A 140,505-nucleotide genomic window follows, 5' to 3' on the forward strand; every position below is an offset into this window, starting at 1 on the left:
CGGAGTTTCGCTCTTGTTACCCAGGCTGGAGTGCAATGGCGCGATCTCGGCTCACCGCAACCTCCGCCTCCTGGGTTCAGGCAATTCTCCTGCCTCAGCCTCCTGAGTAGCTGGGATTACAGGCACGCGCCACCATGCCCAGCTGATTTTTAGTATTTTTAGTAGAGACAGGGTTTCACCTTGTTGACCAGGTTGGTCTCGATCTCTCGACCTTGTGATCCACCCGCCTCCGCCTCCCAAAGTGCTGGGATTACAGGCTTGAGCCACCGCGCCCGGCGGGCGTCCTCTCATTCTTTGCGCTTTCACTGGGAGCTACAATCCCGAGCTGTTGGTGATCAGCCATCTTGGATCTCTCTCCGAGAAGGTGGTTTTTGAGCAAAGATTCCAAGGTGAAGGAGTGAGCCACCTGGTATGGGTCGTGGGGAGGAGCAGTCAGCTAAAGGTAATAGGGTGAGGTAGGCGTTCACCTGGCAACTCAGAGGGGGATAGATCCTACCGGCTTGGGGCCTTGTGGCCTCTGCAGAAGCCATTTTGAGGAAACGTTGCAGGTATCTTTGCAAAACTGATATGAAATGACTTACATTTCATTTTACTTTTTAATTTTTTTTCCTTTCTTTCTTTCTTTTTTTTTTTTGAGACGGAGTCTTGCTCTGTCACCAGACTGGAGTGCAATGGCATAATCTCGGCTCACTGCAACCTCTGCCTCTGGGTTCAAGCGATTCTTCCACCTCAGCCTCCTGAGTAGCTGGGACCACAGGCGTGTGCCACCACACCCGGCTTAATTTTTATATTTTTAGTAGAGACAAGGTTTCACCGTGTTGGCCAGGATGGTCTTGATCTCCTGACCTTGCAATCCACCTGCCTCGGCCTCCCAAAGTGCTGGGATTACAGGTGTGAGCCACTGCGCCAGGCTACTTCTTAATTTTTAATAGAGATGGGGTCTCAGTCTGTCACCCAGGTTGGAGTACAAAGGCGAAATCTCTCTGCATTGATAATGAAGTGGAAAAAAAAAAGGCGAAATCTTAGCTCACTGCAGCCTCTGCCTCCAGGGCTCAAGCAATCTTCCTACCTTAGCCTCCTAAGTAGCTGGGACCATAGGTGTGTACCACTGCTCTTGGCTAATTTTTTGTATATATATATATATTTTTTTTTTTTGAGACGGAGTTTCACTCTTGTTACCCAGGCTGGAGTGCAATGGCGCGATCTCGGCTCACCACAACCTCTGCCTCCTGGGTTCAGGCAATTCTCCTGCCTTAGCCTCCTGAGTTGCTGGGATTACAGGCATGCGCCACCATGCCCAGCTAATGTTTTGTATTTTTAGTAGAGACGGGGTTTCACCATGTTGACCAGGATGGTCTCGATCCTTCGACTTTGTGATCCACCCACCTCAGCCTCCCAAAGTACTGGGATTACAGGCTTGAGCCACCGTGCCCGGCCAATTTTTTGTATTTTTGGTGGAGATGGGGTTTCACCATTTTGCCCAAGCTGGTCTTGAACTCCTGAGCTCAAGTGATCTGTCTGCCTCAGCCTTCCAAAGTGCTGGGATTACAGGTGTGAGGCACCATGTCTGGCCGTGACTTACATTTTAAAAGGATGGCTTACTGTTATCTTGAAAATGAGACCGGGCGTGGTGGCTCAAGCCTGTAATCCCAGCACTTTGGGAGGCCAAGGCGGGTGGATCATGAGGTCGAGAGATCGAGACCAGCCTGGTCAACATGGTGAAACCCCGTCTCTACTAAAAATACAAAAAATTGGCTGGGCATGGTGGCACATGCCTGTAATCCCAGCTACTCAGGAGGCTGAGGCAGGAGAATTGCCTGAACCCAGGAGGCAGAGGTTGTGGTGAGCCGAGATCGCGCCATTGCACTCCAGCCTGGGTAACAAGAGCGAAACTCCGTCTCAAAAAAAAAAAAAAAAAAAAAAAAAAAAGAGGGCCGGGCGCGGTGGCTCAAGCCTGTAATCCCAGCACTTTGGGAGGCCGAGGCGGGTGGATCACGAGGTCGAGAGATCGAGACCATCCTGGTCAACATGGTGAAACCCTGTCTCTACTAAAAATACAAAAAATTAGCTGGGCATGGTGGCGCGTGCCTGTAATCCCAGCTACTCAGGAGGCTGAGGCAGGAGAATTGCCCGAACCCAGGAGGCGGAGGTTGCGGTGAGCCGAGATCGCGCCATTGCACTCCAGCCTGGGCAACAAGAGCGAAACGCCGTCTCAAAAAAAAAAAAAAAAAAAAAAAAAAAGAAAGAAAATAGACTGAGTTCGTTAATTTATAAAATGGGGAGATTTTGCATAAAACTCCAGATTTCTGCCTTCTTTTGAAAAACAGGGGCTGGGCACGTTGGCTGACTCCTGTAATCCCAGCATCTTGGGGAGGCCAAAGCAGGCAGATTGCTTGAGCCCAGGAGTTTTAAGATCAGACTGGGCAACATGGCAAAACCCTGTCTCTACAAGCAAAAAAAAAAAAAAAACAAAAGCAAAAACAAAAATTAGCAGGGCGTGGTGGTGCACGCCTGTAGTCCCAGCTACTTGAAGGATGGTTGAGCCCAGGAGGTCAAGGCTGCAGTGAGCCATGATCGTGCCACTATACTCCAGCCTGAGCAAAAAAGAGAGTAAGACCCCATCTTAAAAAAATATAAAAAAAGGAAGATTTAGCTATGTTGGGCTTACCTGTCCTCATGGAGTCGAATAGTAAACAGTGGCCACCTCTCCAGGTAGGGCATGACCTCTACCTTTGCCAGAGTCCCCTCTACTCCCTGCTGCTTTTAGACAATGAAATTGAGTGTTTTGCTTATACCCATTACTGGAGATAGTAAAAGAAAAAAAGAAAAAGAAAGAAACTGAGTGTTAGTAACTATTTATCATTAAGCTCGTGCTTTTTTTTTTTTTTTTTGAGACAGACAGAGACTCACTCTGTTACCCAGGCTGGGGTGCAGTGGCACGACCTCAGCTCACTGCAACCTCTGCCTCCTAGGTACATGCAATTCTCCTGCCTCAGCCTCCTGAGTAGCTGGGATTACAGGCTTGCACCATCATGCCCAGCTAATTTTTGTATTTTTAGTAGGGATGGGGTTTCACCATGTTGGTCAGGCTGGTCTCAAACTCCCGCCCTGGTGATCCGCCCGCCTCAGCCTCCCAAAATGTTGGGATTACAGGCATGAGCCACCAGTGCCCCGCTTGTTGTTCTTATAATAAAGAGAAAAATAAAAAAATTTTTTTGGCACCCACATTTCCATTAAAAAGTGAGAAAATTAAAGATACCTGAGGATGGCAGGGTGTTGGATGAAAGATGGGAGAAATGTTATATTTTTTTATGAAAGGGAAAATAATTTAATTTTTATTTTATTTATTATTTTAATTTAATTTTATTTTTGAGGCAGAGTTTTGCTCTTGCCACCCTGGCTGGAGTGCAATGGCATGTTCTTGGCTGACTGCAACCTCCACTTCCTGGGTTCAAGTGATTCTTCTCCATCACCCTCCCAAGTAGCTGGGATTGATTATAGGGGCCTGCCCCCATGCCTGGCTAATTTTTGTATTTTTAGTAGAAATGGGGTTTTACCATGTTGGCCAGGCAGATCTTGAACTCCTGACCTCAGGTGATCTGCCCGCCTTGGTCTCCCAAAGTACTGGGATTACAGGTGTGAGCCACAGTGCCCTTCCTCTAATTTTTTTTTCTTTTTTTTGAGACGACATCTTGCTCTGTCACCAGGCTGGAGTGCAATGGGGTTATCTCAGCTCACTGCAACCTCTGCCTCCCAGATTCAAGCGATTCTCCTGCCTCAGCTTCCCAAGTAGCTGGGACTCCAGGTGCGCACCACCATGCCTGGCTAATTTTTGTACTTTTAGTAGAGATGCGGTTTCACCATGCTGGCCAGGATGGTCTTGAACTCCTGACCTCATGTGCCGCCCACCTTGGCCTCCCAAAGTGCTGAGATTACAAGCATGAGCCACTGCACCTAGCCCAATCCTTTAATTTTTAAAATATGCAAACAAAGGGCATCTGAGTCATAATAATATAAATCTGTTACCTGACTGACCTGCTGCCACACCTCATGATCTCATCTGATCCCCGTATACCTTTGCTTCGGGATACTGTGTGCAGCCATAGCGTCAGTGAACTTTGTATTACTATCCTCCCATTTTTATTATTTTATTTTATTTATTCTTATATATATATACATTTTTTTAATAGAGATGGGGTTTCACCATATTGGTCAGGCTGGTCTCAAACTCCTGACCTCAGGTGATCCACCTGCCTCGGCCTCCCAAAGTGCTGGGATTACAGGCGTGAGCCACTGTGCCCAGCCTTATTCTATTTTTTTGAGACAGAGTCTCACTCTGTCATCCAAGCTGGAATGCAGTGGCTTGATCTCGGCTCACTGCAACATCTATCTCGAGGGCTCAAGCATCTACCGCCTCAGCCTCCTGAGTAGCTGGAACTACAGGAGTGCCTGCACACCTGGGTAACTTTTCTATTTTTTTATAGAGATGGGTTTTTGCCATGTTGCCCAGGCTGGTCTCGAACTTGTGAGCTCAAATGAGCCACCAGCCTCGGCCTCCCAAAGTGTTGGGATTACAGGTGTGAGCCACAGTGCCCAGCCTCTTGTTGACTGTAGGACCACAGATAGGTAGCTAACTTAGCATAATGTTTGGCACATAGGAAGCATTCGTTAAATACTGACATTATTGTAGTTATTTTATTAGCCTAGCATAGCACTTTTAGGGGTCTTTCAGCATTTTTTGTTTTTGTTTTTGTTTTTGTTTGAGACGGAGTTTCGCTCTTGTTACCCAGGCTGGAGTGCAATGGCGCGATCTCGGCTCACTGTAACCTCCGCCTCCTGGGTTCAGGCAATTCTCCTGTCTCAGCCTCCTGAGTAGTTGGGATTACAGGCACGTGCCACCATGCCCAGCTAATTTTTTGTAATTTTAGTAGAGACGAGGTTTCACCATGTTGACCAGGATGGTCTCAATCTCCTGACCTCGTGATCCACCCGCCTCGGCCTCCCAAAGTGTTGGGATTACAGGCGTGAGCCACCGCCCGGCTTTTTTTTTTTGAGACAGAGTCTCACTGTTGCCAGGCTGGAGTGCAGTGGGGTGATCTCAGCTCACTGCAACCTCCGCCTCGCGGCTTAAAGCGATTCCTCTGCCTCAGCCTCCTAAGTAGCTGGGACTACAGGGTGTACCACCACGCCCAGCTAATTTTTGTATTTTTAGTAGAGACAGGATTTCATCATGTTGGCCAGGATACTCTAGATCTCTCTCTCTCTCTCTCTCTCTTTTTTTTTTTTTAAAAGATGGGGTTTCTCCATGATGGCCAGGCTGGTCTTGAACTCCTGACCTCAGGTGATCCACCCACCTCGGCCTCCCAAACTGCTAGGATTATAGGCGTGAGCCACCGCACGGGCCAATACTCTAGATCTCTTGACCTCGTGATCCACCTGTCTCAGCCTCCAAAAGTGCTGGGATCACAGGTGTGAGCCACCTTGCCCAGCCCTGGTCTTTCAGTTTTCAATGATGGTCAGTTGATAATTAATGATCTGGTGGAGTGGTTCTCAATAGGAGAGTTGGGGTCAATTTTACACTCTCTTACACCCCGATAATTTTCCCCCTAACCCAATGGTAAAGCTATTGCACAGTACTTGGCAATGTCTGGAGACAATTTTGGTTGTCACAGCCTGTGGGGAGGGTGCTACTGGCATCCAGTGGGTAGAGGCCAGGGATGCTGGTAGACTTCCTATAATGCACAGAACAGTGTCCTATAACAATGAATTACACGGCTCAAAATGTCATTAGTTTCCAAGCTGAGAAACCTGCCCTCCTATCATGGGATAATCTCATTTTCTCCTGTCTAAAGAGACTCCTACTTAGTCATCCTGGGTGACTGAATCACAAGGGTAGGTTTTGGAGTCAGAAAGGCTGGGTTCTGTCGCTTTGTTACAGAGCCTCTGGTGCAAAGAAGGCATTCAAAAAACCTTGAACAATTGAAAAATTGAATTTAATTACTTTGTGTAACTTTGAGTAATTCACAGAAGTCCGAACTTCTTTATCCTAACCTGTAAAATGGAAGTAAAAACACTTGGCCAAGAGCTGTTTTGAGGAATAACTGAAATAACATTGGTAAAGCTGTCGCACAGTACTTCGCTCACAGCAGCCCCTCGAAAAAACATTAGTTTTCTTTCCCTTTCTTGTCAGTTTCTCCCTCTCCAAACCCGCGTGTTGCTTTTCTTTTTAATTTTTTTTTTTTTTTTTTTTTTTGAGACGGAGTTTCGCCCTTGTTACCCAGGCTGGAGTGCAATGGCGCGATCTCGGCTCACCGCAACCTCCGCCTCCTGGGCTCAGGCAATTCTCCTGCCTCAGCCTCCTTGAGTAGCTGGGGTTACAGGCACGCGCCACCATGCCCAGCTAGTTTTTTGTATTTTTAGTAGAGACGGGATTTCACCATGTTGACCAGGATGGTCTCGATCTCTTGACCTCGTGATCCACCCGCCTCAGCCTCCCAAAGTGCTGGGATTACAGGCTTGAGCCACCGTGCCCGGCTCTTTTTAATTTTTAATTATTTGTCTTGTAGCCCTCCTTTGCGGTCACAAACTCGCTTTCTAACCCAGGTTCAGCCCTTTTATTGGCGGAGTGACCTTGTGCAAGTCACTTTTCCCCTGTAGGCCTCGGTTTATTCTCCGTAAAATCAGAAAGTTGGCCTCGGATCTCCAAGAACGTTTCCCACGACGAGGTGGGCCTAAGTTTACCAAGCTGCTTTCCTCCCCCGGGAGTGATGGTACGGTCCCCGGGCGGCTCCCCACCCATCTGTCGCAGACCTTGGTACAGGCCCAGGGGGCCCTCGGCCGCCTCTCCAGGCTGCCCTTGCCCCCTGCCGAGTTCCGGGCCCGTGTCTGCGGAAGCTGATTGGCTGGAGCGGTGCCCGGGCTGCGCGGCTATAGGTGAGCCCAGGAGGGGACGGGCGGGGCGGGCCGGAGACCCGCCCCCTCCCCCCTGGGTCGGACGCTGAGCGGAGCCGCGGGCGGGAGGGCTGACGGACCGACTGACGGGAGGGACGGGAGGCGAGCAAGATGGCGCAGACGCAGGGCACCCGGAGGAAAGTCTGTTACTACTACGACGGTGAGCACTGTCCTCGCGGCGGGGGCGGGGCCGGGCCGGGCCGGACCCCGGACCTGGAGGCTGAGGCTGGAGCGCTGAGGGGAGGCTGCGGGAGGCTGAGGCGCTGGGGAGAGGCTCGGAGAGGAGGCTGCGAGGGGAAGTCGAGGCTGAGGGAGGAGGCTGCGAGAAAAGGAGATCGAGGCTGAGACCAAGAGGGGATCGCGTGGGGGAAGCCTGAGGTAATCTTGGTGGAGAGATTGTGAGGAAGTCTGATGTGGAGAGTTTGAGTGGGACTCCTAGAGGGGAGGCTGCGTCCGAGCGGGGAGGCTGGATCTGGTGCAGACGGCTGCAAGGATACATTTTCCTGCCGGGAACCCAAAGGTCTTCCCTGCCCCGTCCCTTCCTCATCTTTTCTGACTGGTCGCCCGCCTCCCCTCCCCCAGCCTCTGAGCGGGGCCTGCGGTTGCTGCTGTGACGTTGGGGCGCCTGGGGTTGCAAGGAGAAGGATGCAACCTGTTAAAACACACTTCCCACTTGATCTCTCAAGCTGGTTACTGTGTTCGAGAAAGTGTTGAGGGCCTGGGGCCGTGGGGATGATCGGGTCACCTTTCCCAGTGACCGAAGTTCGCTCCGTGCCAGAGTTCAGAGTGTTAGGGGAACACAGAGTAGAGGCACCGAACTTCCACCAGAGGAGTCAGCGAAGGAGGGGACATCTCAGGACAATCTCAGTTAGGTCCTGAAAAACAGGAGTTCTTAGCCAGGCGCAGGGAAGGCAAAGATAACAGCAAGTTCAGAGACAAGAAAGAAGATAACACCTTTGAAAAACAATCATTTGGCTGGACATGGTGGCTCATGCCTGTAATCCCAGCACTTTGGGAGGCCAAGGCGAGTCTGGCCAACATGACAAAACCCTGCCTCTACAAAAATATAAAAAGTAGCCAGTGGTGGTGGCGCGTGCCTGTAATCCCAGCTACTTGGAAGGCTGAGGCAGGAGAATCGCTTGAACCCAGGAGGTGGAGGTTGCAGTGAGGTGAGATCAGGCTACTGGACTTCAGCCTGGGCGACAGAGGGAGGCTCTGTCTCAAAAAAAAAAAAGAAAAAAAAAAAAAAAGAGGGAGACTCTGTCTCAAAGAAAGAAAGAGGAAGAAAGATAGGCATTTGTAACAGTATGGCTGAAGCATAGATTTGGGGGCCTAGTGTAGAAGGTGGGGAGCAGGGATGAGGGAAGGGTTGCAAATAATGAGGCTGCAGAAATAAATAGGGACAAGCCAGGCATGGTGGTGTGTGCCTGTAATCCCAGCTACTCTGGAGCCTGAGGCAGGAGAATCCCTTAGAACCTGGGAGGCAGAGTTTGCAGTGAGCAGAGATGAAGCCATTGCACTTCAGCCTAGGTGACAAAAGTGAAACTCTGTCGCAAAAAAAAAAAAAACAAAAAAACAAAAAAACAAACAAAAAAAAAACAGTAAATAGGGACCAGACCATGAAGGGCTGGGCATGCTGTCCCAAGGAAGTTCAACTTTATTGAGGGCACTTGTGAATGATTGAAGTTTGATGCAGGTTAGTGACATCATCAGGTTTATACCTTAGAAATTAAAGTCATGGGGGCCAGGTGTACTGGCTCACTCCTGTAATCCCAGTACTTTGGGAGGCCGAGGCAGGCAGATCACTTGAGGCCAGGAGTTCAAGACCAGCCTGACCAACGGAGTGAAACCCCATCTCTACTAAAAATACAAAAATTAGGCTGGCTGAGGTGGCTCACATCTGTAATCCCAGCACTTTGGGAGGCTGAGGCAGGCGGATCATGAGGTCAGGAGTTCAAGACCAGCCTGGCCAACATGGTGAAACCCCGTCTCTACTAAAAATACAAAAATTAGCCAGGCGCGGTGGCTCAAGCCTGTAATCCCATCACTTTGGGAGGCCGAGGCGGGTGGATCACGAGGTCGAGAGATCGAAACCATCCTGGTCAACATGGTGAAACCCCGTCTCTACTAAAAATAGAAAAAACTAGCTGGGCGTGGTGGCACGTGCCTGTAATCCCAGCTACTTAGGAGGCTGAGGCAGGAGAATTGCCTGAGCCCAGGAGGCGGAGGTTGCGGTGAGCCGAGATCGCGCCATTGCACTCCAGCCTGGGTAACAAGAGCGAAACTCCGTCTCAAAAAAAAAACAACAACAAAAAAAACCAAAAATTAGCTGGGCATGGTGGCACATGCCTGTAATCTCAGCTACTCAGGAGGCTGAGGCAGGAGAATCGCTTCAATCTGGGAGGCAAAGGTTGTAGTGAGCCAGTATCACGCCACTGCACTCCAGCCTGGGTGACAGAGCAAGACTCTGTCTCAAAAAAACAAAAACAAAAAAAGAAGTTCATGACTGTAGGGGTAAGACATGGATCCCAAGTTCCTGGTGTGAGCAATTTTTTTTTTTTTTTTTGATATGGAATCTAGCTTTGTCACTCAGGCTAGAGTACAGAAACATGATCTTGGCTCACTGCAACTGCATCCTCCACCTCTTGGATTCAAGGGATTCTCTTGCTTCAGCCTCCTGAGTTGCTGGAATTACAGGTGTACACCACCATGCCTGGCTAATTTTATATTTTTATTACAGATGGGGTTTTACCATATTGACCAAACTCCTGACCTCCAGTGGTCTGCCTGCCTCAGCCTCCCAAAGTACTAAGATTATAGGCATGAGCCACAGTGCCCAGCCTCTGGTATGGACAATTTGATAGTGAGTGTTTAGAGGTTTGGAGAATGCCATGTCAGTTGATAACTTTTTTTTTTTTAATTTCTAGAGACAGGGTCTCAATATATTGCCCAGGCTAGTCTTGAACTCCTGGGCCTGGCCTCAAGCAATCCTGCCACCTCGGCCTCCCAAAGTGCTGGGATTACAGGCCTAAGCCATTGTTTTTTGTTTTTTTAGAAATAGCTATTGATAACTGTTAAGATGTTTAGGGGACATCCAAATAGAGGCATCCAGTAGACAGTTTGGAAGACAGAAATTTTGGCTGGGCACAGTGGCTCATTCCTGTAATCCCAGCTACTGGGGAGGCTGCGGCAGGAGAATCACTTGAACCCAAGAGGCGGAGGTTGCAGTGAGCCGAGATCGCACCACTGTACTCCACCCTGGGTGACAGAGCAAGATTCTGTCGCAAAAAAAAGAGATAGAAAATTTTTGGTAGTCATCAGTCTCTTTTTATTTTAGTTATTTAATTAATTTTTTTTTCTTTCTTTTTTTTTTTTTTTTTGAGACGGAGTTTCGCTCTTGTCACCCAGGCTGGAGTGCAATGGCGCGATCTCGGCTCACCGCAACCTCCGCCTCCTGGGTTCAGGCAATTCTCCTGCCTCAGCCTCCTGAGTAGCTGGGATTACAGGCACGCGCCACCATGCCCAGCTAATTTTTTGTATTTTTAGTAGAGACAGGGTTTCACCATGTTGACCAGGTTGGTCTCGATCTCTTGACCTTGTGATCCACCCGCCTCGGCCTCCCAAAGTGCTGGGATTACAGGCTTGAGCCACCGCGCCCGGCCTTTTTTTTTTTTTTGTATTTTTAGTAGAGACGGGGTTTCACCATGTTGACCAGGATGGTCTTGATCTCTCGACCTCGTGATCCACCCGCCTCGGCCTCCCAAAGTGCTGGGATTACAGGCTTGAGCCACCGCGCCCGGCCTTTAATTAATTAATTAATTAATTAATTTTTATAAGGTGGGGGTTTCACCATGATGGCCAGGCTGGTCTTGAACTCCTGACCTAAGGTGATCCACCCACCTCAGCCTCCCAAAGTGCTAGGATTACAGGCGTGAGCCACAGTGCCCGGCCAGTAGTCATCAGTCTCTTAGTCTGCTATAACAGAATACTGTTTATAAAAAGCAGAAATTGCTGGATGTGGTGGCTTATGCCTGCAATCCCAGTACTTTCGGAGGCTGAGGTGGATGGTTCTCTTGAAGCCAGGAGTTTTGAGACCAGCCTGGGCAACATAGGGAGACCCTGACTCTACAAAAAGTAGAAAAATTAGCTGGGTGTGGTGGCATGTTCCTGTAGGAAGGCTGAGGTGGGAGGATCACTTGATCCTGGGAGGTCAACGCTACAGTGAGCCGTGATTGTGCCACTGCACTCCAGCCTGGAGGACAGAGTGAGACCTTGTCTCAAAAAAAAGAACATAGGCCGGGCGTGGTGGCTCATGTCTATAATCCAAGCACTTTGGAGGCCAAGGCAGGTGGATCACCAGAGGTCGGGAGTTCAAGACCAGCCTGACCAACACGGTGAAACCCCTTTTATTTTTTTTTTGAGACAGAGTGTCACTCTTGTTACCCAGGCTGGAGTGCAATGGCGCGATCTCGGCTCACCGCAACCTCCGCCTCCTGGGTTCAGGCAATTCTCCTGCCTCAGCCTCCTGAGTAGCTGGGACTACAGGCACGCGCCACCATGCCCAGCTAATTTTTTGTATTTTTAGTAGAGACGGGGTTTCACCACGTTGACCAGGATGGTCTCGATCTCTCGACCTCGTGATCCACCCGCCTCGGCCTCCCAAAGTGCTGGGATTACAGGCTTGAGCCACCGCGCCTGGCCATGAAACCCCTTCTTAAAAAAAAAAAAAAAAAAAAAAAAACCCATAAATGTATTTCTCATAGTTCTGGAGGCTGAGAAGTCCAAGGCTGGAAAGTCTAAAATCAGGGTGCTGGCATCTGGTGTCTGGTCTCTGCTTCCAAGATGGTGCTTTAAATTCAGTGCCTTCACATGACAGAAGGTGGAAAGGCAAAAAAGGTTGAACCCTTTGTTTTTTTTTTATAAGGCCATTAATGTATTAGTGAGAATGGTGGCACCCTTGAGACCTAAACACCTCTCAAAAGACCCTACTTCCCAACACCATTGGCATTGGGGATTATGTTTCCAACACATGACTTTTGGGGGACACATTCAGCCCATATCAATCAGCATATGGATAGTGATTTTATTTATTTATTGTAGAGATGTGGTCTTGCCATGTTGTCTAGGCTGGCCTCGAATTCCTGGACTCAGGTGATCCTCCCATCTCAACCTCCCAAAGTTCAGGGATTACAGGCATGGGCCACCATGCCTGGCTGATAGCAATTTTAATTATAGTAAATTTACTCATAAAGGATGCAATCACCCAAGAAGTTACATAGAAGAGTATCCAGGGTGGAATTTTTTTTTTTTTTAGACAGACTCTCACTCTGTCACCCAGGCTGGAGTGCAGTGGCGCAACTGTGGCTCACTGCAACCTCTGCCTCCCAGGTTTGAGCGATTCTCCCTCATCCTCTCAAGTACCTGGCACTACAGGTGTGCACCATCATATCCGGCTAATTTTTTTTGTATTGTGGTAGGGACGGGGTTTCACCATGTTGGTCAGACTGATCTGGAACTCTTTTTTTTTTTTTTTTTTCCGAGACGGAGTTTCGCTCTTGTTACCCAGGCCGGAGTGCAATGGCGCGATCTTGGCTCACCGCAACCTCCACCTCCTGGGTTCAGGCAATTCTCCTGCCTCAGCCTCCTGAGTAGCTGGGATTACAGGCACACGCCACCATGCCCAGCTAATTTTTTGTATTTTTAGTAGAGACGGGGTTTCACCATGTTGACCAGGATGGTCTCGATCTCTCGACCTCGTGATCCACCCGCCTCGGCCTCCCAAAGTGCTGGGATTACAGGCTTGAGCCACCGCACCCGGCTGATCTGGAACTCTTGACCTTATGATCCACCCACCTCACCCTCCCAAAGTGCTGGGATTACAGACATGAGCCACTGCACCTGGCCAGCTTGAAATAATTTTTGTGAAAAACAGCCAGAAGAGAGGGAGAGGGTGAAGATACAGGAAAGGGACTAGTAGTGATGGAGCTTCCTCAGGAGACCAAGTGAGATGGAAACCAGAACCCAGGTAGAGACACTAACCTTCAACAAGTTCCTTTGTGATGCGAGGGTAAATGGCAAGGAAAAGTTCAAATGTAGGTAAGTTTGAAGAGGAGAAGATAAGGAGAAAGTTGAGGGAGTTCTCAAGATGAGGAAAGAAAATATTCTTTTTCCTGAGCATGGGCAAGGGCAGTTGGTAGAGTAGGAATCTTGAAGAGAGGAGATTTAAATAGCTGTTGCAAAAGCGGGGGCTAGGAAAAGAAATTTGGAAGGATTGCTGGGCAGTGATGAGAATCGTTTGGAGGCTGGAACCTGTGATTTTGTAGTCATATCATTTTGCACAGTTTTATGATAACATCCTCAGTTTAAAAGAAGAAAAAAATGGGTCTGGCACAGTGGCTGATGCCTGTAATCCCACTACTTTGGGAGACCAAGGTGGAAGAACCGCTTGAGGCCAGGAGTTCAAGATCAGCCTGTAGAGATGAGTACCCATCTCTACGAAACAAAACAAAAAAAAATAAGCTGGGTGTGGTGGCACGTGCCTGTAATCCCAGCTACTCAGGAGGCTGAGATGGGAGACTGAGGCAGGTGGCTGGTTTGAACCCAGGTGGAGCCTGCAGTAAGCCATAATGGCGCCACTACACTCAGCCTAAGCAACAAAGCAAGACCCTGTCTCAAAAAAGGAGAAGGAAAAAATAGAAAGACCGGCTGGGCGCGGGAGCTCACGCCTATAATCTCAGCACTTTGGGAGGCTGAGGTGACTGGATCACCAGGTCAAGAGATCGAGACCATCCGGTCAATGTGGTGAAACCCTGTTTCTATTTAAAAAAAAAAAAAAAAAAAAGGAAAAAGGAAAAAAAGAAAAAAATAGAAAGACCTCAGTCTTTAGATAAGGGCACAGATTTCTTACTTGAAAAACTGAGTTTTGCAGTGAGGTCATTAGTTTGGGACTCAGATTTGGCTCTGCCATTGAGAAGCTTTGTAATAACAGGCAAGTCACCTTACATTTCAGATTACTCTCCTATAAAATCAAAATGATAGGCGTTCCTATTATGAGAATAATGACGGGAAAGCTCTTTAAGGGTTTAAAGTATGGCCAGGCGCAGTGGCTCACACCTGTAATCCCAACACTGGAAGGCCAAGGTGGGCGGATCACATGAGGTCAGGAGTTCAAGACCAGCCTGGCCAACATGGTGAAACCCTGTCTCTACTAAAAATACAAAATTGGCCAGGCATGGTGGCGCACGTTTGTAATCCTAGCTACTCAGGAGGCTGAGGCAGGAGAATCGCTTCAACCCAGGAGGCAAAGGTTACAGTGAGCCAAGATCGTACCATTGCACTCTAACCTGGGCGACAGAGAGAGACTTTGTCTCCAAAATAAATAAATAAAAGTAAAAAATAAAATAGTACCTAAATAAAAAGGACAATTTCTTTTAAAGTCTCTCGGCAACCTAATTAAAATATAGAGATACATCTTTATTTTAATTATAGTAAATTTAGTCATAAAGGATGCAGTCACCCAAGAAGTTATATAGAGAAGAGGATCCAGGGTGGAATTCTAAGGATGTGGACAGTGTCCCTCATGCTGTGTACTCTCCGTCATCGCGTTAGTCACTGTGTAGGAATACACACAGCACAGATTGGCAAACTAATTAAAAACTGTTAAGAAAAGGATGGTTGGCCTGCACTGTTGGAGGCTCACACCCGTAATCCCAGCATTTTAGAAGGCTGATCTCTTGAGGCCAGGAGTTTGAAACCAGCCTGGGCAACAAGGCAGATACAAACAAAGAAACAAAACATCAAACAAACAAAAAACATGAAAAGAAAAGGATGGTGTCTCAGAGCCCCACCCTCACTACCCTCACTTCAGTTATTCCCTTAACCTTCTAGGTAAGATATCTCAGTTCTCCAGGTCTGAGCCTTGGCTGGATCCAGGCTTGATCGGCAAGGGAGTTGCTAGGGATCAAGGCCCATGCCTCATCCTAATGGACCTTTAAGGAGAGACCTTTGGGTGTGTAGTTTACTTGATTTTGCAACATTGTTCAAGGGACTTTTTACCAGGTAGACCCATCGAGCCCTCTAGCTTAAGTGCAAACTGAAATAGGTACCTGAGAAACCCAATGTAGCTTTTAGCATACTGGATTTGGAGTCAGAAGAGTGGACTCCCAGATCATCCATGAGCTATGTGATCTTAAGCAGGTACTTAACTTCTCTGAGTCTCAATTCATTTAACTGAATCTTTATTGAGCCTCTTTGACATACAAGGCATATTAATCCTTGTCTTCAAGGGGTACCCAGCCTTGTGGATATAGTCATGTGAAGAATTCTGATATAAAGCAATCCTAGCACTTTGGGAAGATAAGGTGGGCAGATCACTTGAGGTGAGGAGTTAGAGACTAGCCTGGCAAAAATCAACATGGTGAAACCTCACCTCTACTAAAATACACAAATTAGCTGGATGTGGTGGTGCAGACATGTAATTCCAGCTACTTGGGAGGCTGAGGCAGGAGAATGGCTTGAACCTGGGAGGTGGAGGTTGCAGTGAGCCGCCGAGATAGTGCCATTGCACTCCAGCCTGGGTGATAGAGCAAGATTCTGTCTCAAGAAAAAAAAAAAAAAAAAATTAATGAAGTGCTATATATAAATTGCATGTAGAGGAAAAGACCATTGATTTTGATCAAGAAAGGGTTTGGAGCTTAGGTGGGCTTTGTAATATGAACATCATCAGAGAAAGGAGGACGTTTCAGGTCAAAGGAACAGTCTGCACAAAGGATACTGTGATGTGAAGGAGAATGTCATGTTCAGGATACTGATCATAATCTGCTATGTCTAGAGCATGGGTTGCCAAACTTTTTCTGTAAAGGGCCAGATAGTAAATATTTTACACTTTATTTTGCCATATGCACTGGTGTCTGTGGCAACTAAACTACTCAGCTCTGGCACTGTAGTGTGAAAACAGTCATAGAGGAAATGTAAATGAATGACCATGGCTGTGTTCCAATAAAATTTTATTTACCAAAAACAGGCAGCCAGTTGTATTTGGCCCAAGGGGCATAGTTTGCTTATTCCAGTCTAGAGCAAAAAGATCAAGAGCGAGAGCGAGAGTAAGAGCAAGAGCGAGAGTGAGAGCGAGAGCGAGAGAGAGAGTATGTGAGAATGAGTGTATGTGTGTTGTGGGAAAGGGTGGTAGCAGGAGATGAAGCTGGAAAGGTGGATTAAGAAAGTCCTTGAGGCCAACATGGTGTAATCCCAGCACTTTGGGTGGCCGAGGTAGGCGGATTGCGAGGTCAGGAGTTTGAGACCAGCCTGACCAACATGGTGAGACCCCCATCTCTACCAAAAATACAAAAATCAGCTGGTGGCACATACCTGTAGTCTCAGCTACTTGGGAGGCTGAGGCAGAAGAATCACTTGAATCTGGGAGATGGAGGTTACAGGGAGCCAAGATCGTACCACTGCACTCCAGCCTGGGTGACAGAATGAGACTTCGACTCAAAAAAAAAAAAGTCCTTAGTCTTTGAATGCTGGCCGGGCATGGTAGCTCACACCTGTAATCCCAGCACTTAGGGAGGCTGAGGCGGGCAGATCACCTGAGGTCAGGAGTTTGAGACCAGCCTGGCCAACAAAGTGAAACCCCATCTCTACTAAAAATGCAAAAATTAGCCAAGCATGGTGGTACATGCCTGTGATCCCAGCTACTTGGGAGCCTGAGGCGGGCAGATCACCTGAGGTCAGGAGTTTGAGAACAGCTTGGCCAACAAGGTGAAACCCCATTTCTACTAAAAATACAAAAATTAGCCAGGCATGGTGGTGCATGCCTATGATCCCAGCTACTTGGGAGCCTGAGGCAGGAGAATTACTTGAACCCGGGAGGTAGAGGTTGCAGTGAGCTGAGATTTCACCGCTGCACTCCAGCTTGGTCAACGGATTGAGATCTGTCTCGAAAAAAAAAAGAAGAAAAGAAAAGAAAGTCCTTGAATGCCAGTCTTCTGAAGTTATTAGAATTAAATTTTTGAGACCCAGGCAGGTCTCAAACTCCTGGGCTCAAGTGATTTTCCTGCCTCAGCCTCTGGAGTAGCTGGGATTACAGGCTCATGCCACCATGCCCGTCTCTATTATAAAGTTATTCTTTACTCTGTATCCTGTAGGGGATGGGAGCCATAAGGGTTTTCTGAGCAAAGGAGAGATGTTACCAGAGTTGTGGATTGGGAAAACAACTCAGGTGATGTGTATTGAAGGTAGAGGGACCAATTGGAAGGCTAGTGTTATAGATGAAGCAAGTGATAAAGCTTAGTTTTCTTTGCTTTTCTTTCTATTTTTTTTTAGAGACAGGGTTTCACCATGTTGGACAGGCTGGTTTCAAACTCCTGACCTCAAGTGATCTACCCACCTCGGCCTCCCAAAGTGCTGGGATTACAGGCGTGAGCCACCACGCCTGGCCTGTGATAAGATTTACTTTTCTTATCTGTAAGGTGAGAATAATATTCCCTGTCCTACCCATGTTACTGTGAGGATCCAAAAAGAAAATGAAGTGAATGTGCTTTGATACCATAAGTATTACAACATGTAAGAGGTGAACTGTGGTTTATAATAATTCTGAATAGGGCCAGGCGCAATGGCTCATGCCTGTAATCCCAGCACTTTGAGAGGCTGAGGCGGGCAGATCACCTGAGTCAGCAGTTTGAGGGCAGCCTGCTCAACATGGTGAAACCCCGTCTCTACTAAAGATACAAAAATTAGCCTGGGTGTGGTGGCTCATACCTGTAATCCCAGGTGTGAGCCTCCCAAAGCACTTTGGGAGGCCTTGGCTGGCAGATCACAAGGTCACAAGATCGAGACCATCCTGGCCAACATGGTGACACCCCATCTCTACTAAAATACAAAAGTTAACTGGGTGTGGTGGCGTGCGCCGGTAGTCCCAGCTACTCGGGAGGCTGAGGCAGGAAAATTGCTTGAACCCAGGAGACGGAGGTTGCAGTGAGCCAAGATCATGCCACTGCACTCCAGCCTGGCATCTGGCAACAGAGGGAGACACTCTCTCTCTCAAAAAAAAAAAAAAAAAAAAAAAAACTAAACTAAATTAGCCAGGCATGGTGGTGGGTATCTGTAATCCCAGTTACTCGGGAGGCTGAGGCAGGAGACACCCGGGAAGCAGATGTTGCAGTGAGCCAAGATCATGCCATTGCACTCCAGCTGGGTGACAAGAGCAAAACTCTGTCTAAAAAATAAAAATAAAAATAATAATTCTGAGTAGTGATGGTTATTTTTTGTTGTGGTAGGGAATTCCTTGGAGGTATAGTGAGGTGAGTCGTTTCACTGGCTGCTGTTTCCCACTGACTTTGGAATGAACCCCTCATGCTATCTAGTGCTTGTGGGTTCCAGAAGAAAGTGAGCTAGACTGAGATTTAAATGTTGACCTCACCAGGGTCCCCTGCTTTTTTTTTTTTCTTTGGAGTTACCCTTTCTCAAGGTAGGAGAGAATCTTGGAAACTAGAAATGAGCCAGAAATAATTTGCCTGGGAGTTTGCTGTAAAAATTCTTGGGTTCTCCTGGGAATGTATGTCTAACTGTGTTAGTGAAGCTGTCACTATCTCTTCTTCAGGGGATGTTGGAAATTACTATTATGGACAAGGCCACCCAATGAAGCCTCACCGAATCCGCATGACTCATAATTTGCTGCTCAACTATGGTCTCTACCGAAAAATGGAAATCTATGTGAGTTACCAGAAGCACTACTGTTGCCTAACCTTATTTGCGCTGGTTCTCCATATGCCATTCATTATCTCATTTTTCTCCACCACTCATTCACTCATTCATCAAGTACCTGTTGACTGCTGTTACAAGGCAGGCACTGTAAGTGATAAAGATTTTTGGCTAGGCATGGTGGCTCATGCCTGTAATTGCAACACTTCAGCACGTGGAGGCAGGAGGATCACTTGAGCTTAGGAGTTCTAGACCAGCCTGGGCAACATAGGGAGGCCCTGTCTCTACAACAAAATTTAAAAATTAGCTGGCCATGGTGGCGTGTGCCTGTAGTTCCAGGTACTTGGGTCGCTAAGGTGGGAAGATTCTTGAGCCTGGAAGGTTGAGGCTACAGTGAGCTGCGATGGTGCCACTGCATTCCAGCCTGGGGGACAGAGCAAGACACTTTTATAACACAAAGCCAGGGCCAGGCGTGGTGGGTCACGCCTGTAATTCCAGCACTTCGGGTGGCTGAGGCGGGCAGATCATGAGGTCAATAGATTGAGACCATCCTGGCCAACATGGTGAAACCCCGTCTCTACCAAAATATAAAAATTAGCTGGGCGTGGTAGCACGTGCCTGTAGTCCCACCTACTCGGGAAGCTGAGGCAGGAGAATTGCGTGAACCTGGGAAGTGGAGGTTGCAGTGAGCTGAGATTGCGCCACTTCACTCCAGGCTGGCACTTGGCGACAAAGCGAGACTGTCTCAAAAGAAAAAACAGCAACAACAACAAAACCAGATGCAGTGGCTCATCTCTGTAATCCTAGCACTTTGGGAGGCTGAGACGGGCAGATTGCTTGAGCCCGGCAATTCGAGACCATCATGGTCAACATGGCAAGACCTTGTCTGTACGAAAATTAGCCAGGCATGGTGGCACGTGCCTCTAGTCTCAGCTACTTTGGAGGCTGAGGATCATTTTGAATCTGGGAAGCAGAGTTTACAGTGAGCTGTGATTGCACCACTGTGCTCCAACCTGAGCGACAGAATAAGACTCTGTTTCAAAAAAAAATGAAACAAAACCTAAAACCCAAAAATGTAATGCCTAAATAAGAGTGATTGGGACCATGTTGAAGTAGATGCCAACTCTCTGTTAGCGACTCTGTCTAACCTGTAGATTCAGCTACAGGTGATTTTTCACTAATCAGGAAGCTGGAAATCCAGATAATAATCACCTGCCTCAGCCTCCTGAGTAGCTGAGACTACAGGCATGTGCCACCACGCCCAGCTAATTTTGTATTTTGGTAGAGACAGAGTTTCATCATTTTGATCAGGATAGTCCAGATAATAATCTGGATTTCCAGCTTCTCTTTAAAATCTCCCAGGTTTAAAATATTATCCCAAGAAACTGTGTCACTACAAAAAAATACAAAAAAATTTAGTTGGCATGCTGGCCTGTATCTGTTGTCTGAGCTACCTGGGAGGCTGAGGTGGGAGGATCACCTGAGCCCAGGAGGTCAGGGCTACAGTGAGCTGGGATTGTACCACTGCACTCCAGCCTAGATGACAGAATGAGAGATTGTCTCAAAAAAAAAAGTTAACCCAGAGTTTTTGTTTTTTTGGTTTTTATTTTAAGCGTGTGTACAAACAAAACACAGTAGTACATCTGTAGACCAAATTGATCCAGTGGTTCCCAGTTTTAACCTCTTCTGGAGACAGTGAGGAGGAACAAGTGAAGGGTTTTAAATGAAAGAGAGATAGGAGCAGGCATGCATTTTAGAAGCACAGAGGCTAGTCACATGGCTGTTATAAGAGTCCAAATGAGGCCGGGCACGGTGGCTCAAGCTTGTAATCCCAGCACTTTGGGAGGCCGAGGCGGGTGGATCACGAGGTCAAGAGATCGAGACCATCCTGGTCAACATGGTGAAACCCCGTCTCTACTAAAAATACAAAAATTAGCTGGGCATGGTGGTGCGTGCCTGTAATCCCAGCTATTCAGGAGGCTGAGGCAGGAGAATTGCCTGAACCCAGGAGGCGGAGGTTGCGGTGAGCTGAGATCGCGCCATTGCACTCCAGCCTGGGTAACAAGAGTGAAACTCCACCTAAAGAAAAAAAAAAAAAAAAAGAGTCCAAATGAGAAAATGAAGAGGGGCTGGGGGTACATGTTGCCTTACAGCATAAGAATCAGTGGTTAAAGTCTGTTTCTACAGCTTGAGTAACCTACTAATAGCAGAATTTGTGTCACCATTCCAGAGACTGAAAGGAGATGAGTGTTCTTTCCTAGATGGCCTTGTCATGTCTCTGGAGCCAATGGAGGCAACTGGGGGAGCAAGGAAGGAAAGTAGAAGAGTAGACAGACCTTGGGACTACAGAGCTTTTTTAGGTGTGAAGGGCAGCTGGGAATGAAAAGGTAGAAGATATTTTTAGATACTCTAGGGAGCAAACTGTCTCTACTCCCTAGAGCTCTGCTCCCCACAGGCTGGAGTGCAGTGGCGTGATCATAGCTCACTGCAGCCCTGAACTCCTGGCTCAAGTTATCTTCCCACCTCAGCCTCCCAAATAGCTAGGACTATAGGCAAGTACCACCATGCCTGGCCTTTTTTTTTTTTTTTTTTCTGGGCTCATGTGATTCTCCAGCCTCAGCCTCCCAAGTAGCTGGGACTAGAGGTGTGAGCCGCCATGCCTATTTAATTTTTTGGTAGGGAGTTTTACCACGTTGCTCAGGCTGGTTTTGAATTCCTGAGCTCAAAGCAATCTTCCTGCCTTGGCCTCCCAAAGTGCTGGGATTACATGCATGAGACACCATACCCAGCCTCTCTTGGCTTAATAAAAAGAAAATTTTTGTTGAAACAGGGTCTTGTTGTTTTTGCCCAGGCTGATGTCAAACTCCTGGTCTCAAGAGATCTTCCCACTTTGGTCTTCCAAAGTGCTGAGATTATAAGTATGCACCACCATGCCTGTATTCTTCTAAAAAAAATTATAAAAATGATTTTTATTTTTTACCCGCAGTTCAAAGCATAGTATGTTTCAGTTTTGTTATATAGATGGATCCATACATATTGTTATATAGATGGAGCCATACAGTATTTATTATATGACTTTATTTTTTTTGCTAAACATGTTCTTGAGGCTTACCCATGTTGATACAAGTAGCTTTATTTATTTTTACTGTATTTCCTTAAAATAAATGTATTCTAGTCTGTCTGATATCTCATTGGTAGGCATTTGATATGCTTCTGGGGTTTGACTATTGCAAATATTGCTGCTGTGAACTTTCTTGAACATGTCTCTTAATGCATATGTGCTGAACTTTCACAAAAGGATATACTAGGAGTAGAATTGGGTCAGGACATATGCGCATATTCACCTGTTTTAGATAAAGCCAAAATGGTTTCCAGTTGCCAGATATGTAGGAGAATTGCAGTAGCTCTAAGTCCTTGTCAACACTTGAGTTTGTCAGATTTCAATTTTGTTGCTAATTTAGGTAGACAAGAAATGGTATCTTACTATTATTTTAATTTGTATTCTCCTATTGAAATTCCTGTTCATGCTTTTTGCCCATTTTCCTATTTGGTTGTCTTTTTATTATTATGATTATTTTTAATTTTAGAGATGGGGTCTCGCTGTGTTGCCCAGGCTGGGGTGCAGTGGCTATTCACAGGCACGATCCCACTACTTACCAGCATGGGAGTTTTGACCTGCTCATTTCCGACGTGGGCCCGTTCACCCCTCCTTAGGCAACCTGGTGGTTCCCTGTTCCTGGGAGTTCACCATATTGATGCCAAACTTAGTGGGGATACCCGATCGGCATAGTGCACTACAGCCCAGAACTCCTGGGCTCAAGCGATCCTCCCACCTCAGCCTCCTGAGTAGCTGGGACTACAGGCACATGCCACCACGCCCGGCTTATTGTCTTTTTTTCCTTTCTGAGACAGCTTCTCACTCTGGCACTCAGGCTGGAGTGCAGTGGTGTGAGCTTGGCTCATTGCAACCTCTGCCTCCCAGGCTCAAGCCATCTTTCCACCTCAGCCTCCTGAGTAGCTGAGACCACAGGTGCACGTCACCACACTCGGTTAATTTTTGTATTTTTGTAGAGATGGGATTTTGCATGTTGACCAGGCTGGTCTCAAACTCCTGAGCTCAAGGGATCTGCCAACCTTGGCCTCCCAAAGTTCTGGGATTACAGGCATGAGCCACAGTGCCCATGTGTAATTAAATGTTCATATTTATTCATTCATTGCATATATACTCACCAAGCACCTATTTGTTCCAGGCAATATGTGTGTGTCTTGGTTTTGGGCTCCCTGTTTGGTTGACTTCGTCTGTTTATTGACCCATATGCCAATACCAAAGTGGCTTAATTATAGTAGCTTTATATTATAGCAAGTCTTGTTATCTGGTAGCACAGCCCTCCCATTTCGTTCTTCTAAAAAAATGATTTGGCTATTTGTCCTTTCGCTTTTTTTTTCCCTTTCTCGCTCTTTTTTTTTTTTTTTAAAGACAGAATTTTGCTCTTGTTGCCCAGGCCTACAGTGGCGTGATCTCAGCTCATTGCAACCGCCACCTCCCAGGTTCAAGCAATTCTCCTGACTCAGCCTCCTGAGTAGTGGAATTACAGGCATGTGCCACCACACCTGAGTAATTTTGCATTTTTAGTAGAGATGGGGTTTCTTCATGTTGATCAGGCTGTTCTTGAACTCCTGACCTCAGGTAATCTACTCGCTTCAGCCTCCTAAAGTGCTAGGATTATAGGCTTGAGCCACCGTGCCTGGCCTCTTTTCTCTCTCTCTCTCTTTTTTTTGAGGCGGAGTTTCACTCTTATCACCCAGGCTGGAGTGCAATGGCACAATCTCAGCTCACTGCAACCTCCACTTCCTGGGTTTAAGCAATTCTCCTGCCTTAGCCTCCTGAGTAGCTGGGATCACAGGTGTGCCACCATGTCTGGCTACTTTTTGTATTTTTAGTAGAGACAGAGTTTCACTATGTTGGCCAGGCTGATCTCAAACTCCTGACCTCAGGTGATCCGCCCACCTCAGCCTCTTAAAATACAGGGTGAGTCACCATACCCAGCCTTTTTTCTTTCTTTTTAGAGACAGGGTTTTACTCTGTTGTCTGGGCTAGAGTGCAGTGGGACAGTCATAACTCACTATAGCCTCAAACTCCTGGACTCAAGTAATCCTCCCTCCTCAGTCTCCTGAGTAGCACTTCTTTTTAATTTAATTGTGATTTTGTTATGCGTTTCACGAATTCACCCAGATCTATGTAGATCTGATTCTGCCGTTTGTTGTTTCTGTAGGATCTCACTCCTGGACTGTATTTCCTGTATATTTTGAGATTTTTGATTGTGGGGTCCACTCTTTTCTGAGGAGGGATGCTTTCTTTTTTTTTTTTTTTAAATGACAGGGTTTCACTATGTTGGCCAGGCTGGTCTTGAACTCCTGACTTCAGGTGATCCACCTGCCTCGGCCTCCTGAAATGCTGAGATTATAGGCATGAGCCACCATGCCCGGCCGAGGGGGGATACTTTCTAGGACCCCCAGTGGATGCCTGAAACCATGAATAGTACTGTATCCTATCTATGTTACATTTTTTCCTATACATATATACCTCTGATAAAGCTTAATTTATAAATTAGATACAGTAAGAAATTAACAACCATAACTAATAATAAACTAGGGCAATTATAACAATAACCTGTTTAGTTTCAGGCATGGAAGATTCATTCCTGTATGGGGGTTGTGGCTTATGCCTGTAATCCCAGCACTTTGTGAGGCCAAGGCAGGTGGATCACCTGAGGTCAGGAGTTTGAGACCAGCCTAACATGGTGAAACACTATCTCTACTAAAATTACAAAATTAGCCAGGCGTGGTGGCACATGCCTGTAGTCCTAGCTACTCAGGAGGCTGAGACAGGAGAATCGCTTGAACCTGGGAGGTGGAGGTTGCAGTGAGCTGAGATCGCCCATTACACTCCAGTCTGGGCAACAGTACTGAAATTCCTTCTCAAAAAAAAAAAAAAGAGATTGATTCCTACTGTAGATATTAGCAACTTCAGCACAGAATTTTTTTCTTTCCTTATTATGTTGAGAACTTTAGCCTTTTTACTAAAGGAAGCACAGTACAGCTTCTCTTTGGCATATCAAAATTGCCAACATCACTACTCTTGTACTTTGTGGCCATTACTAAGTAAAATAAGGGTTTCTTGAACACAAACACTGTGATACCTTGATAATTGATCTGATTACTGAGAGGGCTACTAAGTGACTCACAGGTGGGTAGTATACAGTGTGGATATGCCAGCTAAAGGGATGATTCACACCCAGGGAATGGAGCTGGATGTTATAAAATTTCATCACGAATGGCTCACAGTTTGAAACTTATGAATTGTTTATTTCTGGCATTTTTCATGTAATATTTTTGGACAGCAATTGTAGAAGTATATAGAAACTGTAGAAACCAAAACTGAGGATAAGAGGGCACTACTATATTCTTTAGAACTTTGAGTCCTGCTGTGAAGATGGGTTGTTAGAAGGTGATTTGCTTTTATTTTGTAAAAGAAGTAGCATTTGAGGCCAGGTCCAGTGGCTCACGCCTGAAATCTTAGCATTTTGGGAGGCCGAAGCAGGCAGATCACAAGGTCAGGAGTTTGAGACCACTCTGACCAGCATGGTGAAACTCTGTCTCTACTAAAAATACAAAAATTAGCCAGGTATGTTGGTGCACGCCTGTAATCCCAGCTACTGAGGAGGCTGAGGCAGGAGAATCACTTGAACCCTCGAGGCAGTGAGCCAACATCGTGCCACTGCACTCCAGCCTAGGTGACAGAGGGAGATTCCATCTCAAAAAAAAAAAACCAAACAAACCAAAAAACAAAAGAAAAGATGCAACATTTTAGGTGAGCTCTTTTCTTCAGAGATTTGGGATAAGGGATGAATTTCAAATAACAGGAAGAACATGAGCATAGACCTGTTGAAAAGCTCTATAGCTCTGTAGAGCTTAAGGAAGAGTTGTTTGGAGTATAATTTATAAAAGAGAGCAGGGACAATTAAATTGGGAAAGGAACCTTGTGAAGTTTCTTGACTGCTGTATCAAAGAGTTTAGAATCTTTACTTTGTCAACAGGGTGTCATTGAATGGGAGCAATACATTAACTTTTAAAGATTTTGTGATACCAGTATGGAAGATGGAAGATGATAAGGCTGGATATAAATAGGACCAATTAGGAGGCCAAAAATACTCTGAGTGAGATTTAATTTATTTGTGGGTTTTGTTTTGTTTTGTTTATTTTTTGAGACAGGCTCTTGCTTTGTTATCCAGGCTGGAGTGCAGTGATATGATCACAGCTCACTGCAGCCTCACCCTCCTGAGCTCAAGTGATCCTCCCACCTCAGCTTCCTGAGTAGCTGGGGCTGCAGTGTGTGCTACTATACCTGGCTAATTTTTGTATTTTTTGTAGAGATGGGGTTTCACCTTGTTGCCGAAGTTGTTCTTGAACTCCTGGGCTCAAGCAGTCTGCCTCGCTTGGCCTCCCAAAGTGTTAGGATTACAGGCATGAGCCACCATGACTGGCCAAGAGTTAATGTGTTAGGTCAACAGTTATTCATTGAGCAGCTGCTATATGCCAGGCACCATACTTGTTGCTTCAAATATAGATAGAACTTGCTCCTGGCCTCCCAGAGTAGGCCAACCAAACATGTAATTTCTATGCAGTTTGGTGAGTGTGATGATAAGAGAAGTACAGGCTTCTCAGGGTAGCATTTCTGAGAGTTATTTAACAGATTCGGAGAGGTCAAGGACAGCTTTTTGGGGGAAGTGGCTTTTCTTCTCTCTCTCTTTTAAAACAGCTTTGGCTAGGCGCAATGGCTCACGTGTGTAATCCCAGCACTTTGGGAGGCCTAGGCAGGTGGATCACCTGAGGCCAGGAGTTCGAGACCAACCTGGCCTTCATGGTGAAACCTTGTCTCTACTAAAAATACAAAAATTAGCTGGGCATGGTGGTGGGCACCTGTAATCCTAGCTACTCAGGAGGCTGAGGCAGGAGAATCGCTTGAACCTGGGAGGCAGAGATTGCAGTGAGCTGAGATTGCTCCACTGTACTCCAGCCTGGGCAACAGAGTGAATCTCAAAGAAAAAAAAAGACAGCCTTGCTATATTGCCCAGGCTGGAATGCAGCGGCTATTCATAGGTGAGATTATAATGCACTATAGCCTCAAACCCCTGTGCTCAAGTGATTCTCCTGCCTCAGCCTCACAAATAGTTGAGACTACAAGTGTGTGCCTGGCTTGACTTCATTTGCAACCTAAAGGTTGAGTAGAGGGTGTGAAGAGAACTGTGTTCTAGGTCATAGCATGTATAAAGGCTTAAAGGTGAGAGAGATTGCCCTTGGAAAACTGCAAACAAAATGGTACTTGGCAGATTGGCACAGTGAATGAGACAAATTCAGCCTCTCAAACATGTTTTATTTAACTCACAAAGTATTTTAAGGACTTTATGTTAGTGGCCAACCTTTAAAAAATGAAATTTGTCTAGAAAGGATCTGGCAGTTGGGCCCAAATTCCCTCATGGCAGTCATCACCTAGAATTATGTAAATAAAGGCTGTCCTCTGCTCACCAGTGTTTTGTTTGTTTGTTTTAAGCACCAAGTTAGCTAAACTGGCCCTTATTAGTGCTTTGTATTTGGTGTTTCCTGGGATAGAGCATAAAATATTTAGAGAAGTGCAAGAGAGGTGAGCAGGAATCAGATTATTCTGGCTTTCCAAGCCAGGTTAAAGAGTTTGAACTTGATATTTTGAGTAATGAAGCCTTTGAAGTGTTTTTAGAGGGAAGTGGCATGATTCAGTTTGCATTTTAAGACTGATAATTTGGGCCGGGCGTGGTGGCTCACGCCTGTAATCCCGGCACTTTGGGAGGTTGAGGCGGGTGGATCACGAGGTCAAGAGATCGAGACCATCCTGGTCAACATGGTGAAACCCTGTCTCTACTAAAAATACAAAAAATTAGCTGGGCATGGTGGTGCGTGCCTGTAATCTCAGCTACTCAGGAGGCTGAGGCAGGAGAATTGACAGAACCCAGGAGGCGGAGGTTGCGGTGAGCCGAGATCGCGCCATTGCACTCCAGCCTGGGTAACAAGAGCGAAACTCCGTCTCAAAAAAAAAAAAAAAAAGACTGATAACTCTACACGAGGCACAGTGACACATGCTTGTAATCCCAGCTACTAGCAAGGCTGAGGCAAGAGGATCACTTGAGTCCAGGAGTTCGAGACCAGCCTGGGCAACAAAGGGAGATCCTGTCTCTAAATAAAAAAGAAAAAGACCTGAGGCAAGAGGATCATTTTAGCCCAGGAGTTGAGATCAGCTGGGCAACATAGGGAGATTCTGTCTAAGTAAAAAAAGAAAAAGACTGGGCGCTATGGCTCATGCCTGTAATTCCAGCATTGGGAGGCCAAGAAGGGCAGATCACCTGGGGTCGGGAGTTGGAGACAAGCCTGGCCAACATGGTTGAAACCCTGTCTCTATTAAAAATATAAAAATCAGCTGGGTGTGGTGACGCATGCCTGTAATCCTAGCTACTCAGGAGGCTGAGGCAGGAGAATCACTTGAACCCAGGAGGTGGAGGTTGCAGTGAGTTGAGATTGCACCATTGCACTTCAGCCTAGGCAACAGAACGAGACTCTGTCTCAGACAAAAAAAAAAAGTAAAAAGAAAAAGAAAAAGATGGAAAACTCTGCCTGTAGTATTGAATATAAATTAACGATGGTGAAGAGGGAGGTTAGGATACTAGTTAGGAGATTGTTGTCAGAATCCAAGTCAAAAAAAGTGTAGCCCAGGAATGGAAGTGTACATATTTGACAGATACAAATGGTAGTTTCAAGAGAGGCTGAATGTACTAGGTAGAAAAAGAAGAATCAAAGGTGATACCCCAGACCGGATGTGGTAGCTCATGCTTGTGGTCTCAGCACTTTGGGAGGCTGAGGCCGGCAGATTACCTGAGGTCAGGAGTTTGAGACCAGCCTGGCCACCATGGTGAAACCCTGTCTCTACTAAAAATACAAAAATTAGCTGGGCATGGTGGCTGGTGCCTGTAATCCCAGCTACTTTAGCAAGACTCTGTCTCAAAAAAAAAAAAAAAAAAAAAAAAGGTGATACCCTGGCTTTGATCTTGAACAACTAGGTGGTTGGTGATGAGAACAGGAAACTTGGGGAACGGGAGCATAGGAAAAATAGGGTAGTAGATGCAGTCAGGATTATGGAGGCATAATGAGAGAGACTGGCAATGGATTGAAACAGGGAGGCAAAAAAGTTTAAAATGACACTTAGGTTTTCAGCCTGAGTGGACGTTGGTATCATTAACAGAAATACCGAAAGAGAACTTCTGGAAGGTAAGTGGAATTTGAGTGCTTCTAGGCTCCCAACAACAAATTGTTGAGTCCAGTTGAATTTGAAGTGCCTTTAGGATTTGTGGGTGGAGCAGACTGAGAAGCTATTGGAACTGTCAATCTGGAGCTCAGAACAAAGATCAAAATGGAGTTTGTGCAGTCATCTGTGTAGAAGGGACTGCCAGACCAGAGTTTTGATGACATTAGAAAGAAAGTAAAGGGTTTAGTATAGTAAAAACAACTTGGTATTTGGAACCAAATCTTTTTTCTTTCACTGTGGGTGTTTTGATTTGCCTTTTTAGAGACAGAGTCTTGCTATGTATTTGCCCAGGCTGGCCTTGAACTCCTGAGCTTAAGTAATCCTTACATCTTTTTTTTTTTTTTGAGACAGAGTCTCGCTCTTGTCGCCCAGGCTGGGGTGCAGTGATGCAATCTCGGCTCACTGCAACTTCTGCCTCCTGGGCTCAAGCAATTCTCCTGTCTTAGCCTCCTGTGTAGCTGGGATTACAGGTATGTGCCACCACACCAGCTAATTTTTGTACTTTTAGTAGAGATGGGGTTTCACCATGTTGGCCAGGCTGGTCTCGAACTCCTGACCTCAGGTGATCCACCCACCTCGGCCTCCCAAAGTGCTGGGATTACAGCGTGAGCCACCATACCCAGCCAAATCCTTACATCTTAGACTCCTGAGCAGCTGTGACTATGGTGCATGCCACTGCACCTGGCTTCACTATGGCTGTTTGTTTTGGACACGGAGTCTCGCTCTGTTGCCTAGGCTGGAGTGCAGTGGTACGATCTCGGCTCACTGCAACCTCCGCCTTCTGGTTTCAAGTAATTCTCCTGCCTCAGCCTCCCAAGTAGCTGGGATTACAGGCACCTGCCACCATGCCTGGCTAATATTTTTGTATTTTTAGTAGAGACGGGGTTTCACCATTTTGGCCAGGCTGGTCTTGAACTCCTGACCTTGTGATCCACGTGCCTCAGCCTCCCAAAGTGCTAGGATTACAGGCATCAGCCACTGCACCTGGCTGGCTGTTTTTGATAAAACAGTATCTGTTGTTCAGTCTTATATTCCTCATTAAATTAAATGAGGATTAAATGAGAGTCCCAGCTACTCGGGAGGCTGAGGCAAGAGAATCTCTTGAATCCAGGAGGTGGAAGTTGCAGTGAGCTGAAATTGTGGCACTGCACTCCAGCCTGGGCAACAGGAGCTAGATCTCTGCATTCCTTCTAGTTTACCAGCTGTGTAACCTCAGGGAAGTTACTTAATATCTCTCTTCTGCAGTTTCCTCCCTGTAAAATGAGGATAATAATAGTGTGAACTTTTTTTTTTTTTTTTTTTTTTGAGATGGAGTTTCACTCTGTTGCCCAGGCTGGAGTGCAGTGGTATGATCTCGGCTCACTGCAACTTCCACCTCCTGGATTCAAGAGATTCTCCTGCCTCAGCCTCCTGAGTAGCTGGGATTACAGAGGCCTGCCACCATTCCTGACTAATTTTTTGTATTTTTAGTAGAGATGGGGTTTCCCCATTTTGGCCAGGCTGGTCTCAAACTTCTGACCTCAAGTGATCTGCCCCATCCGGCCTCCCAAAGTGCTGAGATTACAGGCATGAGCCACAGTGCCCGGCCATGGACTTTTTTTTTGAAACAGAGTCTTGCTCTGTCACCCAGGCTGGTGTGTAGTGATACCATGTGGGCTCACTGTACCCTCTGCCTCCTGATTCTAATGGCACAGCCTCCTGAGTAGCTGGGATTACAGTAGCCTGGCACCACACCCGGCTAATTTTTGTATTTTTTGCAGAGATGGGGTTTTACCATGTTAGCCAGGCTGGTCTCGAACTGCTGGCCTAAAGCAATCCTTCCGCCTTGGCCTCTCAAAATGCTGGGATTACAGGTGTGAGCCACCATAGCTGGCCATGAACTTTTAAAGTATTTTTTTGATTTGTTTTGTTTTTCAGAGTTGAAAAACTTGGGAGTCTGAACCTATTCTGGCTCAGAGAGGTTGCCTGATAATTTTTTAAATTTTATTTTTATTTTATTTAATTAATTTATTTGTTGAGATGGAGTCTTGCTTTGTTGCCCAGGCTGGAACGCAGTGGCACTGTCTCGGCTCACTGCAACCTCCGCCTCCCAAGTTCAAGTGATTCTCCTGCCTCAGCCTCCTAAGTAGCTGGGATTACAAACACCCACCACCATGCCCCGCTAATTTTGGTACTTTTGGTAGAGATGAGGTTTCACTATGTTGGCCAGAGTGGTCTCAGTCCTCAGGTCATCTGCCCACCTCTAATTTCAGGGTTGACTACAGGGTCATGTGACCCGTGCAACTGCATGAATTCCTGGGCTTAGAGTGGTCCTTTTCTTAGTGGCTTTTTTTTTTTTTTTTTTTTGGAGACAGAGTCTTGCTCTGTCACCCAGGCTAGAGTACAATGGCGCAATCTCAGCTCACTTCAACCTCCACCTCCCAAAGTGCTGACATTACAAGTGTGAGCCACTGCACCTGGCCCCATAATTATTTTTTAAAAAAGAAAAAGATTGGGTCTCACTATGTTGTCCAGGCTACCATGGAAGTCCTAGGCTCAAGTGATCCTCCAGGGCTTAGATCTTTAAAAGGTTAAGGCCGGGCACTGTGGCTCACGCCTGTAATCCCAGCTCTTAGGGAGGCAGAGGCGGGAGGATAGCTTGAGCCCAGGAGTTCGAGGCCTGCCTGGGCAATATAGTGAGACCCCGTTCTCCACAAAAAGGAAAAAAAACAAAAAGCCAAAAAAAAAAAAAAGATCTTTAAAAGGTTGTTGTGAGAATCATACGAGATAGCATTTAAAGTGCCTGGGGCCGGGCGCGGTGGCTCAAGCCTGTAATCCCAGCACTTTGGGAGGCCGAGGCGGGTGGATCACAAGGTCAAGAGATCGAGACCATCCTGGTCAACATGGTGAAACCCCGTCTCTACTAAAAATACAAAAAAAAAAATAGCTGGGCATGGTGGTGCGTGCCTGTAATCCCAGCTACTCAGGAGGCTAAGGCAGGAGAATTGCCTGAACCCAGGAGGCGGAGGTTGCGATAAGCCGAGATCGTGTCATTGCACTCCAGCCTGGGTAACAAGAGCGAAACTCCGTCTCAAAAAAAAAAAAATAAATAAATAAAATAAAGTGCCTGGAACAGTGACTGTCAGAGAGAAAACAATAAATGTTGGCTGTGTGTTGAAAATGCTTTATAAACTACAGAAAATACGGCAGGTTCTCGAAATATCATTTAGCTCAGCATCATTTAGTTATAATGTTGAGGAGAAAAATAACTGATTCCTGGCGTGGCTACTATCTGTGTGGTGTTTGCGCATTCTCCCCATGTCTGTGTAGGTTTTCTCCAGGTACTCCAGTTTCCCCCCCCATCCCAAAGATGTGCATGTGAGGTGAATTGGCATGTTTCCCTGGCCCTCGTCTGCACAAGTGTGAATGTGGGTGTGAGAGCACTCTGTGTTGGAATGGCATCCTGTCCAAGGTTGGTTCCTTGTGCTGTGCTGCAGGGACAGGCTTTGGCCACTCTTGAAATCCAAAGATTGTCAAATAAAAATTCGTAAAGTAGACAATAATCATACAGATGCACAACAGTGAAAGATGTGATACAAAAACACTCATTGAGCCTGCCATGTTTTGTTCGTTTTTGAGCTGCATGATAGCAGAAGGTACTCCTTGCTATTTTCACTTTGCATACATTTATTACTTGATTTAACCTACCACCATGACAACTGTCGTCACTTTTTTTTTTTAAGATTTCAAAAATGTTTAATAGAATCACAACTTATTGCTGTGATATAATTTGATTTTATATTGTCATGTATAACCATCAAAATTCATTTTCTGTTCATATAGTAATGAATCAAATTATGTTTGATGAAAAATTATCAGGAGATTTTTGGAATTAATAAATCATACATATAATAAAAATACTCAACATGTTTCAAAATGGCATTTTAAATAGTACTAGTACGTCAGCAATATAATATGATGTCCTGAAAAACTAACATGACAAAATAAGATTAATTGTGGTTTATGGATCCCCATTCAATATAAACTGATTCACCAAAAATTGGGTAAATAATAATGTATATATTTTTTTGAGACAAGGTCTTGCTCTGTTGCCCGGGCTGGAATGCAGCGGCAAGATAACAGCTCACTGTAGCCTTGACATCCTTGGGCTCAGGTGATCCTCTCACCTTAGCCTCCTGAGTAGCTGGGACCATAAGCAAGTGCCATCACAGCCGGCTAATTTTTTATATTTTTGTAGAGACAGGGTTTCATCATGTTACCCAGGCTGGTCTCAAATTCCTGGGTTCAGGTGATCCACCTGCCTCAGCCTCCTGAAGTACTAGGATTATAGGCATGAGCCACTTCAACCAGCCCAATAATGATCTTTTTTATTTTTATAAATCTTTCTTAAATATATATATAGTTCACATTTATTTCAGGGTTTAATGTTCGAAGTGTTTTGGGTCTTTATTTAGAAGTTTAGCGATGTTTTTGTGACAGAAATATGCTGTAGGAATTTAAGTTCTTATTTATATTAATTAGCCTATGGTAAAATTGGTTTCTTTATACATTGTTTTACTTACAGTCACAATTTCCAAGAACCTGTGGATGACATGAAGTAAGGACTTTTATTGTATTGATAATTAGAGAGGCAGAGGGTCGTCTCTGAAGAAGACCTACCTTTAAGGGATGGGAGGAAAAGGAGAATTTTTAAAAGAAGGAAGGAGGAGTCAGAATGTTGGGATATTATCAGGAAATTATCAGGTCAGAGAAGTGTTAGTGGGAAGGATGTGATCAAAATTGTTGATGTGATGACTTATAAAGGAGTTCTCATCTGTTTCAGTTGTCATTAGATACCCTTTATTTATGAACTCTTGGAGCTATTTTGTCCATATTTTTTTTTTTTTTTTTTTTTTAAAGACGGGGTTTCACCATGTTGGTCAGGCTGGTCTTGAACTCCCAACCTCAGATGATCCGCCTGCCTTGGCCTCCAAAGTGCTTGGATTACAGGCATGAGCCACCACACCCGGGCTGTCCATAATTTTATATAGTATTTATTTATTTTGAGACAGAGTCTTGTTCTGTCGCCAGGCTGGAGTGAAGTGGCGTGATCTTGACTCACTGCAACCTCTGCCTCAAGTGATCCTCCTGCCTCAGCTTCCCAAGTAGCTGGGACTGCAGGCACATGTCACCACGCCCCGTTAATTTTTTGTGTTTTTAGTAAAGATGGGGTTTCACCGTGTTGGCCACAATGGTCTCGATCTTTTGACTTCATGATCTGCCTGCCTCGGCCTCCCAAAGTGCTGGGATTATAGGCGTGAGCCACCGTGCCCGGCCTTTATATAATATTTAATAATAAAAAGGAATAATTTTGTGGTCTGGGCACCATGGCTCACATCTGTAATTCCGGCACTTTGGGAGGCTGAGGAGGGTAGATCACCTGAGGTCAAGAGTTCGAGACCATCCTGACCAACACTGCAAAACCCTATCTCTAATAAAAATACAAAAATTAGCTGGGCGTGGTGGTGGATGCCTGTAATCTCAACTGTTCAGGAGGCTGAGGCAGGAGAATCTCTTGAACCCAGGAGGCAGAGGTTGCAGTGAGCAGAGATCATGCTATAGCACTCCAACACTCCAGTCCAGGTGACAGAGTGAGACTGTGTCTCAAAAAAAAAAAAAAGTAATAATTTTGTAAAACACTTTACAGTTTACAAGGAGATTTAACAATCTCATCCAATTCTCACAACTTCCCTGTGCAGTCCATGTTGTCGCTGTTTAGTAAATAAGGAAAGAGATAAGAACTTGCCTAAGTGATAGAGCTTGAGCTGCTCTAGGTCTTCTGATACATCTTGTTTGCCTAGTTAGATGGTAAATTTCTTGAGGCCTGAATCTAATCAGTTATTTCTTTTTATTCTTTATAGCAGCTAGCTCCATGCTGGGCAGCAATATAAATGTTCAGACTAGACTGAGTGGACTGGCAGTGGTCAAAACTAACTTGCCCTTTCTCCCTTCTGCCCTCTAGCGCCCTCACAAAGCCAATGCTGAGGAGATGACCAAGTACCACAGCGATGACTACATTAAATTCTTGCGCTCCATCCGTCCGGATAACATGTCCGAGTACAGCAAGCAGATGCAGAGATGTAAGTCCATTCTGTTCCCTCCACACCCTCAAGCCCCTAGTTGCATCTCCCTTTTCACTGTAGAGGCCCGCTCTCCTGTCCTTGAGCCTCCCCTTCAGTGGACACGTGATTTCCCATGCCTCCCAAAGGTGCCAGAGTGCTTTTTCCCTTCAAGTTTGGTTTTTCTTTTATATATCTATATATTATACCTCCTTGTTTCATCTGAAAGTCTGGTTTCTCATGTTTCCTCATTGTAAATGATAGAGGTAGGACTTTTTCTGATTATGTTCACAACACTGTCCCAAGAGTACTGTAATTATTGTAGTGGAAAAAGCACTGACCTGGGACGGGGAGACAATAGATACAGTAAAATTTAACTCTAACTCTCAGCTGACTGGGCAAGTCACTTCCCCTCAGATTCTTCTTTTGTAAAGTGGGCTGGGCCACATGATCTCTCATTTCTGTCCAACTGTAACTGTTTTGACTTTGTGGGTATTAGTTGAGAATTTAGAGGCCACTCAGGACAGATTCTAGGCAGTGTAGTCTTTGAGATGAGGTCATCCTGCCCCTGACCCCTTAGACTTGAAACTTAAGAACAGGTCCTATCTTAGAAACCACACTTAGTTTGTAGGAATCATGGGGATTATTTTAGCTGTAGGGAAAAAAAAATTGTTCAAATTCGGCACAAAATTATCATATGTGACTTCCCCCTTGTGTTATTTTAGAAACTCTCTCTTAGCACCTAAGACTTCATATAGTGTAATAGCATTGTCCCAGAAGAAGTTTTGATTAACTTATGACAGCTTATGTTGTGTCAGAAAATATTCGGCACTTGTTTATTGCGCTGACCACAAGGTAGTCTTATTCCCAAGGAAGAAAGTTATTTATTAGTTATAATAACTGTACAGTGGCATTGATGACAGAACCACAGAGACTTTCCTTGAAGCATTAAGCTTCTTCGCTACCAACAACTCAAGGAGCTGCCAGCCGCTGTGAGTGAAGTGTTTGCTCTCTGAATTGCAGAGTCTTATTTCCCTCCAAGATGAGACAAACTCATGCTTTTCCTGTAGATGGCTTTAGAGGTTTCCTTAACCCATTTAGGCCAAGGATCAGGCTCTACTCACAGGAGGGTGGGCTCTTACTAGTGGAGCAGCTGGTATTAAAGTAAGAAAATGACCTTTAATGTCTTAGTTTGAATCCTTGGTCTCCTAAACCCTCTGGTGTTATTTTCCCTCTTTAAGAGGAAGACAGGCCAGGCACAGTGGTTCATGGCTGTAATCCTAGCCCTTTGGGAAGCCAAGGTGAGAGGATTGCTTGAGCCCAGACAGGAGTTTGAGACCAGCCTGGGCAACATAGTGAGACCCCCATCTCTACAAAAGTAAAAAAATTGGCTGGGCATGGTGGTACACACCTGTGGTTCCCACTACTCAAGAAGCTGAAGAAGGAGGATCTGTTGAGCCTGGAAGGTCAAGGCTGCAGTGAGCCATGATTATATCACTGCACTCCAGCCTGGGCAACAGAGTGAGACCAAAAAAATTTTTAAAAAGACAATAATAGTCAAGGATGGGGGGATAAGTGAAGATAATGTATTTGAAGTATCTACCCTTCATGAATAGTAGCTTTTGCTATTTTTGTTATTTACAAACTTACCAAGGCAGACAAAATATTACGCCCTTAGGAGTATGCAGGTTCTGCTCTGGTGCTCCAGTTTTTCTGAATCCAGCATTCTAAAGCTGTACATTAAAAAATTCAGTCTGGCCGGGCACAGTGGCTCATGCCTGTAATCCCAGCACTTTGGGAGGCCAAGGCAGGTGGATCACCTGGGGTTGGATGTTTGAGACCATGGTGGCACAGGCCTGTTATTCTGGCTACTCAGGAGCCTGAGGCAAGAGGATCCCTTGAGCCCAGTTCAAGGCTGCATTGAAGTATGGTCTCATCTCGCCACCATACTCCAGCCTGGGCAACATAGCAAGAACTTATCTCAAAGGGAAAAAAAAAGAAAACAACAACAACATACGCGCGTGCGCGCACACACACACATACACCCCATCCCCCACACCTAACTTAGGAAGTTATACTTGTGAGAAGACCAAATAAGTCAGGTTTCCTTGCTCATGGCTGTAATAAACCCTTTCTGGTCACTTTGACAGCCTTGATCAGAAATTCTGACCTAATATTTAGCAAGTGAAAATGGGAACACAAGTAAATGCATTTAGGGGGCTTATGGTGAAAATATGATAAAAAGGATTGGTAGAAAATTGGGAGACATTCTCATCCATTTTATAAACATGTAAACTTTTCCAGGCACACAGCAAGGTGGTGATAGAATGCAGAATGGAACTCTAGTCCCCCAGTTCTAGAGTTTTTAAAAATAGAGTGCATTTAAAGTATTTTACACACATAGGCCTGGCACGGTGGCTCATGCCTGTAATCCCAGCACTTTGGGAGGCCGAGGCCGGTGGATCACTTGAGGCTAGGAATTTGAGACCAGCCTGGCCAGCATGGTGATATCCTGCCTCTACTAAAAATACAGAAATTAGCTGTGTGTGGTGGCATATGGCTATAATCGCATCTACTCGGGAGGCTGAGAGATGAGAATCACTTAACCTGGGAGGTGGAGGTTGCAGTGAGCCAAGATCGTGCCACTGTACTCCAGGCTAGGTGACAGAGCAAGACCCCATCTCAAAAAAAGAAAAAGAAAAAAACATATTTTAGACACACACAAAAAGGATAAAAAGTAATATAATGAACATTAGTGTGCCCACTGTCTGGCCTGAGGAAAAAGACGTTATAGGCTGGGCTCAGTGGCTTAAGCCTGTAATCCCAGCACTTGGCTGAAGCAGGTGGATCAGGAGGTTAGGAGTTCAAGACCAGCCTGGCCAATATGATGAAACCCTGTCTCTATATACAAAATTAGCCAGGCATGGTGGCACATGCCTGTAATCCCAGCTACTTGGGAGGCTGAGGCAGGAGAATCACTTGAACCTGGGAGATGGGAGTTGCAATGAGTTAAAAGTGTGCCACTGCACTCCAGCCCGGGAGACAGATTGAGACTTCGTCTCACAAAAAAAAGAAAGAAAAGAAAAGTCCTCCCTAGCCTCACAGATTAGCTCACATGAGTATCTGCTCTTCCATCTACCCCTCTCCATCTCTAATCACATAGCTTATTGACTGGGAATAAATGGGCCGGTCATTTGAGCCACATGTTGGTTTGGGGCCTGAAGAGAAATATGTTTTTTTTCTCATGTCCAAAACACCCATTTCTTCCCATGGCTCCATATCCCAAATAAGAGTATAAACAAAGCTTTGGAAACACAAGCAGGCCAAACTCTGTCCCGGAGGAAGTGGCCAGAGAGGGAAATCAGTTGCCAATGGATAAACAGCCTGGGCCCAGGGACCAAAGTTCTTATTTACACAGCCTCCCAGTGTTTACCCAGGAAATGAGGAAGAGAGCCACGCGCTGCATACTCTCTCATGCAGCCGCGCTTCCTCAGAGCACCTGATCTTGGCATCCTTCAAGTTCAAGGTAGACCAGAGCTGGTAACTCTTATGGTTTTTGTAGATCTTGAGCTTCAACTGTGTCTTGCGATTTTACGTCACAGTCCAAACTGGGCTCTTCTGCTCTCATCCAGGGCTGCTCCTTCCTCTACTTTAGGAACCCCTATTGATAACAGTGGGTACAGTAGAAGGCTGGGCAAGAGAGTAAGTATGCAGCCCCACACCTGCCTCTGACTTCCTGTAGCTCATTGATGTCTCAGCAGTTACCTTTTCTTTCTTTCTTTCTTTCTTTTTTTCTTTTCTTTTCTTTTCTTTCTTCCTTCCTTTTTTTTTTTTTTTTTGAGATGGAGTCTCGCTCTGTTGCCTAGGCTGGCTGGAGTGCAGTGGTGTGGTCTCGGCTCACTGCAACCTCCGCCTCCCAGATTCAAGTGGTTCTCCTGCCTCAGCCTCCTGAGTGTCTGAAATTACAGGTGCATGCCTGGCTAATTTTTTTATTTTTAGTAGAAAAGGGGTTTCGCCATGTTGGCCGGGCTGGTCTCAAACTCCTGACCTTAAGTGATTCGTCCACCTTGGCCTCCCAAAGTGCTGGGATTACAGGTGTGAGCCACTGTGCCTGGCCAGCAGTTATGTTTTCTGTGAGAGGAGATTGGAGCTATAAGTTTCCTCTAGGTCTGGGAGTCTACAACCTCCAGGTGTGCTTTCCTTCCTGTTTTCATTTCATTTGCCTTATTATTTGCATATGTTTCCACATTATGTACTACTTGGTACTTTCACCCCATTAGGCCCAAAATAACTTTACTCCAGTCGTCACTGTGAATGTAGGAGTAAGACACAGGACTGTGGGAGTCAAGACCCCTGGACCTTGATTCTGGTTCTGCTACTGCCTGGTTTTATAATTTTGGGCAAATCACTTAATTTCTTGGTATCTGTTTGTTCCTCTGCACAGTGCGGTTGATATCTGTCTTGTTCAGCTCATAGAGTTGTTATGAGGATCAAACGAGGTTGTATATGTGAAAGGACTTGCAAAAGGACCAGGGTATATTTTCACAGACAGATATTTTCACAGATACTTTAAGACAGACAAACCGGTCGGGTGCGGTAGCTCATGCCTGTAATACCAACACTTTGGGAGGCCGAGGCAGGTAGATCACAGGGTCAGGAGTTCGAGACCAGCCTGGCCAACATGGTGAAACCCATCTCTACTAAAAATACAAAAATTAGCTGGACGTGTTGGAGGGTGCCTGTAATCCCAGCTACTCAGGAGGCCGAGGCAGGAGAATCACTTGAAACCGAAGGGCAGGGACACTGTCCCAGTTGCCACCTAGCCTCAGATCTCCATCCGACCTCCAGCAAAGACATCCCAGCCATGGACATGCAGAAAATCTTTGTTCAGGAAATCCTGGACTCCAGGGGCAACCCCACAGTGGAGGTGGACCTGCACATAGCCAAGGACTGATTCTGAGAAGCTGTGCCCAGTGGGGCATCCTCAGGTATCTATGAAGCTCTGGAACTAAGAGATGGAGACAAAGTCCACTACCTGGGAGTCCGCAAAGCTGTGGAACACATCAACAAGACTCTAGGCCCTGCTCTGCTGGAAAAGAAACTGAGTGTTTTGGATCAAGAAAAAGTTGACAAATTTATGATTGAGCTGGATGAGACCTAGAATAAGTCAAAAGTTTGGGGCCAGTGCCATCCTGGGTGTGTCCTTGGCCGTGTATAAGGTGGGAGCAGCTGAGAAGGGGGTCCCCCCTGTACCACCACATTGCAGATTTTGCTGGGGACCCTGACCTCATACTCCCAGTGCCAGCCTTCAACATGATCAGCGGGGGCTCCCATGCTGTAAACAAGCTGGGTATGCAGGAATGCATGATTCTGCCCATGGAAGCCAGCTTCTTCATGGAAGCCATGCGCATTGGTGCTGAGGTCTACCACCACCTTAAGGGGGTCATCAAGGCCAAGTATGGGAAGGATGCCACCAATGTGGGTGATGAAGGTGGCTTCGCACCCAACTTCCTGGAAAACAGTGAGGCCCTGGAGCTGCTGAAGACGGCCATCCAGGCAGCTGGTTACCCAGACAAGGTGGTGATTTGCATGGATGTGGCAGCATCTAAGTTCTGTTGAAATGGGAAGTACGATCTTAACTTCATGTCACCTGATGATCCCGCATGACACATCACTGGGGAGAAGCTCGAGAGCTGTATAAGAGGTTCATCAAGAACTATCCTGTGGGCCGGGCGTGGTGGCTCAAGCCTGTAATCCCAGCACTTTGGGAGGCCGAGGCGGGTGGATCACGAGGTCAAGAGATCGAGACCATCCTGGTCAACATGGTGAAACCCTGTCTCTACTAAAAAATAAAAATAAAAATACAAAAAACTAGCCGGGCGTGGTGGCGCATGCCTGTAATCCCAGCTACTCAGGAGGCTGAGGCAGGAGAATTGCCTGAGCCCAGGAGGCGGAGTTTGCGGTGAGCCGAGATCACGCCATTGCACTCCAGCCTGGGTAACAAGAGCGAAACTCTGTCTCAAAAAAAAAAAAAAAAAAAAGAACTATCCTGTGATCTCCATCGAGGACCCCTTTGACCAGGATGACTGGGCAACTTGGACCTCGTTCCTCTTGGGAGTGGACATTAAAGATTGTAGGGGGTGACCTGACAGTCACCAACCCCAAGAGGATTGCCCAGGCTGTTGAGAAGGCCTGCAGCTGTCTGCTGCTGAAGGTCAATCAGATCAGCTCAGTGACCAAATCAATCCAGGTGTGCAAACTGGCCCAGTCTAACAGCTTGGGGGTGATGGTGAGCCACCGCTCTGGGGAGACTGAGGACACATTCATTGCTGACTTTGTGGGGCTCTGCACAGGACAGATCAAGACTGGCACCCCCTGCCACTCAGAGTGTCTGGCTAAATACAGCCAACTCATGAGGATCGAGGAGGCTCTTGGGGACAAGGCTATCTTTGCTGGACACAAGTTCCATAACCCGAAGGCCAGTGGGAAGCTGGAGGCTCCAGGACTCCACTGGACAGACCCAGGTCTTCTAGACCTGCTTGCTGAAATAAACACTGGTGCCAACCAGATAAAAAGAGAAAAAGAAACCAGAGGATGGAGGTTGTGGTGAGCTGAGATCCTGCCACTGCACTTCAGCCTGGGCGACCGACAAGAGCGAAACTCCATCTCAAAAAGAAAAAGAAAAAGAAAAAAAAAAGACAAACCAAAGCCTGAGGCCTGCATACTGCTTCTGCCATTTACTAACAGTTCACCTCTCTGAACCTGTTCCCTACTTATGTTTTTTTCTTTTTTTTTTTGAGACAGGGTCTCACTCTGTCTCGCCCAGACTAGAGTGCAGTGGTACGATCTCAGCTCACTGCAAACTCTGCCTCCCGGGTTCGAGTGGTTCTTCTGCTTCAGCCTTCCAAGTAGCTGGGATTACAGGTGCCTGCCACTACACCTGGCTAATTTTTGTATTTTTAATAGAATGGGGTTTCGCCATGTTGCCCAGGCTGGTCTTGAACTCCTGGCCTCAAGTGATCTTCCTACCTCAGCCTCCCAAAGTGCTGGGATTTACAAGCGTGAGCCACGGCACCAGCTCCTATTTCCCTTTGTATAAGATGGGACCAAATTTTACCTCAGAAGTTTGTGTGAAGATGGATGATCTCAGGTATTGAACGCATGTAGCTCAGTGTCTGGCCTGTTGTAAGTGCCCAGTGAACAATAGTTCTCTGAGTCTCTGCCCTTCCCTCTTGTTTGTCAGCTGGCATGAGGTCCAGAGGATAAATTTTTCTCCCTCAAGGAACGAACCAACATTTTCCCAGTTGCTAACTGCTTCTCCATGTTAGATTTTTGTTAATTTTCTGACCAGTGGGTGAGGTGGATATCATTATTGCTTGTTATAGATAATGGGCTAAGACCAGCTGTGGTGGTACATACCTATAGGGAGGCCAAGGCAAGAGGATTGCATGAGGCCTAGGGAGCGTAGTGAGACTCTGGCCAGAAAAAAAAAAAAAAAAAAAAAGGCTGGGCACAGTGGCTCACACCTATAATCCCAACACTTAGGGAGGCTGAGGTGGGCAGATCACCTGAGGTCAGAAGTTCAAGACCAGCCTGACCAACGTGGAGAAACTGCATCTCTACTAAAAATACAAAATTAGCTGGGCAGGGCCGGGCGCGGCGGCTCAAGCCTGTAATCCCAGCACTTTGGGAGGCCAAGGCTGGTGGATCACGAGGTCAAGAGATCGAGACCATCCTGGTCAACAAGGTGAAACCCCATCTCTACTAAAAATACAAAAAAAATTAGCTGGGCATGGTGGTGCGGGCCTGTAATCCCAGCTACTCAGGAGGCTGAGACAAGAGAATTGCCTGACCCCAGGAGATGGAGGTTGCGGTGAGCCAAGATCGTGCAATTGCACTCCAGCCTGGGTAACAAGAGCGAAACTCCGTCTCAAAAAAAAAAAAAAAAAAAAAATTAGCTGGGCATTGTGGCACATGCTTGTAATCCCAGCTACTCGGGAGGCTGAGTCAGGAGAATTGCTTGAACCTGGAAGGTGGAGGTTACAGTGAGCCCAGATTTCACCGTTGCACTCCAGACTGGGCAACAAGAGTAAAACTCCGTCTCCAAAAAAAAAAAAAAATTAGCTGGCTATAGTGGCATGCACCTGTAGTTCCAAGGTACCTGGGAGGCTGAGGTGGAAGGATTGCTTGAGCCCAGGAGGTCAAGGTCAAGGCTGCTGTAAGTGAGCCATGTTTGTGCCAGTGCACTCCAGCCTGGGCAACAGAGCAAGCTCCTGGCTCTAAAAAAGAAAAAAATAATAATGGGTGAAAGCTCAAAGATGTTAAACATCTTGGTGCAGTCATACAGTCAGTAAGTAGTAGGGTCTGGATTAAAACCCAAGCCTCCTGAATTTAAAGTCTATGTTTTTTTTTCCATCAGGTCCTAATACGTAAACTAAAGGAAATTGTGGAAACTAACCTTTTGCTTATTTCTTTCAAGTCAACGTTGGTGAGGACTGTCCAGTATTCGATGGCCTGTTTGAGTTCTGTCAGTTGTCTACTGGTGGTTCTGTGGGTAAGGAATACTCATCCTCTCCCCTGGGGTAGACTGGGTTGTTCTAGTGAGGTCTGCTTTTTAGGGTGCTATCCTAGTTGGCTAATCTGAAACCATGTAGAATGGTCCTGTGGGTTTTTACTTAAGTCTCTAAAATGGCTGGTGCAGTGTCTCACACCTGTAATCCCAGCACTTTGAGAGGCTGAGGTAGGAGGATTGCTTGAGGTTAAGAGTTCAAGACCAGCCTAGGCAACATAGTGAGACCCTCGTTTCTACAAAAAAACCCAAAATAAATAAAAACAATTAGCCGAGCATGGTGGCTCATGCCTGTAGTCCCGGCTACTCAGGAGGCTGAGGCAGGAGAATGGCTTAAACCCAGTAGGTTAAGCCTGCAGTGAGTCATGATCACAACACTCTATTCTAGCCTGGGCAACAGAGCAAGACCCTTTCTCAAAAAGAAAAAAAGTTTAAAAAGTTTCCAAAATGTCCTTCTGGTTCAGTCCCAGTCCAGGTTCAGTCTCTGACATGGTACTGACAGGTGTCCTTGACTGTCCTCTCCTACTAAAAGATCTTATATACAGGAGTTCTCTGCAGAATCTCCTGGGGTTGTTGAGATGCTGTACATAAAAGCAATTTGTGAACTGCAAAGTGCTATAAAAATGGAAGTGTCATCATCTGTGAATCTGTCCTATGAAAAAGTATGGTAATTACCTTTAGAGGTCAGAAATACTCCCCATGTATCTCCCACTTCCATTTGCAACTTTTGGGTTATCTGTAGGATTACGATAAACCCTTTCTTAACAAATATTTATTTCCCTGTGATCCCCCAACAATATAATCATTGTGTCTACCCCCGCTGCCCCACCAGTATAATCACAGAAACAAAGAAAAATTGCACAGAAAAAAGCACAGTCACCCACAGTCACAGGGTTGGTGAATAACCTCCATTACCATTTTGGTGTTTGTGTGGTCATTCTTTTTTGTGTGCGTATATATCTGTATAACACATAAGGAAAATCTATATATTACAAAAATGAGTTATAAACATATCACAGATACATGGTTTTATGCCTGCATTTCCTGCTTAACAAAATTGTCTACAGTTTTCTACAGCTTGCTTTCTTGTGGCTCTGTATTATTCCATGTTGTGGATCTACTTGAGTTGATATAATCTGTCCTTTTTCTTGATCATTTGGATCAATCTATGCTTGTATTGCTGTTAAAATTAACACAGCAGCTGGACATGTTGGCTCATGCCTATAATTCCAGCGCTTTGGGAGGTGGGGGCGGGTGGATCGCCTGAGGTCAGGAGTTTGAGACCAGCCTGGTCAACATGGTGAAACCCTGTCTTTAATAAAAATACAAAAGTTGTTGGGCATGGTGGCTCATGCCTGTAATCCCAGCACTTTGGGAGGCCAAGGCAGGCGGATCATGAGGTCAGGAGTTTGAGACCAGCTTGACTAACATGGTGAAACCCTGTCTCTACTAAAAAATACAAAAATTAGCCGGGTATGGTGGCACATACCTCTAATCCTAGCTACTCAGGAGGCTGAGGCAGAAGAATTGCTTGAACCCAGGAGGTAGAGGTTGCAGTGAGCCGAGATCACACTACTGTACTCCAGCCTGGGCAACAAAGCGAGACTCTGTCTCCAAAAAAAAAAAAAAAAAATTAGCCAGGTGTGGTGCCACATTGCCTGTAATCCCAGCTACTTGGTAAGCTGAGGCAGGAGAATCACTTAAACCCAGGAGACAGAGATTGCAGTGAGCCGAGATCGCACTACTGCACTCCAGCCTGGGGGACAAAGCAAGACTTCATCTAACACTGCTACAAATGCACTTGCACACATGAGTGTGTATTTCTCTTTTACTTCTTCTTGGACCTATTTGTGCTAATGCTGTTTGACCCAGTGTGCTGGCACTGTCTTTGGTATTTTTTCTTTTTCTTTTTTTGAGATGGAGTCCTCCTCTGTCATCCAGGTTGGAGTGCAGTGATACAGTCTTGGCTCACTGCAACCTCTGCCTCCTGGGTTCAAGTGATTCTCCTGCCTCAGCCTCCCCAGGTATCTGGGACTACAGGGGTATGCCACCATGCCCAGTTAATTTTTTTTTGTATTTTTAGTAGAGACGAGGTTTTATCATGTTGGCCAGGCTGGTCTCAAACTCTTGACCTCAGGTGATCTGCCCGCCTCGGCCTCCCAAAGTGCTGGAATGCCACTACACTCAGCCTATCTTTGGTATTTTTTTGAAGTTCCTTGACCATAAGCCACAGTAAGAAATAAACTTACACATGCAATCCAGGATACATATAACACATAGGTGTGCATGTACAAGTCACTTATTCTGAAGCCAGAGTTTTACGAATGAGCAGTTACCTTTACTGTTACCCTGATTTTTTTGTTTTGTTTTGTTTTTTTTGAGATGGAGTCTTGCTCTTGTTGCCCATGCTGGAGTGCAATGGTGCAATCTTGGCTCACCACAACCTCCGCCTGATTCTCCTGCCTCGGCCTCTCAAGTAGCTGGGATTATAGGTGCCCACCACCATGCCCAGCTAATTTTTTGTATTTTTAGTAGAGATGGGGCTTCACTATGTTGGTCAGGCTAGTCACAAACTCCTGACCTCAGGCGATCCACCTGCCTCGGCCTCCCAAAATATTGGGATTACAGGCGTGAGCCACCATGCCTGGCCTACCCTGATATTTTTATTCTACAGTATTTCATTAAAAATGTGACTAATAAGTCATAACCCAATAAATCAGCTTTAAGGCCTGCTAATGGGTTACTGCCATCAGTTTGGAAAATAGTTTTTTTAAAAGTAACCAGTATCATGTTTATTCCCTGCTGGAGTAGAATGGGAGGGAACAGACTGATTTATGAATTGTACAATACAGCTGTTGATTAGGCAGGTCCTGCCTTTCACTGGGTTCCCTGGGCTACCTGGAGGAAGGGGAGAGTGGCTTAGTAATGGGCTTATGTTCTCTCTTTCCATGCCCAGCAAGTGCTGTGAAACTTAATAAGCAGCAGACGGACATCGCTGTGAATTGGGCTGGGGGCCTGCACCATGCAAAGAAGTCCGAGGCATCTGGCTTCTGTTACGTCAATGATATTGTCTTGGCCATCCTGGAACTGCTAAAGTATGCCTGCCTGGCCTTGTCTCTTGGAGGAGCACCTTAGGCCAGGTTCCCATTTCCCTCTCCCCCGGGCTTGCCTCCCTAGTTTGCTTTTCCTACCAATGTGCTGGCTAGGATGTGACTGGTGAGTGTCTCTGGCCATCATCTCCTTAACGGGGTCTTGGTTTGATCTGAGCCACGGCATGATCAGGGGCAGGTGCTGCTCAGATCCTGCCTCCAGAGTGTCCCTGTGTGGCTGGAGTTGACCCTGGCTGTAGAGTAGGAAGATTGGACTTGGTCGGCTTGGTCAGGCCTCTGGAGACACCCGGCCGCTCTTCCACCTTCCTTCAGCCAGTTTCCACGTCTCTGGTGCTTAGAGATACCTGAGGGAGGCAGCCAGCCCGGTAAGCTGGGACCTGGCGCCCTTAGCGCGTCCCATCCCCAAAGAGCCCCCAGATCCCTAACCCGCTTCTGATCCTAGGTATCACCAGAGGGTGCTGTATATTGACATTGATATTCACCATGGCGACGGTGTGGAAGAGGCCTTCTATACCACAGACCGGGTCATGACTGTGTCCTTTCATAAGTATGGAGAGTACTTCCCAGGAACTGGGGACCTACGGGTGAGAAATCTCTTTAGGAGCCAACCAGCTCACCCTCAGCTGCCAATTCTGCTTCTCTCTCCTATGTCGTGCCATTAAAAACTGCTTCCTGCCTCTTCTGCCATTCACAATACCATGTCCCAATCTGAGGCACTTGCCCTGATTTCTTTCCCTTCCTTGTTCTGGAGGAAGGGAATGATGGGACATGAAGGGTCAGAGAAAGGAGAGGGGTCTCCTGACTCACTGTACTTCCCTCCTGGCCATGCTAGGTTGCATCACACTATTCTTATGTCTCATAAGGCTTGAGTTTGGGGCTAGGAATTAGGACTCTGAAGGACCATCTCAAATGTTCTTAATGTTTTTAGGTCACTTTCCCCTTTGGCCTTTTGACTGAAAGCTATGGACTCTCTCTCCAGAAAAGTACATGAGATTTTACATCTGATATGGAATAGTTAATTAACAAGTCCCCTTGCTGAAGCCCATCCATGAACCTTAGGATAAGAATCCTTGGAAACTACTTCCTTGAACTGTTCCATCTGCTTCTGTTAGCATGAATGCAGTAAAATCATCTGTTTGCCATGCCCAGTGGCCCTTGGGTAAAAGAGTGGCACTAATTCAGTTGTTTGCAATGGCAAGCATTAGAATAAATGAGCATTCACTATTTTTTTTTTTTAGACAGAATCTTGCTCTGTTGCCTAGGCTGGAGTGCAGTGGTGTGATCTTGGCTCACTGCAGCCTCCGCCTCCTGCCTCCTGGTGCAAGCGATTCTTGTGCCACAGCCTGAGAATAGCTGGGATGATAGGTGCGTGCCACTATGCCTGGCTAATTTTTGTAGTTTTAGTAGAGATGGAGTTTCACCATGTTGGCCAGGCTGGTCAGAACTCCTGACCTCAAGTTATCCACCCACCTCGGCCTCCCAAAGTGTTAGAATTACAGGCACATTCACTATTTCGAGGTTCCTGGGAAGGACTTTCTTATCTCTCCTTCCCTCCACACCACCCTAGAGAGGGAGCATGGGGGAAGAGGAGTGAGCATTAGGGCTCTCTGGAGTGGAAAGGGTTGTCAAGGGTGGTTGTTATTTCCGTGGACCACCTGCCAGCCAGCTCTAACCCAATCCCAAGGTAGAAATCTCGTGGCCACAGGGCAGGGTCTTCAATCTCTGCGCCCATCAACAGCTCTCAGCCTAGGTGCAGGCTTAATGCTATGTCCAGAGATGTGAGCTAGATTGGTGAAGTGAAGAGAATGGTACTCACAAGGTACCCCTGTTCTGTCCTGGCCCACATCATGGGCCTAGCTTCTCTCTCTTAGAACCTCTTCCTTTATCCCTCCAGCCCGCATCCCTGACCTTCCTTTAAGCTTCATCCTTCAGTTTTACTTTAATGTCCTTCTTAATTAGGATATCGGGGCTGGCAAAGGCAAGTATTATGCTGTTAACTACCCGCTCCGAGATGGGATTGATGACGAATCCTATGAGGCCATTTTCAAGCCGGTAAGTGGCTTTACGCACTCCTTGGGCTACAGAAAGGGGATTGGTCTAGGGCAGGGGAGCAAAAACACCCCCGTGATACCTCAGGAATCTCTCCTTACTAAAGTTGGTGGGGAGATAGAAGTGTTTGAACCCTGGATTGCTGTGTGGTCAGTTAGGGGAACAAACATCCATATTTGTTGGTTCCTTCTATGGGTCAGGTCTTCTGCTGGATACAAACATATCTAAGACATGATCTTTGCCTTCATGGGCTATGGTGGGAAAGGCAGGCACATACCCAGTAGTCTATGGTTAGCACTGTTTTTGTATCTCCATCTCTGGGCTACTGGGAGATTATTGTGTTCTTTCGGTAGTAGTATGTCTCCTTGGTTTTTCATGTTCGTCATTGCCTTACACTGATGTCTGCACATTTGAAGAAGTAGGGACTTGAACTCCAGTCTTTGCAGACTGGCTTTGTCTGGGAAAGCCCTTCACCAGTCAGCCTATCCAGAGATTCCGAAAAGGCTATCTGGCCTGTTCCATGGGCAGGCTGGCCTAGTGCCTGTGTTTTTGAGGGATGATCAGAGGAGTGAGAGACAGACTCCTGCCTGGGCTGGCAGGAGGGTAGTGAGGGATGACTTCACATAGGTGGTGATGTTTAAGCTGGACTTTGAAAAATGAGAAGGTACCCATGTGAAGAAGGAGGTGACAGCAGTAAGTGTGGCATTCAGTAGAAGGAACAGCACCAGCAGAAGTGCAGACATGCCAGTGTGGCAGCATGTAGGCCAGTGTGGTGTATGGGAGGCGTGCTGAAGGAGGTGGTGGGAAGTGTATGCTGGGCTCAGTGTTTCAAAGGGAGCCTTGAATGCCATGCTGAGGAGTTAAATCTTCACTTATAAGCAGTAAGAAACTGTTTAACCTAATACGGTCAGGTAGTCATTCAGCAAACACTGACTGCCTACTGTGTGCCTCATATTTAGTAAGGGCTACAGAAGTGGGAGTTATGGTCTCTGTCTCGTTAATGTTAGACTCTGGTTGTGAGAATAAAATAAACCAAAAGTGCTTGCTCATAATGTAAGGTTCTAAGTCTGTAAGACCAAATGAGTAGAGTAGATCCGGCTAAGGGTCAGGAAGACTTCCTGGAGGAAGTGGCACTAGAGCTTGGGCAATAGAAGAGATTTAGGGAGTTGACATGGAGGCCATTCTAGGTTCAGTGTTAGTAGAGTAAGAAGGGTCTTAGAGAACTTTTCAAATTGGAAAATTAAAACCCCAAGTGGGGAAGCAAGAGCTCCAGCCTGGTACTCCCTTTTCTCTCCCATATAGCATGAGAGAGAGCAGAAAGGTAGGAGTCGGGGAGAAAGCGTTGCACCCAGCCTTTCCATCCCAAACCTCATACTGCTTTCTTGAGGTTGGTGGTGACCAGGATTTATCATTTTAGGTCATGTCCAAAGTAATGGAGATGTTCCAGCCTAGTGCGGTGGTCTTACAATGTGGCTCAGACTCCCTATCGGGGGATCGGTTAGGTTGCTTCAATCTGACCATCAAAGGTGAGACCAGACAGCACAAGGATGGGTGGGCGGGGTCCTGGTTGGTACTCCTGTAATAACTCAGCACCCTTTCTCCCACCAAAGGGCATGCCAAGTGTGTGGAATTTGTCAAGAGCTTTAACCTGCCTATGCTGATGCTGGGAGGAGGTGGTTACACCATTCGTAACGTTGCCCGGTGCTGGACATACGAGACAGCTGTGGCCCTGGATACGGAGATCCCTAATGGTAATAGCTCCAGGGCCAGGTTCAGCTGGGCTGGGCAGGAGCTGGAGCTCATGTGTCCTTAAGTTTCGAACACATTCCCTGTTGGTCACATGACCTTTCCTCTTCTGATACTGGTCATTGAGTCCCCTGCCTGTCCTCTTGTGATCAACAGACCATAACCATCACTTTTTCCCCAAGTCTTTTTTTTTTTTTTTTTTTTGAGACGGGGTTTCGCTCTTGTTACCCAGGCTGGAGTGCAATGGCACGACCTCGGCTCACCGTAACCTCCGCCTCCTGGGTTCAAGCAATTCTCCTGCCTCAGCCTCCTGAGTAGCTGGGATTACAGGCACACGCCACCATGCCCAGCTAATTTTTTTGTATTTTTAGTAGAGACGGGGTTTCACCATGTTGACCAGGATGGTCTCGATCTCTCGACCTCGTGATCCACCCGCCTCGGCCTCCCAAAGTGCTGGGATTACAGGCTTGAGCAACCGCACCCGGCCGGTTTTTTTTTTTTTTTTTTTTAAAGACAGGGTTTCACTGTGTTGGCCTGGCTGGTCTTGAACTCCTAACCTCAGGTGATCCGCCTGCCTTGGCCTCCCAAAGTGCTGGGATTACAGGCGTGAGCTACCGTGCCCAGCCTTCCCCGAGTACTTTTTAGCTCTGTCCCCTCTCCCTCCTGCTTTTACAGTTCCCAGTGGTAATTTATAGCTTTGGAATTTCTACTCTGTAGAGTAACTGTAGTAGTGAGTGAAGGGAGCATTCATAATGAGCATGGCCTCAACCGTCCCAACCAGGGGCTTGGGCCTTTTTCTAGCAACATATACACCACTGTTAAGGACACAGGAGAGTTGTGTTCAAGAGATGGAAATCCCATAGGTACCTATGTCTCACCATGTCTTGGAGGCATTCTTCTGTTTGACAGATGTATAAACAGGCCCAGAGAAACCTACAAATGATTTTCTTAGGGTGCTGTGGCAGCCAGGTCTCTTAAGTCTCTTAACTCTTTTCTCCCCTGCCCCAATCAGAGCTTCCATACAATGACTACTTCGAATACTTTGGACCAGATTTCAAGCTCCACATCAGTCCTTCCAATATGACTAATCAGAACACGAATGAGTACCTGGAGAAGATCAAGTGAGTATATCCTCTGGCCACCCCTGGGTTGAACATTCCTGACTCTGGATTGTCCCTGACCAGAGCCCTACTACTCTCCCGTTGGCCACAGACAGCGACTGTTTGAGAACCTGAGGATGCTGCCGCATGCACCCGGGGTCCAAATGCAGGCGATTCCTGAGGACGCCATCCCTGAGGAGAGTGGCGACGAGGACGAAGAAGACCCTGACAAGCGCATCTCGAGTAAGACCTAGACCCAGAGCCCTGTGCCTTCCACTCAGTAGGCAGCTCCGACTTCCACCACCGTTCCTGGCTGGGCATTCCCTCCAAGCTCCCCGCCCGCTGAGAAATCTGTTTCAAGTTCCAGTGCCTGTAGGCACAAGTCAGGGAGCTTGAGTTCCTCCCTATTCTCTGGTCCCCTCTCCTTTCGTGTCTCTTGGAGGACATGCAAGGAAGCACTGGGCACAGATGCTGGGCTAGGTCAGCACCCGCCTGCCTCTCACCCATGCTTCCCACTCCTGCCCAGTCTGCTCCTCTGACAAACGAATTGCCTGTGAAGAAGAGTTCTCAGACTCTGAAGAGGAGGGAGAGGGGGGCCGCAAGAACTCTTCCAACTTCAAAAAAGCCAAGAGAGTCAAAACAGAGGATGAAAAAGAAAAAGAGCCAGAGGAGAAGAAAGGTGGGTTTGGGTTCGGCCGGGACTTGGGTCTTGAGACTGGAAGGATGAATCTATGTAGGGCAGTGGGAGGAGGGAGTGACTCAGGCCCTGCCAGCTCCTGTGGGGCTCTTCCTCAGCTCCTTGAGCCTTTCAGTGGCTCCCAGAAGTGGCAGGGCCCACAGAACAATGAACTTCTACTGGCTGAGTTCAGTTCTCACATACCACCCAACCCCTTTTCCCAGCACTGCACCCCAGTTTCCCAGGGGGCTACCTCCACCCACTGGGTTCTGGCTGTAGCAGGCTGGGAAACCGGTCCAGCCTGTTCTCAACAGGGCTCACTGGGAGGACCAGGGATGGGCTTTTCTCTTTCGTATGTCCAGTGAGCTGGAGTGTTGGGGAAGGGGTCTTAGGGTAAATGAAGACCTCATGGGTCTTTCGAGAGGGGCTGCCCTTAGCCATCCTGTACTTTTATGTTCTAGAAGTCACAGAAGAGGAGAAAACCAAGGAGGAGAAGCCCGAAGCCAAAGGGTGAGGAAGGAGCTGCCTGTGGCCATCTCCCTGGCATTGGAGCACCAGCCCCTCTGTCCCACCACTCTGAGGAAAGGCACAGGGACAGCTGGTCCAGCTTACAAAGGCCTCTTTCAGGGAGCAGTCTGTCTGTCTCTGCAGTTCTAAGCAGAGCTAGGAAGCTCCAGCCCCCAGTAGTCACCTGGGATCCTGTGGAAGTCACAGTGTCTGCACTTTTGCCCCGAAGCTCTGGGGTGGGTCATCTCATGCCAGTCTCTGCTTTCTCCACAGGGTCAAGGAGGAGGTCAAGTTGGCCTGAGCAGACCTCTCCAGCTTTGGCTTCCTGCTGAGTCCCTCACCTTTCTCCTCCAACCCCTCAGATTTTATATTTTCTATTTCTGTGTATTTATATAAAAATTTATTAAATATAAATATCCCCAGGGACAGAAACCAAGGCTCTGAGCCCAGGGCAGCTGTACTGTTCTTTCAGGAACTGCCTTGCCACCCATCTTAACTTTGAACCACAAAGGGTGCCAGGTCTAAGTGAAAGGGATACTTTTATGCAATCATAAGACAAAATCCTGAAATGCCAAGTGCCTGCTTAGTAGCTTTGGAAAGGTGCCCTCATTGAACATTATAGAAGGGGTGGCTGGGTCTTCAAGGATCTCCTGTTCTTTCAGGCTCCTAAGGTAACATCAGCCATTTTTAGATTGGTTCTGTTTTCATACCTTCCCACTGGCCTCAAGTCAGCCAAGAAAGTCACACTGCCTGCCCTCTGTCTTCCCCTAATTCTGCAGGTGGAGGTTGGTAGTCTAGTTTTCCTTTTTGAGATACTATTTTCATTTTTGTGAGCCTCTTTGTAATAAAATGGTACATTTCTATATCCTCCTGAGCTTGTTTCTTACGTGTCTGAATTGGTTTCAACTCTTACTTCCCTGCCCTTCTGGTGTCCATGAGTATTGGGGCAACCCCCTGAACAAGAAAACCCCGTAGAACTTACCTGCCTGCCTTAACTCTTCCCTCGAGGCTTGAGGTGAACTAGTTGCCACCAATCTTCTCACCCTACCCACAGACCACTCATTAAAGCACCACTAAAGGGACGACATTTATTCCTTTTCCAAATGTTACAGTAAAACCAGGTGGAAGAGAATGGTTTTAGCAGTTAGAAAAAAAAAAAAAAGTACAAATCTGGGGTTTGGCCATTAAAAGTTATTTACAACAATGGGAGAAGAAAAGACAACAAGAAGTTGTTTCACGTTACAGACCTCCCCCACCCCAAAGCCTAATACTTGCTTACCAAGTCAAAAAAGAGACACAGTTGATTCACAAGCTGGAGGTTTGAACTTGAGTAAGACATTTATAAAAACCTAGACAGGGCAGTGTCCTCCCCAGCCCAGGTGCCACTAGGCACAGCACAAGAGACTAAAAACAACAGGGGAAGGCTGGACACTCAAGGTTTGGGAGTATAAGCACCCCACTTCTGGCTCAGGGATTTGGGGAGTCGGGTAAACAAAACCTACTTGGAAAAGAATTGGGGAAGAAAACCAACAACTGCCTTATGCAGGGGTGGGGACAGGGAAGGAGGTAGGGCCAGGGACAGGAGCATTTCACATCACTAACCTAACTTGGGAAGCTGTAAGGGACCATCTTCAACTGGCCTTAAGAGGAGAACCAGATGGCTGATGGGAGAATCCACAGGAGGGAGAGGAGGAAAGGGAACGTGGCTGGGAGGAGGCGATAGCCCCTTCCTTTCTGGGCACAGGAAGGCAGCCAGGGCACCAGGTCCAGGCAGTGACCTCACAAGGACAGCACAGTTTTTGCAGCTTAGAGATCACCCACCTGCCCCCACCTAGCTACTCATTCTGCTCAGCGCTGGCTGGTGTCGGGCCACTCTCCGGCCCTGAGGGAGTGGATGGCTCTGTAGCCTGGGGCCCTGCCTCTTCTTCTGAGGCCACACTAGCCTCTGCCCCCTTGGCCTGGGGCTCCTGGCTCTCAGGGGTGGCAGCAGCCTTCCCTTCCTGGGCAGTGCCCTCGCCCTCGTCGCTGCAGGCACCAATCTCCCCCTGCTCCTGCTCGTCCTCTGTGGGTGAGGAGGCAGAAGAATCACCCCCACCCTCCTTCCGATTTCTCTTGAAGGACAGGCCGCTCAATTTGAAAGGCTTCTTGAAAGAGAATTTCTTCTTCTTCTTGGGGGTCTCCTTGGGGGGGACCTCCCCCTTGGCCTCAGCACCCTGGCTAGGGGGTGCTGGCTCGATGGCATCGCCAGTGGCCCCTGCTGCCTCATCTGTTCCGTTCACGGGGGGCGACTCCCCTTCACCCTTGGGGGATAAGTCTCCATTGCTTTTCACGTGGCCATTCTCCTGCAGGGCAGAGGGGACAGCAATGAGGGCAGGGCTTCCCCCTCCCCCAGCCCGCTTCTGATCCCCTCTAGATGAAGCGGTCCCTGATTCGATTCTACTGCAACCCGAAAGTCTGGCTTCAGCCTCACCCGACACCTAGGATCCCGTCAGACACCTCCCTCTCGCCCCTCACGAGTGCGCGGGGACCGAGCGCGCAGAGGCCGCGACCGGCAGGAGGCGCTGGGGTCCTGTGGCCCCCACCCCCGTCCCCCGGGGCGCGCTCTCTATTCCGCGAGGAACCGCTCCGGATCTTCTGTGCGGATCCCGGGCAGGCGGGCGAGCCGTTCTAGGAGACATTGGGCGGGAAGCCGCCCCAGGGCGCTGTCTCTCTGCACCTGGACGGCCTATTTTCCCAGCCTCCCGCTTTGTGTAAATGGCCCCCACCCACCCCAGGCTCTCCCACATCTCGGCTCCCCCTTAAAAAAAAAAAAAAGACCGTGGGCCACCAAGGTCGGGTTCGCGGGTGGAGTGCGCTCCCCGCCGGGCCCCAGCTCCGCGGCCCCTGGGCGCCCCCTTGGCGTGGCCCAGCAGCGCCTTTGTTCCCCGCGCGGCACTCGGGGCGGCCCGGGGGCAGCGCCGGGGGCCGGGGCCTCGAACAAAGAAGGCGGCGGGGCCCGGCCGGCGCCCCCTCCCCGCCCCTCCCCTCGCTTCGCCCGCGGGGGCTGCGGCGCCGAGAACAAAGGGACCGGGCGGGGGAGGGGGCGCCGCGTGTCCCGGGCCGGACAAAGCGCGCGGCCCCGGCCCCGGGCCCTAGAGGGGGAGAGGTACGAGGGGAGGGGGCTGGCGCCGGCCGGGCCGAGCGTACCCACCTGGCCGTTGGCCTTCGCGGGGGAAGCGCCTGCTGCCTCCTCGGCGGTCACGTCGCCCCGGGGAGCCTTGGAGCTCTGGCTACCCATGATGGGGGTCTGCTGTGGGGCGCCCGGAGCCGCCCCGGGCTCGCGCCGCAGGGGATAGTACGGCGGGGTCGGCCCGGCCGGCAGAGGGGTGGGGCTGGCGCCCGAGGGGGAGGGGTGCCGGGGGAAGCCGAGCTGCACCTCCGCTTCTCGGCCGACCCGCTAGCTGCGCCCACTACCGCTCCGCTCCGCGCCAGAATGCCGCCCGCCGCCCGCCGAGTTGCCTATATATACGCGCCTGAGCTCGGGGCGGGGCCGGACATTTAAATAAGCGCCCAATCGAGGGGCGGAGGCGGGGTCGCCTCGCAGGCCCCACTTGCGCAGCAGGCGACGCTGGCGGTCGGGTCCCCCCACCCCACCCGACTCCCAGGGGCAGGTAGAATCTCGTGTGGGCCGGAGCGAGGCCAGTCCTCCCGCGGGCTGGGCGGGGCCGGGCGGGGGGCCTAGAGGAAGCGGACGGGCAGTCATTCCTTCCTCTCCGCTCCACCTCCCAGGGTGGGCGCCCCCGCAGCCTGGAGTGGCCCCCAGCGCCTTGGTCCTGCAGCTGCTGTCAGTCTCTCGCTCGAACCCTTCGAAGGGCTCACGCCACGAGACTCGTCAGATGGCCGATCCTGAATTATGCTCCAGAAAATGTGGCCATAGAAGCCGCAGGGCCCCTGCCCTGGGCTTGGCAACCCCTCTGGCCTGTAGAGCGGTCGGAGGTCACACCCACGTCCCTGCTTGCCTGCCGCGGCCAGCGGGGGAGCGGGGTGGGAGGGGGGTGGGGGGAATCTGACCTGCCTCGAGGTTGCTCTCGTCAGACTAGGGAGGCCTGTCCCTCATTCCTCCTTTCAGTCCCTTGATGACCATTCTGAATGAGGACAGACAGATTTGCATTCAGCCCCTCCTGCCCTCAGACTGGACCCACTGTAAAGTCCCATGTAGGGGATTCTGTGACCTTGACGGGCGGGCATCTCCATCCCCGTTGGAAGCTCAGAGGCATTGGCGACCTGTCGGACTTAGCTCTGGTCCTTCCTCTTTACCCCACATACAGCTCTGCTCCCGTAAGTCAGGGTGCCCTAGGCCCGCAGAGGAACCCCAGCTGGGGACTCAACAAACCTCGAAACACCCCAGTTTCTGAAAGCGAGGGACAGGATGCCACCAAGGGTCCCTCCCAGGGACAGCCCCTGAGGACAGCCCCCAAGGCTGCTCAGCCAAGCCTCCCACCCTGCCCAAGAGCAAGAAAGCCTGGAGGCAGGGTGGGGGTGGCTGGAGACTCCCTAGCTCTGGTCCTCTGCCGCCTCTCCTTCTGCTGGCCTGGATAGGCTGGTGGGAACCCCAGAGTCCTGGCCGGCCCCGGCATGTCTGTGTCCAGCTGCCTGCCCTCAGCCCCCAGGAGGAAAGGGATGGAGGCTGGAGGAAGCAAAGTGTTGCAAATACAAGGCTGCATCCCAGCCAGCTCAGCAAGTCTATCCCCTCCCTCCTACGGGCGAAGCCTCCTGGGAGGCCTGAGGCTGTGAAGTGTGGAGACACCCTAGGGCCTGAGAAATTGGGAACTCCCCAGAGATCTGACCACAGAGGGTTGAGGTGGCTTCTAGATTCTGCACTCACTCCGGTATCCTCCATCCCCACCCCCACCCTGAGACTACAGAATACCCTCAGCTACTCTCAGCTTCACTTGCCCCGACCCCTGCCTCATTTCACAGACTGGGACACAGAGGTTCAGGAAGAGAAAGTGACGTGCATAGCAGCTACCAGTAGCTGAGGGTGAGAAAAGGTTTGGAGAGATCTGATAACATGGGCCAAGGGCTGTAAGGAATCCCCTGGCAGAATTTCCTGTTGAGATCTGGGGCTGCCTGGTCAGAGTGGCAAGGGCTACTTTGGAACACGGAGAGGCACCGTGCCCCCACTGCAGCTCACTGAAAATACGGTGACTTCTCCACCGGCTGCCACTAAGGGATGGATGTCATGACCTGCTCTCTGTCTCAGCCACAATGGGGAACCCACAATGCTGCCAGGCGCTGCCCGCACCGGCTGGCCGGGCTCAGATGGAGGGAGGGTGTGTGAGTCTTGGAGGGGTTGGGGGTCAGAGGTTAAGAGCAGAACCTAAGGCTTCTGATCCCCAGGCACTGCCTGGCAGGGATGAGAGGCAAATCTTCCCAAGGAGCCCAGGAGGAGCAGCAAGGAGCGTCAGGGTGAAAGACCCTAAGTCCCCAGAACCCTAGAGGGAGTCTGGTCCCCAGGGGAGGCTCTGCGTCCCCACCAGACATCCCAGGAGGCTGGGGAAGGGGGTGGCTGGGAGCCTCAGCCCTCAGCAAATCCAGGTACCAGCAGAATCTGACTTCTGGAAGAGGCAAGAGGTTTAGGATGCTTCAGGGTGGGGGTGGGAGGGTTCAGCAGCCCCACGGCCTCCTCCGTCCACACTGCGGCTCCTTCCTCCCCAGCTGCTGCCAACCCAGACAATGCGCCCATTGTTCTGCGTCTCCGGGAGCCTGTGTGCAACTGTGTGTATCTGTTTCTCTCTGTGTGCGACTGTGTGTATTGCTCTGTGTCCGTGAGACTTTCTGGCTGTGTGTGTGTGCCCAGGTGTGCACGTTTGTGGTTGTGTGCGTCTGCATCTTTGTTCGGCCCTGTACATTCGAGGGTGAAGGAGACAGCGTGGTGATCCTGGTGACAGACTCACTGGGTATGTGCCTGCCCTTCCTTGAGACTGTTGGTGACTGTGTCTGAGAGTGTGAAACTATGAGTGTGTGGCTGTATGAGAGAATATCTATGGGCGGGGCGTGGTGGCTCACGCCTGTAATCCTAGTGCTTTGGGAGGCTTAAGCCCAGAGTTCGGGGAATATCTGAGTGTGTGGAGAAAAGAGTGGCTCCTTTATGTCTGGGTGAATGTTCCCATGGGGGGCTGCATGTGTCGCTGTGGTGGTCAGAACCACACGTTTGAGGTGTGGGCTTTTGCCAGGATGGAGTGACAGGGAAAGGAGGAATGGGGAGGACAGGGTGACTCTGTGATGGATGGGGGAAGGGAAGCTGCAGAGACCAGAGACCCCACGTTCATCTGTCCCTCATCTGTTCCAGTTCTCCTCATAAGGACTCTGGCCCTGACCCTGGCCTGAGATGCTCCCAGCCTTGCCATGAGTCAGGCACCAACAGCAGGGGATGAATTTCCCCGGCAGGAAATCTGGGGCCTCTGGGGAGATGCCGGGCAGGGCTGAAGATGGAAAGCGGGGACAGCAGAAGTGATGCCCCACGAAGAAGGCTGGGGATATTTTGAGGCCTCTCAGGCCCCAAAACCTTGTGTCAAGGACCAGATTAGATGCCAGGGGAGGTGTGAATGGACAATATGTAGGTAGAGATGGAGGGGTGGGCCTTCCTAGTGGAAGGACTGGCATATGTAAAGGCCTCGAGTTGGGAAGAGACATCAGAGGTCCCAACGGAGGCCTTATGGAACGGCGACTAGGCACAGCTCCAGTCCCCATCTCCTTCTGGGGGGCATCAGCTGGACCTGGAGACCTCAGTTCTTGCCCCAAGTCAGCCTCTTCCTGCTGTCACCGTGAGCCTGTCCTCTCTCCTCTTTGGCCTCAGTTTGCTCATCTGTACAGTGAGAGGTTTGGTCCTGTGATTCATAGTTGCAAATACTGACTGGAGTTTCTCTTTCTGCTCACGCTTAGACATCTAAGAGTAAGTGGTGAGTCAGTCAGGGTCCCAGCCCTCAGGGGTTTCCCGTGGTGGGGTGGGAGAGAAGAGACAGGCCATGTCGTAGGGGAGAAGAAAGCCAGATCCAGCATTACATGAAGGACCTGTGGGCTGCCTGGAGGTGGAAGAGCATGAAGAGCTCAGAGCAGGACAGATTGGGAACAGGAACGGTAGGTACAAGGGTGCAGAGGTAAAGAGAGGCCTTTTTTGGAGAAAGGTTTGGAAGATGGGATCCCTAGGATTTGGTAACTGGCTGGGTGCAGGGACTGGATGCTGCTGCCACCTGCTCTTCTGTTCATGGTGACAGTGGGTGAACTGGGCCTGTCAGCAGAGATAGGCCATCAAAGGGAAAAAGAACGTGGGAAGGAGTTGCTGAATCTAGCCTTGTTGCATTTGCAGCCTCCAAGGAAGATTCAGGGGAATGACCAGAAGGCAGCCTGAAGTCAGTATACTTCACCACGTGGACATGCAACCATATTTCCTGAGCCAAAGGCTAGGGCCTAAATTCTGACTAGTGACCTTACAGGGACAATGAACAGAAGGTTTAAGTCAGGACTGACCTCTGGAAATCTGGGCCTCTGATTGCTGCCAATAAGAGGGTAATGGCAGCCAAGCTGTGCATAGGACGCCCAGGAGGTGCCTGGGTGGCAGGAGCACTGCACTGGTGGGGCAGCAGCAGGAGAGGGCCCTGGGAAGGAGCCAGCAGCAGACTAGGGACAGGAGAAAGCCTGGAGTGCAGACCAGCGGGAAGAATCTTTAAAAAGTAGGAAGTGGGCAGAGCGCATCCCAACACTTTGGGAGGCCAAGGTGGGCAGATCGCTTGAGGCCAGGAGTTCAAGACCAGCCTGGCCAACATGGTGAAACCCCACGTCTATCAAAATATACAAAAATTAGTTGGGCCGGGCGCGGTGGCTCAAGCCTGTAATCCCAGCACTTTGGGAGGCCGAGGTGGGTGGATCACGAGGTCAAGAGATCGAGACCATCCTGGTCAACATGGTGAAACCTCGTCTCTACTAAAAATACAAAAAAAAAAAAAAAAAAAAAAATTAGCTGGGCATGGTGGCACGTGCCTGTAATCCCAGCTACTCAGGAGGCTGAGGCAGGAGAATTGCTTGAACCCAGGAGGCGGAGGTTGCGGTGAGCCGAGATCGTGCCATTCCACTCCAGCCTGGGTAACAAGAGTGAAACTCCGTCTCAAAAAAAAAAAAAAAAAAAAAAAATTAGTTGGGTGTGATGGCACATACCTGTAGCCATCACACCCAACTAACTTTTGCAGTGAGCAGAGATCACGCCATTGCACTCTAATCTGGGTGACAGAATGAAAATTAAAAAAAAAAAAAAAAAAAAAAGCAAAAGGCAGGAATGAAGGCAGGGTATGGTGCCTCACACCTGTAATTCCAGCACTTTGGGAGGCCAAGACAGGAGGATTGCTTGAGCCCAGAAGTCTAGGACCAACCTGGGCTATAACATAGCAAGACCTCATCTCTACAAAAAATAAGATAGGCCAGGTACAGTGGCTCATGCCTGTAATCCCAGCACTTTGGGAGGCTGAGGCAGGCGGATCACATGAGGCCAGGAGTTAAAGACCAGCCACGGCCAACAAGGTAAAACCCTGTCTCTACCAAAAATACAAAAATTAGGCCGGGCGCGGTGGCTCAAGCCTGTAATCCCAGCACTTTGGGAGGCCGAGGCGGGTGGATCACGAGGTCGAGAGATTGAGACCAACCTGGTCAACATGGTGAAACCCCATCTCTACTAAAAATACAAAAAATTAGCTGGGCATGGTGGTGCGTGCCTGTAATCCCAGCTACTCAGGAGGCTGAGGCAGGAGAATTGCCTGAACCCAGGAGGCGGAGGTTGTGGTGAGCCGAGATCGTGCCATTGCACTCCAGCCTGGGTAACAAGAGCGAAACTCCGTCTCAAAAAAAAAAAAAAAAAAATTAGCCAGGCGTGGTGGTGTGCACCTGTAATCCCAGCTACTTGGGATGCTGAGGGATGGCAGAGTGGTGGAGGTTGCAGTGAGCCGAGATGGTGCCACTGCACTCCAGTGTGGGCAACAGAGTAAAACTGTCTCAAAAGTAAATGAATAAATGTTTTTAAAGGCAGGAAGAACATACAGTAATCACCATCACTGCTGCCGGCGTTGGTTGCATGCTTGTTGTATGCCAAGCCCTGTGCCAGCTGCTTTCCACATGTTCCCTCTGACCCTGTGAGATGTGTTCCACCATTGTCCCCATTTCCAGAGGAGGAAAGAAGGCCAGAACTAGGGGAAGGTGGTTTTCGAGAGCACTGAGGCGCTTGTCGTGCTAGGGCCAGCTGGAGGCATCCAGGGCAGGTTCCGAGCCCCAGGCCAAGAGGAGCTGCCAGAGGTGTTGGCAAGGAGAGCCGGGCAACTGCAGGGTCTGCCCCCAGGGGCTGGACTCTGCAGAACCACCGCTGCTTCTCACGCCTGGGCTCCCTGACTCCTGGTATGGTTGTCAGCAAGACCCAGGTACACAGCGTCCCTGCCAGTGACAGACCTTGAACCCTGCTCTGGATACGGGGGCACCTCAGGGGCCCTTCACTGGGAACTGCCATTCAGACAATGGCCAACTCATAAGGACAGGGATTTTGAAAGTTTCTTTCAGAATTCTAGGCCACCGAGACCTTTTCTTTCTCCCTTTCCCTCCCACTTCCCCTGGTTGTGTGTGTGCGTGCACGTGCACACACGTGTATATGTGTGGTGGTTGCCTAGACTGGATGAGGCCCAGCCACTATCTGATAGAGCTGTCTCTCTGGGGCTCAGTTTCCCCAGTAGCAAAGAGGCCTGTAATCCCAGCTCACCTGCTGACCTCCCCCAGGCTTGATGAGGTCACCAGAAATTCAACCCAGTTTATCTGGGCTGCCTGGAGCCTACCCTCTCCTCCTCCTCACCTCTCTCTGACTTTCAGTTTCTTTACAGATCCTGGGTGCCTTTGGAAAAGGAGTGGCCAAACCAGTGGAACATGGGTTGCTTACAAATTTCCAACCAAAATCCCCCCCTTATGGGAAGTCCCTTCAAAAGAGAAACTGGACCGGGCATGGTGGCTCCTGCTTGTAATCCCAGCATTTTGGGAGGCTGAGGCAGGCGGATTACCAGAGGTCAGGAATTCGAGCAGCCTGGCCAACATGGTGAAACCCCGTCTCTACTAAAAATACAAAATTAGCCGGGCATGGTGGCGCATGCCTGTAATCCCAGCTACTAGGGAGGCTGAGGCAGGAGAATCACTTGAACCCAGGAGGTGAAGGTTGCAGTGAGCCAAGATCGCCCTATTGCACTCCAGCCTGGACAACCAGAGCAAAACTCCATCTCAAAACCACAACAACAAAAAAAGAAACTGAAACTCCCTCCCAGCCTAGTCCCCAGTCCCGCCCCTTTCTACATCACCCCAACCTCACCCCACCACCTCTCCTATTCTGCCTCTTTCCCTAAATGATCCAAGCCCACACTACTCTACCTTCCAGCTTTGCAGCCCTGGACAGGTTCCCTTCCCCTCGCTAGCCCCATTTGCCCACTCTAAAATGAAGACACTGGGAGCTGCTTCAGGTGGTTGTGAAGATTTGGTGAGGTATTGTGTTGAGGTGGTGGTCGTAGTGAAGAGCTGGCTCCACTGCCACTGCATGACTTTAGGTCCTCTCTGAGCCTCAGTATCCTCATCTATAAAATGGGAATGACAATAGTACTCCTTCTGTGGGGTTCTTGTGAAATATATGAGTTAGCAGCATCAAGGAATGTCCTTAAAACCCAGAGGAGCAGACCACCCTGGAGGATTTCAATAATGTTCCTCGGCTGCTACATAAAATTCCGGGGCAGGTGCCTAACACAAAGTTGGTGCTCAACAGTTTCCCATTCTCGTCCTCTCTCCTCTTTCTGCCCTGGGGAGGGGAGCTGGGAGCCTGGGATTGCCCTGAGTCAGCCCTGTGGCCCCTTGACCTCCCTGGGCTCTGGTGATCCTCTCACCTCAGCCTCCCAAGTAGCTGGGACTATAAGTGCACACCATCATGCCCAACTTTTTTTTTCCCATAGAGACAGGGTCTCGCCATGTTGCACAGGCTGGACTTCAAACTCCTGGACTCAAGTGATCCTCCCACTTTGGCCTCCCAAAGTGTTGGGATTAAAGGCGTGAGCCACTGCAACTGGCCTGAATCAATTTCTTAAATGAGAAAGAAATGTGCCTCTTCCTCAGAATCCTGAAGATTCTCTCCCTTTCCTCTTGCACCCCATAAGTGTCCCCTGGGACCTCCTTTTAGTGACTTTTTCCCAAGAAATATACTCTGGAATGTCCCCCCCGCCCCCACCCACACCCAAACACATACTTCATCTTTCTGTGCTCTCCTTAAATTCCCCTTATCTTTGTTTTTTGAGACGGAGTCTCACTCTATTGCCCAGGCTGGAGTGCAATGGCGCCATCTCGCCTCACTACAACCTCCACCTTCCGGAGTCAAATGATTCTCCAGCCTCAGCTTTCCGAGTAGCTGGGAAGACAGGCACCCATCACCATGCCCCACTAATTTTTGTATTTTTAGTAGAGATGGGGTTTCACCACGTTGGCCAGGCTGGTCTTGAACTCCTGACCTCAGGTGATCTGCCTGCCTCAGCCTCCCAAAGTGTTGAGATTACAGGCGTGAGCCATCATGCCTGGCCTACTCTTCTCTTAAAACCCAGATCAAACCACTCCTAAGGAGGTTTTCAGAGTCTCCAGGAGGAAGGACTGGCTCTTTCCACCATAGACTCCATTACTCTGGGCTTTGGGCTCAGCACCTCTCACACGTTACTTAAGTCCTCCACTGCCCAAGCCAGGAACCTGGATGATCTCAGCTCATTGCTCCTCTCCATGTCCACTGCCCTGGGAAGATGCTTCGTTCCCCTGGGCTGGGCTTTGTCATCTCCTTCTCACTGATCTCTCTGCCAACCAGCCCTGCCCCTCCGGACATTCTCCATTGTCTCAGAGTCACTTTCTTTCTTTCTTTCTTTTTTTGAGACAGAGTCTCGTTTTGTCACCAGGTGCCAGGCTCTAGTGCAGTGGTGGGATCTCGGCTTACTGCAACCTCTGCCTCCCGCGTTCAAGCAATTCTCCTGTCTCGGGCTCCCAAGTAGCTGGGATTACAGGCGTGTACCACATGCCCAGCTAATTTTTGTATTTTTTAGTAGAGATGGGGTTTCACCATGTTGGCCAGGATGGTCTCAATCTCTTGACTTCGTGATCTGCCTGCCTCGGCCTCCCAAAGTGCTGGGATTACAGGTGTGAGCCACCATGCCTGGTCTCAGAGTCACTTTCTAATAGAGGGTGCTCAGTGGCTATTTGTTGACAGACGAAGTAAATGAGGGAAGGAATAAATGAAGATGTGACAGAAATGTAAAAACAAATGTGCTCCCCTTGGATTTTAACCTTTCTCTTTTCTTTTTGAGATGGAGTCTTGCTCTATTACTAGGCTGCAGTGCAGTGGCTCACTGCAATCTCCACCTCCCGGGTTCAAGCTATTCCCCTGCCTCAACCTCCTAAGTAGCTGGGACTACAGGCTCGCACCACCATGCCTGGCTAACTTTTTTGTATTTTTAGTAGAGACAGGGTTTCACCATGTTGGCCAGGATGGTCTCAATCTCCTGACCTCGTGATCTGCTCAACTTGGCCTCCCAAAGTGCTGGGATTATGGGCGCGAGCCACCATGCCTGGCCAACCTTTTTTTTTTTTTTCTTTCTTTCTCTCTTTTTTTTTTTTTTTTTTTTTGAGATGGAGTCTCACTCTGTCGCCCAGGCTGGAGTGCAGTGGTGCAATCTCGGCTCACTGCAACTTCCATCTTCCACATTCAAACAATTCTCCTGCCCCAGCCTCTTGAGTAGCTGGGATTATAGGCGCCTGCCACCACGCCTGGCTACTTTTTGTATTTTTAGTAGAGATGGAGTTTCATCGTGTTGGTGAGGCTGGTCTCAAACTCCGGACCTCAGGTGATCCATCCGCCTCAGCCTCTCAAAGTGCTGGAATTACAGGCGTGAGCCACCATGTCCAGTGGATTTTAATCTTTCAGTGGCTCCCTACTGCTCTCAGGACAAAGTCCGAGCCTTACATTTAAGGTATTTGCTATCTGAGCCCCACAACACACTCTGGGCTTCTGACCAAGCCATAACTTTGTTCCCCTTCCTGCCTTTGCACAGAAAGTTTCCTCTGCCTGGCTGGCCTTCCCTGCCTTTGCCGTAATCGAGGCCAGAGATGATGAGGTCTGAACCCAAGTGGGAAGGGAGAGTTGGCCAGCACCCACAGGTCTTGAGCTCACTGTTCTTCCTATTCTCAGTGCTGGGGCTTAAGAGGGTGGCCTTGGAGTTGAAGTTCCAGGTGCCCATTAGAGTCCTGGTGGAGACATCAGCTGCCAGTTAATAGATAGAGTCTGGACTGCAGAGGAGAGGCCCCATCTCCAGGTAATTCATAGTTTGGGGGTGATCCCAAATTTGAAGCCAAAGTGCTCAATGGGATCCACTAGAGAGAAAGAGTGGCTCCAGAAGGGAAGGCAGAACCAGGCTGGGTGCAGTGGCTCACGCCTGTAATCCCAGCACTTTGGGAGGCTGAGGTGGGGGGATTGCTTGAGCCCAGGAGTTGGAGATCAGCCTGGGCAATGTAGCGAGACCCCCATCTCTAAAAGAAAAAAAAAAAAGGCAGAAGATATTTAGACTCCAATCAGGGGATCAGCTCATGGCCAATGAGCCAGGAGCAGGGGTGTCCTCAAGGCTGGAGGAAGAAATGGCTTTTGGAGGGAGTGATCTACCATGTTAAATGCCGCCAAAAGGCAGAGGAAAGGAGCAATGGGGACGTTCAGGAGCAGCAGCCGCAGGACTCAGGGAAGGATTCAATGTGGGAGTGGGGGGGTCGGAAGGCTGAGGGGTACCAAAGGTCTGGCTTGGAAAAATGGGCAGAAGGGGGTGCCAAGCCCCATGGAGGAAGCCTGGGGAAGAGCAGTGGCATGTGTGTGGAAATGGAGGGGTCGGTTTGGGCCAGGCTGAACCGAGGTGCCTTTGGGATCTCATTAGATCTATGGGCTGGAGAGGAATCTGTGTTGGAGAGAGAAAATGAGACCACTGACCACCCTCTCTCTCTCTTTTCTCTCTCCTGTATCTATGAGCCCATCTGTATGCTACTCTGAAATCTCTCTTTCCAGCCTAGATCTCTGTCCAGAACTCCTGGTGCCCTTAGAGGTCAGCCTGGATGTCCCATAGGGACAGACAAACAGACAAACAGGCCCCAGTGGACACAGATCAGAGAGGACAGAGTTGGAGGCAGGAAACCCAGGAGAGCGTCAACTGGACTGGTCCGGACAAAGGCAACAGTGGCCTGAACTAGGCGAGGGAAGAGGGCAGATCAGGAGAGGATGAAGTCTAAAGACATTCCTGGAGCAGAGAGTCCCACAGATGGAGACTGGGTTCTGCGTGAAGGCAGAGGGGCTGAAGGAGGGAGGGACGTGGCTGCTGCTCCTGAGGGCTGGGTGTGAGGCTGCCCTGAGCCGGCTTCATTTTAGGTGGAGCCCACCTGGCTGCCAGTCTCACCTGTTTATGTGCCTGAGAGCCCCGTAAGGGGCAGAGGATGCGTCACAGGGTTTTTTTGTTTTGTTTTAGACAGAGTATTGCCCTCGTCACTCAGGCTGGATTGCAGTTGTGTGATCTCGGCTCAAGGCAACCTCTGCCTTCGGAGTTCAAGTGATTCTCCTGCCTCCCAAGTAGCTGGGATTACAGGTGCCCAGCATCACACCTGGCTAATTTTTGTATTTTTAATAAAGACAGGGTTTCACCATGTTGGCCAGACTGGTCTCAAACTGCTGACCTCAGGCGATCCGCTTCCCTCGGTCTCCCAAAGTGCTGGGATTACAGGCATGAGCCACTACACCAGGCCCCTAAGGGGTCTTATGTGGGTGGGGAAGGGGGCTCCTGTTAAGCAGTGATTGGATGCGTCAGGGCAGCTCTTTTCCCTAGCCATCAACACCCTCTGCCAGACCTTTGCAAGGAGGCTTGGAGGGAGGGTGGGGGTGGGGGAGGGAGGAATTCCTCCAGGCCTCAGTCCTGGACAGGACCTGGGAGAGTGGGTAAGAGAGGGTGCAAGGACAGGTGCCTGAGGCCTCGGACCTAGTTAAGGGCCGGAGACCACTCGCCTTATCACGTCCCTCCCCTGCTTTAAACTTGTTCATGGCTCCATTTCTGCCTGGATAACAGCTTGTACCGGCTTTCAAGGTCTTTGAAGCTGTCCCTGAGTTGGCCTCATTTGAGGCCAAGCCCACTTGGCTGCCAGTCTCACAAATCCCCAAACCTTTCTCCACACTGCTCCCACCCTCGCCTGGAATGCAGCTCCCGGGCATGCCCACCTGTCAAGATCCAGCTCCAGGGACCCCTCCAGAAGACCTCCTGATCCACCAGATGATCCACTGTGCCCCAAACTAATGTCACCCTCCTACAACACTGTACTCAGCTGATGCAGGTCTCCTCTTAAGGTGGCACTTTAAGAGTCAGGAGAGCAGGAACCAGGCCTCTTCCCTCCAGTCTACACCGGGGGGGCTCATGGGCGGGGTGGGCTCGGTGGGAGGGTCAAGGGGTGATGGCAGATGCCCTCTCAGCCCTGTCGGTTTGGTCAACTCAGTGTGTGTGTTGATGGGACAAACTGAGATCCCCTCAAAGTAGAGAGAGCCAGAGTGAGGTTGCAGAGAATTTATTTGGAAAATGAAGGGCAGAACCACAGAGATCTCAGGAGGGAGGGCAAAGGGGACTCATCTTCGTCCACAGAGGGGACTCTGGATCATGCTGCATGTCTAGGCCATCTTCCTTCTCAGCCTAGCCTTGGCACTGGTCCCCCCCAGGATCATCATGCGATGGAGCCTGAAGCCTGTCTCCCCAAGTCCCTGTAAACAGACATCTGTGACACTTCTCTGGAGTCCCCAGGGCCCAGGGAGCATGGCTAGGCATGCCAGGCTGCCTGGGTTCAAATCCTGTCCTGCCATGAAGGCTGGGTGTCTTTGGACAAATGGTGTAACAGCGCTGAGCCTCCACCTCCTCATCTGAGGACACCGAGAATAATGAGGGTACCCACCTCATGGGGATCTGATGAGGCTTAAAGAAGAAAATGCATGCAGTTTTAGCACATAACCTGGCAAAGAGTAAATGTGCAATAATAGTAATTATTTGTTACTATTTTATCAAGAGACCTGGATTCTGGTCCCAGTTCTGCCACTGTTCCACCCCCCCACCCATGCCCAGTCCCCCGCCCCTGCCTGCCTGAGTTTCCGTCTATAAAGTAGGTGTTAATTGATTAAATGAGATAATGGATGCCAAAGAAGCTTCTGAGATGAGTGATTATTTCTGCCCTTTGAAGTTCACTTCCCCAAGGCTGCAGGGGGTTGTCACCCCCACTCTATCAGGTCTTTACTGGGCTCTCTGTCCAGGCAGGACCTGTTGCTGAAGGGCCAGCCCATCTCCTCCCTTCTGCCCACAAGGCAGAATGAGAGGAAAAGGCTGGGGTTGCTTCAGCAGAGACTGTGGTTAGACAGGACGAAGAACTTCCTTCCGGACTGCAGGATGCTGCCCTGGGAAGGAGCCAGAGGTCGTGGGACTGATGCCATTGGGGGGAGGAGTTGTTTCCAGGGGAATGGCCAGGCCCAGCCAGTTAAGCCAGAGTTATCCAGTGGCGTGAATCTGCTGCGCAGTGATCTCACTTCCAGAGACCCTGATGGGGCCCTGTTTAAACTGGCCCCAGGGCTCCCATGATCACAGAGACTACAGACAAAAAAGACACAGAAACACGATTCTCCAGGCACAGAGAGCCAGAGGCAAGTGGTCACCAACTAGACTACACTGTTCCCTCCACCCAGAACACTCCTTCCAGGCTCTGGAAGTGGCTGACTATCCTTCCTAGCCTAGTCTAAGACTCACCTCCTCAGAGGGGATCTCCCGACAATGCATGCATTCTTTCAGCATTTACTGTGCCTCAGCTATGTGTTAGGCACTGTTCTAACCTGTGAACAACACCTGGTCCCTGCCCATCCCGTATCAAGTAGCACCTGGCCCAGCCCTCTTCTCAAACATAACACACTGTTTCTCCAGATTATGGCCTGTCTCCCTACCAGAATGTATGCTCCATGAGGGCAGGGACCTCAACTGTTTGCTTCACCAGTATAAACCCAGTGAATAATTCAGCATATAAACCTGTCACAAACTACTAAAATAGGCCCGTGGTAAATATTTCTTTTTGTCTTTTTGAGACAAGGTCTGCTCAATTGCCCAGGCTGGAGGGCAGTGGTACGACCTCGGCTCACTGCAATCTCTGCCTCCTGGGCTCAAGTGACCCTCCCATCTTAGCCTCCCGAGTAGCTGACACTACAGGTACTCATCACCACACCTGGCTAATTTTTCCTATTTTTAGTAGAGATGGGGTTTCACCATGGACTCCTGGCCTCAAGCGATCTGCCCGCCTCAGCCTCCCAAAGTGCTGGGATTACAGGCGAGAGCCACCAGGCCTGGCCAAGCCCTTGATAAATATTTGTTGACTAAATAGACACAGAGATCAGAGACAAGACACATAGAAACAGAGCCAAACTCAGCGGTGGGACAGACTTTCAGAGATGCACAGAAGTGTGAACACAGACACATAGGATGATCGCCACGGCAGGGTCCTTCAAATTGACCCCGCGCCTCCTTTCCCTTCCGTCATTCAGCTTAGCTTCTAGGTCCACGGCTGGAGTCACCTTTGTCCTGGGACCCAGTTGGTGCCCACTCAAGTGCACCACCTTCCTGGTCTCTGACTCCCTGCATCGGGCACAGAGCTGGTATTATGTTTGAGGAGTCCTGTTTGGGGCTCCTCTACTTTGTTGGGGTGTCTTCTGATGAACAGAAATTTCAAAGTAGTCAAATTCGTCAATCTTTTAAAAAGTATGTTTGTGTAGGCCCAAGAAGGGCAGAGAAAAATAACCCTGCAAAGACCACACCCCGCACACGGGGCCCCTCTGCCTGCGGCTCAACCCCACAAGGGTCCTAGAGCCTCGGAGGCCTCGACTGCAGCGGGCCGACGTCCAGCTCGGGCCTCGCCCCTCCCCCACGCCCTCTGGCTAGGCCCCGCCCCACCCCCGCCCTCAACGAGGGCCCGCCCACCGACCGCGCCCCCTGTGGCCCCGCCCCTCACCGGCTCTCACGGGCGCAAGGGAACTAGGTGTCTCTTCCTTTTGCCCAGAAAATAGTAGTTAATATTCTGCCACCGGTGCTTCCACCTGGAGGGAGGGGATATCTGGAAGACAGGGTGCGGGCAAGGATCCTCTCCCTCCGGGTCTGGGCCCACTCCGCCCAGCCCCGCCCCTTCCTCCCCCTCCCTGTCGCCCTCAGGCCCCGCCCTTCCCACCAAGTTCCGCCCACTCCCCTAGCTCCCAGGCCCGGATCCTCGGCTCTGGGGATCCGCCCTTTCCCTAGACCGCGCCCCTCCGCGTAGGCCCCGCCCCCGTCTACTCCCCGGGTCCTCGCCCCTCCCCTTCCTGCGCACTCACGTGAGTCTCGGGCGTGCGCCATAGCAGCTAGGCCAGCGTGCCGAGGGCACGTCGGCCAGGCTTGTGTCCCCGGGCAGCAGTAGCAGTTTGCGTGCCGGCCAGCGCCAGGCGGCGCCCGGAGGGTGGCGGCGCTGCGGGCTCAGCCAGTAGTCGCCCAGGCTGCGGCGGGCGGCGGACACCGGCAACACTGGGCCCCGGCTGCCCCAGAAACACAACTCCTGGTCCAGGCGGTGCGGGGTTGTGGCCCGGGGCTGCCTGCGGGGGAGATGGGACAGCAGTCACCCCTGGAGAACAGGACAGGCAGGGAGGAGGGAGCTGCCTCGGATCGGATGAGGCAGGGCGCGGGCCGGGGTCACTCCTGGTCGATTTCGAGGGACTGGAGGCCCCCACCCGGGCCTTCCCAAGGACCTGGGTGCCTCCTCCCCCAGCTGCCAGACCAGGGCGCTTTATCTCGCCGGCGCCCTCCTTCGGTCCCCCTCACCGGGATAGAAGAAAATTCACCACGAAGTGAGCAGTCTCGGTGAATAGCATGATGTCCAGCCGGTCTGGCCTGACTTCGGCCTCTTTAATACCTGCCTGGGTGTGGAGGGGGAGGCCTGAAAACCCATAGTCCCCCTGAGACCGACTGTTTTTAGCAGGAGGCCAGGAGGTGTCAGCTGGCAGAGGAGGTGGGGGTAGAGCTGGTCTCTCCTGAGATCTAGTCTGGTCTGCCCCCACTGGCCACTTCAGTGGGAGGGGGCTGGTCACCGGATCTCCAAGTTCACCAGAGACACTCCCCAGGGCCAAAGACAGAAGTGCAAGGACAGGGAAAGGCAGTAGGAGGGGACCAGGGACAGGAAGGTTAGCTGCCCATTGGAGAAACCTTACCCTGTCCCACCCAGGGCCTCCAGCCCCTGCTCAAACACTTTTTTTTTTTTTGGAGACGGAGTTTCGCTCTTGTTACCTAGGCTGGAGTGCAATGGCGCGATCTCGGCTCACCACTACCTCCGCCTCCTGGGTTCAGGCAATTCTCCTGCCTCAGCCTCCTGAGTAGCTGGGATTACAGGCACGCGCCACCATGCCCAGCTAATGTTTTGTATTTTTAGTAGAGACGGGGTTTCACCATGTTGACCAGGATGGTCTCGATCTCTTGACCTCGTGATCCACACGTCTCGGCCTCCCAAAGTGCTGGGATTACAGGCTTGAGCCACCGCGCCCAGCAACACTTTTTTTTTTTGAGACAGGGTCTCACTTTGTCATCCAGGCTGGAATACAGTGGGGTGATCATAACTCACTGCAGCCTCAACCTCTGAGCTCAAACAATCTTCCTGCCTCAGTCCCCCAAGTAACTGGGACTACAGGCACTCACCACCACACGTGGCTAATGTTTTGTATTTTTTGTAGATACAGGGATTCACTATGTTGCCAAGGCTGGTCTCCAACTCCTGAGCTCAAGTGACCCACCAGCCTTGGCCTCTGAAGTCTAGGATTACAGTTGAGCCATGAGGCCCAGGCTTTTTTTTTCTTTGAGTTGGGGTCTCAACTCTGTCACCCAGGCTGGGGTGCAGTGGCACAATCACTACTCACTGCATACTCAACCTCCCAGGGCTCAAGCAATCCTCCTGCCTTTGCAGGAAGACTGCTGGGATTGAAGCAGCTGGGATGGTAGGCCCATGCCACCAAGTTTGACTAAGTGTGTGTGTGTGTGTGTGTGTGTGTGTGTTTTGGTTTTTTGTTTTTGTTTTTGTTTTTTTAATAGAGACGGGGTTTCTCCATGTTGGCCAGGCTGGTCTCGAACTCCTGACCTCAGGTGATCCACCCACCTTGGCCTCCTAAAGTGCTGGGATTACAGGTGTGAGCCACTGCGCCCCGCCATTTTTTGTGTTTTTTTGTAGAGATAGAGTTTTGCCATGTTGCCTAGCCTGGTCTCAAACTCCTGTAATCAAGCAGTTTGCCTCCCTCCCAGTGAGCTTTCCCAAGTGCTGGGGTTGCCGGCGTGAGCCACCACTCTTGGCTGGCCTCACACATCCTGGATGGTGTGCTCAGGCACAACTCACACCTTAAAGGGCCTTCTCTTCTCCCAGGCTTAGATACATCCTGACCTGTTCCCATGGCCCTCATAGGAGCCTTTTCCCTAATTTTATGCACGCTTAAATGTCAGCTCCTCAGCGAACTGTAGTTCGGAGGCTGCTGGGGCTCCAGGGCCCCCTTATCTGTCAGCAAAGTCCTGGTCCTGACACTTTCCTTCCCCAGAACTGAAAAGTCAATCTGTTTAACCCTCTCTTTCGGCAGAAGAGGCAACAGGTTCACAATGGGGCAGTGAAAAGCCAAAGGTAAAACCTAAGCTTTCTACAACTCTGCCTGCTCCTACAAAAGGTGAGACAACCCTTCTGTGTGTCCTTGTCCAGCTCAGGGCATGGGGTCAGGGCTCAGAGCCCAGGCTGCTCCTGTCTCCTCCCTGACCCCTGGGGATCCTAAGGAACATGCTGGCCCAGCTCCCCTTCCCACATTGCCAGTTTGGGCTATTTCCCCCCCAGTGACTCACGCTGGCTGCTGGGGAGAGTGGGCAGCTGTTCTGAGCCCGCAGAGCCCAGAACAGGCCCTGACTTGCCCCCCCGCGCCCCGGTTGTGCAGCCGTATTTGGGGATTTAATGTGTTTTTCCTCCATGGGGAATCTCCTTCTCCCTTCTTTTTTTTTCCCTATCTTCAACCATTTTCTATATCTTCAGCCTCTCCCTCCCTGATGGCTTCTTCCCATCAGCAAGACAAACAAGCTCTAGTCTTTCCTATCTTTGAAAAAAGAAAGCCCTCCCTCGACTCCACATCCTTCTCCAGCTCCCCTCTGCAGCCAGCATTCTTGAAGGAGTTGTATACACACGTTGTTTCCACTTCCTCACTCAGCCCGTGCAATCTGGCTTCCTCCCCCACCATTCCACAGGAACAGCCCGCCAAGGTCACCACTGACCTCCTTGTTGCTAAATCCAAGGGATGCTTACAAGTTTTTATCTGTCTTGACCCCTTAGCAGTGGCCAGCTTTGACACAAATAACTCCCTCCTCTTTGAGATACTTTTAGGTCCTTGTATTTCTGGACACCGTGCACTTTTGATTTTCTTGCTATCTTATGGGTTGCTGCCACATGGCAAATTTCTTATCCTTTGCTCACTGCCTAATCATGGTTGTTCCCAGGCCTGCTACAGTCTGTCCCTGGGGAGTCTCATCAACTCCCATGCCCTCAGCGTCCAGCCCGTGCCAGAAACTCCTTTCTCTTTCTCAGTCCAGCCTTCTCCCCTACCCCACACCTGCCTCCTGGACCTCTCCTGCTCAGTGTGCCACCTCTCAGGAAGCAGGCTGCACACCTGCCCTCCCTCCGTGTCCCCCAGCTTAGCCATCTCCCAGCTGTCTGAACCTGAAATCTGGATTTGGTTCTAGACTCTGTTCTCTCTCACCCTTCTCATCCTCAAGCAGCTACAAAATCTTGCCCTTTCAGGACATACCTAAAATCCCATTGCTTCTCTCCATTTCCGCCACCAACACCTGCGCCAAGGCCCTATCACCTTTCACCAGAGAGGCTGCAGCAGCCTCCTGATCTGTCTCCCTGCCGCCACTCTCAATCCCCTGTGTGGTCTGTTCCTACAGGGCAGCCGGGTGTCTCTTTCCAAAATAGGAATATGTCTCCTTGCACCAAATCTTCAGCACCAAGTTCACTCAACTCATGGCCCGTACCAAACCCAGTGTTGGGGACGTTCCTCAGTCTTTGCCTGGGTACCAGCTTCTCATCCTTCAGTTCAAGCGTCCTTTCCTTATGAGAGCCATTTCCAACCTCCCAGCCGAGCAGGTGGCTCTGCTGTTGCTTCTTCTCACACCACCAAGGCCTCTCCTCTGTGGACCTTGCAAGCAGTCATTCACAAGCTAGTCTAATCTGCAGATTCCTGAGCCCTCCTGTTCTAGACCCTGGGGATGTCAGGAGGAGGATGGTCCTGCCCGCAGTGAGCCTGTAGTGTAACAGGGAGGACAGGCATTAAGTTCGGATCAGGAATAGATATTGAAGGCAACCCAGAGGACATGCAGGCCCTAAGGGTGGGGGACCGATGGGTGGTCAGGGGAGCCATCTTTGAGGGTGATCTGTGGGGTCAGGCAGAAGGGACGGTGTGCTTAAGGTGGGAGAAATGTTTTGTGGTGATCTGAAAGGTGTCCATTGTGGCTGGACAAGGGATGTGAAGAAGCCATTCATGAGGCTTAAATAGGAAACTGACCAGGCTGCGTTTGTGGTCTTTATAAAATAATTCTGGATTGGAGGATCAAGTGAGGAAGGAAGGAAGGAGGGAGAGACCTGGCAGGGAGCTGCTGGAATGATCAGGTAAGTAGTAAGGGGGACCTGACTCAGGGCGGTGGCAGTGGATTTGGGCAGACTGAATCGTGGTTGTCAGGGAAAAGGGAGAGAATGAAAATGGTTCTGGTCCTTCTACCCTAAGGGTAGGTGGGGAGAGGGCAGTGGGAGCTGGACCACCCGTATCCCCATGGTGACCAGGCCGTTCTACCTGTGATCCCTCATCCATCCTTTTTCTTTTTCTTCTTTTTTTAAAATTCATGCAGTGACACAATCTCGGCTCACTGCAGCCGTGACTTCACGGGCTCAAGTGATCCTTCTACTTCAGCCTCCTGAGTAGCTGGGACTACAGGCACTCACTACCATGCCTGGCTAATAGTTTTGTATTTGTAGAGATGCCTTGTTGTCCAGACTGGTCTTGAACTCCTATGCTCAAGTGACCCCCCTGCCTCAGCCTCCCAGAGTGCTGGGATTACAGCACCAGCCTCATCCTTTTTTTCCCCCTTTTCTATATGTTTATTTTTGAGACCGAGTCTCACTCTGTTGCCCAGCCTGAAGTGCAGTGGCATGATCTCGGCTCATGGCAACCTCGACCTCCTGAACTCAGGTGATCCTCTTGCCTCAGCCTCCCAAGTAGCTGGGACTACAGGCATGTGCCACCATGCTTGGCTAATTTTCTTTCTTTCTTTCTTCTTTCCTCTTTCTTTTTTTTTTTTTTTTTTTTTGTAGAGACAGGGTTTTGCCACATTGCCCAGGCTGGTCTTGAACTCCTGGCCTCAAGAGATATGCACACCTCAGCCTCCCAAAATGCTGGGATTACAGGCATGAACAACTGTACCTGGCCACCCCATCCTTTTCCTTAGGGGAGCATATGGAGGCCCCTAAGAGGTAGAAGGTGCTGTTAAGGACCAGGACAAGGCAGAGGGGAGGAGAAGGGGAAGTTGGGTCAGAGTCCAGATGTGATGAGGCTTCAGGGAAAGTGGTATCTGGGGCTTCCTCAGAGCCTGGAAATTCTACTGTTTCTGGTTTCACTCTGAGACCCCCAAATCCTAAGATGCTCAAACCCTGATGCCCAGTCCGTGTAAGTCCTGGGGGCCCTCTAGGAGATGTGACTCTGTAGCTGAAGTCCACAATCCCCTGACAAGTCCCAAGATGATGAGTAGGATTCATTTTTTTTTTTTTTTCTTTTTGAGACAGGGTTTCACTCTTGTTACCCAGGTTGGGGTGCAATGGCACGATCTCGGCTCACCGCAACCTCCACCTCCTGGGTTCAGGCAATTCTCCTGCCTCAGCCTCCTGAGTAGCTGGGATTACAGGCATGCCCCACCATGCCCAGCTAATTTTTTGTATTTTTAGTAGAGACGGGGTTTCACCATGTTGACCAGGATGGTCTCGATCTCTTGACCTCGTGATCCACCCGCCTCGGCCTCCCAAAGTGCTGGGATTACAGGCTTGAGCCACCGCGCCCGGCCTAGATGAGTAGGATTCTTGACCATCCCTAATGTCAGTGTGCACTTTGGTTGAGGCAGTCCCCACACCTGCTACCTGCATGATCCCATGTCATCCTCACATAATCCTTGGAGGCATGTAGCTTATTTAGCCTCATGGTACCTATGAGACTTCAAGGGGTTAAGGAACTTGCTCAAATTCACACGGCTAGGATGAGGCAGAGTGAGGATTTGAACCAAGGTTTGACTGCCATCAGAGTCTGTGCTTTTAACTCCTGTGCTATATTAAGCCTGGCGACCCCCCTGGTTGATTGGCTCAGGAAGAGGAGGAGGATTTGTGGGGGATTTGCTTGTGGTTGGGGTGGCTGTCCCCCTCTCATATCAAGTGATGGGAAAGGGTAGCACTGACGTCAATTATTGCCATGGTGATACAGCAACCCTTTCCCTGCTGTCTCCATGGTAACCTGGGGGGTCCATCTGTACTTCGCCCCCTCCTTCTAAAAGGGGGTCCCTTAGGGAGGGGCTGGCTAATAAGGTGTCTGAGAAAGAAGTCAGGGAAGGCAGTGATTCGAGCATCCCCCTTTGCCTGGCCCCTCCCCATTCCTCAGGCCCAGAGAATAAGGCTGCGATCTGCATTGGGTCCTGCACTGGGGTCTGCGGACAGATGTACCCTTTAGGGTGAGGGAGGCAGCTCTGTCTTTTCCACCTGGGGATTCCCCTGGAAATTCCCCTGCCCTCAAACTCCCACCTAGTTCTTAGGCTCCTGAACAGAACTGCTAGGAAGTTGGTAGAGAGAGAGGCAAGAGGGTTTCCTCAGCCCCCTTCAGAGCTGGACATCACCCAACTCCTGGGGACAGTGTCTTTGGCTGTCTGGCTCTCTGCTGCCCCTTGAAGATAATGGTAGGAGCAGCAGCCCTAGCAGTCTTTCTTATCAAGTGGTAGCTGTGGCAGTGATTCCTGTGTGGTGGACACACAGGTCCTTACTGAAACTTACCAGCAGGTGTCATTAACCCCATTTTACAGATTTGAAGATGGAGGCCCGGAAGGGGTAATTAACTAGCTCAAGACTGCACAGTTAGAAAAACGGCAGAGTCAGGATTTGAACTCAGCTCCAGTTTCGGCCGGTGGCTTTTCCCAGGAGAAGGAGTAAGAAGAAATAGAGAACAGGATGAAGAGAAGAGAAATAGGAGAGTGAAGTGACCCAGGTAGGAGCCTGTTGTACTCTGCCTGCCTGCAGAACAAAGTTCAAACTCCTTCACCTGGTATGCAAAGGTCTCCTTGATCCAGCTTCTCTTCTGTTAACTCATTCCTGGATCCCTTGCCTTCTAAGCTCTGCAAGGGAAAATGATGTCAGATTCAGACCTGGGTTCTCTGTACCAGGCATGGCCCAGGTAGGTGTTGTTAAAGCTGATTGAACTGAGTTGTTTTTTTTTTTTTTTTTCCGAGACGGAGTTTCGCTCTTGTTACCCAGGCTGGAGTGCAATGGCACGATCTCGGCTCACCACATCCTCCGCCTCCCGGGTTCAGGCAATTCTCCTGCCTCAGCCTCCTGAGTAGCTGGGATTACAGGCACGCGCCACCATGCCCAGCTAATTTTTTGTATTTCTAGTAGAGACGGGGTTTCACCATGTTGACCAGGATGGTCTCGATCTCTTGACCTCGTGATCCACCTGCCTCGGCCTCCCAATGTGCTGGGATTACAGGCGTGAGCCACCGCGCCTAGCTCAAATGAGTTTCTTGAACCAGTCCTTCACTTTCCTGCCTCCAGGCCTTTACCCACAATGCTCCCTCCCCAATGGGAATGCCCTTCCCCTTGCGTATGGACATTCTAGAGCTAACTAGCCCCATTGGCAAGGGCTGTGTCTGGAATCTTTGCATCCCTCACAAATCAAGCACATGGAAGGTGGCAGTAACTGGTTTCTAAATTTTTTTAGAGATAGGATCTCACTCTGTTGCTCAGGCTGGAATGCAGTAGTGTGACTTCGTCTCATTGCAGCCTTGAACTCCTGGGCTCAAGCAATCCTCCTGCCTCAGGCTCCCCAGTAACTAGGACTACAGGCACATACCACCATATCTGGTTTTTGTTTTGTTTTGAAAGATGGGATCTTGCTGTTTTCCATGCTGGTCTTGAACTCCTGGGCTCAAGTGATCCTCCTGCCTCAGCCTCCCAAAGTGCTGGAATTACAGGCCTGAGTCTATTCTTTTTTTTTTTTTTTTTTTTTTTTTTTTTTTTTTTTTTTAAAGGAAAAGAGGGTTGAGAGAAGAGAAAGGAAGTGGGAAAGACGGAGGGAAAAAAAGGAAGACTGAAGGATTCAGCATTTGGGGGCTGGCAGAGTCCAAAGAGACCAGCTGATGCCCCCTCCCCCCTCCCTTTTTTTTTTTAAAAAAAAAAGCAGTGAGGAAATAGGCCCTTTTAGTAAGCCTCCTACATGGGGACTGCCTGGGAGAGCATTTTATGTGGAAACAGAAGGGTATCCCTTCTGGGTGACTGTGGAATTCTAAGGTGCTCTAGGGAGAGGCTGGACTTCTCTACCCCATGAGGATTAGAGGAGGGTGTTGAATCAATTCTCCTTAGATGTCAGGGGACAGGAGACTGACCCTGACCTTTAGGTTACACTACCCCCATAAAAACAAAATTGTAAAGTAGAATATACGGGCTCATTAAAGCAAAATTGGAAAGTAGAAAATAGTTGCTTAGCTTAAATACTAGCACTTCCGGGTAGAGTTCCTGTCATGGGCCCCTGGAGGGTGGATCTTAAGGCATGTGGTCTGAAGATGCTTGGGAGTGTGCTAGCGTCACCTCTCATCAGGGGACCTTGGGCAAGTCTCAAAAAGGCTCATTTCACTCATCTGTAAAACAGGAAGTTAAACCACCGTTTTTCAAATGGCCTCTTCCCCAATCTTTTTGTGATCCCTTCGGTCGTCGGAGAAACCAAGGCTCAGAATGGACTGGGGCAGCTCCAAACCCCTCCAACAAGGAAGGCCCCAGGCGCCCAGGGCCGAAAAGAGCATGTCGCAGAACCTTCTCGCTGGAGAGGATTAAAATGGGCCTGGTCGGGCGCCTGTGGTCCCAGCTACTGGGGAGGCTGAGGTAGAAGAATCGCTTGAACCTCTGCCTCTGGGAGGCAGAGGTTGCAGTGAGCCGAGATCGCGCCTCTACACTCCATCTCAAAAAAAATAAAGAACAAAAAACGCCTGGTATGGGTGGCCATTGGCTGTATCCTGTTACTTCTCGGTCCACCTCTCCTCCCCATCCTGTTCCCCGCCTCTGGGTTGCCGGCATCCCCCACAGTGATGTGAGTTTCACCGGAGAAGGGGTCAGAGAGATGGACAAGGGCAGGGCCCAGGGTAAAGGCTGCCCAGGGAGGGTCAGGACCAGCAAGAAGTGGGAGGAGGGAAGTGTCGCAGGTTGAAAGGTGGAAGGGCGGGCCTCTAGGGCTGGGTCCAGGTGAGGAGGCCGCAGAAGGGAAAGTGTTACTGGGCAGAGCAGCTGGTGGACCCGACGGATAGACATACACTGCCAGCCTGAAGTGGAAAGAACAGTTTATGCTGTGCTTTATTAAAATGTGCATCATTCTTTTATTTTAAAATGTGCATCATTGTCTCGTGCTCGGCGCGTGCGACCTCAGCGTGGTGGCCCGCGGCGGGCCTCGTTCCCGCCCGGCTCCCGTGGAGCCGCAATACACTCACGTGGCGCGGGCCCGGGGGCTCCCGCCCATGGCCAGGTAGACGTCGATGGGCACGTGCAGCAGCGTCAGGCAGTGGCAGCCGGGGCAGCGTCGAAGCGGCCTGGGGAAAGCGGGGCGTGACAGGGGGGCGCTGAGGCGGAGGCCCGGCCCATCCTGTGGGGGAGCATCCAGGTAGTTCACCTGGGGTCCCCCGGGGACCGGGACGTGGATGTGGGGACCTTGCCGCTAGGGGCGCCATGTAGGACAGAGAGCGGGGCCGCGGGGCGGGCCTCACCTGACCGGGTTGTGCTCCGTCGCTACCGCCTCCGGGCTGTCTTGGGATTCGGGGGCGGCGGCAAGGCCACGGGAGTCTCCGGCCTCAATGGGGAATCTCCGACCCTGCGGGGGCTCCTGGGCGCTCATGTCCAGGCCCCGGGACGCTCTGCGCGAGGAGTGGCGGTCAGGCCTCTCCCGGGCCGCCGGGCGCCCCCGCCTCGCGCCCTCCCCCTGGGCCGTCGCTCACCTGCCGGAGGCGGAGGCCGGTCCCAGGCTGGAAGCAGCTGCCCGAGCCCTGGCCACGGGAGAACGCTCCGGTCCAAGCGGAGCCGGGCAGGTGTCTGTGGCGCGCCTGGGCCCTGGCGTCGAGGAGGGCAGCATTGTGACCCGGGCCACGGCGCGCTGACCTCACAGAGCCCGTTTCTCCAGCTAGGGAACCCCCAACGGCGCCCCCGGCCGCCCCAGGCACTTAGCGCAGGTTGGAGCCGGGAACTGGAGGGCTTTGGCCGTGGCGCCTGGAGACGGGGTCGCGTAGACCCCAGCTATCCGAGTGGGGCGCAGGAGGCCAGGGCAACCCGCCGCGAGACGGCGTCCACGGCTAGGATACGGACATCCCCGGGCCACACGGACGCCGCGGAACGCCCTCCTAGCTGGGGGCTATGACCCAGTGCCTGGCGCGGGAGTGGGCGCAGCGGTGACTAAACCCGGGCTGGGTTTGGTGGTGGTAGTGAGAGCAGTTAGGGGCACTACCCATTTTGGCCAAGGGTCACACAGCATTTACATCACAATTGCACCAGAGTCTTAAAATGTCTGGCCCTCTCCCTCCCCACCACCCGCGGCCGTGTCCCGACAGAGAATGTTCTAACGCTGGGGGCGGCTGCGGATGAAGTGCTGGGGGAGAAAAGGAGCAGGCCAAGGGCGATGGTGGCGTAGAGCTGCCTCGTAGAGGCAGCATGAGCTGAGAGGGTGATAGGAGGAGGCGCTGGACAGCATGGAGGACTTTCTGCTCTCCAATGGATACCAGCTGGGCAAGACCATTGGGGAAGGGACCTACTCAAAAGTCAAAGAAGCATTTTCCAAAAAACACCAAAGAAAAGTGGCAATTAAAATTATAGACAAGATGGGAGGGCCAGAAGGTGAGCCAGGGCCCCTTTGGCGGGAGGGCAGGCTGGCTGAGGGTGGGTGCTTCCTCCAATTAGATCATTTAATCATTCCCTGCTCCCACTGGTCTGGAACTAAGCAAGCTCCCGTGGCAGCTCTGGAGTGGGTCAGTGGGGAACAGAGCGGTTCTAAGAGTTCAGGAACATTACATCCCCCAAAATACAAGATTAAAGTGGCAGGAGGTGAAGGATCCTCAGAGGCAAAACCTGAGCCGGGCTTTCGCTTCTGGCAGGGGAACAGTCTCTGAGACAGAGACTGCCTGAGGCCACAGCCAGGACTAGCAGAGAAAAGGGGCTGGTGCCAAGGCCGATGGAGATGGGGAAGAGAGGGCTCATGGAAAAAATTGTGGGTCAGGGGACAGCGGTGGGAGAAACTGGCTGATCACCCTTTGGGCAAATCAGGCCTTATAACTTGAGATTCTGTGGATTTGTTGAAAAGTCCCCAAAGCACCTTGATATCCAGTCTCACAGACTGCTCACAACAGTCCACAAGTTGGTGGGGGGGTGGTTTCTTTGAAAGATAGGTTAGCGACAAAAATAACAGAAGTGAATATTCTTTGCAATATCCAAGCAGCTAGACACATTTAAGACCATTAAGGGAGCCAAGAAATAAGACCCAGACAAGGTAGGCAGGACAGAAGTTGGAAGGCAGGAGACAGGTGTGAGGAGGTGCCCATCTCTACTCCCCTTACTTCCTCAGAGTTTATCCAGAGATTCCTGCCTCGGGAGCTCCAAATAGTCCGTACCCTGGACCACAAGAACATCGTCCAGGTGTATGAGATGCTGGAGTCTGCCGATGGGAAAATCTACCTGGTAATGGAACTGGCCGAGGGAGGGGATGTCTTTGACTGCGTGCTGAATGGGGGACCACTGCCCGAGAGCCGAGCCAAGGCCCTCTTCTGTCAGATGGTTGAGGCCATCCGCTACTGCCATGGCTGTGGTGTGGCCCACCGGGACCTCAAATGCGAGAACGCCTTGTTGCAGGGCTTCAACCTGAAGCTGACTGACTTTGGCTTTGCCAAGGTGTTGCCCAAGTCGCACCGGGAGCTGAGCCAGACCTTCTGTGGCAGCACAGCCTATGCCGCCCCTGAGGTGCTGCAGGGCATTCCCCACGATAGCAAGAAAGGTGACGTCTGGAGCATGGGTGTGGTCCTATATGTCATGCTCTGTGCCAGCCTACCTTTTGATGACACAGACATCCCCAAGATGCTGTGGGAGCAGCAGAAGGGCGTGTCCTTCCCCACTCATCTGAGCATCTCGGCCGAATGCCAGGACCTGCTCAAGAGGCTCCTGGAACCCGACATGATCCTCCGGCCTTCAATTGAAGAAGTTAGTTGGCATCCATGGCTAGCAAGCACTTGATCAAAGCAATGGCAAGTGCTCCCCAATAAAGTAGGGGGAGAAAGCAAACTCAAAAACCCGCTTCTAAAATGGTGATATATATTTTACGCTTTAAGTTTACTCATCCTGAAACTTACATACATCCTCCCCAGCCTTACTACTCTTTCCATGTAGAGGTCTTCATGGAACCCAAGGGCCTCATTCAGACTTCCTTTTTTCTTCCCCTCTGAGACAGAGTCTTGCTCTATCGCCTAGGCTAGAGTACAGTGGCACAATTTCAGCTCACTGCAACTCCTCCTCCCAGGTTCAAGCGATTCTCCTTCCTCACCCTCTCTAGTCATTGGGTGCCTACCACCACGTCAGGCTATTTTTGTATTTTTAGTAGAGACAGGGTTTCACCATGTTGGCCAGGCTGGTCTCAAACTCCTGACCTTAAGTGATCCACCTGCCTTGGCCTCCCAAAGTGCTGGGATTACAGGTGTGAGCCACCGCACCTTGCCTGACAAGTGATTTTTCATACTAAAGTTAATTTAAAAAGACCCCAGAATCAAATACACACGGGGAGGAACGGAGAAAAATGACTAAGAGCAACTGAAACCATTGTTGTTGCAACTTCCTTTCCAAATAAAAGCAGAGAGGCATTGGGAGTGCAGAGATGGCCTCTCGACTCCTTGTCCTGGTGAGAGGCCTGCTGGGAGTCCTGCCCCTTTTTCATCCCAAAGGCAAAGCTGAATCTGGGATGAGGACAAGGGACCTCCTCTGGACCCAGGCTACCCCCCTACTCTGCCTCTGGCTCCAAGTGGGAAGCCAGTCCTGCCCTGGCCCAGTGCAGCTGCCAAGGGGACAAAAACAGACCCCCAGACACCTTTCAGCTTCGGCTGAATCACTTTAATGCTGTTAACGGCAAGTCTGTAAAAGGTTCAGGACAAAGTTCTTTTTTCTTTCTTTTTTAATTATAAAACTAACAGCTGTTAGAATCTTTTTTTCTTTTCTGTTTTTTTGTTGTTGTTGTTGTTTTTTTCCCAGCTACAAAATACTCTGGGGAGATGCATTATAATTTAAAATATATAATATTGCACAAACAACCAAAAGGTTAATTAAACTAAAGGAGTAATTACAAAGAGAAAAACCCGATCCCATCAAAAACAAGATTCAGCATTCTCTCCATCCCACCCCCTCACTGATGGTTTGAAGTGGAAGTGACCCCACTCTTGGTATCCCTGACCACAATCCATTTCACTCACTGGTGAGCACAGCAGATGAGGTCCAAGAATCACCAGAGCAGCATCGTGAAGCACCAGGCTCTCCAGAGATTCCTGCAGCCCCTCATTCCCCCAGAGGTGCAGCTTTACCAGAGTGGAGGGTCAGAGCACAAAGGCTGGGTCTGTCTTCAGGAAGAAGAGCTTTTGCAGAAGCCTGATGAGAGTTTCAAGTTCAGCCCCAGGATAGCCCTTCCAGAAGCAGAAGGGCCAAGGCGGAGAAGCTAGGCTTACCAGAGTTGTTAAGTACTCGGCTCTGATCACCGCTCTGTACCGCTGGTAGCTATTTTGTGTCCTAAGCTACAGGGGAGTTGAGGTGGGTAGCTGGTTGGACAAGGTATCCTGCCAGGCAACACACAGAAGGGCCTGAAGTGACCCCCTCCCTTCTTGGGGAGGGGAAGAAACGCAAGAGGGAACTCCTGCAGGTGGCACAGCTGGGCTAAGGACTTGGGTGCATCTGACATGAAGCCCTGGGAAGGCATGGGGACAGACCAGCGTGGGCTGGAGGAAAGGAAGGAGGTGGGTCAGGGTTTGGTCTCTGGATTCTGGACTCCAAAGGAGTCTTTCCAGGAATGGAAAATGCCTGGGAGGGGGAGATTCCCAAGAGAGGCAAATTTCCCAGAGATAAGAGCCTCTTGCCCACTGGGATAGGAACCAAAATGTGTTCGCTGTCCCTGTTTAGCCAAGGGCAGGTGGCATGGCCCTCCCTGCCTGCTTATGGGTGGACAGAGTGTGTGGTCTCGGCTTCCTCTGAGAGACTGGTGGTTTAGCTTCTGTCTACACAGGGAGAAGGGCTAGAACTGTCCCTTGGGACTTTCCAGCAGGAGTGTCCAGGAACAGTGGGTGTTCAGCAGAAAAACGTAGGCTCTTTTGGTGAAGGGGATAGGTTTCCTCTCTCGGGTCATCCTATTGTTGGCACAAGTCAGAGTTCCTGGATTTATAGAGCCCCTTCCCAGGCATGAGCAGAGGCCCAGAGGGCCAGCAGGGAGCCACCACAGCATCTGTGCCCAGAGCTCTGGTTGGCAGAGGAGATTTGGGGGGACATTCTCAGTCAGAGTCTTCCAGGGCTGGGCTGAGACGAGTGAGAGAGGTGAGAGATGCCATGGGTGGGGAGCTGCTCCCTCCAGTTCCCCTCATTCCCAGTCCTCCCACTCTACATCTTCCAGCTGCAAATAGGAGGGGATAATGGAAATCACAAACACACAGTTATTCCTGAGTCAGGCCCAGACCTAACCTCCCCTTGCTGAGCAGAGCTGCCTCCCATCCCCCACCCCGGCCATACTCTGCCCCCACTGAGAGTGAACCCCAAGTCTTAAGGAATGTGTCTGAGGGGTGGGTTTGCTCTGATTATTTCAGACCTAAAGGAAATGTTTCCACCAGCCAACACCAGACACCACAAGGTGATGGCTGTCTACAGGAACCAAGTCAGTCCCAGTCCCTTACGGAGAATTTGCCTCCTGCTGAGCAGAGAATGCCATGGCTCTGAGACGCAGAGAACTTAGGAGGCCTGAGCAGATACTCGGCCTTGAACACAAAAGACCAGTGTGATCCAGGGCAAGTTACTTAACCTCTGGGTGAATGGGGGGCCACTGCCTAAGTGGCACTGTGGTCAAAAGCAGAGGTGGCAGTGGACTACAGGTGCTCACAAGGTCTTCACTAGGGGCGCCAACCCCCTAATTCCCAGCTCAAGTCTTCCCACGGAACCCGTTCTTGCTTTGTTCCTACTCTGGGCCTGCTGTCGGCTGAGCCCTGCTAAAGCAGGTTCTACAGTGTTCAGGTGTACTGCATGTCAGGTTTCAAAGAGGGCTGCAAAGACACAAAAAGCCAGCAAGCCCCTATGGCCTGACAGGGCACTATGGACCTTCTCTGTCCTGGGTATAGTGAGGTAGTCACAAGTCCAAAATACTCCTGAGTAGGTAAAATAATGCCCCAAGGTTTTAGTTTCGCATCATGAAAAACGAGGCCTTTCACATGTCTCTAATCTGTCCACCTCTTTCCAGCCTAGGTTCATGAGTACATGATGGAAGGACTCACTTGGTTTTTGTGTGACAGTGGAAGTAATGCTGACATGAATCAGGTATCTGGGCTGCAGCCATAGTTCTGTCACTTATTAGCTGGGAGAGCTTTAGACTGTTGCACTCTCTCAATCTAAATAAGCCACTTTTGATTCTGAGAGGTAGTAAAGAATAACAGTACTAAGGCCTCTTTGAGCTTAATAACTGTAATGAATTTTGTGGCATTTATCACGAATGTCTCCTGAGTGCCACGTCTCACGCACTAGCCGTACGGTGTCTACATGGATCACCTCATTACAACTTATATGCCAGGTTTTATAATGATCAAATCCATGTTTTAGATTAGGAACCAGAGACTCAGGTTAAGTAACATGGCCTTGATCACACTGGTCTTTTGTCTCCAAGGCCAAGTATATGCTCAGGCCTCATACCTGGGGACCACAAGTCAGAGGGTCTGGCAGGGTTTGATATCTGTTTTCTCTCTCTCTTTTTTTTTTTTTTCAAAGATAGAAATGAGGTCTCACTATATTGGCCAGGCTGGTCTTGAACTTCTGGCCTCAAGCGATCCTCCCATCTTAGCCTCCCAAAGTGCTGGGATTATGGATGTGAGCCACCGTGCCCAGCATGTCATCTGTTTTCTTAAGCAGTTTCTCAGGCAATTTTGATACAGAGCTCAGGTCAAGAACCCTCCCCTCTTATCACCCTGGAAATGAGGGGAAGTGGAGCCTGCTGATGACCACTGTTGTGGGACTGAGCAGAAAGCTCCAGCTTCTTTCCCACAACATGCCACCTCAGACAGGAGCAAGAACCCTCCTGAACGGACAGCTGGGCTGGCTGGGGACAGTTCTCACACCCAGTACCACTAGGCTCACTTCCCTCTGACCCACCAGGCCCACTCACCTCCCCAGAGGCATCCACTTTGGAAAGTGCCATCTGCACTTCCTCTTCGGTCATGTCCAAGTCAAAGTCTTTCTCCCAGTCCTCACTGATGTCTGTGCTTGAGCCTGGAACCATAAGCCACAGTGTGAAAGGCAGGAGGAGGCAGGGAAGAGACACCTGAAGAGGGTGTAGCTGGGAAGAGAGCACGCTTTAAAAGGTCTCGCAAATACACAAGTCTTTACATTCTGTGTTGACTCTGGCCCAGTGATCCCACTTTTCTGTTTTGTTTCTTCAGATGGAGTCTCACTCTGTAGCCCAGGCTGGAGTACAGTGGTGTGATCTCAGCTCACTGCAACCTCTGCTTTCCAGGTTCAAGTGATTCTCCTGCCTCAGCTTCCCACGTAGCTGGAACTACAGGCATGCGCCACCACGCCCAGCTTATTTTTGTATTTTTAGTAGAGACGGGGTTTTATCCTGTTGGCCAGGCTGGTCTTGAACTCCTGACCACAAGTGATCGGCCCGCCTCAGCCTCCCAAAGTGTTAGTATTACAGGTGTGAGCCACCACGTTCGGCCCCCACTGTCAAGAATCTATTCTAGGCCGGGCATGGTGGCTCACACCTGTAATCCCAGCACTTTGGGAGACCGAGGTGGGTGGATCACTTGAGGCCAGGAGTTGGAGACCAGCTTGGCCAACATGGTGAAACCCCGAATCAAAAAAAAGAAAGAAAGAAAAAATAATAATCTATTCTAAGGAAAAATCCTGAATTCAGTCAGAAATTTAGCCAAGAGTGTTCACTGCAGTGCTGTCATAGTGATGGAAACCTAGGAACAATCTGAAAGTCCACTGACAGGGAATTAGACAAGTAAATAGTGAGTCACATGATGGAACACTGTAGGCTGTTAGAGGTTAGGGTGGAGAGGAACTTCACATCCATACCAAACAGCCTTAATCTATGACCTCAGAAAAAGTAGGTCACTAAAGAGTGGAGAAGCACTGTGGCCCAGAGGCTCCAAGAGAGTCACAGAAATCTTCCAGAGGAAATAAACAGTGAACTGGCCAGGCACAGGGGCTCACACCTGTAATCCTAACACTTTGGGAGGACAAGGTGGGAGGAGCGCTTAAGGTCAGGAGTTCAGATCAGCCTAGGCAATATAGTGTGACCTTGTCTCTAGAAAAAAATTTAAAAATTAGCCGGACGTGGTGGTGCACACCTGAGGAGTCCCAGCTACGCAGGAGGCTGAGGTGTGATGATCACTTGAGCCCAGGAGTTCAAGGTTGCAGTGAGCTATGATCATGCCACTGCACTCCAGCCTGATGACAGAACAAAACCCTGTCTCTAAAGAAAACAAAATAAAAACCTCCTCTCAAACCCCAAAGCAGTGAACCTCTTCACCTCTTCCTCCTCACTCCATCCTACCCATACGAATCTTATTCCTCCAGAAACATACCAGGCACATTCCCAGCTTAGGGCTTTTGCATGGGCTGTTCTCTGTACCAGAAACTCGTCTCCTCAGATATCCACAAGACCAACTTTTCACCTGCTTCACACCACTGCTCAAATCTCACCTTCTAGATGTGGCCTATATTGGCCATCCTAGTTTAAAGAGCAACCCATCATCACCTTCACCCTGCTCTAGTTGTTCTTTTTTTTTTTTTTTTTTTTGGAGACAGAATCTCACTCTGTCACCCAGGCAGCAGTGCAGTGGCACAATCTCAGCTCACTGCAACCCCCACCTCCTGGGTTCAAGTGATTCTCTTGCCTCAGTCTCCTGAGTAGCTGGGATTACAGGCCTGTGCCACCACACCCGGCTAATTTTTGTATTTTTAGTAGAGACAGTTTTACCATGTTGGCCAGGCTGGCCTTGAACTCCTGACCTTAGTTGATCTGCCCACTTCAGCTTCCCAAAGTGCTGAGATTACAGGTGTGAGCCACTGTGCCTGGCTCTGGATTGTTCTTTTTTCCATTGCAGTGATCATTTTCTAACATATTATATAATCAGACTTAATATGTTTATTGTCTATTAATATATTAGAATATGAGCCTTGTGAGGGCAGGGATCTTTTGTTTTTTCTCTTATGTATTTCAAGTTCTTAGTTGGCACCAAATAGTCACAGACCCTTTCTGTAAACCAGGGGTTGGCAAATGATGGCCCATGGATCAAATCCAGCCATGTCACATCATTTGCTTACATATTTTCTGCTCCTGCTTTCATGCTACAAGAGCAGAGATGAGTAATTTCGACTGCATGGCCCAAAAAGCCTAAAATATTTACGGTCTGGTCCTATAAAGAAAAAGTTTACCACCCCCTGCTCCAGATGATTCTGATTCCTGCTGTTTGTACTATTTGATAATCACTGCTCTAAACATTCATATTTGGCTATGACTACTTATAGTCAATATTAAAAATGTATATATAAAAGTTATTACTAAGAGTCAAACTACACAAGTAGTTCCTTTCAATAAAGCATGTACGGTCTGATTTCCAGTCTTAAAATGTGCCCACGGATGCATGCACACATGAAGAAGAGATGAACAAGATACTCAAATACACTAGGAAAGTTATCGTTAGGTGATGAGGTCATGGGGTGACTTTTCTTGGTTATTTTTTTCCCTAAAATGAACACATATTACTTTGTAATCTTTTTTTAAAGCACCTTTAAAAAGAGTGGGTCCCTGATCCTCCAATGGCATGACCAGTAAAAACCTCCATTTCTTCTTGTCCAACCTACTCCTCACCAGATACCTCGGCGCTGAGACCTACTCCTCAGCCCCACTCATACATTGCTTATACAGTATCCTGCATTATCCTGTCTTCTAGCCAGAGCATGGTCCCTGGAGCCAGGCAGGCCTGGGTTGAATACCTACTCCTTTACTGTGTCGTCTTGGGCAAATTATTGTGGCTTCAGTCTATTTATAAAACACGGATAAATGTGCCCTCTCTGCAAAAAACCACTGGAGAAGCTTATTAGAATGCAGATTCCTCGCTGGGTGTGGTGGCTCATGCCTGTAATCCCAGCAGTTTCGGAGGCCGAGGTGGGCGGACCGCAAGGTCAGGAGTTCAAGACCAGCCTGGCCAATATGATGAAACCCCTTCTCTACCAAAAATACAAAAATTAGCTGGGTGTGATGGTGGCCACCTGTAGTCCCAGCTACTCAGGAGGCGGAGGAAGGAGAATCGCTTAAACCTGGGAGGCAAGAGGTTGCAGTGAGCTGAGACTGAGCCACTGCACTCCAGCCTGGGTGACAGAGCAAGACTCTGTCTTGGGGGGGAAAAAAAAAAGAATGCAGACTCCTACTCTGCTAAGACTCCAACTAAGACTCCCAACTCCAACTAAGACAGCAGGTCTAGGTGGTGGCTTGTGAGGCTGCATTATAAGCAGGTACCTGTGTGATTCTGTGTAGACCTGCAGTTTGAGAAACAATGGTGTTAGAATTAGAGGTATGAATGCAAAGTGCCTATTATATATACACATGGCAATGAATGGCGCTGCCTTTCTTCTAAGGGCCTTGTCTCAGAGTTCAGTCATTTTGTACACGGCACCTCAGCAAGTCAGGGCAACCAAGACCCAGTTCTTCTGACTCTGCACCTACATCTCTCTGTGCCTGCAGGACACTTAGGTGACATTCATCTGGCTGTCACCACAGGCTTCCTGTGGGTTGGCTGGACTCCTGGCTGCTTCCTCACTTCAGAGCTTTGGCTGTGGCCGTAACAGCTTTCCCTAACCTCAGGTTGCCCTCTAGGGACTTGAAATAGTCTCTTTTTTTTCTCTCTCTCTTTTTTTTTTTTTTTTTTTGAGATGGAGTTTTGCTCTTGTTACCCAGGCTGGAGTGCAATGGCGTGATCTCGGCTCACCGCAACCTCCGCCTCCTGGGTTCAGTCAATTCTCCTGCCTCAGCCTCCTGAGTAGCTGGGATTACAAGCATGCACCACCATGCCCAGCTAATTTTTTGTATTTTTAGTAGAGACGGGGTTTCACCATGTTGACCACGTTGGTCTCGATCTCTTGACCTCGTGATCCACCCGCCTCGGCCTCCCAAACTGCTGAGATTACAGGCTTGAGCCACTGCGCCCAGCCTTGAAATAGTCTCTTTAGGCTTAAATGCTATGGCAGATCCTTTCAGGGGTAGAGAACACAGTATCCACTACCATTTCTGGAATATTCCATATCTGGGCTGGGCGTAGTGGCTCACGCCTGTAATCCAAGCACTTTGGAGGCCAAGGTGGGCGGATCACCTGAGGTCGGGAGTTCAAGACCAGCCTGACCAACATGGTGAAACCCTGTCTTAAAAAAAAAAAAGAAAAAAAAAAAAGGAATATATTCCACATCTACCTCTTGGGTGGGTATTAATAGTTCCAGTATACAGATGAGGAAATGAAGGCTTCAGGTGGCACAGGGAGACATGAAACTGGGCTCTCCTTCCACTCTCCTGTCACACAAGGAGAGCACTAAGGTCTCCATTACAACCTGCACGTGGCAGAGAGCTGAGACCTGTGCTACAATTAAAGACCTCAGGATGGAGTTCTACTAGTTTGGTTTTGAAAACCAGAAGTTTTCAGGTGATTGCTACCTGGTAGTGCTGTCACTCACAGCTCACAGCTCATTTCATTCTGTTTAATCAACTCTCTGCCTCCCTAGTTAAGAAACAGAGGCAAAAATACTGCTCTTAAGTCATACAGTCAGTCATGAAGTGAGGTCTTAACTTCCAGGCTCCTTCCAGGCCACAGGCCTGCCCCAGTCTCCCCTCCCGTCTCCAGCAGAAAGAACTCCAGTAGAAAGAAGTCCAGTCTCTCAGAACAGAGTAATCCTGTGACAAACTGCAGGTGAGAAGCAGCTGTGCAATGACAGGGATCACCCTGGGACCCAGTAAGACCCTTTGGCTAGGGCATTCCAAGAAACTCTGCTGTACCTAGAAACCAAACTTTATGTCACCCTAAGATGTGGGCCCAAGAGGAAAAAGGATTCACTTTGTCTCCAAGCCCCCATTCTTCCTTTTAAGATTTATTCCCTCTACATGTTCCCACAGTCCCAGCCGGTCCAAGACTCTGGCTTCCTCCCACCTGACTAGTTGTTTCTGGTGGGTCTTCTGTTGCACATCCCCAGCCCCTCCTTTCACAGGCCCCGAGTGCGGCAGAAGCAGCACAGAAGAGTGGTTCAGACCTTATGTTTGCCTCTCCTATAATTTCAGTTCCATCCAGTCTCCAATAACTACTAATCTTTTCTGATCACCCTCTTTGTAGCCCAATTCCAAATGAAACCTATAATTTGTAACTCTCTGTTTCACTGTCCCTCGCTCTCTCCCTTACTCAGCTCAGATTCCATAAGCCATCATTCTAATCCCTTCTTGCATATACTTTTTCTTTCGAGACGGAGTTTCACTTTTGTTACCCAGGCTGGAGTGCAATGGCGCTATCTCAGCTCACTGCAACCTCCGCCTCCTGGGTTCAGGCAATTCTCCTGCCTCTGCCTCCTGAGTAGCTGGGATTACAGGCACACGCCACCATGCCCAGCTAATTTTTTGTATTTTTTTTTAGTAGAGACGGGGTTTCACCATGTTGACCAGAATGGTCTCGATTTCTTGACCTCGTGATCCACCCGCCTCGGCCTCCCAAAGTGCTGGGATTACAGGCTTAAGCCACCGCGCCTGGCCTCTTTCCTTTTTTTTTGAGACGAAGTCTCACTCTGTTGCCAGGCTGGAGTGCAGTGGCACGATCTCGACTCACTGCAACCGCTGACTCCCTGGTTCAAGTGATTCTCTTGCCTCAGCCTCCTGAGTAGCTGGGAATACAGGTGCACACCACCACATCCAGCTAATTTTTGTATTTTTAGTAGAGATGGGGTTTCACCATGTTGGCCAGGATGGTCTTGATCTCCTGACCTTGTGATCTGCCTGCCTTGGCCTCCCAAACTGCTGGGATTACAGGTGTGAGCCACTGTGCCCAGCCTCCTTTTTTTTTTTTTTTTTTTGAGACAGGTCTCAACTCTGTCACCCAGTCTGGGAGTGCAGTAGAGCGATCTCAACTCACTGAACTCACTGCAGCCTCAACCTCCCCACTCAGGTGATCCCCTCCCATTTCAGCCTCCTGAGTAGCTGGGACTACAGGCATATGCCACCACATCTGGCTAATTTTTTGTATTTTCTGTAGAGAGGGGTTTCACCACTATGCCAGGGCTGGTCTTAAACTCCTGGGTTCAAGCGATCCACCTGTTTCAGCCTCCCTTCAGTACTGCAATTACAGGCGTGAGCCACTGTGCCCATCCAGACTTTCTTTTCATCCACTGATTTTACCTGGCTAAACTTGAACCTAATTAGACCCAACTCCCCATCTGCTCCGTTCCTGCACCTGAGCAACTGAATGTGGCTGAACAAAAATACAACAGGTTGATGGTCTTACTTAAAATCTATAATCACAACCTCAATGGGCCCTGGGACCATCCACCCAGCAACCCTATTGCACCTGTCGGGCCCATCACCTACTCTTCCCTCTCCTACAGGACTATTTCACACTATCTGAAATATTTACTGGGTGGGTGACTAATCTTAGTTTCCTACCACTAGAAAAATGGGAAAAAGAACACAGATCTCATAGGGCTTTTGTAAGGATTGAGTAATATGCATATCAAGTGCTTAGCACAGATCTAGACACACAGAAAGTGCTCAGAGAATGTTACCTTTATTATCATTTCCCCAAAGCAGGGCTCTACTTGAATTTTTTCTCCGATTGAGGCTCTATCATGAAACAATTATCCTGTTTACAGCAGACCAAACAAAGGCTTAGGGAAGATTAGTAACCTTTCTGAAGTCCCATGGCTTAACTTATAAATCAAGTTGGGATTTGAACCCAGAGCTGTCTGAACTCCAGAACCGACGCCCTTAGCATCCATGCTCTGCTGATTTATGGCCTCAAGGCCAATCTTCTGAATCCAGCTTAAGGTTTTAAATTCTGAAATTCTATTTCTGAGTCAACCCACTCACCCTTCTCATACTTCCGTCTCCTGGGAGACAATACGGAAGAGTGAGTTTAGGTCACCGCCCCTTAAACACGCTGCCCCATGCCCTTTGCTAGTTGGACTTTGTAGGCCCCCTCAGCTTAGACTACCACTGCCCCAAACTCTCCAACTCTCCTATACAAGGCTTCTCCTTGGTGAAGCACCACAGATGTCCAGAGATTCCTTCTTTCTCTGAACTCCTCCAGTACCAGACTGACACATCCTGCTTCATGCTTCCTCAAAAAGACTGCAGCTTCTGCCTCTTCCCACTGTGTCTTATAAAGAACAGGTAGGACCTCAATGGACGACCTCACTGAATTAGAGTCAGAAGGGAAGCACTGGGTTGGAGACTGCAAACTCCATGGTTTCTATCAGGGAATAGGTTAGGGGTACGGTGGGGTCCCTTTTCCATCCACTGTAGCAAACCAGTCCCTTACAGCGCTGGCAGGCCAGGCCTTCCCTGCTGGGCAAGCTTTGTGGCTGTGGGGCTGGTGCTGAGTGTTCGCAAAGACAGGAGAGCATGTGTGTGTAAAGAGTGTGGGTGGTGGGGGGCTGGGGGGTGGTTCTTGCTGGTAATCAGCCATCTCTGAAGTGGCATTTTGGATGTGGCAAAAAGGCTGACCCCAAGGCTATCCTTGTCCTTCAATTCCTGCAGTTACAGAGGTTCCTCTTTGACATAAATTCAGAGTCTCCAGTCTAAAATTCTATTATACAGATACAAAACTGAAGCTCCAATACTCAAGCTGGGTCACTGTAAGTTCATGGTGTTCATTTTATTCTTCTTTAAATGGTACGTATGAGTTTTGTTTCTATATTTCATAATAATGAAGGCTTAGGGAAGCCGAATGACTTTCCTAAGGTTACACAGGGAAGAAGACCCTTAACATCAGTGTCACTGGGATTCCCAAGCGGGGGTAAGGTTAAATTGTCCAAAAAGATAGAAAATGGCGGTGTGCTAGTGAAGGGCATGGGCTTAGAGTCAGACCTGGGTCTGAATCTGGGCCTTCCGGCCATATGAACTTCGGCAAGTTACCTAGTATTTTTGGGCCTCACTTTCTTCATCTGTAAAATGAGGACAATAATACTGACCTCACTGAGTTGTGAGATATAAGTGAGAATTTAAGTGCCATATAACATATTTAGCATGGGATCAAGCATCAAACTTGTTTTGTTGACTCTTTTTTTTTTTTTTTTTTTTTTTTGAGACGGAGTTTCGCTCTTGTTACCCAGGCTGGAGTGCAATGGCGCGATCTCGGCTCACCGCAACCTCCGCCTCCTGGGTTCAAGCAATTCTCCTGCCTCAGCCTCCTGAGTAGCTGGGATTACAGGCACGTGCCACCATGCCCAGCTAATTTTTTTTTTTTGTATCTTTAGTAGAGACGGGGTTTCACCATGTTGACCAGGATGGTTTCGATCTCTTGACCTCGTGATCCACCCGCCTCGGCCTCCCAAAGTGCTGGGATTACAGGCTTGAGCCACTGCGCCCGGCGTTTTGTTGACTCTTAAGGTGCCAACAATTTTAAGATGCATTCTTATTTCAGAGATTATGTGTAACTTAGAATTAATGAAATACGTTAGCAAATAGTCAATATATGGCAGCTATCATCATCATCATCAGAAATGAAAAAAATGTGCTCACAGTATTCTAACAAGGGATAAGAGACAAATCTGCCTTGGGAAGTGGCCCTGACCCATACAACCGTCTGGGCCTGGGCCTCCAGACCTACCTTTCTTTCCATTGTTGGAGGGTGTAGACTTCCCACTGTCCGAGTTCAGCTCAAACACCCGTAAGTCTGTGGGTGCCTCCTCCCTCAGAGTCTCTACTCTGGCTGGAGGTCTGGGCTCTGGGCCGCTGGGGTGGCCAGCAGGGGTTAGAGGCTTGGAGTGAACAGGTGGTGGGGGTCCAGTCTCGCCCACATCCACAGCCAGGCCCTGTTCCTCCAAAGATGCCTCCAGCAGCTTTTGGGACAGGTCCTTGGGCAGCACTGATGCCTCAGGTGCAGCAGCAGGGTTGGCGATCTGTGTCACAAGGGAGATGCTCTCGCTGCTCTCTGATGGAGTCACCTCTGCTGGGGGCTCAACTGAGGTCACCAGATTCTCTTCACAGGGGTTCTGGGAGCCAGGTCCTCCTTCAGAGTATGTAGAAGTTTTGGCCACAGGAACCTTTCCTTCTTTTGGAGATGCGGGTGAAATGCCCATGAGCTCCTCTGAGGAGAAAGAAAGGGAGGGGCAAGAGGGAAATGTACCCTGGCCAGCCCTAAGACAACCTTGAAGCTCTTGGGTTCCCACCAAAGTTTACTCTGATCAAGACTCAAGCCAGGCATGGTGGCTCATACCTGTAATCCTAGCACTTTGGGAGGCCGAGGCAGGTGGATCACCTGAGGTCAGGAGCTTTTGAGACCAGCCTGGCCAATATGGTGAAACCCTGACTCTACTAAAAATACAGAAAATATTAGCTGAGTATGGTGGCACATGCCTGTAATCCCAGCTACTTGGAAGGCTGAGGCAGGAGAATCGCTTGAATCTAGGAAGCAGAGGTTGCAGTGAGCAGAGATTGCGCCACTGCACTCCAGCCTGGGCAATGGAGCAAGACTCCGTCTCAAAATGATAAAAAAGACTCAATAGTGTCATTTAGCTTACCCCTTTGCCATCACAATGCTTCTGCAGACACTCCCTGCTAGTCAAAGTCCTGCTTAGCCATTGGGCCTAATGTCTGGTGGGCTTCCAGCAATGCAGTCCAAGGGGCTGTTATTGATTACAAAGCCATGGCTGGAAAGTGAGTCAGTTTTGGGTTCAGGTTGGGTTCTGCTACATCCTAGTTTGGGTTCTGCTGTGTCTGCTACATTGGGCAAGCCACCTAACTTTTAACTTACCTTTTAACTTACTTTTATCCTTAAGAGGGGTAATGGCGTTGTGGTAAGGACTCTATGTAAAGCTCTTAGTGCAGCCTGGACATATGGTATAAACACTTAAGAAATGCATTAGTAGTATGTCATCCAGGAAGTGGCAACATGCTGTTCTAAGCTGAGCTACAGGTAGAGGATGCTCAGCTCCCTCCCTAACCCAGTGGTTCCCAAACCAGCCTGGGCATTAATATTACCAGGGAGCTTGTTTAAAATACATGTCTGGCCGCATCTTTACAGTCTTCTTTACAAGGTGGGGAAGGGAAACTGGATTTTCAAGAAGCTCACCAGTGACTAAGAGGCAGCTGGTTCATGGGCTGACAGGGGAATCTGCACCGACTGACACATGTGATTTCTGTACCTAAATCAGAATTCCACTAGCCTTGTTCAACATCCCCTTGTTAGCTCCGCCTATCCTCAGCACATACAATGTGCTCATGCCCTACTCTTCCCTGATGGGCACCAAGTCTCTCCAGGCTTCAGAGAGCATGGCCCAGCTCAGAGTGCCCCACAGACAAGACATGTCACTTGCCCCTCACCTCTCAACACCTCTTACCGTCCTCCTCCTCCCAGCCAGGCTCTTCAGAGATGCTCTGTTCCGCCCGCTGCTTCAGGACATCCCTCCGGGCCTGCTCCTGAGTGTGGGGAAGCAGATGGCCAGAGGCAGTCAGGGCACCCTCTTCCCAGACCCTGGTCCTGATCCCAGAACTCTTGGCACCCTGTATCCCTTTCTTCTCTCAATAAATCCAGCCTGCTTCCCCTAGTGTTGAGAGGGGACCTCCCCAGGATAGACCAGCATACCTGCTCTAGCTGATGGACTTTATAGAAATACCGATGCCAGAATTCTGAGTGGGAAACAGCTGCTGGAACCTGGAGGAAGGGGAAAATGGAGGTGAGACTTTGGGAGTGTTCGTGTGGGGTCTGTGTCCCCAGCCTTACCAGTCTGTTCCCATCCAGTATGGATTTCAGACCCATTAAGTGGCTTAGCAGTGATAGAGCACTTCCACCCCCACCAAAGTTTTGGCCAGATCCCCCTTTCTGGTCCAGGTTGGCCAAGGAGGGAGAAAACAACTCCTATCAGGATTCGCTGGCCCTTCCAATTCTCACCATTCTCTGATTGCCAGAAACCTGGCAAACCAGCTTCTCCCATGTGGGTTCTTGGCTTAGGACGTGGCTGGTCTGGGTCTACGGGGCCTCCCAGTGCCCTCTGGGCTAGATGGCTCCGCAGTGACTGCGAACATGTCCCTCCCACCTCCCAACACCTCAAGCCTGGAGCTGGCTGAGGCCCTGCAGGCTGGACCCTCACCATCTTGGTGTAGAGGGCCCGGATGGAGGGGCTGCCTACAAGGAGCTCTGAGATCTCCCCCTTCTTCTCCTCCAAGCAGAACTGGGAAAGCCAGGCTTCAAACAATTCCGGGGGCCCTGCAGAGGTACAGATGCTGATAGTCAGTTCCCTTGGTCTGGGGAAAGAACCCTTGGCCTACATAAAATACCTAAGGCTGGACATGGAAAATGAAGAAAGCCTGTGTGTTCAAAGGCACTTAGCCCAGGGTAGGCGGTCAGGCAGGGTGAAGGGATGGGTGTGGTACCTGACTGATCTCCAGAAGGGGCTACAGTCTCCATTTTCTCATATCCCTGCTTGCTTTTTAGCCCATGGCACCTGGCTACTGAATCTCCTCCTCTCACAAACAGCTGTTCTCAGGACACATGACCCCAGCTGCCTGAGCCAACATCGATTTCTCTGTTTTCCCTCATGTGACCACCTCTGACCCTGGGGACCACTGCCTTTCTCTTGAAGCCCTCTCCTGGCTTCTCACTCCTTTGTTATCTTCCTCCACTTCTCTGTTCAGTCCATCTGAGTCTCCGTGGGCTTCTCATTTTCCTTTCCTTTCCATATCTCTCTAGCTTTTTTTCCCCCAAAATAATTGCCTCTAAACCACAAGTTTCAACCTCATCCTCCCACTGATAATTCCTGTCTCTCTCTTTGCATCCCAGGCTACTCTCTGGGCCCTAGATCCAGAGATCCAGGTACCCCTGATACTTCTACCTGCAAATATACCGTGCACTAATTTTCCTTCCCACTTGATTATCTGACAGGGTTATTCAACCTGGGGGCCATCCTTCTCCTCCCTTATCCAATCACTCTAGATCACACTTCCTCAGTGTCTCATTTTTTAGAGATAGAGTCTTGTTCTGTCACCCAGGCTGGAGTGCAGTGGCGCAGCCTTGGCTCACTGCAACCTTGATCTTCTGGGTCCAAGTGATCCTCCTGCCTCAACCTTCTGAATAGCTGAGGCTACAGGCATGCCATCACGCCTGGCTAAACTGTGTCTTTTATTAAGCACAGTGTCCTCTTCATGCCACCTGACTCTTCCTAGATTCTGGCCTTACCCCTGACACAGGATTCCTACCGAGCCGCCTAACGGGTCTTCCTGTCTTCTGTCTCTCCCTCTCTATTTCATTCTTCACAATGCTGCCCCATGGGCTGCCTTACAAACTGCAAACTCTGATCACCCCAGGCCTCAAAACCTTTCAACAGTTCTCCATGGGAGGGCTTTTTAAGCTGGAGTCCAAGGTGGGCTTCAAAGGGTCAAAGAATTCCCATACTGCACAAAAAGTTTTGTGGAGAAAGGGCTTGTCATTTTCAATCGATTATTAAAGGCCTTTGTGACTAAAGAGAGGTCTAGAGCTACTACTATGAGCCTTTTAGGCCAAAATTCCAACTGCCTGGTCTGGCACACAAAGCCCTTCACAATCTGGCTCCCATGAGCCGGTCTCACTGCCTTCACTTCCTCATACGTACCCTTTAACCTGGTGTTACCAAAAGGCGGGGTGCTCCCCGCTCTCTTTGCTTGAATGCCCTTCCTCACTTCTCATAGTGAAACTAGTTGACTTCTAATTTATCCTTAAAACCCCAACTCCAGCCGGGTGCAGTGGCTCATACCTCTAATCCCAGCACTTTGGGAGGCCAAGGCGGGTAGATCACTTGAGGTTAGGAGTTTGAGACCAGCCTGACCAACATGGGGAAACCCTGTCTCTACTAAAAATACAAAAATTAGCCAGACGTGGTGGCAGGTGACTGTAAGCCCAGCTACTTGGGAGGCTGAGGCAGGAGAATTGCTAGAACCTGGGAGGCAGACGTTGCAGTGAGCCAAGATCCCACCATTGCACTCCAGCTTGGGGGACAAACACACACACACACACACACACACACACACACACACACACACACAAACTTCAACTCCAGCATCACTCGCTAGGTTCCCAGACCAGGAAGGGTGCCATTCCTCTGGGCTCCCGCTGCCCCACTGCTCTGTGGAAGCAGTCATGTGGATGCTGCTCTCTAGTATCTCTGCTTTATTCACTGTTTCTGCTTTCTCCCTCTTAATGGCCAGTTCCTAGAGGGCTGGACTAGATGGAGGGTTTGGCTCATTTCTGATCTCCAGTTCCCATCATGGGGTTTGCTGCATGACAGGGGCTTAGCCAACAGGAGCTGAAGAGAAGGCAGGTGGGGCAGCAGGGCTGGGAGGGAAGCTGAGCTGAGGATGAGGGTTAAGAGGGGCCTCGTCCATGCAGGTGGGCAAAGACAGCTCAAGTTCAGGAAAGAAATGAGAACATCAACCCACCCACACAGTAAAAGTTACACACCACTCTCACTCTGGTCCCTCTACATATGGGGTGCCCCGCCTCTGCTGAGACAACCAGGGCCCATGACCCAGACCCCCTTAGTCTACTTGCCCTAGAAGCCCACCCCTCACTGCTACCCTCTCACCATCTGGTTCATTGCAGTAGGTGGCTGGGTCCGACTGCAGGCTATAAAGGCGAGCCTGTACAAAAAGGAGAAAAGGAAACAAATTCTGAGGTGCTGGACATAGAAAGCACCCTTTCTCTGCCAGGATACTCAGTCAACCACAACCCAGCTTCTCCCTTGTAGGCTGGGATACCCACAGGGCACTTGTTAACTAGCACTGTGGCACACAGTGGAGTGCTAGGCTAGGCATCCAAAACTGGGGTTACTGGGGTTCCCAGAAAAATGGCCTTTCGCCCAGTATTCCCCACCAGGAACTAAGATGTATTTTCTTAGTAACTATATATTGCATAAGCAGGCTACAAAATTATTGGTATAAAATGCTTTTTACTTTGGGAGGCCAAGACGGGTAGATCACTAGGTTGGGAGATCGACCATCCTGGCCAACATGGTGAAACCCTGTCTCTACTAAAAATACAAAAAAAATTAGCTAGGTGTGGTGGTGCACGCCTGTAGTCCCAGCTACTCAGGAGGCTGAGGCAGGAGAATTGTTTGAACACAGGAGGCAGAAATTGCAGTGAGCCGAGATTGCGCCACTACACTACAGCCTGGTTGACTCCATCTCAAAAAAAAAAAAAAAAAAAAAATGCTTTTTAGTAAGTGAAATTCGAAAAATATTAGTGTCAATATATTAATAAAGTCAAAATTTAGGGAAAAATTTTAAAGTAACGCAATTCCCCTCACATTAAAACCCTTCAAGAATTTTTAAATTGTATAGCCAGTCTACCAAGTTACATTCCCACTAGGACCAGAAGTTGGCAAACTTAGCTGGTAAAGACAAAGTCCACCTTCCTTCCTCAGTACTGCAGGAAGCATGGGCTGTCTGTAAGCGGTTTTGGTGATAATTGACCGTCGTTATAACTAAAAATCTTATCTATTAAACATTTTCACAATTCCACTCACATGTTCACTAAGTGGTTGCGCTAATCCTAGTGCTAAGAAACATACTTGAGGCCGGGCGTGGTGGCTAACGCCTGTAATTCCAGCACTTTGGGAGGCCGAGGCGGGTGGATCACGAGGTCGAGAGATCGAGACCAACCTGGTCAACATGGTGAAACCCCGTCTCTACTAAAAATACAAAAAATTAGCTGGGCATGGTGGCACGTGCCTGTAATCCCAGCTACTCAGGAGGCTGAGGCAGGAGAATTGCCTGAACCCAGGAGGCGGAGGTTGCGGTGAGCCGAGATCGCGCCATTGCACTCCAGCCTGGGTAACAAGAGCGAAACTCCGTCTCAAAAAAAAAAAAAAAGAAAAGAAAAAAAGAAACATACTTGAAAAATCAGTACTTTTGGAACAGAAGTTCAATGTAAGCTGGGTGCCATGGCTCATGCCTGTAATCCCAGTACTTTGGGAGGCCGAGTTGGGTGGATCGCTTCAGGCCAGAAGTTCAAAACCAGCCTGGCCAACATGGTGAAACCCAGTCTCTACTAAAAATACAAAAATTAGCCAGGCATGGTGGTGTGCACCTGTAATTCCAGCTACTCGAGAGGCTGAGGCAGGAGAATCGCCTGAACCCAGGAGGTGGGGGTTGCAGTGAGCCAAGATTGCTCCACTGCACTCCAGCCTGGGTGACACAGCGAGACTGTCTCAACAACAATAAAAACAAACAAAGAAGTTCAATGTGATAAAATGCTATGAAGCCAACCTAGGCAACATGGGGAAATCCTGTTTCTACAACAAGTACAAAAATTAGCTGGACATGGTGATGTATGCCTATAGTCCCAGCTACTCAGGAGGCTGAGGTGGGTGAAGCACCTGAGCCCGGGAGATGGAGGCTGCTGTGAGCTGTGATTGCACCACTGCACTCCAGCCTGGAGGACAGAGTGAGACCCTATCTCAAAAACGAAAATGAAAAACAAAACAAAAACAACACGGCTACAAAGAGGGTCAAACTGCCATGACATTATATTGTGAATTTAGAAGAAAACACTCCGTGAAATAGAAAATACAATGTGGCCAGGTGAGGTACCTTGAGCCTATAATCCCGGCACTTTAGGAGGCTGAGGTAGGAGGATCACTTGGGCCCAAGGGTTGGAGACCAGCCTGGGCAGCATAGGGAGACCTTGTCTCTACAAGGAAAAAAAAAGCCGGGCAGGCATGGTGGTGCACACCTGTGGTCCCCACTACGAGGAATACTAGGGAGGTTGAGGCAGGAGGAACATTTGAGCCCAGGAGGCTGAGGCTGCGGTGGGCTGGGATCATGCCCCTGCACTCCAGTCTGAGTAGTCAGATCTTGTCTCAAATAAAATTTTAAAAAAAGGAGAAAAAAAAAAGCAAAAATATGCTACTGTGGCTGTTGCTTTAAGTGCTCTGAAGACACCCCTCTCCTCTTACCTATACATTTATTACTGGAAATTACTCTAAATAACACAAATGTGGAAAAGATTATGCCTCTAAAAAGGCTCTCCACAGTGTTCCTTATTATGCTTGAAAGCTGACAGGAATCCAAATATGTAACATGAAGGAAATAATGGAATAAATAATGCTATATTCACTTGTAAGAATTTAAAGACATTAAGGCCAGGTGCAGTGGCTCATGCCTGTAATCCCAACACTTTGGGAGACCAAGGTAGAAGGGTCACTTGAGCCCAGGCATTTGAGACCAGTCTGGGCAACAAAGTGAAACCCTGTTTCTACTGAAAAAATTTTTAAGAATTAGTTGGGTGTGGTGGTTCATACCAGTGGTCCTAGCTACTCAGGAGACTAAGGTGGAAGGACCCTTGAGCCTGGAAAGTTGAGGCTACAATGAGCCGTGATTGTGCCACTGAGCCCCAGAGAGAGCTTGGGTGATAGATTGAGACCCTGTTTCATTTAAAAAAAAAAAAAAAAAAAGATGATGATTAAGAAAGATGGCCAGGGGAGGCCGAGGCGGGTGGATCACGAGGTCAAGAGATCGAGACAATCCTGGTCAACAAGGTGAAACCCTGTCTCTACTAAAAATACAAAAAGTTAGCTGGGCATGGTGGTACGTGCCTGTAATCTCAGCTACTCAGGAGGCTGAGACAGGAGAATTGCCTGAACCCAGGAGGCGGAGGTTGCGGTGAGCCGAGATCGCGCCACTGTACTCTAGCCTGGCGCCTGGTGACAGAGCAAGACTCTCCCTCTCCAAAAAAAAAAAAAAAAGAAAGATGCTAAGTTTATTGGCTTTTTAAAAGTAGGTTACAAAACTGCATGTATAAAATGTATTTTGTTAAAAAGAAAAACAACAAACTAACCTTACCTGTGTTTACAAACAAAAACAAATGTAAGGTTATATACCAATTAAGAAATCAGGAGTTCTCTTTGGGTGATGCAATTATGAGTTTAAAAATAATTATCTTGTCCTTGCTTATCGGTATTTTCTGATTTACTATGAATAATATACCCATATTTATTTTTTGGCCTGAACATGGGCTGCTTTTGTGAATACCAATTGGAAGTTCAAGCCCAGGTTACAGATATTAGGCATCTGTAGGGGAGGCTGTCAGTGAATACCTTGGTGCCATCATAGGGCTCAGCTGTGCCAGACGGTGTGCCCATCAGGGTGATGACATCACAGTCGATGGTTTTGTCTGGTGAGGGGGCAAAGGTGTCTGAGATCACCCCTAGGAAGTCAGACAAACCCTTCTTCATCTTCTCCGTTGCTCCCGAGGAGCCTTCCGTCTGTATAGAGAATGGGCAGAGGAAGCAAGTGCTCCGGGAACAGGCTGCAATCTGGGGTATGGGGGTAAAACATTGGGGCAGAAGTGTACCGTGTGTTGGGGGACCAGGAAAGTGCTCACGACCCTTCACCCATCTCTGGGGCTGGAGAAGGAGAGGGAGGAAGCAAGGGTCCCCCATCCCCCAAGTGGGGCTGCAGAACAGAGCCATGGTAGGCCTGTGTAGATCAGAGCAGAGATCTTTGATTGGCTGTTTCATCAAAATTTCAAGCCCAGTCAGGCTGGTCAAAACTTGGCCAGAGAAGGTCCATGCCATAGACTTATCAGTGGGGAAGAGGACCCATGGGTAGGGTGATGGGAAGGGTACTAGCTTTGGAGTTAGACATAAATTTGAATCCTAGCTCTACCACTTGTTAATCGTGAGACCAAAACCCTCTCTGAACCTCAGTTTCCTTATCTGTAAAATTCGGGTGAGTATATATCCGTCATCAGTGGCCAGGCACAGTGGCTCACATAGTGGAATACCATGCCACTTATTACACTCTAGAACAAGGTTTGCAATTTAAGTAAAAAAATAGGTTACAAGACATGGTATTCAGTTGATGCCAGTTTTGAAAAAAAAGTATACATAAGGGATATGCCACCAAAATATTAACAGTAGTTATCTTTGGGAGATGGAGTTATGGCTGTCTCTAGGTCTTTCTTCTTTTTTTTCATTCTTTCTCTTTTCTTTTACTTGTATTTTCTAAATTGTCAACAATGAATGACTTTGCTAATGGAAAACATTTGCTAAAACAATACGTAAGTGGGAAAACTATTACTTAAAATAATTTGTTTGGCTGCCAGACACAATTCTTTCAAAATGGGAGGAAAAATAATCTGCATATTTTTCCCCACAGGGAAAAATAATCACCTAATGGTAGAAAGGTTGGGAGCCCAGGGCAGGACAGGTTGCAAGGGGCAGTTACTTGTCAGGGTTTGGGTGGTACTCACAGCCAGCTTCTCCTTGACCACGTTGGCTGTGGCTGCGATGGTACAGGCTGTGTCATGCTGCACCACCTGGGTAAACTCTGTCAGGTCCCGCTTCATGAACTCCAAGGCTTCAGAGGACTGTGGGAAGACAGAGAGGGATGCCAGGGCTAGCTGGCCCCAACACCCCTTGTTCCTGTTCCCTGCGCTTCTTCAGTACCAGACAGACACATGGAAATCTCAAATGGCATGGGAGCTTGGGCTCAGAAACAATGCTCGTTTGTCCCAATTCCATGGTTTGGGATTACCTGACAGCAGAGAGAGCGGGGAATTTCCTGCGACTCTGAGCATGAGGACTGAGTCTCAGCCTAGGCACTCACAAGCTATGTGGCCATGTGTAAGTCTCATCTAGTTCTCATTTTTCTCCTATAAAATGAGGGAGGTGACCTACCCGGATCAGAGATTCTCAAGAACAAACTGGGGAAGTGGGGGTATAGTATGAAAATAATACTAACTTTGATGAATTGCTTTGATATGCTTCAAATCATGATATTCATATCAGGTTTCAAATAACATAAAAAAAGGTTTGTGATTTTTTTTTAATCAAAGGAAAGTATTTCTATTTTTACTTTTTTGTTTCAGGGAAATTCAGTTGAAATATGAGGTAGTATGTGAAGTTATTTGCCTTCAGGTTTAAGAAAACGTATTAGTAACAGCAATAGCTTAGAAAGCTTTTATGAGTAATTATTTTTATTTATTTATTCTTATTTTACTTACATTTTAAAAAATAAATTAAAAAAATAATATGGAACGCTTCACGAATTTGCATGTCATCCTTGCGCAAGGGCCATGCTAATCTTCTTCATATAGTTCCAATTTTAGGATATGTGCTGCTGAAGCGAGCACATGAGTAATTCTTAACAATTTAGTATCAGTAAAATGACATGTGATTTTTACATTCAGCAAAGGGAGGGAGCGGTCAAGACAAAGACTAGATCAGATTCTCTTGGAGGCCTTCTTGGTTCTACCATCCCAAAGTTCTATTCACATACAAAGCTCCTTTGGGCAGAATTCATACTTGTTTCTGTTAAACCAATCTGCTTCTCAGACTGCACCGAGACCTCACTTGAGATAGCAGGCCCTCAGCTCACTTCTAGGTCTTGCCCTGTCTTTTTTTTTTTTTTTTTTTTTTGAGACGGAGTTTCGCTCTTGTTACCCAGGATGGAGTGCAACGGCGCGATCTCGGCTCACCGCAACCTCCGCCTCCCGCGTTCAGGCAATTCTCCTGCCTCAGCCTCCTGAGTAGCTGGGATTACAGGCATGTGCCACCATGCCCAGCTAATTTTTTGTATTTTTAGTAGAGACAGGGTTTCACCATGTTGACCAAGACGGTCTCGATCTCTTGACCTCGTGATCCACCCGCCTCGGCCTCCCAAAGTGCTGGGATTACAGGCTTGAGCCACCGCGCCCGGCCCGTCTTGCCCTGTCTTGCTTGACACTCACCCACTCTAGGATGCCTTCCTGGAGTATCGCAGTGGCCACTCTCCCAGCAAGCCCTCTTCATTTTACACAGGGATAATCACCTGCATGGTTTTTTTTTGAGATGGAGTCTTGCTTTGTTGCCCAGACAGGAGTCACGGCTCACTGAAACCTCCGCCTCCCAGAGTCAAACAATTCTTCTGCCTCGGCCTCCCGAGTAGCTGGGATTACAGGCGCCCGCCACCACACCTAGCTATATTTTTAGTAGAGATGGGGTTTCATCATGCTGGCCAGGCTGGTCTTGAACTCCTGACATCGTGATCTGCCTGCCTCGGCCTCCCAAAGTGCTGGGATTACAGACGTGAGCCACCACCTGGCCATCATCTGCATTTTTTTTAAAGCATGCTTTTGATCACTCCTGTGGTTTGTTCTTCTGGGAAGGGCCTGCCCACTTTCATTAGCTTGGGAAGTTTCTGAATGGGACAGTCTCAGGTATCAGCTACAGGCTTCTCTGGAGGTGGAAACATGCCTCCAATTGACTCAGGACTCCTTAATTGGGGGTGGAGGGTTCATTTATTTTTATTAAAAATTTTAAAAATATTTCACGGTACCATAAAATTGTGCCTCAGGTAATTTACTGATTCACTCTTTCCATCCACACTGCTACCACCTTAGTCCAGGCCAACTTGCTCTTTCATCTGGATTCCTCCCAGGTTGTCTCAGCTACCTCTACTTCATTCTCCTTATTTCACCCAGTGCGTGCTTTGTCTGTCAGGGCAGATCACGCTGCTTTACACTCTTGAAGTTTACACACTATCCTAAGAGCAAATTGAAAATCCACCTTTACTTACAAGGCCTATGTAACTGCCTCTGGCAGACTGGCATCCCCTGCCACTGTGCCCTTCACTGAGCTTCAGCTGGCCTTCCCCAAGTTTCTAAAATGCCCTAGCATCTGCCCTGCCTCAGGGCATCTTAACACATTATTTCCTCTTCCTGATACAGAGTTCTAACTCTTCAAAATAAACAAGTGGGCAAACACAATGAAGGAACCCTTTTACCTGGAAAACTCTTGTTCATCCTTAAGGTCTATGCTTCATTTCCCTAGAGAAATTTCCCTGCTGCCTCCTCAGGCCCAGCTGACTCTCCCTGCTTTATCTCTTCTTTAACATTTATCATACTTTAGACTTATGATGACCTGTTCAATGTCTGCCTTCCTGGATAAACTGTGAGTTCTGTGAACACATATCCTATGTGTTTTGTACCCTCATGGTTCCCCAGCATCTAACACAGAGCATATAGTAGGTGCTCGAAAAATGTTTGTTACATTTACATGGACCACCAAAATTTCAATTATGTAACCATTTGTGTGACTATTTAGTAAATGGTTGTCTTCCTGCTAGACTGTGAGCTCTGAGCAGACAATATGAACAGACATTGCCCTCAAGCAGGTCACAGTCTACTGGGGAAAATGCTCCCATAATAGTACTGATGTGCAAGGGCAGAGCAGTAGCCACTGTACTAGGGGAGCTTGGGAAGATGTGGTGACTGGAGGCCTCAAATGGACCCTTAAAGAATGAAAAGGAGTTAGTCAAAAAGTATTGACAGGGCCCAGGTGCAGTGGCTGACGCCCGTACTCCCAGCACTTTGGGAAGTCGAGGCGGGAGGACTGCTTGAGCCCAGGAGTTTGAGATCAGTTTGGACACCATGGCAAAACCACACACACACACACACACACACACAAAATTAGCCAGGTGTGGTGGCGAACGCCTGTAGTCCCAGCTACCCAGAAAGCTGAGGTGGGAGAATCACCTGAGAACAGGTGGTCGTGGATGCAGTGGGCTGTAATCATGCCACTGCACTCCAGCCTAGGTAAAAGAGTGAGACCCCGTCTCAAACAAAACAAAACAAAACAGGAGTTAGCTAAGGAATATTGACATGGGGTTTACTGACGCCTACAAACATTACAGTCCTGGTGGACATAAAATGTGAAGCAGGAGTGGTGAGGAATAAAGCTGGAGAGGTTGCCAAGGGCAACCAGGGTCAGCCCTGTGGATGATGGGGAGCCACCAAAGGTTTGAAGTGGGTAGGACATGAGATTTGTCTTTTCAATAAATCACTGCAGTGACTGGAATGGAGGAAAGGTTCAGAGGTGAGAAGATCAGAAGAGGAAGGAAGACCAGTCAGGAGGCTACTGCAAAAATCCAGGAAAAAAAAAAAAATAGAAGAATATGAATAAAGATAGTGCTAGTAAAGATGGAGAGTATGAGACTGGTTCAAGAGATAGTAAGCAGAAGAAGTTGGATTTGGTAAGTGAACAGGTATGTTGACTGAGGGCTAGAAAAGAATCATGTTATAAAAGCCGAGAGAGTAGAGTTTCAAGAAAGGGAGTGATCACTAGTGTCAAATGTAGCAGAAAGCTCCAGGAAGATAAGGGCTGAAAACCACCCACTGGATTTGGCAACCAGTAGGTGAAGCTGAGTGTGAGTATAGATTAAGTTTATAGGTGGTGGCTTCTCGGTGGGGAGGGAGTTAAAGATCCTGTTTCTTGACTTCAAATTTCAAAAAGTAAACAAGGTTGTCTCCTGGAAGCGAAAGGAATAAAGTGGCTAAGTAGGGGACCCGAGGGAAGAGAGGTTTTGGGAAAGTTTCTGAAGTTAAGGGGAGGAGAAGCAAATTGGAGACTGAAGAGTATGTGAGCCCAGAGGAGGTTGGGGAATCTGTGATGGAACCAAAGAGCAATGTGCCTTTCTCTCTGTAATTTTTTCTTTCTGGTAAGTATATAGAGCAACGATGCACCTTTCTCTAACAATGTGTATGCACAAACATTTGTGTCAGTCATGTTGCCCTCGACAATACACAGGAAGAAGTCAGGAGCAGAGGAAAGCAGATAATAGCACCATCTCATAGCTGTGGTCTCCAAGGCAATGTATTCTAAGGAGTGCTGAGAAGTGAGTGGTCCAGATGGAGCCAGAATGGCACATAAAAATAAGAAAGCACCAAAAGACCAAGAAAGAAATGGAAAGAAAAAACAGATTGGTGGTGTTATCTAAGAGGTTTTTCCATCAGCCTGAGCACTTAATAAGTAACAGCTAATGCTTATATAGCACTTACTATATGCTAGGTACTGTTCTTAGTGTTTTACATATATTAACATTTAACCCTCACTACAATCTCATTAGGTATTGTTAGTATCCCCATATTACAGATGAGGAACTGAGGCCTAGAGGGTTAAAAACTTGCCCAAGAGGCCAGGCATGGTGGCTCACACCTGTAATCTTAGCACTTTGGGAGGCCGAGGTGGGTGGACCACCTGAGGTCAGGAGTTCCAGACCAGCCTGACCAACATGGTGAACCCTGTCTACACTAAAAAATATATATAAAAATTAGCCGGGCGTGGTGGCATATGTCTGTAATTCCAGCTACTTGAGGGGCTGAGGCAGGAGGACTGCTTGACCCTGGAAGCCCAGGAGGCGGAGGCTGCAGTGAGCCCGAGATCGCACCACTGCACTTCAGCCTGGGTGACAGAGCCAGACTCCATCTCAAAAAACAAAACAAAACACTTGCCCAAGGACATATAAGAGTAAGAAAATAAAAAAGGGGAAATTAAGTCTTCTCTTTACAAAAAGGCATAAACAACTCCTATCTCCAACCCCACCCCAGCTTTTAACTGGGAATTCCCCAAGAATTAAGATGGTATGCTGGCCAACTATCTATTTTTCGTAAGTTATGTTAAGACCAACCTTGAGAGAAACACCCTTATGCAACATTTGCTGAATGAATGTCAGACTTCCCTGCTAGGAAATTACCCAGTAGGTAACATGGTACTTTCAGGTCTCTGTCAAATGTTAGAGTGCAATCCTCTCTCTTAGTCCTTACCAGCAACATCAACAGCTCAGGGCATTCTCAGATTTGCTGGGCTATTGCTGAGAGGCTGTCAAGGAGTCCCCAGGCTAGCTAGGGGAGGAATAAAAACACTCCCAGACGTCTGGGTGTGGTGGTTCACATTTGTAATCCCAGAACTTCAGGAGGGTCTGGGTGTAGTGATTCACGCCTGTAATCCCAGAACTTTATAGGAGGCCAAGGCTGGTGGCTCACCTGAGGTGAGGAGTTCAAGACCAGTCTGGCCAACATGACAAAACCCCATCTCTACTAAAAATACAGAAATTAGCCAGGAGCGGTGGCACATGCCTGTAATCCCAGCTACTTAGGAGGCTGAGGCACAAGAATTGCTTAAACCCAGAAGGCAGAGGTGCAGTGAGCTGAGACCCTGCCACTGCACTCTAGCCTAGGTGACAGAGTGAGATTCTTGTCTCAAAACAAAATAAAAATACTCCCAGAGTGGGGGCTTATTTGTTTAGGTGAGGTAAGAAGCTTCCCAGAGTCCGCCCTGAAGCAGGATTCACCCCAATTGCTTGAGGTAAATAGTAATCAGCTTTTCCCACAATTCAGTTGGGTTGATTTTGACAAGCATGAAACTGGAATACACATTGGCATTACCCACTGGCACAGCCAAATATCACTCATCCCAGAGACTGCTCAGCAAGCCAGTCAAGGCCCTCCGCTCTCTGGTGATTAATCTCTTTCTATTGCCCTTTGTAAAGCCCTTATGACTCATCAGGCACCAGTGTGTATGGCTCATGCTCATCTCTAGCTTGGGTTCTTTTCATCCTGTCTAGGCAGGGTTGGCTTTGATGAGGTTCCTTACCCACAGAGGCCTTCCCTGGTGAGTTCTTGACTACCAGAATAGACAAAGTGCCCCTGTACTTTTCTTTCACAGAACTTACCACAACGGTAACTAAACAACTGTTTGGCTACTCGGCTAATGGCTGTCTCCCCACTAGACTGTGAGCTTTGTAAGGCTCAGGATTACATCTGTTTGGCTGAAGTCTGTATCCTCAAGACATATCAGAGTGCTGGTTGTCGCATATACTCTAATATTTGAATGACCATACACGTGTTTTTTTATTGCTAGCATATTTTCCTTCAAGACCTATATCAAAAGTTCTCTCTTCCACAAAGAAGCTGTGAATTCCTTGAGCTGCAATAAATTGCTCCTTCCTATAGATTCCTACAAAACGTTCGTTAACTCCAGACTTTAAAACCATCTTTATTTCATTGCGGCTAGTATCACACTGGTTTGCGTCCGAGTCTGTCCTCCCGTGGACTGGTAAAGGTTAAAAGAAAGGCCCAGGCAGGTCAGCCTCATCCTTGAGACTCAGCGCCCGCAAAAGTTGGGCGGGGCTGGTTGGACCAGGTTGCATTGAGGCGGCGCAGGGCCCTAGCGAGGGAAGGAGGGCACGGGCCCAGCTTACCTTCTCTTTGACTGCTTGGTAGCTCTGCTGCAGCCAGCTCCGCCACCATCCCACGTCCTCCCTGTGGAAGACAGACACATCTGGCAGCCCCGCGGTGAGATTCCTGCCCGCCCAAGGATCCGGTCTGTTTCCCTTCAGTTGTACCCCGCGGGCCGAGGCTTCGCCGACCACTTCCCCACCCCCTCACAATGCGACTCCACTCCGCCCTTTCAGGTTGGTCTGCGCCCGCGCTGATCTCATGGTCCCTACAGGGACTCTGCCACAGCACCCCAACCCTAGGAGAATTCAGGCCCCAGTGTCTAGGAGCAAAACGACGAGCTCACCCTTCCGCCATCTTGCCTGCATGACATCACCACTATTTACTGACCTTTGACTTCCGACACGGCACCGCCCCCTCAAGCCCCGCCCCCGAGGCTCTCGGCCCAATCCTCGCGCCGGCACCGCCCTCAGAACAATCCCCGCCCCGCTCCATCATTAGGCCCCGCCTCCCTCGACTTGGTCCAGTCTCTGTCCCGAGTTCGCCCTTAAACTCCGCCCCTGAACCCTCAGTTCAATCGTTATTCAGTCCTGTCCTCAGACTCCACCTCCACCAAGCTTGACTCTTTATCGGTGTCCGCAGACGTCCGGTACGGTGGCTCCTGTGGACGATAATCCACAGGATTATCGGGTGATTACCCGGCTAGCTGGCAGCCCAGAACTGGGAGCAGAGGGGAGGAGTGGAGATCGCTGGAACGTCAGGATCCGAGAACACAGGGTTAGGACCGCCCCCCTTTGTGAAACCAGCTGCGTAGCAGCTGCTTTGTGTCTCTTCGGACTAATTCAATAAGCCCATACTCTGGCCCAGAGTTTGGAGGAATGAAGAATTTAGAGGCGACTTCGACGCAACATGTCGAAAGCTCCCGGCTTATTGGGAGACAGACACGCATTCAGTAATCTCAACTTTCGGTGGCCCAGCTTAGAACAACGCTAGCTGGAGGTGGTCTGGAGAAATCCAGAGACAGCCTGGATTGAGTTCCACTGCGTTTGGAAGAGAGATTCCACAGCCCACATACTTTGCACCTTACTTAAGGTCAACCCCTCCACCCGTGCGGTAGATCCCATCGCCTCTTGTTTGCTTAAGGACATAGATTTAGTAATCCCCCCTTCATCTCTTTTCCCTCTGATGACTGCATTATCCCGTCATCATCCGTACTGCTATTTCTCTCATCTCAAAGCAAACAAAAACCGACCCTCACTGTTTCCCTGCTCCCCTTTACAGCAAAAGCACTGCCTTCTCACAATCTCCAACTCTCCTCTCCTCCCATTCTCTCTTGAACTCACTGCAGTTAGGTTTTTACCTCTCAGACAATCCTTTGAAATAACTTTCTTTGTTTAGTTTATTATTTTTTTTCTGTCAGAGTCTCGCTCTGTCGCCCAGGCTGAAGTGCAATGTGTGATCTCGGCTCACTGCAACCTCTGCCTCCCGGGTTTAAGCGATTCTCGTGCCTCAGCCTCCCGAGTAGCTGGGATTACAGGCGCGCACCACCACGCCCGACTGATTTTTGTATTTTTAGTAGAGACGGCGTTTTGCCATGTTGGCGGGGCTGGTCTCGGACTTCCTGACTTCAGGTGATTCGCCTGCCTCGCCCTCCCAAAATGCTGGGATTACAGGCGGGAGCCACCGCACCCACCCAGAAATAACTTTAAGGTCACCAAGAGGAATGGCCAATTTTCAATTCTTGTTTTACATCTGCATCTTATTTGACACAATTGACCATTTCCTCTTCCTTCAAACACTTTCTCTCTATATATAATATATATTTCATATAAATATTTAAATATATATATTTGTGGGGAACATTCCCGTGTGAGAGCCCTAAAAGGCGTGAGTCTCACTATACGGTGAGTTTGATCCCAAACACAGTTTCCTACTGGAGGCAGTCGAGCTATTCGGAAATATAGGAACTGAAAGATGAATGATCAGTTTCTAATATCAACCACAATATCGTTTGGGCCTAAAACTGTGCGTTGCTGCTAGACCGAGTGACCCCCTGCTGGCAACCGGTTCCTGCTTTTAACCTTTTTATGACTCTTTAAGAATAAGCCTTAAACCTTACCTGACTGCCTAATGGTTTAACTGTCGATATTTGCAAAGCAAAATGCCACCATAAGGGATGGCTTTGATTCCTGACTCAGAGATTCCTGAATGGGGAAGTTGAGTTAAGTTGAGTCAGGAGTAGACAAAGGAGAATCTGATTAAAAGATATTCTGATGAGCAAAACCAAAAAACCTTTTCACATCTCAGTTCTAAAACAAGGTCGAACCAGAGATACCTGCAGCCAGGAGGAATAATGTTTGGATGTAAACAAGCTTTGTGAATAATGTTTGGATGTAAACAAGCTTTGTGAATAATGTTTGGATGTAAACAAGCTTTGTGATTACAGGAAATTGTTACTTTTTACAACCACTGATTGCATACCTGACTTCTTTATTGTATAGGCCATGTGAGGCATACACTAGCATTCCTCTTGCTATGACATAAACCAGAGCCAAGAAAGTGTATTTATTCCTGGCCTTTGAAAAATAAAATTTGCTGTTTAGGCACAGCCTATCAGCCCTCCAGACGCCTCACTTTCTCTCTCTCTGTCTTTATTAATTTTCCAGGCGCACTCCCTCTTCCAGGTATTGGGACCCTCTTGCAGGTCGAGAGACCCCGGGCAGACGTGCCTACCCGTCCCGGACGGTCCACGACATATACTGAGACAGAGTTTCACTCTTGTTGCCCAGGCTGGAGTGCAGTGGCTCACTCTCGGCTCACTGCAACCTTTGCCTCCTGGGTTCAAGCAATTCTCCTGCCTCAGCCTCCTGAGTAGCTAGGATTACAGGCTCAAACTACCACATCCAGCTATTTTTTTTTTGGTATTTTTAGTAGAGACAGGGTTTCACCATGTTGGTCAGCTTGGTCAGGCTGGTCTTGAATTCCTGGCCTCAGGTGATTTTGAGGAAAATCACCTGAGAGTAAATGGTCAACTGTATCAAATAAGATGAAAAATATAAAACAAGAATTGAAAATTGGCCACTGCACCTGGCCCCTTCAAACGCTGTTCTTCATTTGGCTCCCAGGACATCATTCCCTCCTTACTTTCTTCCCCCATCATTGGCGTCTCCTCAGTGTTCTTTGCTGTTTTCTCACAACCTTCTTGTTGCCGGAATGGGACATTCCCTGGGACAGGGTTCAGCCCTTGGTGTCCTCCTTTTTGATGTATTTTATTTCATTTTGTCTTACTTTATTTTATTTTATTTTTTTGGGATGGAGTCTTAACTCTATTGCCCAGGCTGGAGTGCAGTGGTGTGATCTGGGCTACAGCAACCTCTGCCTCCTGGGTTCAAGTGATTCTCCTGCCTCAGCTTCCTGAGTATCTGGGATTACAGATACCCACCACCACATTTGGCTAATTTTGTATTTTTAGTAGAGATGGGGTTTCACCATGTTGGCTAGGTTGGTCTTGAACTTCTGGCCTCAGGTGATCCATCTGCCTCAGCCTCCTAAAGTGCTGGATTATAGGCTCGAGCCACCATGCCCAGATTATTTTATTTTTAAGACAGGCTCTTACTCTGTCATCATATTGTGCTAACCTACCCTGTGTTAGCCTGACAGACTCAATCTTGTTGAGAGCCAGACAGACTCCATCTTAACCTCCAACTCACTGCTCACGCCATTTCTCCCTTGAGTGCATACCTGGGTCGTGCTACTGTGCTGGGTCATGCTACTGTGCTGAGTCATGCTGTGCTTAGAACTATAGAGACATATAACCATTGTAACCATATCCTGCTTGGCAAGCCCACTTGCTATTGTGAATACCCACTTGATTGATTGTATGGCAAGTACTGAATACCCCCCTTGGTGACCAGCAATCATGGGAACCTCCTGCCTCCTAGTTACCAGCCTCTTTATCTAACTTGCTTGTTCTGCTTCTGTAAATTCTGCTTTAGCTAGGCTCCCCCTCCCCTTTCTTAAGCAAGGTATAAAAAGGAATCAAGCCCCTTCCTCAGGACCAAGAGATTTTGAGCAGGAGCTAACTCAGTCCAGGGCAATAAAGGACCCTCAGTTGGAACTCAGAGTGTGGCTCTTTCCTTGTAACTCACTCGGTTGTAACAATATTACTCTGTTTTCACACTGCTGATAAAGACATACCTGAGACTTGGCAATTTACCAAAGAAAGACTCGCAGTTCCACGTGTTCAGGAAGGCCTCACAATCATGAAGGAAGGTGAAAGGCATGTTTCACATGGCGGCAGACAAGAGAAGAGAGCTTGTGCAGGGAAACTCCTGTTTTTAAAACCATCAGATCTGGTGAGACCCATTCACTATCTTGAGAACAGCGTGGGAAAGACCTGCCCCCCATGATTTAATCATCTCCCACCAGGTCTCTCCCACAACGTGTGGGAATTAATGGGAACTACAAGATGATCTTTGGGGGAGGACACAGAGCCAAACCATATCAGTTGCCTAGGCTGAAGGGCAGTGGCACGATCATGGCTCACTGCAGCCTTGACCTCCTGGACTCAAGTGATCCTCCTGCTTCAATCTCCTGAGTAGCTGGGACTACAGTCATGCACCAACAAGCCCAGCTATTATTATTATTTTCTTAAATAGAGATGAGGTCTCTCTGTGTTGCTTTACTTTTAATTTTTCCATAGCAATGCCTCACTATGTTGCCCAGGCTGGTCTCGGACTCCTGGCCTGTAGTGATCCACCCACCTTGGCCTCCCAAAGTGCTGAGATTATAGGCATGAGCTATCTTACAAATCTCATAATTTTATTTTATTATTATTTTTTTAAATTAAGATGGGGTTTCACCATGTTGGTCAGGCTGGTCTTGAACTCCCGACCTCAGGTGATCCGCCCACCTTGGCCTCCAAAGTGCTTGGATTACAGGTGTGAGCCACCATGCCTGGCCCAAATCTCATAATTTTAAATGCCATGTATATGCTGATGACTCAAATTTTCTCTCCAACCCACACATTTTCTCTGAACATCAGGGTCATTTTTTCTATTTGGATGTGTAATAGGTACATTAAACTTAACATGTCCCAAAACAAGCTCCTAATTTATCCACCTCAACTTCTGCAAAGTTTCCCACATTTGTAAATGGAAACCTCATTATTTCAGTTGCTCAAGCCAAAAACCTAGGAGTCATCCTTGCTTTCTCACTTTCTTTTATACTCCCAAACTAATCCCATCAGCAAATCCATTTGGCTCTGCCTTTCAAACAAAACCAGAATTTAGTGACTTCTCTCCACTTCCACTGCTATTATGTAGATACAAGCTACCATAATCAATTTCATGGTTAATTGTAAGAGCCTCTTTTTTTTTTTTTTTTTTTTTTTTTGAGACGGAGTTTCACTGTTTTTACCCAGGCTGGAGTGCAATGGCGCGATCTCGGCTCACCGCAACCTCCGCCTCCTGGGCTCAGGCAATTCTCCTGCCTCAGCCTCCTGAGTAGCTGGGATTACAGGCACGCACCACCATGCCCAGCTAATTTTTTTGGAAAAAACAAAAAAACAAAAAAACAAAACAAAACAAAAATATATATATGTATATTATATATATATATATGTTTTTTTGGTTTTTTTTGTTTTTTTATATATATTTTTATATATATATATATATATATATATATATATATATATATATATATACACATACACACGTTAGGCTGGGCTAGTGGCTCACACCTATAATCCTAGCGCTTTGGGATGCCAAGGAGGGAGGACTGCCTCAGGACAGGAATTCAAGAACAGTTTGGGCAACCTAAGGAGACCCCATCTCTACAAAAAAAGAAAAATTAACTGGGCGTGGTGGCATGTGCCTGTGGTTCCAGCTACTTCGGAGGCTGAGGTGAGGGGATCACTTGAGCCTGAGAGGTTGAGGTTGCAGTAAGCCGTGATCATGCCATTACACTACTGCCTGTGCAATGGAGTGAAACCTTGTCTTTAAAACAAAGAAAATGGCCAGGCGAGGTGACTCACACCTGTAATCCCAGCACTTTGGGAGGCCGAGGCGGACAGATCAGAAGTCAGGAGTTCAAGAACAGCCTGGCCAACATGGTGAAACCTTGTCTCTACTAAAAATGCAAAAATTAGCTGGGCGTGGGAGTGGGCACCTGTCATCTGAGCACAAAGGTTGCAGAGAGCCAAGATCATGCCACTGAACTCCAGCCTGGGCAACAGAGTGAGACTCCATCTCAAAAACAAACAGAAAAGGAAAATACACATACACATGTATACATATATATGTATATGTGTGTGTATATATGTATACATATATGTATATATATATACATATATATGATAGATTACAGCCTTCTTCTGCCCAAAGTTCTGTAATGTCCTCTTATTTCACTCAGAGAAAAAGTCAATTAAGTCCTCATAGTCTCCTTCAAGACCTCACATTACTAGCCCCCTTAGTCACTCTGCTCCAGACACATTGGTTACGTTGATATTCCCTGAAAACTTCTGGTACTCTCTTGACGTGGGGCCTTTCTTTTTTTGCTGTTGTTTTGAGATGGAGTCTCACTCTGTCACCCAGGCTGGAGTGCAGTGACGTGATCTCGGCTCACTGCAACCTCCGCCTCCCACGTTCAAGCAAATCTCTGCCTCAGCCTCCCAAGTAGCTATGATTACAGGCGCCTGCAACTATGCCTAGCTAATTTTTGTATTTTTAGTAAAGATGGGGAGAGAGATCCAAGATGGCTGATCACTAGCAGCTCGGGATTGTAGCTCCCAGTGAAAGCGCAGAGAATGAGAGGATGCCACACTTTCAGATGAATTTTTGTTGCTCACGCACCAGGAGATTCCCAGCAGAAGAGCCCCACGGGTCGCCAGCACGTCTCTTGTGGCTGGCGGGGTGGTTTTGCCTCGGTGCGGAGGTTCTTGGTGCAGAGTCAGAAAAGCACCATCAATCTTAACGCCGCTGTTTTAGCCAGCACAGTGGGTTGCTCAGATTCTGGCGCTGGGAATCAACAAGTTGGCCGTCCACTCAGAAACCCAATTATAAAGACGATAATTATAAAGACCACAGATGGATAAATCTACAATGAAGGGAAGAAAACAGCCTAAAAAGGCTGAGAATACCCAAAATCAGTACGCCTCTCCCTCAACAGGGGATCACAGTTCCTCATCAGCAACGGAACAAGGCCAGATGGAGAACGAGTGTGTTCCATTAACAGAAGCAGGCTTCAAAAGGTGGATAATAAGAAACTTCTGTGAGTTAAAAGAACTTGTTCTAACCCAATGCAAAGAAACTAAGAACTTTGAAAAAAAGGTTTGATGAAATGCTAACAAGAATACACAATTTAGAGAGGAATATAAGTGAATTAATGGAGCTGAAAAACACAACACGAGAACTTCGTGAAGAATGCACAAGTTTTAACAGGCAAATTGATCAAGCAGAAGAAAGGATATCAGAGGTCGAAGACCAACTTAATGAAATAAAACGAGAAGACAAGATTAGAGAAAAAAGGATAAAAAGGAATGAGCAAAGTCTCCAAGAAATATGGGACTATGCTATGTGAAAAGACCTAATCTACGTTTAATAGGTGTACCTGAATGTGACAAAGAGAATGAATCCAAGCTGGAAAATGTGCTTCAGGATATTATTCAGGAAAACTTTCCCAACCTAGCAAGGCAGGACAATATTCAACTCCAGGTAATACAGAGAACACCACAAAGATATTCCTCAAGAAGACCAACCTCAAGGCACATAATCGTCAGATTCACCGGGGTTAAATTGAAGGAGAAAATACTAAGGCAGCCAGAGAGAAAGGTCAGATTACCCATAAAGGGAAGGGAAGCCAATCAGACTCACAGCAGATCTCTCAGCAGAAACCCTACAAGCCAGAAGAGAGTGGGGGCCAATATTAAACATCCTTAAAGAAAAGAACTTTCAACCCAGAATTTTACATCCAGCCAAACTAAGCTTCATAAGTGAAGGAAAAATAAAATCTTTTGTGAACAAGCAAGCAGTCAGAGATTTCATCAACACCAGCCCTGCTTTATAAGAGTTTCTGAAAGAACCACTACACATAGAAAGGGACAACCAGTATCAGCCTTTCTAAAAAATACCAAAAAGACCAAAAAGTAAAGAGCATCAACATAATGAAGAATTTACATTAACTAATGGGCAAAACAGCCAGCTAACATTAAATGGCAGTATTAAACTCACATATATTATTATTAAGTTTCCCAATAATAGTGGGAGACTCCAACACCAATATTAGACAGATCAATGAGACAGAAAATTAACAGCGACATCCAGGACTTGAACTTAGATCCGGAACAAGTAAACTTAATTAGAACTCTCCACTTTAAATACACAAAATACACACTTATCCGTACCATATCATACCTACTTACAGGTTTAAATGAAATATTGGTTGGCTGCTTGTTATTTTCTTCCTTCATTTTTTTCGTGTCTCCATTATTTTTTATTGTTTTTGAGACGGAGTTTCGCTCTTGTTACCCAGGCTGGAGTGCAATGGTGCGATCTCGGCTCACCGCAACCTCCGCCTCCTGGGTTCAGGCAATTCTCCTGCCTCAGCCTCCTGAGTAGCTGGGATTACAGGCACGCACCACCATGCCCAGCTAATTTTTTGTATTTTTAGTAGAGACGGGGTTTCACCATGTTGACCAGGATGGTCTAGATCTCTCGACCTCGTGATCCGCCCGCCTCGGCCTCCCAAATTGCTGAGATTACGAGCTTGAGCCACCGCGCCTGGCCAAAATAAAAACTTCTTACTCACCCTGACCACATTATTTAAAATCAGAAGTTGCATAACCAGCACCCCCCTCATCTCTTCTCTGATTTATATTTTGTTTAAAAATTGTTTGTTTCCTTCTGACTAGAAGTGCAACCTCCGTGAAGGCAGGATTTTTGTCTGTCTTGTTCACCTGCCTATGGCCAGCATCTACAACAGTGTTTGATACATAATAGACACTCAATATTTGTCCAATGAATGAAAGAATAAATGTAAGTGAGTGAGGATAAAGACAGGACTCATTTGGAGCAATGTGGAGTAGCTAAAAAGAAAAAGGAAAAGCGAGGATGGAGGTGAGGTTGTAAAGGTCATTAACATCTCGATTCTTGAGAGCCTTGAATGCAGGACTTACAATTCATGGATGGAGGAGAGTCACCAAAGGTTTTGAATCAGGCAATGACTTGTGTTGTGAAGGTGATGTGATCAAATTATTGAATGCTACTGTTTTTTTTTGTTTGTTTTTTGTTTTTTTTTGAGACGGAGTTTCGCTCTTGTTACCCAGCCTGGAGTGCAATGGCACGATCTCGGCTCAACACAACCTCCGCCTCCTGGGTTCAGGCAATTCTCCTGTCTTAGCCTCCTGAGTAGCTGGGATTACAGGCATGCACCACCATGCCCAGCTAATTTTTTGTATTTTTAGTAGAGACAGGGTTTCACCTTGTTGACCAAGGTTGGTCTCGATCTCTTGACCTTGTGATCCACCCGCCTCGGCCTCCCAAAGTGCTGGGATTACAGGTTTGAGCCACCGCGCCTGGTTTACTGTTAACAGGTCTAACAGTGCCGTTGCTTACATAGGTGAGCACTTCAGACAGTGTACCTTTCCAAAAGCTCAGTGAGGTAGGAACTATTTTTAATCTACCCTTTTATATTTTTTTGAGACGGAGTCTCACTCTGTTGCCCAGGCTGGAGTGTAGTTGTGTGATCTCAGCTCACTGCAACCTCCACCTCCTGGGTTCAAGCGTTTCTCCCTGGCTCAGCCTCCCAAGTAGCTGCGATTACAGGTGCCTGCCACCACACCCAGCTAATTTTTTGTATTTTCTTTCTTTTTTTTTTTTTTTGAGATGGAGTTTTGCTCTTGTTGCCCAGGCTGGAATGCAATGGCACAGCTCACTGAAACTGCTGCCTCCCGGGTTCAAGTGATTCTCCTGCCTCGGCCTCCTGAGTAGCTGGGATTATAGATGCGTGCCACCATGTCCAGATAATTTTGTATTTTTAGTAGAGACGGGGTTTCTTCATGTTTGTCAGGCTGATCTTGAACTCCCGACCACAGGTGATTCACCTGCCTCAGACTCCCAAAGTGCTGGGATTACAGGTGTGAGGCACCGAACCAAGCCTAATCTACGTTTTTTTTTTTTTTTGAGACGGAGTTTTGCTCTTGTTACCCAGGCTGGAGTGCAATGGCGTGATCTCGGCTCACTGCAACCTCAGCCTCCTGGGTTCAGGCAATTCTCCTGCTTCAGCCTCCTGAGTAGCTGGGATTACAGGCACACACCACCATGCCCAGCTAATTTTTTGTATTTTTAGTAGAGACGGGGTTTCACCATGTTGACCAAGGATGGTCTCGATCTCTTGACCTTGTGATCCACCTGCCTCAGCCTCCCAAAGTGCTGGGATTACAGGCTTGAGCCACCGCACCCAGCTAATCTATATTTTATACATGAAGAAGGTGGCCAAGCATGGCGACTCACGCCTGTAATCCCAGCACTTTGAGAGACTGAGATGGAAGGATTGCTTGAACCCAGAAGTTTGAGACCAGTCTGGGCAACATAGTGAGACCCCATCTCTAGTATAATTATTATTTTGAGACAGTCTCACTCTGTCACCCAGGCTGGAGTGTAGTGGCACGATCTTGGCTCACTGCGACCTTGGCCTCCTAGGTTCAAGCAATTCTCCTGTCTCAGCCTCCCAAGTAGCTGGGATTACAGGCACACAGCACTACACCTGGCTAATTTTTGCATTTTTAGTAGAGGTGGGGTTTCACCATATTGGCCAGGCTGGTCTCAAACCACTGACCTCAGGTGATCCGCCTACCTCAGCCTCCCAAAGTGCTGGGATTACAGCTGTGAGCCACTGTGCCTGGCCTCTATTAATTTTTTTAAAAAATAAGGCCGGGCGCGGTGGCTCAAGCCTGTAATCCCAGCACTTTGGGAGGCCGAGGCGGGTGGATCACGAGGTCGAGAGATCGAGACCATCCTGGTCAACATGGTGAAACCTCGTCTCTATTAAAAATACAAAAAATTAGCTGGGCATGGTGGCGCGTGCCTGTAATCCCAGCTACTCCGGAGGCTGAGGCAGGAGAATTGCTTGACCCCAGGAGGCAGAGGTTGCGGTGAGCCGAGATCGCGCCATTGCACTCCAGCCTGGGTAACAGAGCGAAACTCCGTCTCAAAAAAAAAAAAAAAAAAAAAGGCCGGGCGCGGTGGCTCAAGCCTGTAATCCCAGCACTTTGGGAGGCCGAGGTGGGTGGATCACGAGGTCAAGAGATCGAGACTATCCAGGTCAACATGGTGAAACCCCGTCTCTACTAAAAATACAAAACATTAGCTGGGCATGGTGGTGCGTGCCTGTAATCCCAGCTACTCAGGAGGCTGAGGCAGGAGAATTGCCTGAACCCAGGAGGCGGAGGTTGCGGTGAGCCGAGATCGCGCCATTGTACTCCAGCCTGGGTAACAAGAGCGAAACTCCGTCTCAAAAAATAATAAAATAAAATAAAATAAAATAAAATAAAATAAAATAATAAAATAAAATAGCTAAGATTCAGAGAAATGGAGTGACTTTCTCAAGGTAACACGTCGAGGAAACGGCAGAACTCTGATCTGAACACAAGGCTGTCTAATAAAATCAAGTTCATGTGCCGGGCACGGTGGCTCAAGCCTGTAATCCCAGCACTTTGGGAGGCCGAGGCGGGTGGATCACAAGGTCGAGAGATCGAGACCATCCTGGTCAACATGGTGAAACCCCGTCTCTACTAAAGATACAAAAAAATTAGCTGGGCATGGTGGCACGTGCCTGTAATCCCAGCTACTCAGGAGGCTGAGGCAGGAGACTTGCCTGAACCCAGGAGGCGGAGGTTGCGGTGAGCTGAGATCGTGCCATTGCACTCCAGCCTGGGTAACAAGGGCGAAACTCCGTCTCAAAAAAAAAAAAAAAAAAAATCAAGTTCATGTGCATTTCATGCTATTCTTAACTTCTTCCAACCTTATGTCCTGCTTCCCCACCCAGATGATAGCTGCAGTCATCCTGTGCTTCATTATCTTCACCTTATCTCATTCCCCACCCCCAGGCTCAGCACAGTGCTCACCCATGAAGTCCCTGGTGACTGGACCCTTCGCTTGGGTTCTTTTTGTCTTCCTTATCTGTTTCCCTTCTTCCTTATCTCTTTACCCCAGTACCTTGACCCTTGGCTCCTTTCACTGACATAACTTCTGGCATCAAACATATTCGTTCCCCACCCCCCCCCTTTTTTTTTTTGGAGACAGGTCTCACTCTGTCACCCCAGCTGGAGTGCAGTGGCACGATCATGGCTCACTGCAGCCTCAACCTTCTAGGCTCAAGTGATCCTCCTGCCTCAGCCTCCTGAGTAGTTGGGACCACAGGCATGCACCACCATGCCTAATTAAAACAAACTTTTTTTTTTTTTTTTTTTTTTTTTTTTTTTCCCGTAGAGATGGAGTTATGTTGCCCAGGCTGGTCTATGAACCCCTGGGATCTAGTGATCCATTTGCTTTGGCCTTCCAAAGCATTGGGATTTCAGGCATAAGCCACTGTGCCCAGCCAATGTCTTCATCTTTAACATTGGGATACTAATTCTGATTGTTGTGAAGATTAAAGAAAATAAGTAAAATGTGGATAACCCCCATATAGGCACCGAGGAATGAGAGCTAAGCAGAACCCTGGCACAGTTAGGGCTTGAGGAATATCTCACTTTATAGTGTTACTACTCAGCTATTTCCTTTTAATATAATCCTTTACATAATCATATATTAGTTTATAGAAATAGGGCTTGAAGTCTCCCTTTATATAATCCTCTATATATAATCATATAATAGTTGATAGTATGAGTGCCTAAAGAATATTTCCCTACATATATACCTATAATTTTATCTTAGTTCATAATCAGAGGAATGCCTAGAGTGGACACAGTACAGAGCATGAATTAAGGAATAAGCAGCTTATAATCGGAGGAATGCCTAGAGCAGACACAGTGCAGAGCACGATTTAAGGGAAAACAGTTATACCAGGACAAGAATCCATGGCCCAAGCGGCAGCGTTCAGTATCGTAAAGATACCCGCTGTATGGCAGGCTTGGGGCGAGAGCCACTCCTCCTGATAAAGGAGTCATAGGACCTTGCTCCAGTTCTTGTGGAAGGCTGCCCTCAGAACGGCAATCCACCTTGGTGACTGTGAACGTTATCAGCTCTTGCTACTGTGCTGCTTGAACAATCTTGCACGTTCTTCACATGTACCCCAAAACCTAAAATGCAATTTAAAAAAAAAAAAAAAAAAGATCCAGTTAAGGGGGAAAAAAAAAAAAAAAAGAAAAGCCTCTTCCCATATAACTCATTGGAAGCTGCCAGAAGGTGGCAGTAACCCTGACAGCTCTGTCACTGCTATGTGACTTAAAGCATCCTCCTATAAATGTTCTTAGAAGTAGTTTTCCCATAGATAGAAGTATTGCACACTGCACCCTCTTCACTGCGCACGGCCCACCTCCATGCCTCGGTGATCTAATGGGGGTGGACCCCTTACTGCACACGGCCCTTGCCTTCATGGGAACGTGCCCCTTGCTGTGCACTGTCCATCTTCTGGCCTAGGTGACCTAATGGGGGTGGACCCTATGTTTTATTGCTCACGACCCTATCACTGTCCTTAAAGATGATTTCACTCACTACCCTGCCCCCTAACCTGTACACAATAAATACTCATGCTTCTGGACATTCGGGGCCTCGCCTGACTCCACTCACAGGTGGCGTGGCCCCCCGAGCCCAGCTGCATTTTTCTTTGTACTTGTGTCCTGTCTCTTTATTTCTCAGATCCTGTGCCTCAGCACCGCATAAGGCTCACCCCACGACCCTGTGGGGCACTCAGCCCTACATCTGGCTCCCAACGTGCCCTACAGTAAAACACCTAGCACATTGCAAGGCATAAAGTTCATGTGGGGATTATCATTGTCTTACCTCCTTACCCCTGTCCTCAGAGCCCAGTACAATGCTACGTGCCGGTAGAGAGCTAATGGGCATCTGTTGAGGTAAACAGCATGTTGAAAGAACACTGGATTGGGAGTCAGCAGAGCTAGATTTTAATACTGGGTTATGGACAGTTGTCACTTTTTCTCTCTGAAATTGAGTTTTTTTACTGTCTTTGGGGCCTCTACAGTCTCTTGTAGCTCTTAGGCAAAGTACGAATTCAGGTAAATTCACTCCATCCCTCACCTTCAGACCCTCCTTTGACCCAAATCCCCCGCCGACACTGCTAGACCCCTTTTGGCAGATAATTTTTCACCCCCATCAGAATTGGCAGGCGATTCTTATCCCAGGATCCTGGCTTTCGTTCCCAGGAAGCCCTAACACCCAGGTGCCACCAGATGGTGCTGTGGACTCATTCATGGGAAGCTGGCTTCCCGGTTCCCACGGGGCTGGCAGGAGTAGTCCCAGGAGAAGCCTTCTGGCTCCTCTGGACAGGGTGGGGTTCCTCCGTGGAAGGCAGCTAGGCCTGGGATAATCCTGGGAGGTGACTCAAGCCTTTCAGAAATTTCCAAGGCCAAAGCCCGCCCTTGGCTTGGCTGTGCAGATTCCAGCAGAGTTGGCAGGAGGACTGGCTGTGTCATTTGTGGAACCCAGTGTAAAATGAAAACGCCTAAGTTGCTGATGTAGGCAGCACAGGGAATGCCTAAAAGCCCACAGAATGGTTCTAGTTCAACCTTCTAGAGCTGATTGTTAACATTTCAGGAATTTTGGCTGGGTGTGGTGGCTCGAGCCTGTTGTCTCAGCTACCTGGGAGGCTGAGGCAGCAGGATCACTTCAGCTTGAGAGGCGGAGGTTGCAGTGAGCAGGGATCAAGCCACTGCACTCCACTCTGGGTGACAGAGGGAGACCTTGTCTTAAAGAAAGAAAGAAGAAAGGAGGGAAGGAAGGAAGGAAGGAAGGAAGGAAGGAAGGAAGGAAGGAAGGGAAGGAAGACAGGCACGCAAGCCAGGTGTGGTGGCTCACACCTGCAATCCCAGCACTTCGGAAGGCTGAGGTGGGAGGATCACCTGAAATCAGGAGTTTGAGGCCAGCCTAACCAACATGGAGAAACCCCGTCTCTACTAAAAATACAAAATTAGCTGAGTGTGGTGGCTCATGCCTGCAATCCCAGCTACTTGAAAGGCTGAGCCAGGACGAAGGACAATCGCTTGAACCCAGGAGGCAGAGGTTGCAGGGAGCTGAGATTGCGCCATTGCACTCCAGCCTGGGCAACAAGAGCAAAAAACTGTCTCAAAAAAAAAAAAAAAAAAAAGAAGAAGAAAAGGAATTTTGAGAGCTGATTGTTGAACACAGCCATTATTTAATTAAATTTTATAAAATTACAATTAAATAAGTTATAGAGCTGGGTGTGGTGGTTCGCATGTATAATCCCAGCTTCTCGGGAGGCTGAAGCAGGACGATTGCTTGAGTCCAGGAGTTCAAGGTTACAATGAGGACTGATTGCTCCACTGTACTCTGGGTGACAGAGCGAGAGCTCATTTCTAAAAAATAAGTAAATAAAATAAAAACAAAGATAATGAATACCCCAAACGCATCACTATGTAACTATTTTTATATATTTTACTATCATTTAAGCTCACCTTCTTTTCTGGCTGGATACAGGGAACTTTATTGATAGTACATGATAAAGTGGGGTCTCAGCGTCCCTTCCCATTCTTCAGGGAGCCTGGGATGGAAACTATGTTCAGGAGGGGGAGATTCCCAGTGTGGTGGGGGACTGAGTTTGGCAGGGACTCCCCAGCAGCTGAGGGCCTCCCTTCGTCTTGTGCTGTCACTGGGGCTGGTGGTCCAAAGGGCTCTCACTTCTTGGAGGCCATGTAGACCATAAGGCACATCATTCTGTTGCTGTAGCCAAATTCATTGTCATATCGGGAAATGAGCTTGACAAAGTGGTCATTGAGGGCAATGCCATTCCCAGTATCAAAGGTGAAAAAGGTGGGTGTCACTGTTATAAAGTTGGAGGAAACAACTTGGTGCTTGGTGTAGCTCAGGAGACCCTTGAGGGGGCCCTCTGATGCTAGCTTCATCACCTTCTTGATGTCATCATATTTGGCAGCTCTCTCTAGATGGCAGATCAGGTCTACAACCCACATGTTGGCAGTGGAGACATAGAAGGACATGCCAGTAAGCTTTCTGTTAAACTCAGGGATGGCCTTGCTCACAGCCTTGGCAGAGGACGATGTCCTGGAGAGTCCTGCGGCCATCACACCACAATTTCCCAGAGAGGACATCCACAGTCTTCTGGGTGGCTGTGTTGGTGTGAACTGTGGTCATCAGGCCCTCCATGATGCCAAAGTTGCCATAGATGACCTTAAGCAGAGGGGCTAAGCGGTTGGCAGTATGGGAAGCATTGCTGACAATCATGAGGTTGTTTTCACACTTCTCGAGGTTCACGCCCATCACAAACATGGGGGCATCAACAGAAAGGGCAGAGATGACCCTTTTGGCTGCACCCTCTAAGTGAGCCCCAGCCTTCTCCAAGGCAGTCAAGATGCCAGCGGACCTTCCAACATAATCAGCATCAGGACCAGCCCATTTGATTTGATGGGATCTTATTCTTGGAAGATGGCAATGGGATTTCCATTGATGACAAGCTTCTCATTCTTAGCCTTGATGATGTCATGGAACTCGTCATGGGTGGAATCATACGGGAACATGTAGGCCATGGAGTTGAGCTGCATAAAGTGGTCATTGATGGTGGCACTAACCACTTTGCCAGAGTTAAAAGCGCTCTGGTAAACAGGCTTCCAATACGGTCCAATCTGTGTACTCTGGCCTTCACTTACACCATGATGTCTCAGGTCTGCTGCTGGTACTACACGAGAGGACATGTCTGTATGTGGTATGGCAAAAGCAGAGAGCTCATCTGTGCTCTTGAAATGACTTACACTATTGTATCTATATGGTGGAAATACTATATAATAGTGTACTATTTTTTTTGAGAAGGAGTTTCACTTTTGTTGCCCAGGCTGGAGTGCAGTGGCACTATCTCAGCTCACTGCAACCTCCGCCTCCTGGGTTCAAGCAATTTTCCTGCCTCAGCCTCCTTATTAACTGGGATTACAGGTGCGCACCACCATGCCTGGCTAATTTTTTGTATTTTTAGTAGAGACAGGGTTTCATCATGTTGGTCAGGCTGGTCTCAAACTCCTGGCCTCAGGTGATCCACCTGCCTCAGCCTCCCAAAGTGCTGGGATTACAGGCATGAACCACTGCTCCCAGCCTAATAGTGTACTATTTACGATATCTCTCCTCAACTCTGCTGCATTCAGTGATATCACATTGGCAGCTTAAAAGTGATGGAGGTGGGAGTGTTGATATCACTGAAATCCACAAATGCTACAAATCGTGCCCCTTCTTCTCCCAAGCCAACTGTTAAACTTTTACCAGAATACCTGGAGTCCTGACTATACTCCTAATGTGCTATGTGATTAAAGCCCTGTTCTTCCCAGCCTCCCATATATTTATGTGTCACTTTATAATTGAAAAAGGGGAGCATCCTTTGTGTGCTGGGCACTGTTGTCTCATGGAACTCTTAGAACCACCCTGGGGATAGAATACTGTAGCCCGAAGAGCAAAGAAGAACTTTGGCTCCAGGGTGGCTCTGTTACCAGAGTTCCCAAAAGATGGCACTGTGTACTGGCTCAGAGGGACAAGCCACATTGTCTTTCAGTGCCATGTTCTCCACGTTGGTTAAAGGATGATAGCAATTATACACACACACACACACACACACACACACACACACACACACACACACATATATATATATATATATATATATATATATATATATATATATACATATATTTTTTTTAAGACAGGGTATCACTCTCTGTCTTCCAGGCTGAAGTGCAGTGGCATGATCTTGGCTCACTGCAACCTCTGCCTCCCAGGCTCAAGCCATCCTCCCACTTCACCTCCCAAGTAGCTGGGACCACAGGTGCATGCCACCATGTCTGGGTTATTTTTGTATTTTTACAGAGACAGGGTTTTTCCATGTTGCCCAGGCTGATATTGAACTCCCAGGCTCAAGCAATCCACCTGCCTCTGCCTCCCAAAGTGCTGAGATTACAGGTGTGAGCCACACCACATTCGGTCCTTTCAGACACCTCCAGCATTGTTTTTGGGACTCACACACCCTAAGCCTCCTTCTTGGCTGTGTCTGGGAGTGGAGAAAGATCTAGCTCCCTTTGACTTCTGTATAAGGGAGGTGGGAGGCAGGAACTGGAATATTCTTTTTACTACAACAGCAAGGGTTTTTCCAAAAAATTTCCAAGATTTTTCTAAGGGGCTATCTTCTTGGATGCAGATAGCCTGAATATCAATTGTCCTGTTCCCCATTTGCCACCAAACATATATACTGTGTGTTTTGAACTTAGACTTGCTTCCCAGTTAGCATAAAGTAGCTGCCACTTCTGTAATTAAACACATTTTAAAATTACTCTCCAATGAAGGCATCTCAAAGCCTTGATGACTGTCCTCCAGCTCTCTCACAATTCCTGCTTAGGAATCTGCAATCCATGACTGAATGGTGAAGTTAATCTCCCTATAAAACCACCTAGAGACAATAGTGGCAGAAAGGGAGAAGAAAAAGAAGCAAAAGTATTTAAAATATGTAAGTATCTACATCAAGGAAAGAAATTCAAGTAGAGACTATGATCCCTCCCACCCCCCTGTCTGTGAAGCACTCTAAGGCTGATCTTGTATTTATTACTTTCCTTCTTCACTATCCATGCTAGGTTCCATCTGCTTTCTGTCAGCAACAGATGGTCAAGTTATTTAGCCACAGGAGAGATCCACTTTTTCATTCCTGAGCGATTTGTGCCCTAGAGATCCTCTTCTGTAGAATTGCAGTGACTTTGACCATAGAATATTGCAGTAGTTGTAGGATCCTTAGGAAATACCTCAAAGTCTATCACTAAACTTCACTGCCTCCACTCAGTGGTAACAACCTATTTCCCCTTGGGAGCTAGAGTTTAAAATTCTAGAAAATAATTCGATTTCTTTTTTTGCCTGTCTGTTCAGTGGCAAGAGTTGCTCAAAAAGGCTGAGAGGCAATTTCAGCTTCCAGTTTGGTGGAAAATTTGTGTCACTTGATGGAGGCATTTCTCCCTTGGACACTAAAAGCTTTTAACATAACTCCTCTCCCTACAGTCATAGGGTCAAGAAGCAAATAACTTATGAGTGAGTCAAAAAGTTTCATTGTGGGCTGGGCGCAGTGGCTCATGCCAGTAATCCCAGTACTTTGGAAGGCTGAGGAGGATAGATTGCTTGAGGCCAGGAGTTCATGACCAGCTAGGCAACATGGCAAAACCCCATCTCTAAAAAAAGTACCAAAGAAATTCCCTTCTCTGCCAGCCACATATACTGTAAAGGAGCAGACAAGATGGTGCCAATCAACTGGAAAGCCCATTTGCATAAAAAGATTAAGGTTAAAAAAAAAAAAAAGATTAAGGTGAGGTGATGAGTCTTCCCTGTGCACTATGTAAACATCATACCTGATTGAACCAGTCGAGCCCTGCGTAAATCAGACATTGCCTCCTCAAACTGGACTATAAAACTCGGCGCGTCTACCAACAGCTGGTCCTTTTCTGCTTGGTCCTTTTCCGCTCAGTCCTTTCCACTTAGAGATCCCTTCCTCTATGGAAGCTGTTTCTCTTTCTCTTCTCTTCTACCTATTAAACCTCCATTTCTAAACTCTTATGTGTTCGTGTCCTAAATCTTCCTGGCATATGACAACGAACCCCTGGGTATATACCTCAGACAATGTAGTCACTTCACTGTCACCACATGGCCTCTATCAACCCAGAATCCTCCCATCCTCCTTGAGGTCAGAGGCATTTCAATGGTCAACCCATCCACCACTATTTTGGGCTTAGAGAAGATGGTCAGGAAAGTGCTTTTTAATGATTTTGGCACTTCCTTTATGAGTTGTCCTCTAGCTTTGGTAAGGAAGGTGAATTCTGGGCCTTTGCAAAGAATATAATTATTGGGTTGCTCAGCAAGATGCACATACAGATTCAGTAAATCATTCTTGCCTCCTGAGGTCTTTAAATTTCTTCCTCTAATTTATGCCAAGAGACCTCCACTGTTGCACAAATTAATGACGGGCCAGAATCATATCCAGGTTTCATAAATCAACACTTCAAATTTCTAGAATAATGGTTGCCAGTTGTCAGTGGGAGAAGATTGGGTGCAGAATTGCCAGTCAGTATACCCAAATCGATAAATTCATTTTGATCTAAAATTAAATTCAGATTTTCCTTAGTTGAGAACCTCCCAAATCCACCCCCATAAACAGTCCCCTGCCTTCTCATTAAATAAAATAGCAAATTCCTATCATTTTTTTCTTTGGGAAGATCTATTCTACCCTATATTTGTCTACTTTTCATCCCCTAGGAGAGGTTAGGTGTGGACTTTGGTTCTGGCTAAGGGGTAAAAAGGGACCTGTTTTCCCCTGCAATGAGGATAATTTTCCCAATTAAAGGAAGATCAGGCTGGGTGTGGTGGCTCACGCCTGTAATCCCTGCACTTTGGGAGGCTGAGATGGGTAGATCATCTAAGGTCAGGAGTTCAAGATCAGCCTGGCCAACATGGTGAAACCTCATCTCTACTAAAAATACAAAAAATCAGCTGGGCATAGTGGCGGGCACCTGTAATCCCAGCTACTCAGGAGGCTGAGGCAGGAGAAACGCTTGAACCTGAGAGGTGGAGATTGCGATGAGCCGAGATCACACTACTGCATTCCAGCCTGGGCAAGAGGAGTGAAATTCCATCTCAAAAAAAAAAAGGAGGATCAAATTCTTCAGGCAAGGGAAAAGGGAACACTTTCTTAGGGCTCAGGAGACAACTGTCTACCTTCTCGCTAAGAAACCTAACCTAGACTTGGCTTGGCACAGTGGCTCATGCCTGTAATCCCAGGACTTTGGGAGGCTGAGGTGGGTGGATTGCTTGAGCTCAGGAGTACAAGACCAGCCTGAGAAATATGGCAAAACATTGTCTCTACAAAAAATATTAAAATTAGCCAGTGTGGTGGTGCCCACTTGTAGCCCTAGCTACTGGCAAGGCTTAGGTAGGAGGATTGCTTGAGCCTAGGAGGCCCAGGCTGCAGTGAGCCATGATTGGGCCACTGTACTCCAGCCTGGGAAACAGAGTGAGACTCTGTCAAATAAAGATTAAAAAATCCATAAAACAAAAGCCAAATTCCAAGTGCTAGGACACTGTGGCTGAGGGCAGTCTTCAGAGCCTCTTGTAAAGAAAGCAGTGTTAATGTCTACACACCTCCTGCAGCAATGTCTTCCTCAGCCATGGTGGTAGGTTACAGGTGAAGCCAAATCTTGACTGCCCCAAGCCTCTGCCTGTGCATAACTGTACAATGGCAGGGATAGAGTTTTGTATGCTTTTTTAAAAGTTGACGTAAAAGTCATGTAACATACAATTAACTATTTTAAAGTATACAATTTAGTGGCATTTGGTGCATTCACAATGTTGTACAATTTTTTTTTTTTAGTTCCACCTTTTTTTTTTTTTTTTTTTTTTTGAGACAGTCTTGCTCTGTCATCCAGGCTGGAGTACAGCGGCAAAACCTCAGCTCACTGCAACATCCACCTCTCAAGTTCAAGCGATTCTCCTTCCTTGGCCTCCCAAGTAATGGGAATTACAGGTGCCCACCACCATGCCCAGCTAATTGTTTGTAGTTTTAGTAGAGGTGGGGTTTTACCATGTTGACCAGGCTAGTCTCAAACTCCTGACCTCAGGTGATCCGCCCTCCTCAGCCTCCCAAAGTGCTGAGATTACAGGCGTGAGCCACTGTGCCTGGCCAGTTTCAACCCAGAAAAATACCCCATTCCCATTAAGTAATTATCGCTCATTTCTCCCTCCCTCCCATGCCTTGGTAACTGCTAATCAGCTTTCTGTCACGGATTTGCCTATCTGGATATATCATGTGTGACAGTTAATTTTATGTGTCAACCTGACTGAATAAGGGGATATCTAGACATCCGGCTAAACATTATTTCTGGGTGTGTCTTTAAGAGTGTTTCCAGATGAGACTACTATTTGAATCTCTGGACTCAGTCAAGTAGTTTGCCTTCCCCAGTGTGGGTCCGTATAACCTAATTCGCTGAGGGCCTAAATAGAGCAAAAGTTAGAGAACGGAAGAAATCAGGGCTTCTTTTCTTTCTTTCTTTCTTTCTTTTTTCTTTTTTCTTTTTTTTTTTTTTTTTTGAGATAGGGTCTTGCTCTGTCTCCCGTGCTGGAGTGCAGCAGCACAATGATAGTGTAAACCAAAAATAAAATTCTAAGCCCTTAACCAACTGGTGGGCCCTCCCTTTGGCCAATGGCATTCCAGAGTTAACTTGAAAAACTCGTTCAGGCCATGACGAGAAATGGGAGTCCGACATGCCTCAGTATATCCTGCTGCCTTTTAGAATTTGGGCACAGCTGACTAGATTGACATCAACACAAAGACCTTAAGATGGACAGAACAGCCGGTCTCAGTGGCTCACGCCTGTAATCCCAGCACTTCGGAAGGCTGAGGTGGGCAGATCACCTGAGGTCAGGAGTTTGAGACCAGCCTGACCAACATGGAGAAACCCCATTTCTACTAAAAATATAAAAAAATCAGCTGGGCGTGGTGGCGCATGCCTATAATCCCAGCTACTTGGGAGGCTGAGGCAGGAGAATGGCTTGAACCTGGGAGGTGGAGGTTGCGGTGAGCCAAAATCATGCCATTGCACTCCAGCCTGGGCAACAAGAGTGAAACTCTGTCTCAAAAGGAAAAAAAAAAAAAAAAAAAAAAAAAAAGAGGCGGACAGAACAGACTCTTTAAATCTGATGAAAGACATTCACAATCTATTCTCTCTGAAGCCTGCTGCCTGGAGGCTTCATGTGCATGATAAAACTCTGGTCTTCACAACCCCTTATGTTATCCCAGACATTCGTTTCTATTGATTCCATGTCTTTAGGTAAACTCTTTCAATCAATTGCCAATTGGAATATTTTTGGATCCTCAGGACCAACAGAAGAGGGGGGGAAAAAAAGAAAAGAAAATTCTCGAATCTACCTATGACCTAGAAGCCCTTCCCCCACCCCACCTCCAGTTGTCCTATCTTTCTGGACCAAACCAGAAAGGTTATATCTTACATGTGTTGATTGATGTCTTATGTTTTCCTAAAACCAAGCTGTAGTCCAACCACCTTGGGCACATGTTTTCAGGATCTCCTGGGGGTGTCTCATGGGCACAAACCATTAGTCACCATATTTGGCTCAGAATAAATGTCTTCAAATATTTTACAGCATTCTTTTCATTGACAATAGCTCACTGCAACCTTGAATTCACTGCCTCAACCTTCCAATTAGCTGGGACTACAGGTGTGTGCCACCATGCTGAGCTAATTTTTAAATTTTTTGTAGAGAGGGGATCTTGCTCTATTGCCCAGGCTGGTCTCCAACTCCTGGCCTCAAACAATCCTCCCACTTTGGCCTCCCAAAGTCCTGGGATGACATGCATGGGAACAGGCATGAACCATTGTTCCCAGCCCACAGCTTCTTTTCTGCCTTAATTCTTGAGCTAGCACAGCTTATTTTATTCTACACTTAAATTGGGATTTATACCTTCATCTCTCCTGGTTCTACTGCCTTTGACTTGAATTACACCACTGATTTTCTGTGTTTCCAGCTTACAGATGGCAGCTTTCAGCTTTTATAATTCCATTGTAACAACCTGACCGGTTCTTCCTGCCCACTGCACAAATGAAGGCTACAGCAGTAGAGAAAGTGTTTAATTAATGCCAGACTGGTCAAGGGGGAGGGAATGGGCAGCTGGAAGACGTTCCCAATTCCCCAATCCAAGGTTCTTGGCCTCTGTTACCCCAAAAATGGGGAAAGGGGACCCAGAGAAGCAGTGAGCTTCATGGACCCAAAGAGTTTTGCAGAAAAGCAATTTATTAGGCAGAGAGAGAGAAAGAGAGAGAAGGAGAGACAGCTCCCACGCTGTTGTGGGAGGGAATCCAAAGAAGGAATCCCTATAGTAAAGGAGCAGCGGAGTTTTCATCCTGGAGTTATTCCCTCCTCATTCATGTTCTCATCCAACGAGAGGAATTCTTTTAAACGTCCTGTGGAGTGATTGATCTTTGACTCTGATACTGGATTGGCTGCTTGGTCCACAACAGAGCCCACTCCTCCCAGAGCTTTCTGGGGGCTTTTTGGATGAAGAAGCTCACTTGGATTCCTCCACTTAGCCCGAAGGAGAAACCCAGACAAAGAACTCTACGTTCCTGGATGATGGCATGGTTGGAGGCGTGGAGCTGGAAATCTCCTGCCTTTGAAACCAGACCCCTCATGGCCGGGGGGAAGAGAAGTTTTTTGCCTAACAGAGTCCCTCAATGTCATGCAAGAGATGGAGTTATTTATCATCAAAAGCTCATAGTTTAGGGATTTTTCAAAGGCATTTTGGGGGAAGAGGAATGGGTGCTTGCTGCTGATTGGTTGGGGTGTAATTATAGGGGTGTGGGAAATCATCCTCCTGCATGCCAAATCACTTCTGGGTAGTGCTACAGGAGCTATCAGCAGGTGGGTCCAGATGGAACTAGGTGCCAGACATGCAAAAAACTTGAAAATATATCTCACAAGGCCAATCTTGGGTTCTACAATAGCGATATTATTTGCAGGAGTAATTGGGAAAGTTGTACATCTTGTGACTTCTGAAATAATGGCTAGCAATCATTTATGTCTACATTTTAGCAAAATTCAGCCTCTTCTCTTCCTCCTATTCTAGTCTCTCATTAGCTTTACAAAGGTGATTGAGTTTTGGGGAAGGGCTATTATTATTTACACTGTAACCTAAATGTCTCCCAAAGCAAGGCTAAAAGTAAGAGGGCAATTGGCTAGGCTAGATCAGATCTTGCCCACTGCCATCATTTTCTCACCGACATCATTTTTGCAAAGGTGGTTTTGCCATGAGGTATTTCTCATAATAAATCAATCTCTCTCTCTCTTTTTGGTTCTGTTTTTTGAAGAATCTCAACAAATAAGTTACATAAAAGTAATCATACAAAAGTGAACTTTTGGCTGTGCATGGTGGCTCACACCTATAATATCAGCACTTTCAGAGGCTGAAGCGGGAGGCTTACTTGAGCTCAAGAGTTTGAGGCCAGCCTGGGCAATATAGTGAGACCTCAATTCTGTTTTTTAATCTATTTTTGAGACAAGGTCTTACTCCGTCACCCAGGCTTGAGTACAGTGGTGTGTGATCATAGCACACTACAGTCTTGACCTCCCAGACTCAAATGATCATTCCACCTCAGCCTCCCAAGTAGCTGGGAGTACAGGTGCATGCCACCACACCTTGCTACTTTTTGTACTTTTTGTAGAGACGGGGTTTCACCATTGCCCAGGCTGGTTTTGAATTCCTGAGCTCAAGCAATCCACCCACCTTGGCCTCCTAAAGTGTTGAGATTACAGGCGTGAGCCACCATGCCTGGCCTATTTTAATTTTTTCTTTTAAGAAAAAAAAAAAAAAGATCTTTTTTGTTTTACTTGTTTTGCTTAGCATATTTCTGAGGTTTATCCAAGTTGTAGCATATATCCGTACTTTGCTCTTCCTTGTGGCTGAATAATATTCTATTATATGTCTATGCCACATTCATTCACCTGTTGGTGGATATTTGGGCTGTTTCCATCTTTTGGCTATTATAAATAATGTTGCTATAAACATTAATGTACACATTACCCTGGACATATGTTTTGATTTCTCTTAGGTATATACCTAAGTGTGGAATTTCTGGGTCGTATGCTAATCCTATGTTTAACTTTTTTTTTTTTGAGACAGAGTTTCACTCTTTTGCCCAGGCTGTAGTGCAATGGCACAATCTTGGCTTACCACAACTTCCCCCTCCCGGGTTCAAGTGATTCTCCTGCCTCAGCCTCCCGAGTAGCTGGGATTACAGGCATGAGCCACCACACCTGCCTAAGTTTGTATTTTTAGTAGAGACAGGGTTTCTCCATGTTGGTCAGGCTGGTCTCGAACTCCTGACCTCAGGTGATCTGCCAGCCTCGGCCTCCCAAAGTGCTGGAATTATATGTATGAGTCACTGCGTCCAGCCATGTTTAACTTTTAGAGGAACCCACCATACTGTGTTTCACAGTTACTGGACCATTTTACATTCCCATCAGCAATGTACAGGTGTTTCTATTTCTCCACATCCTTGCTGTTCCACAGTAGGCAAGACTACCTCCCTGAAAGTTTGAGGAAGCTGAGAGGTTGGAGAGGCTGACATATTCAGTTTCTCATTAAGAGACATTTAAGGAGAGAGATCCAAGATGGCTGATCACTAGCAGCTCGGGAATGTAGCTCCTAGTGAAAGCGCAGAGAATGAGAGGATGCCACACTTTCAGATGAAATTTTGTTGCTTACACACCAGGAGATTCCCAGTGGAAGAGCCCCACGGGTTGCCAGCGGGACTCTTGCCGCCGGCGAGCCGGTTTTGCTGCTGCCTTTGTGCGGCGGTTCTTGGTGCAGAGTCAGAAAAGCACCATCAACCTTAATGCCACTGTTTTGGCCAGTGCAGTGGGTTGCTCAGATTTTAGCACTGGGAGTCAACAAGCTGACGTCCACTCAGAAACCCAACTATAAAGATGGTAATTATAAAGACCACAGATGGATAAATTTATAATGAAGGGAAGAAACCAGCCTAAAAAGGCTCAGAATAACCAGAATCAGAACGCCTCTCCCTCTACAGGGGATCACAGTTCCTCATCAGCAATGGAACAAGACCTGATGGAGAACGAGTGTGTTCTATTAACAGAAGCAGGCTTCAAAAGGTGGATGATAAGAAACTTCTGTGAATTAAAAGAACTTGTTCTAACCCAATGCAAAGAAACTAAGAACTTCGAAAAAAGGTTTGATGAAATGTTAACAAGAATACACAATTTAGAGAGGAATATAAGTGAATTGAAATGTTAACAAGAATACACAATTTAGAGAGGAATATAAGTGAATTGAAATGTTAACAAGAATACACAATTTAGAGAGGAATATAAGTGAATTGAAATGTTAACAAGAATACACAATTTAGAGAGGAATATAAGTGAATTGATGGAACTGAAAAACACAACATAAGAACTTTGCGAAGAATGCACAAGTTTTTTTTTTTTTTTTTGAGATGGAGTTTCGCTCTTGTTACCCAGGCTGGAGTGCAATGGCGCGATCTCGGCTCACCGCAACCTCCGCCTCCTGGGTTCAAGCAATTCTCCTGCCTCAGCCTCCTGAGTAGCTGGGATTACAGGCACACGCCACCATGCCCAGCTACTTTTTTGTGTTTTTAGTAGAGACGGGGTTTCACCATGTTGACCAGTATGGTCTCGATCTCTCGACCTCGTGATCCACCCGCCTCGGCCTCCCAAAGTGCTGGGATTACAAGCTTGAGCCACCACGCCCGGCAGAATGCACAAGTTTTAACAGGCAAATTGATCAAGCAGAAGAAAGGATATCAGAGGTCGAAAACCAACTTAATGAAATAAAATGAGAAGACAAGAGTAGAGAAAAAAGGATAAAAAGGAACGAGCAAAGTCTCCAAGAAATATGGGACTATGTGAAAAGACCTAATCTACGTTTAATAGGTGTACCTGAATGTGACAAA

The 140,505-nt window shown here is 48.3% G+C and overlaps 5 protein-coding genes, 1 long non-coding RNA gene, 1 other non-coding gene and 2 pseudogenes across 9 annotated transcripts; 4 read left to right on the forward strand and 5 right to left on the reverse strand.

Moving 5' to 3' along the window:
* The first annotated feature begins 6,847 nt into the window (after window positions 1–6,847).
* On the forward strand, window positions 6,848–53,770 carry HDAC1 (histone deacetylase 1). 2 transcript variants are annotated; one of them, XM_010348133.3, is made up of 14 exons: window positions 6,848–7,111; window positions 18,551–18,663; window positions 35,043–35,160; window positions 43,619–43,693; window positions 46,665–46,803; window positions 47,261–47,402; window positions 48,778–48,870; window positions 50,285–50,393; window positions 50,478–50,618; window positions 51,626–51,734; window positions 51,826–51,956; window positions 52,240–52,392; window positions 52,851–52,899; window positions 53,170–53,770. In XM_010348133.3, the coding sequence occupies exons 1-14, from the start codon at window positions 7,063–7,065 to the stop codon at window positions 53,195–53,197; spliced, it is 1,449 nt and encodes a 482-aa protein (XP_010346435.2). In that variant the 5' UTR covers window positions 6,848–7,062; the 3' UTR covers window positions 53,198–53,770. The 2 variants fall into 2 exon arrangements, with proteins under 2 accessions (XP_010346435.2, XP_074236556.1); XM_074380455.1 differs by lacking the exon at window positions 6,848–7,111 and adding an exon at window positions 16,688–17,420.
* On the forward strand, window positions 35,154–43,606 carry LOC104652838 (beta-enolase-like; annotated as a pseudogene).
* A 200-nt stretch (window positions 53,771–53,970) lies between the features above and the next one.
* On the reverse strand, window positions 53,971–56,383 carry MARCKSL1 (MARCKS like 1). Its single transcript, XM_003937564.4, has 2 exons — window positions 56,087–56,383; window positions 53,971–55,238 (listed from the first exon to the last, which is right to left on the reverse strand). Exons 1-2 carry the CDS (start codon window positions 56,171–56,173, stop codon window positions 54,732–54,734), a joined length of 594 nt encoding a protein of 197 aa, XP_003937613.1. The 5' UTR covers window positions 56,174–56,383; the 3' UTR covers window positions 53,971–54,731.
* A 17,906-nt stretch (window positions 56,384–74,289) lies between these two features.
* Window positions 74,290–80,055, forward strand: LOC141580225 (uncharacterized). The gene is made up of 3 exons (XR_012512367.1): window positions 74,290–75,702; window positions 78,144–78,325; window positions 79,982–80,055. It is a non-coding gene; the product is annotated as an uncharacterized LOC141580225 (long non-coding RNA).
* A 251-nt stretch (window positions 80,056–80,306) lies between these two features.
* FAM229A (family with sequence similarity 229 member A) lies at window positions 80,307–84,350 on the reverse strand. Its single transcript, XM_003937566.3, has 3 exons — window positions 81,312–84,350; window positions 81,084–81,230; window positions 80,307–80,909 (listed from the first exon to the last, which is right to left on the reverse strand). Exons 1-3 carry the CDS (start codon window positions 81,443–81,445, stop codon window positions 80,807–80,809), a joined length of 384 nt encoding a protein of 127 aa, XP_003937615.1. The 5' UTR covers window positions 81,446–84,350; the 3' UTR covers window positions 80,307–80,806.
* On the forward strand, window positions 82,056–83,635 carry TSSK3 (testis specific serine kinase 3). Its single transcript, XM_003937565.4, has 2 exons — window positions 82,056–82,200; window positions 82,925–83,635. The coding sequence occupies exons 1-2, from the start codon at window positions 82,056–82,058 to the stop codon at window positions 83,584–83,586; spliced, it is 807 nt and encodes a 268-aa protein (XP_003937614.1). The 3' UTR covers window positions 83,587–83,635.
* Window positions 84,351–84,438: 88 nt separating the features above from the next.
* Window positions 84,439–113,180, reverse strand: BSDC1 (BSD domain containing 1). 2 transcript variants are annotated; one of them, XM_003937559.4, is made up of 11 exons: window positions 113,143–113,180; window positions 112,820–112,880; window positions 106,053–106,169; window positions 104,896–105,063; window positions 101,386–101,440; window positions 98,920–99,035; window positions 98,415–98,483; window positions 98,170–98,248; window positions 96,438–96,917; window positions 87,740–87,843; window positions 84,439–85,990 (listed from the first exon to the last, which is right to left on the reverse strand). In XM_003937559.4, the coding sequence occupies exons 1-11, from the start codon at window positions 113,151–113,153 to the stop codon at window positions 85,958–85,960; spliced, it is 1,293 nt and encodes a 430-aa protein (XP_003937608.2). In that variant the 5' UTR covers window positions 113,154–113,180; the 3' UTR covers window positions 84,439–85,957. The 2 variants fall into 2 exon arrangements, with proteins under 2 accessions (XP_003937608.2, XP_003937609.2); XM_003937560.4 differs by having other exon boundaries at window positions 104,896–105,114.
* Window positions 106,828–106,934, reverse strand: LOC120366144 (U6 spliceosomal RNA). Its single transcript, XR_005580892.1, has one exon. It is a non-coding gene; the product is annotated as a U6 spliceosomal RNA (small nuclear RNA).
* A 15,481-nt stretch (window positions 113,181–128,661) lies between the features above and the next one.
* LOC101038272 (glyceraldehyde-3-phosphate dehydrogenase pseudogene) lies at window positions 128,662–129,528 on the reverse strand (annotated as a pseudogene).
* Window positions 129,529–140,505: the final 10,977 nt, after the last annotated feature.

This window comes from Saimiri boliviensis, chromosome 11, assembly GCF_048565385.1.
Source record: "Saimiri boliviensis isolate mSaiBol1 chromosome 11, mSaiBol1.pri, whole genome shotgun sequence".
Classification (NCBI taxonomy): domain Eukaryota; kingdom Metazoa; phylum Chordata; class Mammalia; order Primates; family Cebidae; genus Saimiri; species Saimiri boliviensis.

Coding starts and splice junctions, on each gene's coding strand:
- HDAC1 (XM_010348133.3), top strand. CDS start 7,063: ATGGCGCAGACGCAGGGCACCCGGAGGAAAGTCTGTTACTACTACGAC. Junction 43,694..46,664: donor GTCTACTGGTGGTTCTGTGG/GTAAGGAATACT, acceptor TTCCATGCCCAG/CAAGTGCTGTGAAACTTAAT. Junction 47,403..48,777: donor CAGGAACTGGGGACCTACGG/GTGAGAAATCTC, acceptor CTTCTTAATTAG/GATATCGGGGCTGGCAAAGG.
- MARCKSL1 (XM_003937564.4), bottom strand. CDS start 56,173: ATGGGTAGCCAGAGCTCCAAGGCTCCCCGGGGCGACGTGACCGCCGAG. Junction 55,239..56,086: donor CCGCGAAGGCCAACGGCCAG/GTGGGTACGCTC, acceptor TCTGCCCTGCAG/GAGAATGGCCACGTGAAAAG.
- FAM229A (XM_003937566.3), bottom strand. CDS start 81,445: ATGCTGCCCTCCTCGACGCCAGGGCCCAGGCGCGCCACAGACACCTGC. Junction 81,231..81,311: donor CCGGCCTCCGCCTCCGGCAG/GTGAGCGACGGC, acceptor CTCCTCGCGCAG/AGCGTCCCGGGGCCTGGACA. Junction 80,910..81,083: donor ACGGAGCACAACCCGGTCAG/GTGAGGCCCGCC, acceptor CGCTTTCCCCAG/GCCGCTTCGACGCTGCCCCG.
- TSSK3 (XM_003937565.4), top strand. CDS start 82,056: ATGGAGGACTTTCTGCTCTCCAATGGATACCAGCTGGGCAAGACCATT. Junction 82,201..82,924: donor CAAGATGGGAGGGCCAGAAG/GTGAGCCAGGGC, acceptor TTACTTCCTCAG/AGTTTATCCAGAGATTCCTG.
- BSDC1 (XM_003937560.4), bottom strand. Junction 101,441..104,895: donor AGCCCTATGATGGCACCAAG/GTATTCACTGAC, acceptor CTTTTTGTACAG/GCTCGCCTTTATAGCCTGCA. Junction 85,991..87,739: donor AAGTGGATGCCTCTGGGGAG/GTGAGTGGGCCT, acceptor TCCTATTTGCAG/CTGGAAGATGTAGAGTGGGA.